This window comes from Apus apus, chromosome 1, assembly GCF_020740795.1.
Source record: "Apus apus isolate bApuApu2 chromosome 1, bApuApu2.pri.cur, whole genome shotgun sequence".
In the NCBI taxonomy this organism is placed as follows: domain Eukaryota; kingdom Metazoa; phylum Chordata; class Aves; order Apodiformes; family Apodidae; genus Apus; species Apus apus.
The window spans coordinates 122495975-122640153 of NC_067282.1; the positions used below are offsets into that span (position 1 = coordinate 122495975).

Sequence of the window (144179 nt, forward strand, 5' to 3'; positions counted from 1 at the left end):
CGCGGTCATCCCCTCACCCTGACGACAAGCCGGAGCCAGCTTGCCGGGCATCCCCCGCAGGGCCACCAAAGCTCCCCAGCGCCCCAGCTCGGGGGGGTCAGGGCCGGGTCTGGCGGGGCGGGGCAGCCACCGCCCCCCGCTGCCGCCGCCGCTCAGCCCCGCCGGCCGCAGCCTCCCTGCTCGGGCTGCCTGCCGGCACAGACGGCGCTGCCCTCCCTTCCCTCCCCTCCCCTCCCGGCTGGCGGGCAGGCGGCAGGGCGGGCGGCGGCGTGCGGGGACGGCGGGGAGGGAGGGAGGGAGGGGAGGCAAGCGGCCGGGCTCCGGCGGGGGGCGGCTTCCTCCGGGGCTCGGCGGCGTCCGGCTGCGGGGGTTGGACCCCGCGGGCCGAGCAGAGGTGTTGGGTGGGGGATTTATATTTTTATTTGGGGGGGTGGGGGGGTGGGGTGGTGGGGGACGACGACGGGGACTGTCGCCTCCGCCTCTTCCTCAGCGAGCGGCAGCCGGGGCAGCCGGATCGCGGCGGCGGCGGCTGCTGCGGGGAGGGAGCGCGGAGCGGAGGGATGTGGGGCTTTGGGGGAGGCAGGATCTTCGGGATCTTCTCTGCTCCCGTGCTGGTGGCCGTGGTCTGCTGCGCCCAGAGGTAGGAGCCAGCGTGCCCTGGCAAGCGGGGCGGGATGCATTTCGCCAGGGGAACGAGCTGATGCGCTTCGCCCCCGGGCCTCCCGCACCCCGTGTCCTCTGCCTCCCCCGTCTCAACACACACCCCACACCCCTCCCCCGTCTCTCTCGCCCCCACAGTGTGAACGATCCCGGCAACATGTCTTTCGTGAAAGAAACTGTGGATAAATTGTTGAAGGGCTACGACATCCGTCTGCGGCCGGATTTCGGAGGTGAGTCGCCCTGTCCGGGCTCCCTGCATGGAGACCCCCCTCCCCCGCCCCCCTCCCCACCGCTCCCTGACGGCGGAGCCCCCCGAGTCCCCGCTGCCGGGTCGCGGGTGACGGTCTCCTCTGCCCGCAGGTCCGCCCGTCTGCGTCGGGATGAACATAGACATCGCCAGCATCGACATGGTTTCCGAAGTCAACATGGTGAGTAGCGGGTGGGCCCGGCCGGCCAGGGAGGCTGCCGCCCGGCGGGTCACGGCCGCCCCTTCCCCGTCCCTCTCGCCCCTCTCGGCGGTGCCTGGGCGGGCAGCAGCCGAGCCGAGCGGGCCGCCGAGCGCTGCCCTCGCCGCCTGAAAACTTTATTTCCCCGGAGACGCGCTTTTCCCCCCTCTTCCCCTCTTTTCCCTCTCGCTGCCGGTGTGCGTGGCCCGGCCGAGCTCGGGTTGTGCCGGACACCCTCTCCTCGTCCTCCCTCCTCCCCGTTCTCCCCTGGCCCGGAGCTCCCGGGGCGGGCGGCGGGATGCGGGGCTGTCGGCGGCGGTGGATGAGGCTCCCGGGGCGGGCAGCGGTGGCCAAGGGCCGCGGCGGTCGGTATCTCCCCGCTTCTTGCGCTGTTCGGGCTTCCCAGCTGGTCGGTGGGTAGGCTCTGACATGTGCGAGTGTGTTTTAATTGCCGCTGAGCAGCTAGGGCAGGCGCGGTCACGTACGGACTTGGAAGGGATGGTGATTTTGCTTCGCAAGACGGGACTGCTGAGGGGGGCTGTGGGGTTTGGTGGGGAAGAGGCAGGTGTTCAGTGTGTTTCTGCCGTTCTGTCCCCCCGGCTCTGTGCAGTTTGCGAGTTTGAAGTTGGAAGGTAAAATCGTTGTTGGCGCGTTCTGATCCTAAACCTGACGTGGCTTTTTCATGGCTTTGTGCAAACTCCTCGTTCCCCCCTGTATCTCAGATTTTTTCCTTTTGCGAACCCGAGGTAAAACGACCAACGTACTCTGCAATGCTGTGGTTACATGTATGGCATTAGAGATAATTCTGCATGTTTGGAAGCCTGGGTCTCTTCTAGTAAATGTGATTATTACACCAGCACTAGCCCTCCATCAATGCACTGTTGCAGTGTTACAAGCTGGCGTAGCTTGGCTTTACACGTGATCTGTGTGTTTTCATTAATCCTGCCCCTTCTAAGGGCATTCTGAGACAGAAACTTTTTGTTACTTTCGATCTTTTAAAAAATGGTATAAGAGAGATAGTTACTTGTCCGCAGTTAAAAGTGCCACCAACATCTGCCTTTCTGCTCATTCAGGAGGGAAAGATGGGAGAGCTCTTACAAGAGTTTATTTTAGGCTTCCTGCAAATTCAGGTAGCTGATGAGACACCTTGTATACTCCACAGGCTTTTCTGTACCTGTAGGATTGCTTCTCAAAAAAATGGAAGCTTGTCTTTGAAGAGTAATTGGGAAGTCTGACTTCACTATCCAAACTTCCCCACCTTCGGTTATGCTCCAGACTTAGGGAAGCACTACATGATGCATTAAATTAATATATAACACTTGCTGTATGTGAAGTGCCACACAGGCGATAAATGTCAGTGAGACTGAAAAGAAGATGAGGATGTGTTTGGGGCTTTTTGTGCCTTCTTTTTTTCCCCAGCTGTGGGAAAGCCTGTTAGGTTTAAATAACAACTTGTCCAACCCTCTGTAACAGGAGGGTAAGGAAAAGTAAGTAATTACACTGGTGGCTCTGCTGCTAGACTGAGTAATTACATCTTAAATGAGACAGGAGCTCCTGCAGAGGATGGGTGCCATCCCTTTTTCCCAGACATTGAGCCAGCATACCGATTCCTTAAGTTTCTAGCTGCCCCACAAGTCAGTGCCCACTGTTTCCCAGTAGTTGCCAGAGCTCTAAAGAAGTAAAGAGGGTTTTTCTGTGCTCTCTGAAGGGGCCACGTAAAGTCTGAAAAATACCAATACAGATTTTACAACAGAATCAAATAGGTGTTTCTGAGGGGAGCTGCTAAGGTACTATTGTTGCAAAAACTATTGATTTACTTATAGAAAAATGATCAGGAAGGGATTCTGGTTGGTTAATACCTTACTACATACAACTGGACTTTCAGATGAGCTTGTCTCTTCTCCCTTTAAAAGAAGACATATTTCACTGAGCATGGCTATATTTAAGTACTGCCTGTAGTGATTACTTCCACTTATTTTAGGTAACTTTGTACTGATCTTCAAGTATTCTTGAGCAAATATCAAGAAATTATAAATAAGGAAGAACAGAGGAGCTTTTCAAGATTACTGAAGTATACATTCTAAGATAGCAATTTGGAGGGGAAAAAAAAAAGTCAGGTTAGTTTGAAGACCTGAGGCATAGCTGTTGGATTTAATACTGGTTACCAGCTGCACTTTTAATCTTTGACATATTCTTTCATTTAATTCCAAGCAGATATTGTGAGCATTGACCTTTAGCCTCATCAGTTATTGAAATGTCTTAAAATAATTTTTCGCTATGAACTGTGGTAGTATGGACATTAATTCCTTTGATTTAAATCTAGACATCGGTGTAACCTTTTATAAATTAGCTTGTTAAAATTCAACTCTATATTAAAAATAAAATAACCAGAGAATTAACATTCTTCAATTTTAGGAATATAAATAAAAAGTTATTATGGCAAGTGTTATCCTGCCTTTGAGGCAGTCTGTAATGTAGCTTTCAGTGATACGAGGACAATTCTTTGTAACAAGAATTACAGCTTGTATCATATCCTTTTCTTAACCACGCTGTAGATTTATATATAATATTTTCCTCTATCAGTCTTCAGTTACCAGGATTTCCAGCATTTAAAAATTTTGTTTGTGTATTTTAGTATTTCTGTTGAAAATAATTAAAAATCCTTTGCTCTCCACACATCCAGTCTACCTGTAGCTACTTTTAAGAATAGATTTATTGAATAGAAATGTGCAATTTCCTCAGATTACATGGAAAAGTTAACACATTTCTTTACTTTTGAAGCTGAAATGTGAAGCTGGATCATGAGGACTGATGCAAGCATCAGGGCTGCACAGCACCTAATTGTTCTACCAAAAAGTTTTAAATAAGCAGTTTCTATTTGATCTCACAACATCTTGAAAATACTGAGTAGCATCAATATTTTTACTCTGCTATACTATTTACATCCTACTGAAAATACAAAACATTTTTGAAGAACAAATAATATGCTTGAATATTTATAGTTTGGGTTATATACATGGTAGCAAGAATGAATTGATGAAATTTAATGTAAGAACTGTGTTGTTCAAGGAAGGGCTTCAGTTTGTTAGTGACCTGCACATAGACATAAGTGTGTCTCCATGCGTGCTTTACTTCCCTGCTTTGCCTGTGCATGCTTTCCCATTATTATTTGCCTATTTCACAAATTATACCTGTAATTGGATACTTAACCACCTACCTATTTTTGTGCATACCTCCAATAATTGCATTTAAAACTACTGAACATGCCCATGGAATTAATGTAGGTCTGCAAACAAAATAGTAACAATAACAGACATAATACTGAGAAAACACTGTAAGTCATTTTACAGATAAAGATTACTGTTGTCAGATTTCAGGAATATAGCTTCATAATTTATCATTTTACATTATTTGGGTTGATTGTGTTTTGTACATTTTGTGTATTAGAGGTATGTTTTGCTTAGATGATGTGAATTGAAAACTAAATAGTTCTCGTGATTTTTACTAGTCTATTTTCCATCAGACAGTATCCAAAATTTGTGGATTTTTATAATCTGTTTCCTGTTCAACATTTGGTCTGTGAATCAACTGAGTTAGTTCCAGGCATAAAATTCTCAAGCATCCAAATACTCCGGTAGCTTTTTATCCCTAGGAAGTTAAATAATAAAAAATTGAGTCTCCAAATAACCCCCTCTTTAAACTCATTATTATAGTTGAAAGACTTAAGGTGCTGTGCTTTCATTTTACCATCATTTCAGGAAGTGTTTTGTAGTTTATGGGAGGCAAAGCTATAAACTGGATAGAGAAAACAAGGGGATGGGTGCAAAAATGAACCTTTCTCCTTAGAGGCAACGTTTTGCAGAGGATAGCATGATCTCTTGTAAGAAAGGAAAGTTGTGCTGCTGTTCTCTGAAGTGCTGGCTGCGTTGTCTGTGTGTATACAGGGGACTTTGGAGTTGTTCATTCAGGGTTTTTCAAAAGCTCTGATTTCTATAAAATTAAATCACCAAAGCCAGGAGGCGTCATTGGCTATATAGTCGTCCTGCTGTTTTGGGAATACTGTACTAGGGGAAATTAGTTTGACATTAACTCAGACCACAGAACTTGCAAGTTGTTTCTGAAAAAGATGTAATGTGTTCTATGCTAACGCTGTTATTTTTGCATATGTTCCATTATAAAACTGCATGTATGTATATGGACTTCATCGGGTGCCTGCTGATTTTCAAAGTCATTTTTGTATCTTTCTGGCAAACCGTGTTTTAGTGGCTCCTTTAAGGTTAACTAAAGGGCAAATACTCTGCTTTCCTTGGATAATGGTGCCTAAACTTTTAGGTGAATTAATTAATATGCCACCTTAAGTACTGAAGGGTAGAACCGTCATACTTCTGCTGATGAGAGTTGTCATGCCTTACTTTACATGTCAAAAAAACTGAGTGGGATTCCATTCATGTAAGTTGAGATGTATACAATTAGATGTCTACATGTGAGCTGGATTGCTGTGATCTGCAGTTGGAGTTAATGGGGAATCGAGAACAGGATGTGGTTGCTTAGGCAAAGGTCTCTACTGTCATTTTGGTTTCATGGTATCGTACTTACTCACCCAATTTTGAGTCCAGGTTGGTGCAGATCTCTTTCAAGTCCTCTGCCATGACTGTGTGCTCTGTGCACGTGTGTTAGCCCGGACATCAGCGCATGAAGTTTAAACAACGGAGTCTTACTCTTGTCAATACAGGTGATGAGAGTCCGGAGAGCTATTTATCTTAAAATAAAGACCATACCTCAATAGTGCTTTTTAGTTATTTTGTGTGTCTCAAGGTATCCTGTTTGGACTCTAGATGCTTCTCCAGAAGGGCAGGAGACTCCCATAGGTCCTGTGCTGTGCCTGCCATTCACGTGCAGGTGTTTTATATAATCCAGGGCATCCAAAATAGTGCTTAGTTTGGGTGAATGTGTTGTTCTCTAGGTGTCCAGCCAAAGTGTATCCTCCAGCCTCCTTCTGGACTCAGGAGAAGGAGACAGGCACTGAATTTGTAACAGATACCTTAGACATATGTTCGGTTTTGGTTTGGTTTTTTTTTAAGATGGAAGGGTTCATCTTTCTGGGAGGTGTCTGTCTTTCCTGAATGGCTATGGAGAGAGCCAAAGCAACTTTGTTAGTCTTTTTGTGGCTGGAGCTAGACAGGGTGAAATCTAACCCGTGTTTCCTATCAGAAATGTATCTTACATTTCCTGCCTTAAGTTGCTACTTTGCAAACAAAATCTCACCTCATGCAAGAAATGGTAACTGAGTTGTGACATATTTTGCTTTGAAGATTCAGATGGAGAAATTAAAGGAGTTGTACTAATAGAGTGATTACAGAATCATTTTTATTGCAAACACAAGTTTTCTGGCTAGAAGATTCATGTGTGCAGTGCTTATAACTTGATCACAAATTACAAGGGTATAAAATAGAATCTATAGCCTTGTATACTGATTTTTGCTTTTATGTATTTTTTAATGTAGTGTACATAAGGAGACTAGTGGATCATACCAAATAGATATGGCAGGTAGACCATATAGTTTGGTGTATATATGCATATATTTATTATATAATATTTTATATTTTTAATATATTTATGTATATATTTATATATGTGCTTGATAGATAATATAGGGGGGTGGAAAAAAGAAGAATAAGAAAGAAATACAGTCCAAGCAAGGAGGCATCTCCTGAAACCAGCACAGCCTTGCAAAGGGTTGTCTCACTGTGCTGGTGATGAGCCAGTAGCCATCCACTTGGAGACAGCAGCAATGGGTACTGCTCCTGGAGGACAGTTTATCTTAGCAGCTTACCAGCCCTCTAGTTGCCAGCTGGTGACAAGAACATCCTTCCTTCTAATTCCCTGCTCTTGGCCCCATCCATTTTTCTTCCCCAGGACAGTACCTGTGAACTCCCCCAGCCTGCCTCACTTTTTCTTCAGTCCTGCCATGTTTCATAGTTGCTGTTGACAGAGAGAAGTGCTTGTAGCAGACAGTGTGATAAGAGAATGACTCTTGTTTGGCCCAGGGAATTGATGACAGGCTTCTGCTTATCCACAGAGGGAAGTTGCTACTGTGAAGGGAAAGAAATACCTGCTTATGCAGAGAAAAGGAGGTAGATGATGTTGCTGGGAGGTGACAGTAGGCTTTTTAAAAGCCAGCTCCAGCTGCCAACATTGAATCGTCCTGACTTTGATGATGAAATAGAAACAATCTGTGATGACATCAATCTGGAATAATTTCAAACATTTCAGGGAACAAAAAGGGAATTTGATGTTTATAAATTAGAGGAATGTCCCTAAATAAAGTAGGGGTAAGCACAAAGTGCTGCATTTTGTAAGGAAGGAAGAATCTGGTATTTAAATTGAGAAAGAATTGGCTAAGCAGCAGGACAGAAAAAAAGAGTGTGGAGGTTTTACTGGACTTGAGTATAAAGCAACTGAAAAAATTAATCCAAGTCACAAGTGCAGTACAACTGAAAAAAACATCCACATCTCACATCTGAAACATCCACATCTCACGTCTGAAAAACACGTCTACATCATATATAAGTGTCATTCATGAGACACAGGGAGTTCTCTGTCTACCTGTAGTGAAGCCTGAGCAAGAATGCTGTGTCCAGTGTTTTTGCACTAGCTTTCAGGGAGATGGATACAAACAGGAGGTGTAAGGAAGTGAAACTAATGTTTCTAATTAAAATAATTAGAAAACAGGGCATATGTGGCAATGTTGAAGTAAATGGGTTTGTTTAGGAGTGAGATACAGGATGGAGAGAGGCCATCAATTTCCCAATATGTAGGAAGCTGGTGGTGAGAGTAGGATGATGAGTGGCTCTTCAGAACCAATTAAAGTAAGACCTGAAGAAATTAATTGATTTCAGATTAGTTTTCAGCTAACTACATTTGTTGTAGGATCTCCTTTGTTGCAGGTTTTCAAGAAGACTAGAAAAACATCTCTTGCCTCTGGACTGGGCTAGCTGATTCTTGATCTTTTCCAGCACTGTATTTATGTGAATCTGTGCTCTGATTTAATTATAATTTCTGTCAGTGCTCCCCTGAATTGTCCACACAAGCACACCTTTGTGTGGTTTCAGATGCCCTTGCTGGTCTTGTGTGGATGCTGCAGAAGATCAGGAGTCTCCTATAGGTCATTAGTTATAAATGCCATTGTCATAAGGACATGCCATGACATCTAATATGTCATTAGTCACTAATGCTGTGTGTGTATCTTCGTGTTCTCAGTATAGTTGCATTGATTACAATAGGTATTGCATGGGTGTCCTTTCAAAAATACTGGTAATACAAGAAAAGAGTTGTAAAGTACAAGGTCAGTCCTTGTGTGCATATAACCATCAGTAAATTTTTACTTCTGTTGACAGCCTTTCATCATGCCTAAGTAATGAAGAAGTACATTAAATTACACAGGAGTGGAAAACTCACAGAAACTTTATGGATTTATGCCTACTGTATGCATAGCAATTTTCCCCATTCCTTTGAAGACTGAAGGAAAGAAATGAAAGAGTCATTTTTATATGAAGATTTTTATCCACCCACTGAGTGCTTATTAAGATGATTTTATATCTGTAGGCATACAGAAAGCTTAGCAATTTGATAAAGGTGTGACAGACAATGTCATGCTTGGCAGAGGACAATGTGCAAATGCAGGAACATCCATGACACATCTGACAAAATGTCTACCCAGCCAAGTGTCCTGGCTCTGATACGGGCCCGTAGTGTTGCTTAGGGAAGCATAAAATAAACACGTGTTGATATTTCTCTAGTGGACTGTGTTTATATTTCTGTAATGTACTCTTGCAACCTCCCATGATTTGGGACTTGAGACTTCCTGAGAAAGTACTTTTTGTTTAGGTGTCACCAGAGCATTTGGATCATTTAGTAACAATACACTTTCCCCCCACAATTTTCATTTTAATAAAGATTTGGTTGTATAAATAATTTAAACTCTGGTAATATAAAGTGTAATTCATCAATACTGAAGGATAATGAAAGTGCAAGAGGTTGAGTAATACTGAGCTACCATTAGGGGTTTTAGCTTATCCAGGGCAACCTTTTTTTTTCTCCCACATGACACGGAGTGATAAAAAATAGCTGTAAGAAGAATAATTTCAAAAGGAGGGTTTATTTAATATTTGTAATTTAATTTGATAGTTCCTTATAACTACAGATGTTGCAAGGAAAAAATCTCCAAGTCTAGGCATGTCTAATTCATTATTCACTATTACAGATTTGAACCAATAATTTTGGCAAAATAATTTGTTCTCTCAGCAGTTAGGAACCGGTTACAGGTTGCTGTGATAATGTAACTTGCAATATGAATGTAATATTGCATACAGCAGAGAGGGAAGGTGAAACAGCTGTGCTGGGAGGTCTGCAGTTACACGGGATAATTGGCAGTTCAATAGCAGTTAATGACTTTTTTCTTCATACTAATATGAATGTTGAATTTTCATTAGTTCATGGGTATATCTCCATGGCACAATACAGCACTTTGCAGAGATGCCAGAGGTACCTCTGGTGCTGCTAGTACAGTTTCTGGAAGCTGGGAAGTTAAGCCAGTACAAAGCTCTGTACAGGATGTTTTTATCAATGGCAGTTAGGTTCTTGATTATGGCTTGTTTCACAAGCTTCTAATAGGTTATCCAGCATAGGAGCAGCATCCAGCCAGAGCTGATCATCAGAGCTCCATTCAACATAGAGAAGCACTTCCATAAGACATTATTTCTTGTTCTAAGGCAGCTATTTAAGAAAGTAAGGATGACTGGCCCTCCAGAAGTGTCTGTCTGGACATGCTAACAGGGTAATGGGACAGAGAAGACAATGAGAGGAGCTGACTGTCCTGGGACAGATGCTCAGTTCTTAGTTAATGTTGGTATGAATTCCACCTGTTGTAACTCCTTAACCTGCCTTTTCAAAGGTAAGTAGGAGGTTGTGCTGAACTGGTACACAGTTGATTTTTGGCAGCACTAAGTAATACTACCCGGGAGGTTAATGCCTGTAAAATTCTGTATACAGTTTGAACTATGGAGGGTTTTTCAGGTAGACTTTGAGTCCTGAATCAAAATACATGTAGGACAGACAAGATAATGTTTAAAAGCAAGCTCAAATCCATGTGATTAAAAATAACTCATCCCATCCTCTTTTAACTGAGATGTAAGATAGCCCACTATCATACTCTGCTGGTGTGTTTACCTTAAAGTTACTTGAAAGGAAGAGCTTCTTTCCCTTGAGTCACACATGGCTAGATCCTGATCACAAGGGATATTTTAACATCTCTTGTCACGAGCCAACAGTTTCCCACAGTCTCCTATTCAGGTGGTTACTTATCTATCATAGGCTTAGCACTTGAGCTCATTGCTTAGTTATAACCTCAAACCTTGAGGTGTAATCCAAGTCATAAGCCACATCAGCTTGCTTGGGCAGGACCTTCAACTCTTTGAGACTGGGCTGGTGCAGAACCGATTTGCTGAGGACTTACTCTTCCAGTAGCTGAGCTTGGCTGCGCAGGGAAACTGAACCTCTCATATTTTTCAGTGGGGAAATAAATCTGGAGGAGTAAGAAAGAGAATCTGCCAGACTTTGAATGCTAAAATGTAAACTAGTGGAAATCATTTTTCTACTTAATCAAAAGTTAATTTTTAAGCAGATAGGTGTTTTCCTTGGTGGTTTCTGATGCCACCGCACCTTTTAAAATGCACTGTTTGAAGTTGAAAATAATAGACAATACAAAAAATACATTTAAATTCTGAATGTTAAAGTACACCAAGTCAAGATGGGAGGACTGTGTAATGCAGTAAGTCTTATTAATCATGAAAAATACAAAAGGTAAACTTAGGCCTTTTTTGTAGTATAACACAGTCACTTATCTATGTTTCTCTGCACCAGCAGTAATTTGCGTTCACTTCTAACCTTCTAGGCTGTTCAGATGACAACACTTGGCCTTTTTAAGCATTTTCTGAACATGTAAAGTAGGCTTTGTATTTGGATAGCAAAACATCTCCCAAACCAACTGGAGCTTTGCTTAGGAAAATGTTTGCAGGACTTGCAGAATAAATACGAACCTCAATTTTGTTTTTGAGCCGACCCCATAAGCTATGGATCTCCTAGGTCTGAAAGTCATTAGCATGGATTTGATCCAGCATTTTCTCAGGTGATGCTTGGACACTCGCTGGAGGTTAGCACATGCCAGCTCCATTCCCAGTAGGCACCCTGGCTGCAACTACTTCTGCAGTGAAAGAAGTTAATCTAGATAGAAACAAGCTGTGCCATGCCATGCCTTGCCACTTGTACTTCAGACCAGAAAACTCTCTGTCTCACTGTATTTGCTAGGCTAGATATATCCAAAAAGTGCAGTTCTTTGCATCCATATGAAGTTAGGTAGTCAACTTTCTAGTGGGAGAGCTGTGACTCTCCAGAGGGTGATACATCCTACCTGACTGGCAGTACCTGTAGTAGAAAATTACTGATTGCAGAGAGCTTGTTTCTTTCTATTTTCTGTACAGGGAGCATGGCTTGGGTCAAATGCCCATCTGTTATGATTCTGGAAGTGAATGCCAAATGCATGTCCTGTTGAGTCTGCCCTGCTTTTGGAGTTTGTTGTTTTATCTTAGTGCTTTCTAGAGAAAACAGGTGGACAAATATTCTTTGTGCATTGGAAAGCTCCAGTTGCAAACTTGTGTCTCAGGGATGAGCTCTGTCTCGTGGTCTTGCTTTGCTTCATACCAGTTGACAGAGACTTCCCAAAGGGTTCCAAAGCTGTATGTTGAGCTGCATCACAGAGCAGAAAGCTCTAGCACATGAGCAATAGATACCAATGAAGAGAAGGAGAAGCTTGAGGTGGCATTGGAGCCAGCTACACTGGGCAGTTAACATGCACTTCAATTCAGATGGAGATGTTTTTCACCTCAGTTTAGGTAGGTAATGGTCTTTGGAGAATTTCCAGAGTACTTAACTCTCATCATGAAAACAAACTAAAGGAAGTCCCAGAGCCCCCTACAAACCCTCATTAGGCACCTAGAATGTAGGTGCAAGTTAATTGCCTAGATGAGGTAGACTGGACTTCACCTTTACCTCATGTGACACAGAGAGCAGGTTGTCCTTGGGCAGTAGGGGATTATGGAATGTGAAGAGAAATAATAAGCAGTACCTGTGTGTTTGTATGGTGGACAAGAGGTGATTAAGAGAAAGCAGTTTTAAGGAGGAAGTACTTAATTTCTTTTTAATAAAAAAATGATGTCTCCTTTGGCATTTCTTTCGTTATTTTTTTTTCCAGAAGAATGGTTGAGCTAGGTTTGGAATACATTAGCTATTTAAAAAATGTTGATTATCTGCCTACAATTCTTTTTTAGACCCTCCTTCTTAAATGGAAAGGGGGAAAAAAAAAAAAAAAGAAGAAAAAAAAAGGCCAGTGAATTAGAAAATGCATTTAAGATAGTTGATCAGCTTATCTTTCCTGTAGACCCACTTTAGTTGTGTGCTCATATATTATTAACCTGATCATAAAGTACTGCATCAAGGTTGATACTGTATGTCTTTCCCGGCATACCCATTTCTGTGGTGTTAGGTGCCTTCTGAATTGGATGCTGATGCTGTAATTTGGAAAAGGATGCCAGAAGTTTGCATAAAATAGTCTTGTTATTCATCAGTGAAGTATTTTGTAATCTTTACCTTAAAAAAAAAAAAAAAGTCAACCTCTGAAGGTGATCCCTTTTGCTTAGCCTTCCCAAATAAATAATCTGGCCCTAACAGTCATGATGTTACCCCTTTCCTTTATTAGTCACATCTAAAATATCTAATTTATAATCTTGCCTTGTAGTGCTCTAATTTACCCACAGAGGCACATTGTATAATGACATTTGGTAACCTGCTGGCACAAAGGCTTCAATATGTGCAGAGTGGTTTAACTGAAAAAATAATTATTCCACTCAAATAAGTGTACCTATTAATTCAGCTGCTGGTGCTCACTGGACAGCTGTCTTTGAGAGAATAATAGTAGTTTCTTACTACTTTTCTCTGAAAGTCCCTGGATGTTGTTTTTTTTTAATAGCTCAAGAAAGGGACCAAATCTCATGATACTCTTGTGTGAATCTTTTGCAATATTTCTTTCTCTTTACTCTGTATTCTTGATTGTCTACATCTACTGTGCTCTGAAGCAGGAGGTTGCATTTTTTGATTTTTATTTTTCTAGTCCTTTTCCTGAGTTGTGCACTATAAAAAACCCAAAAAATTTATTGTGGGAAGAGCAGATCTCTCCCTCTTCCTGAAAACACTGCTGAATTAAGCTAAACACAAATGTAGCTTCCTATTTTGTGAAACACAAGCTTAGTCCTTCTGAGCTTGACTGTAGCTGGTGCTTGCTACTGCATAGCATGGTAATAAATGAGTTGTAAAATTCTTTGCAACACTATGTGCTGCTTGGTGATAGCATTTGCAAAGCAATACTGAACATCATCTGCACCCTACTATGTGCAAACATTCAATAACTACATTGTTAAATCCCCTGTGTCTCTTTGTACATTGATATGTTTTTGTGGCCTCCTTCACGATAATAAAATCAAAGCAAACCTGAAATAAAATGTAACGATGAGTCTATACTTAGTGGCAGATCACTTTCAAGGAATTTGATTAAAACATAGCAATAATGCAGTAACAATCCTGAAGATTCAGAAGATGGATTTAGTTAATTGCTTCTAGAAGACACAAAATGAAATACTGACTTTCAAAGATGAGTGATATATCTTCAGTTATGTTGAAATAATGGGTGTGAAGAATTGACTAGATGGAATGTTGACAAAGGCAATCAAAGGATGTAAGTGTCAGGGTTACTTTTCAATTTGTCAATGAATTGTTGTCATCTGTGTCTGCAACCAGATTTTGTCCTAGCTTCTACCACTAGTAAATTTCCTTATTTTTCTCTTTGTTGTCCCTTGCTGAATCTTTATGACTGTTACTTTCTGGTCATCTTTTTGTAAGAAGTGCAGTGCTTTTTCACCAGTTCTCACAGCACAGCCAACCCACTGCCACTTAGGCTTTTTCCTATCCTTCAGGACACCTTTGCCTGCAGCTGGCTGCCCTGCTTCATTACTCAACTCCCAGCTTCAAATCCTTTTCTGTGTCTCCTTTTCTGCTAGTGTGGCATGGCTGTCAGTACAGACGTGCTAATTTCTTTGAAAACAGAAAGTGCTTCGTTTTAATAGTACTGTTATCATAGGATCATGGAATCACAACGGTTGGAAAGGACCCCTAAAGATCATCGAGTCCAACCCCCCTGCTGTAGCAGGAACACCTAGGGAAGATCACACAGGAATGTGTCCAGTTGGGTCTTGAACGTCTCCAGAGAAGGAGACTCCACAACCTCTGGGCAGCCTGTTCCAGTGCTCTGTCACCCTCACACTAAAGAAGTTTTTCCTCATGTTGAAGTGGAACGAACTTTGTTGCAACTTGGTGTCGTTTCCCCTTGTCCTATCACAGGGCACCATTGAAAAGAGACTGGGCCATTCCTGACATCCACCCTTCAGATACTTGTAGACATGAATAAGGTCCCTTTGTAGTCTTCTCAAGACTAAACAGCCCCAGGTCTCTCAGCCTTTCCTCGTATGACAAATGTTCCACTCCCATAATCATCCTTGTAGCCCTCCATTGGACTCTTTCCAGAATATCCCTGTCCCTCTTGAACTGGGGAGCCCAGAACTGGACACAATACTCCAGATATGGTCTTACAAGGGCAGAGTAGAGGGGGAGGAGAACCTCCCTTGACCTGCTGGCCACACTGTTCTTAATACATCCCAAGATACTATTGGCTTTCTTGGCCACAAGGACACATTGCTGCCCTATGGATAACTTGTCCACCTGGTCCTTCTCCATGGGGCTGCTTTCTAGCAGGTCAGCCCCTAATCTATACCAATGCATGGTGTTTTTCCTCCCCAGGTGCACTTATTCTTGTTGAACCTCATTAAGTTCCTCTTTGCCGAGCTCTCCAGTCTCTAGATCTCGCTGATTGGCTGCACAGCCTTCAGGTGTATCAGCCAATCCTCCTAGCTTTGTATTATCAGCAAACTTGCTGAGGATACACTCCATCCCCTCTTATTTGTGTATTTGTTTTAACATGAATAGTAGACATTTGTGCCTTATAAATAAATACAAGGGTCAGATCCTTAGAAAACTTGAAGGACCAGACCTTTGAGAATAATCCCTCCATTTTGCTCCTACCTGTGCTTTTGCTGTAGTGAGCCATACTATAAACTGTGGCTGTCTCCAGTGGAGGAAGAAACACAGGAAAGGAAGGTGGGGGAAGATTTCTCAATTGTTACATTACTATAAGATCATAGTGGACTGAAAGTTCTATTCTATTTCGTTATCATAGCTCATCAGGGACAAGGTATGTTTATTATTTTTCACAAAAAACATTGGCAACAAGGCAGTTACTAAGAAAGAGCTGTAGTCTTCATGTGATCAAAACCATCAATTCAATATTCCTCCAAGACACTTATTTTATTGATTGGCTGAAAAAACTCCAGAGGAGACTGTTTTAGCACATTATGTCATATCAGGCTTAAGAGGAACACATTTTACTTTCCAGGAAAAATACAGTGTCATGTTTGGCTATTACACACAGTGATACAATTTCAGTGGTGTCAAAGAGAAGGGGTTTTAACCCGTCTTCTGTCAGCTGTCACACAAACTGGCAGAAGCAAAGCAATCCAGTGCTAATGCCAATATCCTGACCATCAGCTCATCCCATTGTATCTTCAAAGGATGGTACAAAAGCAACAGACATACAGATCTTCACACCAAGACTGGAATTTTTAAGCAGTTGGGTATCAAAGCCTGAAGTTTTAGGTGCTTCAGAGGGAAGAAGTGGCCACACCTTCCATCATATGTATATTCCCCAAAACTAGGATCACAGTATTTTAAGTATTGGAGAGTGTTAAAAGCAGAATAAGAATGATGTATAATTACAAGACTAATGAAATACTTTGAAAAAACTTTTCAAAGATACCTCTGTTGCTTGTCCCATGATCTGGATGAATTTTAGGTCTCATTCTACTCTCTCCTTTCTAAAATCAGCAAAACACGTAGCAGAACTGTAGCTGGTATTCAGTTCAGCACCTTCATACAATTGTGAATGGTATTACTTACTCTGTAGCTTTGCAGGAATATTGGCTAGAATTCTCAAATGCTGAGGTGTTTCTAAAACTTGTAGTTTTGCATAAATCACTCTCTGGCTTTGTTATTGTTAATCAAATGTTCTCTTTAGTAGCCACTAACTGTAATGCCAGTCATGATTTGTGCTGATGTATTGTCAAGTGTTGTACTGTAAGTTTGATGTATGAAAAGGGTTTTTTTAAATCCAGAGGTGTAGGGAGTAGACAGATTTCTTTTCTGGAGCCTAGCTGTTGTTTTTTGTCTCAGTGCGGGAGAGTAAATGAGCTGAGTATTCCTTTTGGGCAGAAGGGAAGAAAAAAGCTGTTGGAAATACCTTCCTGCAGCCAATATCCCCTTTCCATCTAGGTGGGATATGGAGAGAAGCTTGTCAGGATGAGCAGAGGGCAGAATGTGTGTGCAGCAGGATCTGTTTTACACTTTGATGACTTGGCAGCTTTGTGTTCCTGTAGTCCTTGCTCTGCTATAGCTCCTGCTGGGATCTGGCTCAGTCTGGCCACTTTGGGATCAGAGGAACAAGAATCTCATTTAAGATAACTTTTTCTGTTTTTCCTCTCAGCTGTTATGACTGTAAGCTCTACCTGATGGAGATCCAATCAGTAAATTTTCAAAACTTTTTTTTATTAATACTTTTAGAGCAAAACTCTTGGTGAAAAAAACAGAAACTGAATATAAAGTTTTGTTTGACTCAGTGTCTGTTATCTACCAGAAGGTCCAACAACATTTTTTTCTTGGTTGCCCTTCATGGGAATAAATATACTAGAACATTAGGCACTGATAAAAAGGGAGAAAAAAGGTTTTATTAAAAATTCAATAATCTCCAGAGGCTCAGTGTCATTTAGAGTGAGTGTACATCCCAAAGAAATTATTAAATACTTTACAGTTCAACAGTTATTGCTGGACCACAAAGAAATATCCCCAGGAACTAGATTTCCCTGATATGTGTGTCTGCGTTTCTTCTGCCATCCCACCAGGACTCAGTTCCTTCACTAAACTTAAACTAAAAATGCAGGGGGACACACACATACGTATACCACTGCCAACAAGCTACTTCATGACAGTTTTGCAAAATGTTCCTGAATACTGGAAGTCCTACCAAACCTGCCAGTAAATTCTTGAGCAGTTCATGGGATGGATTTGACCCCCACCAGTTGTTGTTCCCTCAAAGGCTTTGCAGGTGTTGCTCAGGAGTCCACATGGGGCAGAGGTGCTTCTGATACCCAGCTAGCCCGTAGCCTCCCCTCTTTGGAAGATGAGAAAGTCTTAAGGACTCGAGACGTTCTAGCCAGATGGCCTCAGTGCTGGAGTATATATTTAATATTCTAGTCATGTTTAATTCACTAGCAGAGACATAGCCATAGTGTCTCTTAGAGAAATTTATATACTGACCTGTAGGCCTCGTAAATTCAGCTTTCTTTTTTGTACCAGCTGTATTGGCTGTACTGCACTGAGCCTTATTAAACATCCTTACTAAGCCATACCTGTTAAACTTTTAAACTAAGGTGAATTCTCAGCAGGGATTCAGAGCTGGTGAACGTGCTGCACAGTTTTCTGTGGCAGAAGGCTCTAGTGTTGTTTGTGGCTCAGTTTTTCCCAAATAATTTTTCTTCCTGGAGGAAACACATGACCCTAGACTCAGCAAGCCCCAGACCTATAGCTGATGCTGCACTGGTTGCCCCTGTTGGGGGCAATGGCCAGCCATGTGGATGCCATCACCCTACACTTTTCATGCTCGGCACCTTTAGAGCTTTTCTGTGATGCAGACTTTCCTTCCACTTTGCCTTGTAGCACTCCAAAGACATATTTGATGTGTAGTGTGCATGAGAGATGAGGGAGAAGTTGTCAATAAAGTTAGCACAAATAAAAATTAGTTTGATGTGTACTGATCAAGCCAGGTAATATTTAATTATTTTTTTTTAACCTATTAATATATTTTTTTCAAGGCTTTATGTTGACAAAAGAGGGAAACTATCTATTTTGGAAACATGACAGTGGTGAATGAAGCCAACTGACATCTCTATAGCAGCAATCTGTAAAATTTCCATTAAAAAATGCCTTCTCTGCACTGAGCTCATCAGACCTACTTGTGTGCTCTGCACACTGACCTTCAAAGGTGCTCATGGAGTCCAGAGGATCTAATTGTGCCCAGATGCATCTTTTCCCTAGTGAAGAGGCTGATGTGGGTAGAGGATAGATAGTGTACAAAATCAAGGTACAATGACGTATGTCTGTAAGGGAATTGATTACCAGAATGTCATGTTAACCATACATTTAAAATAACTGTGGAAATGGGTTTTCATTGCTAGGTCTCAAAAGTTCCATCTAAAGGAGTTAAATGATCTTATGGTGTGGGGCTGTGGACAGGAGGGGAAGCATGTCATGCATCCTTCAGCAGACCAGTGACAGAGATCTGGACCAGTTTTTGGTGACAAAGGCTGGTACTGTGCAGTGCAGTAGGTACAGATCTGCAGAAGGCAGCTGCATGCCTGGTGTCCACCTTAAATGCTTCTGCTGGGAGTTTGCTTTGTAGAAGTAGTTCTGGTTTGGTTCAGTGGGCTGCGTAACAATTTGTAGTTGGAGATCTAGGTTGGCTTATGGAGAACACCCCTGGTTTTTGCCCCTCCAAAAGGAGTAAACTTGACAGGCTCCCAGACAGCTTTGCAGCATGAACCAAGGTAAGAGTAAGGGAGAGCAGTTGGCAAATTTGCTTCAAATGCACGTTCACAATTTGAACTAGAGAGCTAATACAGATAGCTCAAAGCTATACTGGCTCCTATTTTTAGAATGGATTGTAATTTCATTTTGGGACACTGAAGCACATTCCCATCTGATGTGTTATTTATTCTTCACTTAATTAGCAACTAGTGGTGAAGTGGTATCCTCATCTTTATTCTCATTTCTCTGCTGTTTATGAGAAGCAATGGTAAACAGGTGTAAGAATTGCTGGATCAGCTCATACCAAATGTCTCTTAGCCCAGTAACATAGCTCTGACTTGGACTACCATCAAATATTTAATGAATAGCACAAAAATGTGACACTTCCCTGGCAAAGTTTCCCAGCCTCCATGATTTTCAGTTCAGGAATATCTGTGGTTACAGTTGGTTTCTTAATGCTTAAGCTAAGGGATATTAAACTAAATGATTGCACTTAATTAGCTAATGTGCACCTCGATGAAGGATATATCTAAATATAGCTTTTGGCTACATTTTTCCTTCTATATCCTACTTTTTACAACCTACTTTTACAGTGCATGTAAAATACCCAGAGCTGCCCTGTGTTAATCACTGATGTTGCAGTGAAATCTACCTCCATGCACTCATGCAGATTTCTACACGTTGCTTGCTTTCACCAACTATTTCCTTGGAATGATGGAAAACTTCTTGTCCAAACAGGATAAAGCATTGCATGTCTGTGCAGCTGTAAAGGGGAAATCTGTAAACTCTTCCCTAAATTTCTCTACTTTTCCAGTCCTGAAATCTCAAAGTAGCCCTTCATTTGCTTTAAACTGCAGTAGTCCTCATACATCTTTCTGAAGTAATGTTTGAATTACGTTATTGTGAATTCAGGAAGAGAAAATCCAAATGTCTTTGGATATTCAGTTACGGATTAATTTATATCTGAGATGACTTCTCCTGAAGCTTCTTTTGCCTACAATACTGAGTTCTACAGTGTAAGGTATAGGAGTGTGAAATCCTTAAGGTGTGGGTTTCTGATGACTTCAATGAACTTTAAAAAACAGAACTGTAATACATTTTGAAAGCCATTAAAGTCTATATTTTCTAATGCAGAATAGGAATTGAGAGCAGATGTGGTATTCTTTCAAGAACCTGCAGCTTCTCCCCTTTCTGAAAAGATAAAGCTTCAGAACTGTGTCGCCATGAAGCCTAAGACAGAAAATCAAATAGAGATTGCATCTTGAAATGGACAGTGTAATTTTTATTTGCATCATAAAAAGGTGTTAAACAGGATATTTGTCCTGTGGTCAAGGCATTCTTGGGGCACAGCACCTGGAGACATGCACCCTTATTCCAGAGTTGATGATGAGTTCCCAGGTTTCTCAGATTAGACATAATCTGTGGTTTCCACTACACAGACCTTTCACCGACACACAGTCTTAACTTCTCAGTATTTCCTCATGTTCTTCACCTCAGCATCTTCTTCACTTTTATCTACCCTGGAACTGGTATTGAATTTTCCAGGTAAGTCAGTCATTGTAGCCTGAGGTATGCTGAAGAGAAAGGAGAGAGCAGAGGCTGACAAAGGGAGAAGCTAATCCTCACAATAGTTTTCTCAGTGTGTCATGATGCTGTGAACTGCTCAAATTCTTCTTTCATGAGTTATTTCAAAATCTTCCAAGCCTAGTCTGGCAGAATGACCAGCTGGTGCAAGAAAAGTCACAAGTGCCTGTATATTCTCCACCCCACCTTAACCACAGCTGAGTTGTCAGACTCTGACACAGATTCATAGAATCATAGAATCACAGAATGGTTTTGTTTGGAAGGGACCTTAAAGATCATCTAGTTCCAAACCCCTACTAGACCAGGTTGCTCAGAGCCCCATCCAACCTGGCCTTGAACACTTCCAGGGAGAGGGCAGCCAAAACTTCCCTGGGAAACCTGTTCCAGTGGATTCCTGCTACAATCAGACAGGCAGAAATCAGGCACAAGGTGCCGTTTGAGGAACTATAACCCCTGTAGAAGCCTTCCAGAAGAAGTCTGGAGTCTAGGGGAGAAGGACACCAAGTTGTAGACTTGCCATGACATGAAGTCTTCTCTTGAGGCCACTTCCAGATGCAAACCATTAATTAAGTGGGCTGTGTGGGAACCAGACTGTCCACTTAATGGCAATTTTATTGCTTACACATTTGGTTTGCCTAGAATCAACAAAAATTTCATATTTAAATATTTTCAATAGAACATATTTTAAGAAATATTTATTTGGAGCAGTCAAAATTGTTTTTACCATAATACTTATTTTTTTCAATCTAGGGCTAATTTAACGTAAAACTATAATGAAATATTTACTGAAATACTCCAACAAAACATGAAGTTTTTGCAGGCAGTTTGTTTTCTAAATGGCAGTTTGTCAAAATACTCTGGCAGACAAAGAATGATTTTGATGCCATAGTGTTTTTTAGCAATGTGGAAGCAACTGTAGTGCAAGTGGAACCTACTCGTTGTGGTGCTAAGTGCTCCTAGGAAACTAAAAGTGTTGTAACTATATTCCATGTCATCCTCTAGCAAGTCAATTTATTACATGGATATGCTTGGTCATTTATTTGTTTACTTAGTTATTCATTCATTTATTTGTTAACTTTGTTTCCAAAGAGGCTTCTGTGGGTCAGTTTAGTCCTTCACAAGTTCTATCAGATACTTTCAGAGGAGTGAATATTGATGCCTATTAAATGATTAAAATATTATTAAAATATTTCTCTGTGGATTTATAGTTAAAATCGATTCTGACTGGCTAATCTCAAAAGAGGATATGAACATGCCCTATCAGGCAGATTTTTATGATCCTTTGTAAAGTTACATACATGCAACAAAGGACTACTGACTTTAGAGTATCATTTGCTCTCTTAAGTTAGCTGAATGAGTGTAAGAAGAGTATGTGTGTGATTATTTGGTCCTTCTCACTCTGGACAGAGACAAATGCAAAGGGATGTTAATATATTTTTCCTGATTAAGTCTTGGATGAGAGGTGTGATATTAGGACTGGTCATACTAGCCAGCAGGATGTGTACACGTGTAACAGCATCTCCTTAAACACACCAGGATTGTAAAAGTCATTAACTGGTGAATGCTTAGATTGACCTATTAATTCTAGGTAAGACCACAGGTATCACAAAAATCATAAAATGCCCTAGGCTCTCAAGGTAGACTTACTTCTGGGATACTTTCATACTCCTCAAGATCCTGCTGTCATTCTTACAGCACAAGCTCAAGAAAGTAGCTCCAGGTGCATACAGTGACTTGGCATTTGTAAAGACCGTGTCACTGCATCAGAGTGATTGCTACTGGAGCTGCAAGTCAGCTTTAGAGGTTAGTCCAGAATAGAGACTGACTTTCCTGTCTGATGCATAATTTGCTCATTTGCTTTTGTGACAGATGGATTTAGTAAGTTCTTTTACACTTTAGCCATCAAGAAAGTATGTATTTCATATCCTTGGTAGCATACGTAGCTATGTATAATATTGAATTAATAGTGAGGAGGAAAGAAAATACTGCAATTGAAATGGAAAGCTGTACTTGAAGTTCCAGCATTTTCAGTGCTGTCTTTTAGTGAGGTTGCTTGTAGCAAGCAGTGAGCTGCCTTCTTGCCAGAACCTCCTGGATTGCTGCAGAAAGCTTTTTTCCTCTTCTTGGTGCTGACACATGAGATGCATCTCAGACTCTGGCCTCCTTCCTTGGTCATGCACCTGATGCAGCTAACAAATTTGTTTCTTCACAGAAATCATCCCATGACCCAATATGTGTGCCTGTATCTGCAATACCTCACTTCTGAGGTTAGGGGTACTATGACATTTTATATCCATTGGAAATTAGGTTTTTTCCTTTTTTCTTTTTTCTTTTTTTTTCTTTTTTTTTTTTTTTTGTAAGATGCAGTGTATCATCTGTATGAAAAGAAGATGGCATTCTATGATGCTACATTGCACTACTTCAGTTGAGATTTGATACAGTAGAACAAAGTTATGAATCTAATTCATCATCCTCTGTAGAATGTCTGGGTCATGCTCAGGTTATTCTTTTTGGCAAGTGCTGCATTTGCTTCCTTTGCATTTATGTAATCTTATGTAGGGGGAGAAGATGGGCTGTTCTCCATAATCACTTAACTTTTATTAGCTGTATGTGCGTGTATATATATATATATATGGAAAATAATCTGCTTACATTGATTGGAATGACTATAGCAAAACACATCCTAGGATCAGCATTTTAGAAACATGGTAATTTTAGAATAATTTCAAAGGAGTGTACAAGAAAACAGGCAAAAAATCCCAACTTCAAAAGTTTCTCTGGTGGTAGCTATTCAAAATTAACATAAAAATTACTTATTTTAATTTTTACACTATCTTAACCAATGCATTAGTCTTCCAGTACTGTGTGCATATTAGAATAAAAAGAAATGTAAAAATTATTCATGTAACAGGGCATAGACAAGCTGGTAATTTGTTAACTTGTTGATTGCTTAATAGAACTTTAGTCATCTGAGTTTTTATTTTCCTTTAAGATATCTCATAGTTTTAGAAACAAGGAAAGACATAGACTTTGAGCACTTTACTTAAATGTGTCCTAGCCTGTTGTAATGTAATTTTTCAAAATGACATTTTGCTTTTTGTTCAGAGCATGTTTCGGCTTGAGCAGCTCATACGCGTTTTGGTAGTGTCTGAACTGCTTCTCCTTGCAGGGTAGGCATTTGCCTCTAAGGTACAGTCCTGTCTTACACTCAGTCTTCTGCAAATCCAGTTAACATTTTAGAAAGGTAAAAACACAGCTAATTCTGTGTTCTCAAAGAGGAGTAAGTAAAATGAACCAACACTGAATGTTGTGTTGTTTCACTCAAAGCTGCTTTTTATTCCTGTGCATTAAAAATCCTGTTCTAAAGGATATCCTTCTTTCAGACCTGTAGTGCTAGTAAAAATGACTCCTGTTTCCATTCTCACCATGAGCATTTTTTTTCCAAGTATGTAATTAGATACAATTGTAGGATTAAAAATCTGCTTATTTTAATATGTATTCCCTTTTACCAGAGTTGATGAGTATAGCAAGCAAAATCTAGAGAAGGAGCACTGAAAAAGTTTACTGCTTCCTTTCTTTCATGCAATTTCACTGTTATATTTGAAGTTTTCAAAACCAGCTGTAGACTTTTACTTACTAACATGCTCCGGTTAAAACTCTTAAGGCGTACTTTGTTTTTACTGCAGAGTCTGATGAAAAGTAACAGCAGTTCTAACCATCTCCCTTCTGTCATTTATATTAAATGGTCTTTTAGACTTGGACAGCTCATTATAAATGTCTAATGCTAGTGTCAACGAAGTTTGTTGCAAGTCCTTGTACTGCAGTGACATGTAGTGCATATCATAATGTATTGGAGCAGCCACTGGAGATTAAACCCTCTAAATGAGCTGTGAGTGACTTCCAAACTCGCAGGTTAACCCAAAGAGTCTCTGGAGGCTCTGTGTAAGTTTTCTGATCTGTTAATTAAAAATAATTTCCTTCATGTAGACAATCTGCCTTGATTATAGTAATAAATTCCTAATCCTTTTGTTGTCACATCTTAGAAGTGTGGATGATTTCTGACTAGACCTCTTCATTTTGTCATAAATGTTTTTATCATTTTCTTGAGTGGAAGTGTGAGCAGCCTCACCTTTTGGGAAGAGAAGCTATTTTAAAAATATAACTTTATCTTGCTATTTTTATTATTTTCTATATCATGAGGAAGGAGAGAAATGTGGAGTCAGAGAAAATAAATAATAAATTCTACCTTCAATCCTACATCAACCGCTTGCCCTAGAAATTAGATAGAGCTTGAAATACTTACTGTCCCCCAGAGCCACTAGATTCAATAAAATTGAGATTACTTAACCCTCCCAGTTGATTCACTTGAGAAACGGCAGAAGAAGCTGGTCACTGCTGTGATGTGACTGGCATGGGTGCAGTGATGAAGGACTTCTCTCTCCTGGGAGCCTTTCCTGAGGATTTGCCTTCCCCGAGGATTTGCCGATGCGCGACCAGTGCCATGGACCCCAGGCTATGGGGTGTTGCTTTGGTCTTTTAACCCCTGTCACCTCTTGCTGACAGCAGTGCCCCTTATACCTGCTTCAAAGAGAGATTGCCAGCTGCAAAGGGGAAGGAAAAAATGTCACATACACTCTGGGCCAGAATAGTCGGGATTCTGTGCATGCTGGAACATGCTTAGCCTCTGAAGGAGTACAGCATAAAGGCACATCACTTTTACTCTGGTTGCAGGTGTTTTCTTTAGGCTCATCTATTGAAAAGCACCTTGGAAATGACAGCATCATGCATTTGTAGGAGTCCTTTCTTCTTGATTTATAGTGGCATTATGGCAAAGCCATGCAAAAAGGATGGCAAAGAAGGGGAGAGCCTTGCTGGCATTGTTCAAACTGGCAAGGATGTCTGAAGGCCTAGGTTTAACATCTCTGTGAGACTCAGTCTGGTCAACAGAGTTAAATGCATTCCTGATGCAAAATTAGTTGCTACATAAAAGTAGATAAACATGCTTTTCCGACTTGGTGTTGTAACTGGGGAATAAAGAATTTTTAAAGGATTTATTTGTGGAAGAATTTAATGAAGACAGTTTCAAGATTCATGGCCCATTAAAAAATACAGTTTGACAGATTACTTTAAGATAAAGAGTAAAATACTTTATGAGTAAGCCCTTACATTGTTTTCATACTTTGCTAATTCACATGCAACATCATTCTTTTGTACAGTATTAACTGCTATATTGCTTTATGCCATGTAATATTTTTTTAAATTTTAAAACTGGAAGTTAGCATTCTGCAGGAAGATCAGAAAAATAATTGCTTACCATTAATTATAAACTGTTTACTACTCAATGAAGGAATGGCAAATTGACCTAAGACTTAGGTGACACCAGATGAAGCACAAGAAGAGTTTCTGTCACTACCTGATACACTCTACAGTAACACCCAGATCCTGAGATAATCTCTGCTTGTATTGTTCAGATACTGAAAAGATAAAGAGCAATTCAGAGTCATTAGAGGAGACCTAATATGCACATATCATACAAATAATCTATATGGTGGTGGTTCAGAACAAATATGAGGGAGAGGTGGTTAGTGGGATATGTTAGGCTGTGGAGGAGATTGACAGGTAAGTAGTGGAAATCTCCATTTGTAAACTGAGTATCAACATGCTTAGGAAGAAACAATTTCAAATAATTAAATGAGAGCATTAGTGGTATCCCTTTGCAGTCTCCCAACATATGTATGTAAAGAAGCAAAAAAAAAAATATTGCAGGTTTTGTTTTGCTGGGTTGTTCTTGCAGCCCTTGTAAGGATAGTCTGCCTCATGCTCTTTTCCTGTGCACCTTCGTTTGGTTTGGACTGATTTGTGTGTGGCACGTTGCATGTCAAGGAGAGCGTGGTCTGCACTTCTGGGTGGCTCTGGCTCCCAGTTTGAGGCATCAGTAAATTTCACCCATTACATGAAATCAAAGGAACAGCAACAGACACCTTAACATGGACTGGAGGAGGGATCTGAAGCTGGAGAGCTGTCAATCCTGGGCTGTGCTTGAATGTTAAGACTGGAGAGCCCAGGTCAACAGAAGCTCTGGGGGAGATGATTTCCACAGTGTTTTTGTAGATGCTTGTCAGCACTAATGTGTGGGGAAACTGGATAGCATTCAGATCCTTTAGTTTTCTAAGCTCCTCTTTGAAATTTAAATAGTATAATTTTGACTGTACCCATCTCATATGAGAAAAACATTTCTTCATCACTACTGTGATCCTTAGCATTGCCAAGCGACTGAGAAGGTAGAAGAGTTAGACCTCTAATATTTACCTTTGAGAATCTGATCCAACACTTGCTGTCTTCAATACATTTTTGAATCGGGGACTAAATCATATTGGTGACATGATCTTAACCTCCAAGAAAGCAGTGTGGAATTGAAGCCCTGTGCAGTCTGTATTCCCTGGGAGATGAGAGAGCCCGTGCTGGTGCGGGGGGCTGGGCTGGGCAGGGATCATCTGGCAGAAGACACGACGCAGAGCGGGAGGGCGGCAGTGCTCGCTTTCACGGCCAGATGCCAGATGTGAAGTCTGCTGCTGGCTAGAGCATTTTGAAACTGATTGCAAAGCTGAATTGTATTAGTGCTTGTCAGATAGAAAATCAATTTGTTGTCATTTTGTTGTTTTATGGATTTTTGAGCAGGAAGAACTGACTTTTTTTTTAAGGGTTTTTTTTCTGCAACTGTAAGGGCTAGAAACCATAAAACCAGGAATTCCTCTGTCGTTTATATGACTCTCAAATCAGAGTTTGTTTCCTGTACCTTTCCTTTTTATGCTGAGCTTTTGTGTAAAGGTATGTATCTCTGAACAGAAATTCTCTAGTCCAGAAAACTGTGTGGCCATAAGGATATATATGGGATAAGAAATCAGAGTGAGGTAGTCAGGACTGACAAACAGAATTGCAGAGGTGAACTTGGAACAGTTCATCATATGTAAAAAAAAGAAAGAAAAAGCAAAAAAAAAAAACGTGTTTCTTCTAATAAAACACAGGGGTTTGACAGGATTTATTTTCCCCTGATTTTTTAATGAAACAGACATTCTTTTTTAATCTTCTGTCATGGGATTGGTCCTTATGCGGGGTCTTACAAAATCCTTCTTGATGTGAATTTGAAATAATACATCAGGAGGCACTGAAATAAGCAAATTTTACAGGCTCTGTAAATTAAGTATTAGCTAAGTTTCTTCAGTCTACCATCAGGCCTTTGTATATGAAACAAAGTTCTTTTTCCCCTTCTGGTAGAGGGTGGAAAGATTGAATTACAGAAGTGAATAGTTCTTAATTTTGCAGCTGTTTCACTTACCAGGTATGTGCCCATCACTCTCAGAGGTGTTTCTAGCTCTATATCTACAATAAGAATATCTGAAAATGTTGGAGAAGGAAGGGGTCCAAATAATCTGAAAGATACCATGATTCATTATTCCTCCTCCCAGCAAGAGCTCTCTGTCCAGACAGCTCTACAGCTCAGCCATTTCATTAAAGTTTTCAGACACTTCATAGAGAATGCCAATAAGACAGGTTCTATTGAAATCCCTTGACCACTATATTATGGAGAAAACACAATAAATAATTCTCCCACTGTTTAGTATTTTTATTGGGATTTGTAATATCTGTGTGATGTTTATCAAGAATATAGACGGAATAGTTTTGTGTCATTCTTACCAGAAACCTGCCTACAACTTGGTATCCTTTAGTTTGATGACATCTTTTGTTAGAATTGAGAATTTTATTGGCAGATGTCCAAGAGGCTCCCTTTTTTTTTTCAGACAATGAAACCAGATTAAGAACAGAAAAATGCCTAAGTCATGCATATTTAGAGCCAGTGTTTAATGGTTCAGTGCACTCTTCGGTGTTTGTCCGTTTGGTGTACTGTTAGTCATTTAACTAATTGTCTATTTATTGAACAGAGTTGAAATGATACAATATGCAATGACATTGGGTTAGAAGTTGCAATCCTACTGTATTAGTTACTCGCAAAAATTACTAATTTAAAGTTACCTGGCTAACAGCTAAAGCCTAATTAAATTGAATCAGAGTTTAGGAAAAACTTTGCTGTATAACGAAAAGCTTAAGGGAATGGAGAGTAAATGTGATCTGTGTTTTCTGCCACTTTGAGCATGAGTATCATTTTACTAGAACTGCTTCAAACTATTTATTTTATGTCCATCCCCATTTCTTTGAAAAACAAGGGATAGAATGAGAGCTGCTGGGAAAAAAAACAACTTGTGCTTGGCATATGCAGAGGTTTCAGTCTGTATGGAAAGCTACTGCCAAACCACTTCACAGCCTGATAGATTTTAGCATATTTAGTTAAGGTAATTGATTGTATTTGGGACAAATTCTTTGATTTGGAGAATGCACAAATTAAAAAAAAAACTTTCAGAGCTTCTACATACTAAGCTGATGATACTGTGAAAGGTCAGTGTACAGGACTAAGGCTGCTTTTGCAGTTTAGGGAAGAGAACTTAAACATAGACCTCAATTACTGATGCTCCAGTTCTAAAGTACAATGAACCTTCTTTACTTTTACTGATCCTGTCAGTGCTACTGTGCCCTTTCAAGGGATGGATCACAAATTCCACCTTGTATTTTCAAATGCTGAAGCAAACAAACCCACTTTAGCAAACATTAGCCTGAATTACTCATGATAACAATGATACCTGTACCAACTTACTATTTTAATAATTTTGTAGTTGAATTAAATGTGGCAAATAATTTATCTGGGTCTTAAGTACAGAGGTCCTTTTTCTGCCCTTCCTTATCCTACTGAAATGTATAGTTAGCTTTTATTGAATGTCTGCATGGAAATAATGTTTTAACTTAACCTGCATATGCCAGGCTGGAATTTCGATTAGTTAAGATGAAAATGTTTTCTTTGCGTACTTTGCCTTCATAAAAGAGTGTGTAAAATAAGGATTGAATGCTTTGAGCTGTACAGATGATTCTGTAATTTTTGTACTCCTTTTAGTAATGTTGGAATATGGTGCCATAATTTGTATCCTCATAAAACATAATTAGGTATTGACTCTTTGCCTTCAAAAATGTTCAGCCTGAGCTGCATTCTTTGGGTCTGGCAGTGGACTGTGAAGTGAAGCATACTCAGTTCTCCTGCTACATCCCATCCCACCATATTTTCTTCCTGAAATGTTTAGTAATGTTTTCATGTTTGGTCAACAGATCTTGCTTACTTTGCTGCATAGTACAGGTGAGAGGCATCAAATAATTTCACCTGTGTTCTTAAAAATCTATTTAGGATCCTAGCTCTAAGGTTTGCTGGCTGGAGCAATATGCTTGCTGAAATGGAGTGAATGATGAAAAGATTGTGGTGAAACTTTGAAGTTCGTGCCTGTCAATACTATGTGAAAGCCACTGTCTTACAGTACTGGACATTTCAAAATCCTTTGAAAACTGTATGTAATTATAAAAAGGTCCAGTAGTTTCCTCCATAGCTGGAATACAGCTACCTAGCTCCATAGGGTAGTTTCTTGTCTTGCACATGTAATAGCTTTTGGCATAGAGGACACTCCAAATGAACACTGCAGTAGTAACGTAGATACGGAAGATAAGTTTCAAGATAAATCCACTGCAATGAACAAAAAATGGATTAAAAAATTATTCTAGAACCCTTTGTCCTTTTTCTTCATCTTCCTTTCTTTGTCACCTCCACCTTCTCATATAATCTACTTTCTATCATCAGAATGCTTCTCTGACATTCCTGAAGTACAGTTTCTCTGCTATGTTGTTTCTTCAGTTTTCTCCCTATTGGTAAAATTCCAGTGTTTTTCTACTAGAAATTTCCAGGCTTGACTGTTCTGAACAAGACAATCATAAAGCTTTAATATCCCTTTCCTACAAATATCTCACATTCAAAAACAAAATATGAAGGGCAAATAGCTTGGGCTACATTTGCAGCCATCCACTTCAATATGGTAAACTTCTTCAAGTCATCTAAACAAAAAAAGGTTGGGACAGGCTGTATTTCTCCACAAAGTTTAATCTCAGTGGGACTGGCACTTCCAAGAGTGTATCAAAGCATGCAATGGCTGAGCTTATTGGAGTGATGGTGTTGCCATCCCAGCGTAGGTGTTGTGTTTCCAGCACTCAGCTAGTCCTACGCTTGGACCATGGGCATGAGAGCTGTCATGGGAGCTTTTAACTCTTCTCATTTGTATGGTGTATTTGCTGAATTTACTGAATCCTCTTATACATCACCTACCATGCAGAAAAAACTGTCGTGTCTAAAGTTTCTCTTTTGCAGTCCATCAGATCACTTTTGAAGGCAGACCTACTCAAACATCACTGATAACTTGAATATGTAGGAATGCAGTACACTGCATATAAACACTAAAATGATCTAATAAAGGATGTGCTTGTGCCCTTCCAATGCCACTGGTAAGTAACTTACTCTTGGTTCTCTTAGTGGATGGAACTGTGACTCCATCTAACTCTGCTATTGCAAGGGATGGCATTCAGTAACTTTGTTGATACTTTCCCATTCTCTGTTCCTACTGTCTTAAATCTGCATGGATTTATTTAAATGCATCACCTGTTTACAGAGTAAAGCCATGCCCTGTGTGCAGCGTGATTAAAGTGAGGAGGATGTGGTCAGTAAGGAGTAAAATAATGGTTTTAACCTTCAGGGCTAGGACTGCACAGAACTGCATTTAGGCTGAATTATTTGAATGGTTGCTAATCTTACTTAATTGCTGTGTCTTGTGAAAGTGTCCGTTTCCCCCATGAGACTCAGAACTCCAAAATGCAGAAAATATCTTCATAGCAAAATGTCAGCAGGCTAAATTAGCCTAGACAGACAGTCCTATAACTGCAGCTATAGCCTTGAAATAATCTCCAAATAACTAGGCTAGTGGTTCTTTAGAGTTTGTCTGTGTATTGTTTAGCCTCACACATTATGTTGTTACACATAGGGGAACCCAAAGGTTTTTAAATCATTCTTCTGACACAAATCATGGTTTTCTGTTCCAGAAACAATTTTCCTAAACTTGTTTGGCTAACCACTCTGATCTGTACAGCTCAGGAAACAAATGCTCAGTAGCAAATGCTTCAATTAGTTGTTCTCAGCCAATCCTGCAGATGGGAAAACACTGGGTGAACTGTAAGGAATTATGTTAGTTTAATGACTTCTTGCTGTTGAGAGTGCCCATGTGGCAGTAAATGAGTCAAGATGATGAGATGCACAGACACCTGGACAGGTTTATGTGTAATAAATAGTCTTTGCAGAACATTTCATGGTGCATGAGCCAACGTGTCCTGCTGCATCCTTCACCTTACACACTCTTCCGGCTTCAAGAACATGTTTGTACCTGGGGAACTTCTGTGGTTACCCAGCAAAGAGGTAAAACCAGACTCTTCTGTGATTCTGGCATCAGAATCTCCATTGAGCTGGAGAGGTGAGGTTAATGCCAGCTCAGCAGTTGCACAAATGAAGATGGATTTTCAGATTAGTAACATGAGTTTTGAAAAGGCTGTGTTCTTTCAAAGGTGTTAGGAATTGTGTTGGGTATTTTGCTGATCAGTACTTGTGATGTTGGTGGATTGCTCTAACCCATCTTTTTGCTGTTTCTGTTACCTCAGCATTATCACTTAGTGATTTTGATATTTATGGTGGCTCAGGTTCTATAGGACCTTCTTATGTATACATCAGGTAGCAAAACTGTCGTATCAGAGATTTTGCTTCTCTCAAACTTTGTTATGCTGTGGAAAATCCAGTTCTCTCTGTCATCCAGTGCATGTTTTTAAGTAGTCAGGAGCATGATTAGGTGTGGCCATTGCCATCACCTTTTTCTCTGCTTTGACTTACAGCTTTTCTATCTTTTCTTATTTCCCTTTCCCTGCCTGTGTGTACCATGGTTAAAATGGTCTGATTTCTGTTCTGATATCGACTACCTACTGTAGCTTTCTTCACAACCAAACACCAAACTTCATAGGGGTCAAGAAATCAGACCAATAACCACTAAATTATAATACAGTGCTTCTCCCTCTATTACTTTACTGGAACATTTCACAAAATTTTACACAAAATAATTTACTTTAAAAAAAAAATTAAGAGAATTGTTAGCTAACACCCATTGCAAATAGGCTGGGGGTGTGTTGTTTGTTTGTTTGTTTCTTTTTTAAAAAAGAAAATAATCTGAGATTTTCTTAAATTTTCTTCTGATTTTTTTGTAAGTCAAATCAAATCCATGTTTTAGTGAAAAACACTATGAAATTTCACTTTGGAAAGAGAGAGAGTAGCATCCGATTCTGATATTCCTACTCTTAGTGATCAGTCCTTTTACATTTGGAGTACTAGGGGATTGTGATAGGCTCACTGTAGCAGAATGAAGATACTAGAGTCTAGTCTTCCCTACAATTTCCTTACATAATGTTAGCAAGTTTGTGCAATGTAATATAATCAATATGAGAAACAATTTGCCTTAAAATTTCCATTGCCCCCTTCCCACTCGCATACCTTTTGTTGCTTTCCCATTCAGAAAATAGTGTCCTGACTGTTGCCCCCTCTGAAGAGTTTTTCCAGATTCCAGTAAGAAACATCAGGTATGGGGGAAAAAAACAAACAAACAAAAACCAAAACAAAACCTAAAAAAAACAGGTGTGATAATTTTTACCCAAATAGTTTCAGTTTGTCTGAAGTTTCTCCCTGCATGTTTACTTAAAACTGGTCTTTGATAGTAAGCACTCAGGTACTGCTTTGTTTGTATTCAGCTCCTAATGATCAGCAAGTATCCATCACTGAAACAGTTATTAAAATTCTTAGTCAGTAGATGTAATTTAAGAGACTGACACTGTCCAGAGGGCAGTAGACATGAATCGCTCTTAAAAATGCAAGACATGTAAACTAATTTTTGCCAGCAGTTAATAAATAGCATGAAAAGCAGAAAAGTTCTGCCACAGTAATAAGTTTAATTATTGTTCTGTTCATTCTGGTAGATAGAAGTTCCTTTAAATCTATGTTGAAAGCAACAGAGTTTCCTATATTGCTATGAAATTTTCTGGGCCTGTCAGATACAAATGATCAGATTTTTCTTCTTTGGTTCAGGCTCTTTCCCCTTTCTAGAGCTGAAATGTCTTCAGTGCAGTTGATGCAATCTAAAACTATAAATGCATAGTTCCAAATTCTACTTTTCTTTTTAAGCAACTTTTAGTTGTTTAACCTACACAATAATAAATATTAGACACTTTTAAGAAACATTCCGTGAGGTTCATGGAATTTTTTTCTACGGGTTGAAATATTAATTCTCTATTTTACCAATAGAACATGTGTGTGTGTTTGACCTACCCTTTTCTTCTTTTTCAGTGTTAAAAGGTAGATTAGGATTTGGCTACATGTGTGCACAGGGGAACTAAGTGGATTGTAAGAAGAGCCTTTCAGCCTTGGCTGCCTATATTGTTGCTAACTCACAGGTTGTAGAGGAAGCCATTAAGTTTCCAGTTAAAGTGGGCCAGAATGGAGAATGCTGCTTAGAAAATGCTCCCACCATTAAAAACGGGAGGCAAGGAGGCAAATCTGATCCTAAAAGATTTATTGTAGGCAAAAATGACTGCTGTTGTGCTTGTTGAGATGCAGAAGTGTTTGTGTGTGCCCTAACTTTTCTTAATATTCTACAGAAAGGTATAGTCCAGCTAGGTAGTTGCTGGAAGACTTATTTGCTCCATGGCTGAACAAGGGAAGCCAAAATGTAGCAGAATAGCAGCAGCCAAGTTTTGTACATCACAACAGAATTAAAATGTTTTAGAACATACGAGTCTTCAAAACTGGGGAGGGGGAAACAAACACAAAATCCCACAGTATGCCTTTATAGTTTACTAAGAACTCAGAAAATTTATCAGAAAATCCTGCATGATAATCTCTCTATGACAGCTAAATAAGATTAACTTGGAGCTTCAAGGAGCACCTCAAGTAATTGCAATTTCTGCTGCATATACTTTCTTTGCTTATTTTGTGCTGCTGCAACTCTCTTCAAAATAAAGTCATTGTCACTTAAGTGAACATATGTAATACAACAGGTTTAGTTTTCCTCATGTATATCACTGGAATTGTACCACAGATTAAATTGTTTCTTTTTTGTTTCTTTTATTTTTTCCCTATAGTACTGAATTATATTCTGAGGTGTTTTTTTTTTTTTGCATCAAAAGGCAAATGCTAATAATAGCAATCAGCTTGCTCAGTCCAACATTCTAAGTGTGTTCGTGGCATAATGATTTCAGCTATTGTGCTTTGTCAGCAATATGCTTGGGGACTGTGCCAGCTGAAGAGTGTATATTATAAAGTGACACCACTGACACACTAACATTAAGAATTTTTACTATTCCTGAAATGTACAATGTTTTAAAAACTATTAAACATCAAATTGTTCTCATTCAGTCCCTGACTTGCTTTAATACTAACTGTAAGATTTGCTTAAAGAAATTGCCAGTAGAAAAATCTGCTTTCTCACTGCTGCATTAATCTAAGATTCTACACATGGCTTAAATTATACATCATGGAAAAGGGAGAAGAGTAAAGAAATCTAATTAAATTAAATGACCAAGTTGTCTCAGTCCAAACACAATTTGGTCAAAAACTGTGCCAGCAATTCCTGTAGCAGTGTTCAGGCTGACCCCAATTGAAATGCAGCTAAAATACACTGTTTGAATTTTAAAAAGCGAGAACTAAACGAAACAGAAACCCTTTAAATAAAGACCTGGTTACTAATATTAGCAATCAAAAAAGAATTTACAGCTATTAACTGAACTTTTGTTTGTGTATGTCATAAGGACACATGCTTATTGATTGAGTGTCTTGCTATGAATTCTGCAGGAAAGATCCACAAAGACATAATTTTTTCCCAGGTTCCCAGGTGACCAGCATAGTACCCACCTACTAGTTCCCCTACTGCACATTCAGGGGTGTTAGGGCAATAAAAGCTTTAGCCTAAATGCTCCATTACTTATAAAACCAGATTTCCTCATACACTCAGAGTTTTCTAGCTCTTGCTTTATCAGTTGACAGTCAGACTCTTCTGTGTTGCAGAACAGAGCATGCTTTGTTGAGCTCATCCTTCATCTGAGATGCCTAAAAATAAGGGCCCAGAGGCGAAACTTTTCAGATGAGATAATGTATGTATGCAACATATTTCATCTGTATCTTACCTATTCTAAACACAGTTTTGTAAAATGAAATAATAAAAAAAAAAACCCAACCCCCAAAACCTCAGGCTTTATTCTTCTCTGCTGGTTCATGAATAGAGTTGTATCTTTGTTCATTTTTATTCTTATATTTTCTTCAAGGTTTACCTATCTTGGATATTTTATTACATTGCTATTACAAGGGTTGTGATGCTTTGGTGCATCAATGATATTTTCTCTGGTAGGAATTTTTGTTATGAAAGCCCATGAAGCAACATAAAGGAAGATAAATCCTCCACACACACCTTCCCATTGTGTGTTTGATATCAAAGCTGTTGAAAATAATAATTTCTTTTAGTAATCCATTTAATAGAAGCCAAAGCCTGATGACTTAACATATACCATCCTTCTGAATTTAATGTTAGTGAAGCAATACCAGAATTCACAAAAGATTTAAAAATTAAAGACAATGCATTGGCTTCTTGTGTCAGGAGAAACTGGACTCGCTGCCACGGGAACTGAGGGTGCTATCTCATCAGTATTTTCTATGCCAGCAAAGATGGCTTTGCTGTTTCTCCCTCCTGTGGCCCCATATAATTCTGTCACATTCTCCACAGCTGTGCAAGGCTGGTGGTCATGGCAGTGCAGTGCTTTTTATGGCCACGCTGATTATTTTTTAACTAATGTGCCTTGCAGAGAAGCTCTTTATCAGTTGCATTGGCACACGCGAGGGACAGCATGTAAGGACAGAGAAACAGAGACACAGAAAGCTGAAACTGGCTCCTGTAAGTGTAAGGGAGTATGATTTCAATTTTGGGGTTTTTTGGGTTTTTGCGTTAGCAAGAGAGAACAATCTGCTGACTTTGCAAAAACAAAGTTTCCCAGAACTGGGGTCCACCATTTTTAGGATTTCTGTTTTCCCTTCCTGAAATTGTCACTGCTTTGGGTTTAAGGTTTAAGTTTTCCATCAATTTCTCCTCTTAAAAGTATTTCCATTTTTAAATCCCATCCTAATTACAGTGCTCTTAGGTAGGGGAATAGATCTCATTTGCTTGTTTGTTACTTTATTCTTGTCCTTGTTTGAGGGAGTTTTCCTCTGTCACATAAGGATGCTTTGGGCGTATGTCAGCTGGCTAGCCAGCATTATTTTTCAGTTTGGGCTCTAAACAAAGTGTTTACACTAAATAACTGTTCCTTTTCCCAGGAGAAGACATTGGTAGTACTGAATTGCTTTATCATCTCTGAATATATATATGAACTAAGTCCATGGTTTTCCTACCATACGCCTGCAGAACTAATGATAATAGAAAACCATAAATCTGAACAACCATGGTGGCCATCACCAGCTCTCAGGAAAGGCGAGAGACAAGTGTACATGAACTAACCTGGGGTGATTGTACCCTTAGCTCAAACAGCCAACAGCTGCTCTTGCTGAGGACATAGAGCTGCTCTTACTAAAAGAGATGCTCGATGGTAGCTCAGCATCAAGTGACCAGACTCAAAACCCTACATTCCTCTTTTTGAGGTAAGCTTTATTGGTTAAAGCTGCTTACCTGGTGTCTTAGATGGTTTTACTCTGCTGGTGGGTTGGGCTGAGGGTAATTGCGGTTGAATTGCTGAGTTATAACTGGAATTACAGTCACCTGTGATCACCTGTCCCTCCTGTCTGCCTAAGCCAATTGCTTTTCATATGTTATTCTTCTATACCGTTCTCTCTCCTGTTGTGCACCTTCTCCTCTGCCATTTTGGCCTTTCCACTTAATCTTGCTTTATGTATCTATATATATAGAAACCATGGCACTCTCTGTGGCACTAATAAGACTTTTGTCACTGTTGTGCTCTTGTCTCTGCTTGGTTTTTTATTTAACATTTCTTGGTGTACTAAGCACCTTGGTTTGGGACTGGCTCAGAGACTTCTGATGTGGGTCCTGTTTTTAAGTTAATCCTGTAGTGCAGTCTTAATACAAATCAATGACTATAATTAATAGCACCTTCTGAATTCTCTTGTGATGGGCATTGTGTGTAAGTGCCATGCATTCAGCATAGGAAAAGCCATTTTTAAATGGGCAAATAGAGGTCTTAAAAGCATAAGATGTAAAAAAGGAATCTTTATCATGCTATTGTGCAGTACTGTTGTGAGAAATTGGTTGACAAGGAAGTTACACCTGTCTTTAAAAAATACATGTAGTATCACAGAAACATCACCAACTTCTATACACAGCACATAACAATGCAGTTGTCTTCCAGAAAAACTTTGTATTTATTAATTGTAATAGAACCTACTAGAATAAAATATTCTACTGTCAAGGACAAATAATATGTATTTTATTGAAACGTAGCATTTAAGTAATGTATCAGATAAAATATCAAATCCATGGGAATCATGTAAATAGATGATAGAGATTATATTCAAGACTGTTTGAAGAGGAGTAATTTTTTAGCATAGCAAAAGTGATGCTTTCATCTGAAGAAGTAATTTTTCTTGAAAACTAAAAATAGCTTCTTATTCAGATAGATTATCTAGCTATGTTGCATGGAAACCATTTTTCTCTATTACTGTACTTATGTAAGCGTACTTTCCCTCAGATATTGGCTTCAGGCTGAAAAACACAATTGTATTTTTGTTAAATTAACAGTTTAAGGTCAGGTCTTTCTCCTTCTGCTACTTTATAGATTTGTGCAAGTCATATTTCATGTAACCTCTGTGCCTTTGTGCAACATACTGAGCTTCCGTAACATAATGGAAGGGTTCTCAGTAAAACATGGTGGAAGGTTGACTTCCATCTCCTGCCCTTAGTCAAGGTGGTGTAAGTTAGGCCGCCTTTTGTGAGCTCTCTCTGGATCCCAGAGATTTTCCACTTCCCCTGCCTCTTTCCCAGCCTTTGGAGAGCTGTGTATGTCCACCTCCAGTTTCTTGGTGTTCCTGCCGTCTGCATGTTGTGAGTTCTGCTTTCCCTTTTTGCAGACCTTCAGAGATAGAAAGCTGTAACAAATAAACCTGTAGTCCTCAGTGTTTATTAACACAGCATCTGTATCTGTCACCGCTGTGGTATGCCTTTATTGTAGATGAAGAGATACTTCAGTCTCAGGGTTTGACTGGGTAGGTAGGAGTGTGTACCCGCTGAAGAAAAGAAAAATGAAATCTCTGTGATAGGGATCTTGAAGTGAGGTATCTGACTAAGACAAAGTGTCATATGAAATGGTGCTTCTCTCTATAAAAGTCACCATGGCTGGAGTGTAAGAACAGGGTGGTTGTACACAGAAAAGGCTGCCCTGAGACTCTCAAAGACCTACAAGAGAGCCTAGGCTTGTTCAGATACCATAAATGAGGTCTACCTCTTTATTTGAAGGGGAACTCTAATGTGTGAACCTTGAGATTAAGTATTTGTGTTTGCTACTCTTTAAAATCCTTTTTTTCATTCTCTTCAAATATCCAGCTCCAGCATCCCTATAAAGATACTTTGGGAGCCTTCTGTTGCTGTACAGTTTCCCAAAAAGGAAAAAACTGCACAGGTGCTCCAATCTCAGTTAGATGTGTCATTTAACAGCGATTTTTTTCCACATGCAACTTACCCTTATTACAGCCTTTGGGCAGAACCACTGCAATAGCTCATCTTCAGAGAAAAGACTCAAAGAGGTGCCTTGAGCACGGGTTCCCCAGCATCTTATTCTCAGGGATCTGGCTGGTGAGTGCTGTGATTATTTTCTGGCCTTTGTACCAGCACCTGGAAGACTTCTTGGGTCCATCTCTGTAGACATTAGATGCAAAGGGCCAGATGCTCTGCATTCTGTGCAGCATAGGGTCCATGCCGTGACCTGCTTCATCTCCTTCAGTTCAGAGTGATAATGTTTTACCACTGCAAACCTGAAGGAAGCTTCTCTGACTCAGGCACTAGTGCCATCCTGCAAATGTCACCTTAAGACATTGCTGGCTGCAAAACCTCCTTACCACTTGCCTGGAAAAATGTGTGTCTCTCAACTGGACAGAAGAGAGCTCAGTTCCACCACCTTCACAATCTTGTTACTCCATTGTTTTCTCCAAAGCCACATTTGTCTGTAGTTAACTCTAAGGATTAGGACTCCAAAGCTTATTTAGTCATTTTGCATCCTTTAAAAATCTTTCAAAGCTTGTATTATTCTTCTTACTTTCCCAATTACCAACAAATAATCTCCCAGAATGCCTTCCTGCTTGTTCTAATGGCCCTTTTATTCACGGCCCCATCTCACTTCAGATGAGGTTTATTTGAAGTTTCCAGAACAGACAATTTTTGGAGATACAACATGGCAAAAAGTGCTAAGAGGCTCTTCAAAACATTATTAAGACCTGTTTATCCTGAGTTTCGTATCTTACAGGTGGCTTTACCAAGCACTCTCAAATTTGGGGCAAAGAAGGGTCTGCCAATAAGAAATGTCTGCAATATCTGAAAAAGAAACAAGCATTTGTTGTTTTAGGAAGTTTTTTTTCTTTTGTATTTTGCTTTTGGTTGTTTGGTTTTGGTGGGGTTTTTTGTCTGCTTGTTTTTTTTTTTAGGATCTAAAGACTGGAGACAGAGTTGAGAACTCTCGAAGAAAGCAAATAGCCAGATGGTGAATCATTCTGTCATCCTTTCATTCCTCTCTTCTATAGCAGAACATGATCTAAGAAATTGAAACTCACTATATTTCTGTTTCTTGGAATAAGATGTAGGATCAAAGCAACAAATCTCACTGAAATGTTTTCCTTATTATTAGAAGAAAACCTTAAATGCATAGCTTCTTTCACCTAAAAAAAAACAGATTAAAAATACCAAATCAGAGAAGCATCTCCATTGTGCAGTTTCCTTCAGCTCCAGAGCTTTTCGTCCCCCTGCATTTTCCATTCACCTGGAGAGAAGAAGCCTGACAGGACTGCTGTGCACAGCTATTAGGTTTAATTGCCATGGCTTTACTTAGCTTTTCTTTAACCAGAACATGTTTGTGGCTAAAAATAGAGCTATTATTTCCTGATGTAGATACAACATCTCTAGGAGCTTAACGAGTTACATACTGTTTGCCAGCAGAATAATGATTTATAAAATACTTACAAAGGAGTAGCTCTCCTTGTAGGGAACCTAAGAGTTCTCAGCTGCGGGATTGTTTTAGATGGTCAAGCCGTATTTATGCATTTTTTCCTCTTAATTTTTACTCTGAAGTCCTTCCCCTCTTCAGCCCCTATTTCTGGTTTCTTTTTTTCATTAAAGATTTTTTTTTTCCCCAAACGATGCATTTTCATGTACAGGAAAGAACAATGAAGACCTCATTAAACATGAATGCTCAGATAAAATTAGATGATTACTCTTTAGCATTTCCTATGCCCTGTGTAAAGCACAGAGGACAGCCCATGGAACAGAAGCAAAGACAAATAAGAATGGTAGTGCCCTGTCCTCCTCCCCCAAATGGAAGACAAGCCTTGCCAACTCACCACTTACAAAGTGAGTACTCTAGGCCAGTTACGTGTAGCCAGCTACATCTATTGGAGTTGACAAACTGTTTCCCCACTGATTTTGGCAAATTGAACTCAAGGTTGCTGTGCAGTGAACAAGCTCTTATTGAAAGTAAACAAAATTTTGCTAGGAGCAGCTCTAAGTCCATCACCACCTGCCAAATGTTTTTTCCTCTATTTGTTATGTTAAATTAATTATCATATAAAACAGTTAGACTTCTTTTTTTTTCCCTCTGAATTCTTGTTCACACAATGTGTTTGATCTTCTCTTCCAAGCTAGAGTATGCCAGAAAAAGAATTACTTTTTTTTTTTTTTCTTTCCACTGGAATATAAACCCAGTAATACGATGTGCAGAAAATAATGTAAAACTCCTCAGGGTAGCTCCTTACCCTTGTTCTCAAACATAATAGAAATATTAATATTGTCATCTTGGATATCAAAGATGTGGGCTGATCTATGTGCCACTCATCAGTAGTATAAAAAAATCATCATCTTTTGACATATATGTATGTATCTATATAGTTCTAAAATACAATTTTCATTGCTCATGAAGGGAGCAGAACCAGACTGGTAGCCCTGAGGGCTGCAGTCTCTTGTTGATGTGCAGGACAGGTACCAGCAGTCAGTCCTATGACAAGATGGGAGGCAGCCAAAGGGGCCCCGTTCCTAGGAATAGCAATATCCTCCTCTTGGAAGCCAAGCCCACCACCCCCGTGGCAGGGAAGGGCATGACTCACTGCTGCCAACTCAGTCCCAGCAGTGTTAGAGCAGTTCCATGTCAACCATCCGCTAGTGGATGATGCATTCCTGGAATCTGCAGCCTCTCAGCTGGCATCAGACTGAAGCGAGAGATTTGTCTGAGGAAATACTTTAGTTCATTCTTTTGCAGCTGCTAATGTGATAGAACATTGTTAGCTGAAGAGGCCTTATGGCCAAAACCGGTTTATTAAAAAAAAAATTCCATTAGTTTATTGATCACCAAATCATTTGAGTAAGTACATCATAACAAACAGCTAGATTGAAGGCAGTGGGAGTGGGACGCCCATCTGAAGGTGCAGTTCAATCATTTCTGCTTCTGAATTTTATTCTTAGACACTTGGTAGAATGGTATGAATTTTGCAAAGGTCTTACTAGCAGAGATTATCCCGCTCTTTTGAGAGAGATTTTGTCATCCTACATTACTGCAATTCCTGGAAACAACTCTTCAAATGCAAAGTAAAATTACCATTCAGCATTTGACGTGTGGATTTTCAAGTTTTAATTTGATTAAAGACCATGGCATTAGCATCCTGAAAAGCAGTACAATTGCACAGGAGTTGGAGAGCCAGGCTGAGATCTGCTCAGGAGCTCATTTGAGAAGTCCAGAACTCCTGGAGTACCAGCAGGTATACTGGAAGGGGTTTCCATATGATCTCTCTCCATAGGTTGGACAGAAAATTGCACCTATCTTGTCACCAATGCAAAATTCTCCCCAGCCCTTGCTAATATAATTCTGTTTGTGTCTGGACGAAGGCATGTCTGAGGGCAAAGTGATAATGTATTCTCTATGACTGCCCTGGTTTGAGCCAGGACAGAATCAATTTTCTTTTTAGTAATTTTCCTTTTCAGTTAAATCTTTTCTAAGTAGCTGCACTTGCTGAAAATTAACAGCATGTTTTTCAGTCAGTGTCTGCTTCTAAGACTGATAATGCTCAATGTTTATAGTTGTTACTGGAGAATGTTATGCAGACATGCTCTTGTTTATACCTCTTCCAATAGAAAGTGAGGTCAGTGCTTGGTTCTGCTAAACTTCTTACGCACCAGAAACAAAAGGAAAGAAAAGGGGTGACACCTGCAACCCTCCTATGGGGAGGAGTGGGCTGGACAAGTGACCCAAAATTGACCAAGCAAAGTATTCCATCCCATATGCATCATATTCTGTATAAGTCTGAGGGGTCACTAGAGTCAAGCTCTTCATCCATGGGTGGCATCGTGGAAGGACTCTGTCTGTTCTTCTGCCTTTCATCCCAACCCGTGTGTTCCTGAATCTAGTTCCCATCTGCTGCTGACTCCAGGAGCCCAGTCTGGGACTTTCTCAGTGTGTCCCTGCAGCCTCACTGGTGTTGTAAGCATTACTGCGGGGGGGGGGGGGGACGGGGACAGGGAGAAAGATACTGGTTTTATCTGTATTTATATATATTTAATAATTTTCATCATTACTGTTCCATTAAAGCTGCATGGTTTAGTTTCCAACTCGTAAGTCTCTCTCCCTTATTCTCTTTCCTTTCCCTTGAGGGGAAGGGAGAGGGGTTAATAGAGAGCATTTGTCAATCATTTAATTGTCAGCCCAGTGTAAAACCTTGACAATGACTTGGGTCTCTCAGCTGAGCATCGTCACAAGGGTGTCATTTAGATCTTAGTCGGCAGCCTACTTAGGTGTGTCTTCAACTTAGGGCATGTATGTTTTTCCCTTTTGTTTGCCTGTGACCTCTGGCTAGACATAAAGTTAGGAATGTATTGAAATGTTTGTGGCAGCATGAATTTATGTAGCCAGGCTTATATATATATATATAAGTTCTTAATCACCTTTCAGCATTAGTGCCTTAACCATGTTTGTGTTGTGCTGTTTAAGACTTCATTAAGGAAAACAAATTATTTCACAATAGCTGTGAACCACATGCAGTACAGGACTGACTATCTGGCTCTTGTAACATGCACTGGATTTAGAGAAATTGAGTGCAATGCAAAGGATCTGAGCTGTCCTTTTTGTTGTGCTCTTTCTAAAAGTAAACACATTTAGAAGTCTTCTAGAAGGGAGCTCTTCAGTCAGGTAGGATGTTACAGCAACAGGAATGATGATTGTTTCTGGTTACTCTATGTTTTCTGGAGTGTTTCTACAGATTTTCATTTTGCAGCTATTACAATTATACTAATTATATACATAAATACACCCTGCACTTGTAGACAGATTCTTTTTGTTTGAACAATATACATACTAATGGGATCTTTTCAATACAAATTAAACCAGCTTGAACTATTTAAGTTAATTTTTATAATAGAACTTGCCTATGAAACTTAGCATTTTGGTCTTGATTATAAACAAGGATGTCTGAGAGCATACTCATTAACCCTGTGAAGCCTCCCTGCTGTGAAGAGGGAATGAAGTTTTGTTTATTTAGGGCTTTTTTTAAAGTTTACAATTAGTTCTAAGCCAAGCCAAAATATCTGTAGACATGTTTGGGTAGAAATGCTGTTCAGATTCCCTTTTTTCCGTCTCCCAGACATTAGACCCAGTGATCAGCAACCATTTCTGAAGTTTGTTGCACTGGTACCCTCGCCCATAAACAGATAAGGAGAACCAGGTAAGATGCCAGACTAAATCGCTCCCACCCTCTCCTCTTCCTTCCAGAAACGGGAGGGTATCCTGAGTTGCAAGTACAGAAGTCATGTTAGCCACACAACAGTTCGCTGAGCTTAGCATGGGGTGAAAGAAGGACTTTAAAGTAGTCTCCTCTTGCTTCCTTTCATGCTTGGCCTTCAAAGTGTCCATCTCACTTCCAAAAACGGGAGGAGGGGAACAGCAAAAAGAGTGTGCAAAGATGACGGAAGGAGTAGATTGAGGCTGCAAATAAGCAGGATGAAAAAATGTTTAGTAACAGGCTGTAATTTCAGCAGTTGGTCATCTGAAACAGACTGGCATTTCTCTCCACCAATGAGAGCCTCTCCAGAGCCCTGCAGTGAATAATTAATAATTAAGTCAGAGACAACACAGTAAAAAAACTGCACAAATGAACCACAAACAAAACCAAACACACACAGCCCTCCAAGTTGTAATTGTGCTGAACGTGATCAGAAAGCATTTCTTCAGCATTGGTTATTATTGAGACAAGTTACTATGCTTCATTTTTTTCTTTCCATAATGATACACCAGAGAATTCCCTGTGTACATATATGGTAATTAAATCCTCTCATGGCTTCTCTCCTGTAGGTCTGAACCAGCACTAGCTGTTGTCAATATTTTTCTATTTGATTTTGGATGTAATTTGGATCCAAAGGTTTTGGTTTCCTTGGTCAAGACTGAATAATGCTTAGATAAATACATAGCCCCAGGCTTGCCTTTCCATTCATATTCTGTGTTTGTTTAAGGTTGCAACTCATTTTATTTCTTCTCTTTCTGCTTGTAATTGCTAATGCATCTCTACAGTAAGTTTCTAAAACACCCCCCTGTGTGATCCAAGTTTACTTCAATGTTCTTTACTGACATGGCCTTTCTTTTTCTGTTTTTCCTCACATCTTTCTCATTTTGCCATTTTTAACATTGTTACTATTTTTTTAAATTACAGACAAGCAGTTTTTTTCTGCCAGTAAATTTGAATTCAGAACTTTCACATTGGGAATCCTGCCACTGCCCCTTCTTCCTCTTCCATTACATTCGCTTTGTGCATTTCATCATCTGGGAACAGCTGCATCTCTTGTGGCTGGTTCATTTTTGTATTTTATCAAATTGCTCTCTACCCCTCCACAAAGGGAGTTACCCTCATCTTTCTCACTCTTCTGCCACTCAAGCAAAAATGCTCACACCTTTTTGATGCATCTCTCCCTCATGGATAAGGTTTCAGGCTGCTCTTGAGTCTTTTCTGCTGGAATGCCAACAAAAGACCTCTAAGTTTTAGTGCTTTCAAGTGCATAGAGAGGATGATGACACATGAATAATTTACTTGTATTTTAATACACAAAGAGGTTAGTGTAACATTAGAACTGGTTGTATTTTTATTTCTTATCAAACATGCTTTTGAATCTCAGTATGTCTTTTTAGAGCTGTTCGAAAGGCAGACTGTACATGTCTATTCTATACAGTAGCTACCAAATGCAGTCTAATCTAAACCAAAACATTCACGTGCTGCTTTAACATTGCCTTTAAATACTAATAAAAGGATACTTTTTGTATCACTAAATACTACTTCAGTTTGTTAGTACTGCTTGTTGCTGTTTCATCTCTCTGGCTTTTTTTTTTCCCACCTATTGCCATTTAAAACAAGGAACACGGTCTGTGGAGGTGGATGTTAACATGAACGTTCAAGAGGGAAGTCACTTGCTCTGTTTAACATTATAAACTGATACTTTGAAAGTTACCTGCTTCAGTGCTAATTTTCCCTTTTGATGGATGGGAGTCAGGCTTTAAATATGTAAAATGCAATGAGAGGGCAACAGCCACTATCAGTAGCCTGGAGAAGTTGTCTTTTTTGCCTCAGAGTCATTGCATGACTTGCCTCTCAAACCCAGGTCTGTTTAATTACCAAACTACCCAGAAACACAGCAGAGAGCTGCAGAAACCATCCGGTGTTCAGCTGAGGAGGATCTGCAGGAGCTCCTGAAGTGTGGAGGGAGCTTGGAGAAAAGGTAACGTGCTTTTAGTTCACAAATGTTTTTAGGGCTATAAACATCTAGGAACGCACAAACTAGTGTTTCAAGATTCTGCTGAAAGAAGGCAACTGAGTCCAAAAGATTCAGAAGACAAAATTGCCATCAAGTGGATAACGTGGCGTAACAGGGAACAGTCTGTGGAGGGCTTTACAGGTATGTGTTAAGAGCAGTAACATCTTTCATGCCCTCCAACTTGTATTAATCAATACATGTTCTATATGGATTTATACGAGAAATCTAACTCCTCAGTTCTGCAGAGGAAGGGCAGAAGAGTATTGACTTGCAGAGAACCAAACAGCCCTCTCCCCCTCCAGTCGTATTTATGCACAATGGATTTCTTTAAACTGCACAAATGTCATAGTTTGGAGAATGAAGCCTCTGTGGCCTGTGCCACTACTATGAGAAAGAGACAGTTCAGTATCTTTTCAGATAAAGCTGTGGACTTTATCAAAACCACTCTTATTTAAGTAAAAAATAGCAATTGTAGCCCATGCTAATTACGTTATGCACACTCCGACAACTGATGGCCATTGACCTGTATGGAGCATTTCCAGTTACAGACTGATTAAAACTGCTTCAGGCAATCATTCTGTTTCACGGGGAGGCTCTGCTGCTTGATGTAATGACCTGACCAATGCTAAGTGAATGCAAAGCCCTCTAAGCAGAGTGGGACAAATATAGACAGCCAAAAGGCCATGCACTGTATGCTTATCAGCTGTGAATGCTGAGAGCAGGTTTCACAGCCATGAATAATCTGCAGCTGGCTAGTCATCCTCGGCACATTCCCACATAGCTGAATGTACAGCATCTAATTTATTCCTGGGCTGAAACAAGTAAGTTTTAAAAAATATCTTTGTTTCCCAGGTAAAGCAAGAAGTTACATTTAAGTCCTCTTTGAATTTGGTAGAGGGGTAAAAAGCGTTGGGGGAAAGTCATTGCTCTGCTTATGGCAGCTCAAGCATTTAATCTCTTCCTCCAGCCCTTTGCTAGCTCTGGGTCAAAAAGAGCTGAAAGACTGGGGACCCCAGCTCTTGATGTATGTTTGTTTATACAGAAGTTGTGTCCCCGTTCCTGCCAGTAGTCCTTGAGGAGTTTTATGTAAAATGTAGGTATTTGCATAATTAGGATACACATTTAAGGGCCACTAAACAGGAGAATGTAACTATGTTTGACATACTGTAGAGCCCTGAAGGTTTCAGAAACTTAGATTTGCTGTATCTGAATAATGTAGTTGTCATAAATTGATGTTACCCTTCCTGTATCTGCGTTTGACAGTATAAAACAAAGATTGCCATATGCTGCATGCCACACAGCAAGACATGAACATTTATCCAGGTTGCTTTGGTTCTTCATAGGCTAGACTTCTTTACTACATCAAGGTGATGTTTGACTTTCCCTGCACCAATGCTGCAGTGATCATTTAGAATGAATGAGTTTCTGAATGATCCTTTTGGTTCTCTCTTTATTAAAGATGCTGGTTATTAAAGTTCAGATATTTTATGCCTTTGTTTTTTTTCCTGTGGTGCATTCCTAAATAACTTTATGTTTCCATTTTCTTACCAAATTTAGAAAAAAGAGTAAGGATAGTAAATGGTCTACAACGAGGAATTCTCCCTTCCCGCTGCCTTATATGAAGTGATAAAAAAACCCCACACATTTGCCTGAAATTTACAGACATTAATCATTCTTCTGGGGAGAGAGAAAATTGTTACAAATGGTCAGGTTTTGGCAGGTGTTTCAGAATCTGGCAAGGGTAAGTCATAGGGAAGCAGATGAGCATAGCAATAAGCCATGATGAAGAGTCTGACATTCTTGTTTTCAGTTCAGTAGTTTCCATTCTTCCAAGCTCAGTGTAAGGCAGATCAACTCCCTTAACCTCACTAATCTTTTCAAGCCACTTACATTGCAGATTGCTGCTGGTGGTGGTCAGAAAAGCAGCAAAACAAGGTGAAGGCATGAATTAGCAGGAAAGGAAAAGTTAAGGTATTTCAGAGCTGTTTGGAAACAGGAAAAAGTTAGTATGTCTGTTTTCTGTAATATCTTCAGCTGTTTTGCTCTACTTGACAGGACCAACTAGGATTTTATTCAGGTTAAAGGAAGATGTACACATTTGATTATATAGTCCAGTGGACAATAAAGTCCCAAGCTAAACAAATAAATACAAGCCTGTACAGTGGCAGTTCCCATTCCCCATCCCTGTTCAATCAAAACAGATTAACAGTGACCCGCAGGTCATGTAAACTCTTTCTGTTTTTTTGTTGTGGGGTTTTTTTTAATTTTTTCTCCCCAAGAGGTTTCTGGCCCATTGCTAGAACAACTTCACAGCCTCATCAGAATACCAAACACAAACAGCTAACCCAGACCATGGAGCCCCCCTTTCATTGTGCCCTGTGTATCCTTTCAACAACAGTTTTGCATAATGTGCACCCAGGATTCACCTGGGCCTCCATGCAAATTAAAATTTCAACCAGATAGAACTAAGCATAATTGTACAACCTCTGCAGCTTTTCCATGTTGTTAGTTGACAATTTTAGAGATAAGGTTAGTGTTTGGTGTATGATTTTAAATAAATGAAACAAACTATGTACATTTGCACTGTGAAATTTCATTGTATTATTCTGTAAATTGGATATTTATTTTTTTTTAAATCTTGTATGTTAAGTTATTTGGGCAGTAGCTTATCCAACTACAATTAAATATACAAACAAGGGAAAATTAGCTGCAGGATTATGCAAGACTCATGCTTGGGCTTGACTATGACTGTGTCATGTGAAAACAACCACTGAAGTAGCACTTCCATGGCTGGTATGTCTTTTTTTCTTGGAGAATCTATTTCAGATTCCAAAAGTACTCTTAATTTACTGCAGCAACTTGGAGACGGAGAGGACTTGGCTTTTCAGAAATACTGAAAATGATGTAGCAGCCCCCATGTAAGAAAGCTGGACTGTTGCTTTCCTTTCCCCAAAGGGTGTCTGTTTGACTGGGCAGAAATTGTCTTCTCTCCCTGAACAGCAGGGAGAAACAGATGCTGACCATGAATTAGTACTGGCTCATGTGTAGAAACATATAGATAAACTCAGACAAGCTTCCAGTTAAAGAGGAAGATGCCACAGAGTGAGCCTTCTTCAGCCATTTCCCTTCTTTAGAGTAATTGTTTTCCAATAGCTGTGGAACACTGTTTTTTATGGGATATAAAAGAAAGGCCATTGAAGATCATGGTCTTTCCCAATACATCCTTTGACTTGTAAACTAGATGAATTAGTTTGCTTTCTGATTTTCTGTTTGATCTTAATAGGTTTCTTTTGGAGTGGTGATTTTTTCCTTCTCCAAGTATATTGAAATTAGAGTTGTCTTTTGTGTGTGTAAAAAGGGAAATTGATTCAGAAGGCACTATTAGTTTCCAAAGAAAAAAAATACATGACTGTTTAACTCAGAATAATTAAAGAAAAGAGTTTTCATTTTACTTTCTATGACTTCAGTGGCCCTCTTATGCATGGACATCTGAGGATCAATTCCTTTGTTAAAGTGGGATTTGACTCATTTACCATTTGGAAGACATAACCAGGAGCATAGCTTACTTGCATGTGGAGCTCTGCAAGTCTCCTGTTTGACAGTGTTGTACACACTTTGGTGTGTAGAAGTGTTGCAACACTTTGGTGTCCACTGGAGTAGAAAGAGGAGCTCGTTGTGTGGGTGAATGTCCTAGCCATCAGGTGACAGAGTTAACTGCACAAGTTGTTCCTAATGGCTCCCTGAATATTTTAAACCTAGGGGAAGAACAAAAAGCCTTAAAGATACGAGTGGCTTAAAGGAATTTCCAAATACCCCTGAGAGGGACACTTACCTGAGGCGTCTGAATTCCAATCTCTACAACAGAAATCCAGCTGTCATCCCTGTTAGATGTCCTACTGGATAAAAAAAGGAACATCTCCCTTTTTTCTTTTTTGCTTCTTTCTTGCACTGTGAGTAGTTCCAAGTCTAGCTTTCTACATGTTATGTAAAAACAACATTACTTTGTGTTTAAAAAATTTGAAATGGTTGGTAATATTAAGTATTGTCTCATTAGCATCCTTTCCTATGGTCCCTTTATAGTTGGTTTGATTAATCTGTGTTGGAGATTCAAGAGATGTAACTTGTTGGCCTACATGCTGGAATGGGCAGTTTCCCATACATTTTGCTACTGGAACAGAGAAAGGGGCAGAGCAAGACCTCTGTGGCTCTTGCTCTCCTGCCCAAGTTTGGATAGGAAAGAGGATGTGGATGCAAGTTCCACTCCATCCTTCCCAGATGACTGGCTGATGGAGCTCAGAAGAAGCAGCAAGAAGCAGCTGTCTGCAGCAGAGCACCTGCTGCTGAGAAGCACTGGTCTCTTCACTTGGAGATGATAACAAAGGAATGTTTCCTGAGCCTGAGATAACTTATACACAGACTGTGGAAAAAGGCAAAGTGAGGCTCTGGAGTACTGTCTTGACATTTCCAAAGTGTTGGTGTTTCTTGGTTCTCTTGTGGAATCATTAATAAAAATGGGTCATTACGTTGTTGGGTTGGGGTTTTTTTGGTCCCTCAGCACAAGTGACCTATGTTTTCTCACACATTTTTCTGAATTAAGAGGTACTGTGTTAACTTCTGAATTTTGAAGAAAGAGGAAGTAGGGAAAAAGGGCAAAATCATCAACCATTTAGCATGGCTAATCCGAGCAGAAAAATGTTCACTTATAATTTTACAAATGGTTTTCTGATCCTGTCTGTTATTCATGCATGTGTAAACAAATCTGTTTTTTACTGAAAAGCACATTGTTTCAGATCATATACTTTACACACTTCTATCAAAATTGCTTAGCTGTATTAATTTTGTCTATGTCCCTGCTGGGGTAGCTGACCACAAAGAAATTACATCAATACCTTTCTCTGTTAGTGCCTAAAACATAGAAATCCTGCCTCCAGATTTGTTTGCATCTGCTTGTTAAATTGATTTGGTTTTCCCTAGTACTGTTTATGAGTGGGTGATGAACACTGCTCTGTGTTTGACTCTGATTTGCCTGAAGCCTTTGGTTTGATCTACAGATGCTTGAAAAAGCCCATCTGGCATCAGTACAGCATGCCCTCTGATGTTAACCTGTTTTCCTGCAGGGGTAGAATTGCATCCTAGTTTCTGATGTCATCTGCTGGCATTTAGGCAGGTCTTGATTTTCCTTGCATGTTTGAAAACAAAGGTACAGTTCAGATTCAGTCCTGCCAGTTGCTGTTCCTGCCCATAGGTGCTCTGATGTTCTAGATGTTCAGCTGTCTCCCAGCCTACTCCAGGCACTGCAGACAGCCAGGGAACCCTGTGAGGGGACAGAAGCACGGGAGTGGCCGAGAGGGGGTATGACTTATCCTTGGGTGCTCTTCCAGAACTGCCCTCTACTCTGACATTCAGATTCTGTGCATACTCATTCACAGTTTGTTTTCAGATGGACCAGCTTGCTTTAAGCCCTTCATCTCTCCAGGGAAAGCTCCCCTTACCTGCGTCAAGCATGGGTGGTGTTGTACAGCTGCAGCTATTCTGTGTCTGTAGTGTGAGACAGCACCAAGCCAGCCACCATTGTTTTCAACTTTTCACATGGATCAATAGTCTTTTAAGCTCACCCACTAGATCACTTTTATGTGGAGCTTATGATTTCCTGGGCTACCATGGTCTGAATCTTGCTGAAGATTTCTTTCTTCCCTGTTCCACTCTCTCCATCTCTTGGCAACCACAAGCAGAAGTCAACTCAGTGCAAAACCTATTGGAAGCAAGAACTTTTTGCAAGGTCTGTACCTCAGCTCTGCCTGTAGAGGGCTGCTTTCATGCTTGTCTTCTGTAACACAGAAGTATCCTTCCAGTACATTTATCCTAAGAAAATTCCCTGGCTAACGTACTCAGGAATGGCTCTGATGTCTTTTCCCAGTTTCTAAAGTTCACTCACATTGAATAGGCTTCTTTTTTGTTTCTCCTCACTAGATTTCTTCATGAGGATGCACACGGTTGATACAGTATTGGTCATACTTTGTCGCAGAGCTAGATCATGTTGTGTTTTTCAAATCTTGAAAGCTCATTCGACAGCTCAATAATTATTGAAAGAAAAAATAATATGTGAAATTGCCTTAGTTGGACAAACATTTGCATAGAGGATAATTTTGTCTTTCTGTTTAAATGCTTGTATCATACATCTCTTCTGCTATCCATCTATTATTTCTTACATTGTTTTAATGACTCTTTAAAATGAGTGATGTCTGACACATACATTTCTGCTATTAATTGCCTTAATTAGTTTGATGTAGAATTCATGAGAATGACTGAATCTTTTCCTGCTGTTCTTGTTGGCTCTGCTTTCTGAGTTTTCAAAGATTAACTCATAACACAAGAGATCAATAGGATATAAGCACTCCTGTATTCTCCAGATATGCATATGTCTGGATTCTTAGACTTATGCCTTTTATCTGTTTTAGGTTATAAGATAGGTAGCAACTGTAATGTCAGTACAATTAAGTTATGTTTGGATTCCTCTTTGTACTTGGAAAAAGCTGACGTGCTGGAACTAGAAGACCACAGCTGCATAAGCACAGACACTCCAGAGGTCTGTCTGTGCTGCCATCCTGTGTGACCTGGACAGGCTGGAGAGCTGCACAGAGAACCTAATGAGGTTCAACAGGGGCAAGTGCAGGGTCCTGCACCTGGGAAGGAAGAACCCCATGCACCAGTATAGGTTAAGGGTGGACCTGCTGGAAAACAGTTCCAAGGAAAAGGATCTGGGAGTCCTGGTAGATAGTAACTTGCCCATGAGCTAGCGGTGTATCCTTGCTGCCAAGAGGGCCAATGGAATCCTGGGGTGCATGAGGAAGAGTGTGGCCAGTAGGTCAAGAGAGGTCATTTTCCCCCTCTACTCTCCCCTGGTGAGGCCACCTCTGGAATACTGCATCCAGTTCTGGGCTCCCCAGTTCAAGAGAGACAGGGAACTACTAGAGAGAGTCCAGAGGAGGGTGACAATGATGATTAGGGGATTGGAGCATCTCCCTTATGAGGAAAGGCTGAGAGAGCTGGGACTCCTCAGCATGGAGAAGACTGAGGGGAGACCTTATTAATGCCTATAAATTTCTAGAGGGTTTGTGCAAGGGGGATGGAGCCAGACTCTTGGCAGTAGTTCCCAGTGACAGGATGAGGGGCAAGGGGCACAAACTGGAACATAGGAAGTTCCATTTAAATATGAGGAAAAACTTCTTTATGGTGAGGGTGACAGAGCACTGGAACAGGCTGCCCAGGGAGGTTGTGGAGTCCCCTTCTCTGGAGACATTCAAGACCCACCTGGATGCAGCCCTGAGTAATGTGCTCTAGGGCATCCTGCTTTAGCAGGGGGGTTGGACTAGATGATCTCTAGAGGTCCCTTCCAACTCTGACAATTCCGTGAGCCCATGATAACAGGCATGTAATTCTAAGACAAATTTTGCCCTGGCAAGATGCATTCTTCTTGAAGATGCTATTTCTAGCTGGTTATTTACTGTACATATTAGGAACTGATGATGTCTACCTGTTCGAGGGGAAATCCTGCCATCTTTGAAGACTTTGGCAATGAGCCATTCAGGGAAGTGTTTACCCTATCAGTGTATATATTGTCAAAGATTGTTTATCTGGAGCTGTCTACAGCTTTGGGAGTTGAAATTCCCATTCCATGAGGATGTCTGGGTGGAAAAGTTGCAAATTAACATCACAGACAAGGACTGAAAAAGAGTCCAGTTACTGAAGTATTTGTTGTAATCTTTTACCTCATTTCTTTTTTAACTCATTTGTATAAAAAAATGGAACCCTGATAGAGAAATAGCAGGGGCTTCTTCTATGACTAAGTCAGCATAATAGAATAGAAAGTGGGAGAAGTTACACAGGAGACTTGACATTTGTTTGACATCAGAACTCGTGGCCTGTGCTTTTGTGTGCTGCTGGTGACTCAGTCAGCTATTTCAGCCTGATGTCTCTGAAACTTTGGCTCATCTCTTTTTAATTTTTTTAATCTCTATTAATCTTGTATTAGACAGGCTTGATGTCCTTTGCTCAGTTACAGGCATTTAGTATCCCTTTAGGTGCTGCAGGTATTCCATCTGGCCTCCAGTGAGTCGTCTGGTGGCCGTGTGTCCCATCTATAGTCTTGTGCAGACATTTTAGGTGTCCAAGAGGAGCAGGTTTGTTTATGTGTCTTCATAACTGAATCTTGTCCACAGCTACAAAAGGGACATGTGAATGAGCTTCCAGGCCAGCAGAAGTCACCACTGCAAGGGGTCATGAAACACAGGACTGATACACCAAGGTCTGCCAGAGCCATCAGAGAGCAGAAAAGCACTAGGCTCCAGGAGAAAGAATTTTGGTGTGAGAGATCCATTCACCTCTATATATTTACACCTATTGTAAGGAATTGCTTAGCAGGCAGGTTTTTTCCCCACTTTATGCCTCTAGTATGGACATACTTGCTTGGCTTCATGATTAATAAGTCCACCAGGCCAAGAATTAATTTCTCTCTGGAAATAAAAAAGAAACCTAGGCTGGGCTTAGGGTCTGATTGTGAGCTGAATATTGTTTTGTAATGTTAATTATTTTATCATTGTTTATCACTTATGTTATAATTTTTATCACCCTCTTTTTCCCTGCAGTAAATTAAAAAGGGGTTTCTAATAAACATGAAATTACAAGGTTAGATAGTCTAATAAGCTAATGGTTACGTGTATGGGAGATTTATTTACTACCCTGAGATGAAAGTTTAGGGTGTATTTGTAAGATGACAACAACACACCAATACTTGTCCAGTAGTCTGTGAGTCTGTTTGGCAAGTCAAAGTGCCAGAACAAATTCTGGCTGAAATAGGTGTGTTACTTCTTGCTTTATTTCTGCAAGCAAATGTGTAATGAAATTTTTGTAGAGGCATATGGTGTTCTAGAAGAGGTTAGTTATCTGTTTACTATCTTGAGCTGTAAGTAGACAATGATGATCCATCCTGTTTACAGAGCATTTGGAGGCAGCGGGAAAGTGAAATACAAAGCATTTTCTAAACCTGTTATAAACAAATATGAGGTCTTCAGCTCTAGCAAAATAATGAGGGGCTGAAATGGACAAGAGTTGCTTGCAAATATATGTTGAAGATTATAGTAGGAAAACTAAACCTGCATTTGCAATAGACATTTGATTCAGATTCTGAGATACTTAATTCAGAGGTGGCTTTGTTTCAAACCTAATTAATCCAACTAGAGTAACTTGCCTGTGAAAACTGAATTGGGGTTGATAAGAGGTGCCTAAACTATGTGTGCATTTGTCCTAGGTTGCATATGGGATCAATGGAAGGAGAAGTGGCACCTCCAGAGGCTTTAGCTTGCCTAAGATCTAAATGGCTTTCTAGAGTAGCTTGTCTTTCTCCATGGACTGGGGCAATTATGCATCTCGCTCATGCAGGTTCTTAAAATTCAGCCGAATGAGCCAGGGCCTAAGGGCTTATGTTCTCTGAAGAAGTAATAGATGTTTTCTTTTGCTTTTTCCTGTCATTCATGAAAAAGAACACGTGGTCACCGTATAGCCCTTTTTTTAGAATCACTGTCCATACAACAAAATACAACGTTGGCTTTGTTTCAGATGTTTATTACAGCGTGTAGTATTTATTTCCTCGGAAGCTTTTGCCTCTTTCATGTCCAGCAATATTTGATATTACTGGCTGTGAAGGATTTTGTCAGTGATCCACAAGTGTTCAGGATATGGAAGCTGTAAGTGAAATACGCAGTCATGTCTTTGTGCTTACAAATGATTGTGCATCTATGCTTGGGAGGGATCCAGGGCTGGAGAATTAAGAATGCAGTACACTAGCACTAAATGCAGTACACTAGCACTAAAATACAGCAGGACACTTCATAGTGGCTCAAGCAATGAACTTGGTTATTTTTTGGTAAGAAAAAAGAGGGGAGACGAAAGTGAGGAAAGGGGAGCTTAGGGAAAGGAAGGGGAAAAAGGGTAAAGAGTAAAAAGGCAAGGGTAAAGGAAGAAAAAGCAATGGTTTGTAGGGGGAAAATATGAATAATTGTTAAGCAATCTGCAAGCTTCTAGACGTCCAGAAAATGGTGGTTTAGTCTCATCTAAAGTTGCCAAGTGTTTCTGTTCATGAGTCATCTTGTGTCAAGTATCCAGTAGAGTGAAAATGTTCTTTTTCTTGAAAGATGTTGGGTGGGTTACTGTGTGGCAAGGTCACAAGGTAGTGACTTGGTGCCAGATTCTGAGGGCTCTGAAAAAAAAACAAAAAAACCTTGAGCACAAAATCAGCTATAAGTAACACACTGAAAGACACTCTATTGTGGGCTAGAATTATTTTGTGAAGAGCCTCTGAAAAAAAACCCTAAGAAATTATTGTAAAATAAGTACTGTTTATTTTGCTTTTGCAAGGAAGAAAACCCCCATATCCACTTTCTAAGTTAATTTATCTCAAAATCAATATTTATGTTCCTGGACTTGAACAGGCTTTCTCATATTTATAATATTTTTATTTTAGAACAGATGTGCATCCATGACTACTTTATAGATTTCAGGAAAAAAGCCATTTTGTTTTAATGTATATATTATTTCAAGTGATCTGTACACACAGAGCATCAAAGCAACAATGCAAGGATTGTAAATCTAGCTGAAATTATGTTAAATTTTTACAGACTGTAAGTAAACAGTATGTGTTGGATATAATTTTATTTTTATTTTCACTTGTAATTTGTCATGTGATCTCTTAAATCAAAAAGCAAATAAAATCTCCACCTAATCATTGCCACTGATTTTCCATCCTGGTTATATATGTTGTCATTTGTCTTATGAAAGACAAAGGGAGAGCTTTTATTGGCATCAGTAGTAAGTGATGTGTATAATTTACTAGGAGTCTCACTATTCATGTGTGTTGTCAGATGAGCCTTGTGTACAGGTGAAATATATCCTGGTTTCACCAGGTTGTTTACTGGTGACCCCAGTTTACCAAAGTTATTTGACATTTGGGTAGTCTTTTTATCCTTGTCCTCTTTGGTGAGTGCTTGGGCTTTACGTACTGCCAATGAAAGCAACATTGGCAAACCAGCTGCAGAGGACAGTGTGAACATGAAAATGTTTTCTAAAAGACGGTAAAAATGTTGTGAAGTCGTTTTTCTGCAGCTAAAGTAATTTCTTTTCTGCAAACTTCCTGAGTGTTTTCTAAGTCCCAACAGTCCACAGAGTATCAAAGGTGGATGCAAATAGGTGTGGGAGTACGGCAGGGAAAATCAGGAAGCATTTTTGTCACAGGGAAAACTAGTTGGCACAAATACACTCTTTGAATTAGTGCCAGCCAGATTATATTGGTAGGCAGAGATCACTTAATAGTCCAATGTTACTGAAAGAGGACAGATGCAAGAAAGAAATATCTTCATCTCACGTTGTATGGGGATGCAACTAATGTGCACTAGTGTATGTCAAATATCCCCAGAAGCATCAGTGTGGCTGCCCATGGAGTTTTGGGCAGCTTCTTCACTAAAACTGACATCAAGGCAATTTGGCAGACACTCTAGTTTGGTTAACATAATTATTTTTTTATCTAAATAAGGTTACTCTTCAATCAAGTTGGCTTTAATGTTTTCATTGAGCTAATTTAACTGAACACAGGAAAAAACAGATAACAGTGAACAAAGTGATTATATCCTGTTGCATACCTTTATTCTACTGCTGCTCATACTGCAGATTTATGTCGATGACAAAGTAAAAGTGCTGATAGGAAAGTGAGCACTAACAAATGCAGAATGTAGTGCACAATATAAATTGTGTTACTTTTTTCTTACCAGAAAAACAATGAAATCTGCATAGCAGGGTGACAGCTCTACTGCCCTCAGCTATCACATACATCTCCCTAGCTTTAGCCAAGTTGTATCATTCCTTTTATATGGATATTCGTTGTGTCAGCTGACATTTTACTGCTTTCTATTTTTTGCAGCCTGAAATGGCAGTCACTGATTCTGAAAGAAAGAGGTGTTTTCACCTGCTATCCCCAGCAGTTGCATTAAGCTGAAGAGGCTTGCTATTTCTAAGCAGTCAACTTCTTTTAAAAATTAATTTAATTTCTAAGGGTAATACTAAAATCTTGCGTGAGCAAGAAATGAGGAAATCTTGGATTTTAACTGCACACTCTAGCTAGATATGGGCTGGTGTTTTCCTGAATTGGAAATACTGAAAGCATAGCACAGCTCTAGGAATGAGCTGATTAAGCCTTGAGTTCAATGCACAGGTAGTTGGGACCTCATTTGTTTACCCTTCTTTTTAATATTGTAGGCTAAAATAAAACTATCTTTGTTCCTCATCCACAGGGTGTCAATTACTTTTACTTCAATAGTGGCTTCAGTCTCAAAAGTTGAAGCCAAAAATAAAGGTTTTACTAAAACATATTTCAGGCATATTAAAATCCATTAATATATAAACAGCCTTTGAGCATGTTTCTTTCCATCTTTTCTGTTCATCTAGTGCTTCATAATGTGTATTCCAGACGGAATTTATTATTTTGTAAATAATAAATGATTAGATTGTTTTTGTGAGTATTAATGGATTAATCATTAAAACTGGAACAGCATGTGTGGATTTAACTGTGCTGAGGTTCACACAGCTTGATAACATATAGGGATTTTTTTACCTTATTGGTGAGAAGGGAAATAAATGCATTCAGTGTTGTTCAGTCCAGTCACATTTATTTATAAAGGAAGTACACAAAGTCAAGGATACATGCCAAGTCCTGTTTTTCTAGTCTGACTGTGCATAAACAAGAGGAATCTCCCTTGTGTTCAGAAATAAGTTGGTCATTGCCACAAGCATGGCACCCAAAGCCCCCCTGTGGGCCTTGGCTTTCTCCCAGGGCTGCACACACAGAGGTCTCATCATTGATACTACATTTTTACTCTGGTCCTTTCCTCCTTTCATATATATCTCTCTAATGAAATGAGATCTCCACCATCTGTATTTTCAAATTTTCCTTGGACACTGGTATGATAATTAACTTTTCTTGCTGAGCTGAACCATGTGGGGTTTGGAGAAGTTTAGGTCAATGACGTTTAAACTGGTTGCATCATCTAACAGTGAATAAACGCAGCTGATAGACACAAGTATGGCAAGAGCCAACACATGGCAACCAACAAAGTTTCCAAGACCAGCCCTGCAGAATTGCATGACTGCTTGTTAATCACAGCACTTCTGTAAGGAAGAGATGAACTTATTAAAAAACATATTTGCATAGATGCAGGTCCTGGCTTGTGGAAGAAGATTGATTCCCGCACCTTAAAATGTTCTATTTCAGTTTTTGCACTGTTACATCTGTGTGAATTCAGACTAAATACACAGCAGAGAAATAAGGAGGAATCTATTGCTCAAGTCTGATAATATTGTAACAAGAAATTTAATCTAAGGTGAGCATAGTGGCAGAAACAAGTATGAGGAAATGCATTTAGAGGAAGAAATATGATTTCTGTGGAAGGAGGAATGCATTTAAAAGCACAGACCAAATCAGATGTACTCAGAAACAAAAATATGGCAAAGAGGGTAAAGCTCCAGTGGCATAGACCATATAATGATTCTCTGTAGGTAGAATACTAAAAAGATCAATAAATGAAGACTCTGTCTGCACAAACGCAGTTTATAGAAGGAGAAAGAAATATCTAACAGGCAGAAACCAAGAGAAAAAGCCAGTGTTTGTCCTTAAATGAGAGAAGCACATACGTTTAATTTAGGATTATGTTCAGGCCTGCACCACAGCATTCTACACAAATAATTTATTTTATTGTTTACTGGGAGAAACTTGCATCTCCTTTACATAACTGCAACCTCACAAAAATCTGTGGAGTTCTTCATTAGCTGAGTCTGGCCCGTTATTTGTAAATTGTCTGCCCAAGCTGAATCCAGAACCTGAATCACCCCAACAGATGTGTTTGAAAACATGAAACTCTTTTGCTGTGACTTTGTTCTAGGAAATGCTTACCTGGGCATGAACATGCCATAGGTGTGGTGCATTAAAGCTGGAAAGTGCTCTCATCCTAAGTACAATAGTAACTGTAGTTACATGTCAACTGCACACTGTCTCTCTGGTTGCAGGTTTTCATCAGTGTCTTCTCCTTTTAATGCTTCCTTTCAGTCCAAATTGAACATAATCCTTGAATGCAAGAATAAGCTTGTTTTCAATAAAACTGTGATAATGCCAATATGATGATGTAGATACAGTCTGAGAGCAACAGCTGCTTATACCTGGGGCTGTATCTTACACACTGGTATTGTCAAGTGTCACAGTGCCAAAGCAGAGATTTACCTCTACTTTTTATCTGCTTTCTTCATTAGCCTGTCTCATGAGCTCTTCCCTGTGCATAGGTCACACTTGGATCCTAGTACTGGGGAATTGGTCCCCTTGTGGGGAAACTCCTAAGTCCAGATCACAAGAGCTCAGAGCTTTCCAACAGGCTGGAGAGCTCATTAAAAAGGTTCCCATTGAGATTCAACTAGTGCAAATGCAGGGTTCCTGCACCTGGGAAGGAACAACACCATGCACCAGTACAGGTTAGGAGTTGATGTGCTAGGGAGCAGCTCCATGGAGAAGGACCTTGGAGTCCTGGTAGACAATAAGTTATCCATGGGACAACAATGTGCCCTTGTGGCCTAGAAGGCCAATGGTATCCTGGGGTGCATTAGGAGGAGTATGTCCAGCAGATTGAGGGAAGTTCTCCTCGCCTTCTACTTAGCCCTGGTGAGACCTCACTTGGAGGATTGTGTCCAGTTCTGGGCTCCCCAGTTCAAGAAGGACTTGGATCTACTTGAGAGGGTCCAGTGGAGAGCTACGAGGATGATTAAGGGCCTGGAACACCTGCCTTATGGGGAAAGGCTAAGAGACCTGGGGCTTTTCAGTCTAGAGAGGAGAAGACTGAGGGGGGATCTAATTAATGTCTACAAATACATGAGGGCTGGATGTCAAGAAGGCAGGGACAAGTTCTTTTCACTTGTGGCCTGTGATAGAACAAGGGACAATGGATTCGAACTGGAACACAAGAGGTTCCACCTCAACATGAGGAAGAACTTCTTTACTGTGAGGGTTACAGAGCACTGGAACAGGCTCCCCAGAGAGATTGTGAAGTCTCCTTCTCTGAAGAGTTCTTTAAGACCTGTTTCAAGACCTTGCCTTTCTGAGTGATCTGCCGTAGTTTTTGGTCCTGCTCTGGCAGGGGGTTGAACTCGATGATCTCTGAAGGTCCCTTTCAGCCTCAAACATATTGTGATTCTGTGATTCTGTGAACTCCTATTTACAGACCTATCATGTCACTCAAACAACACTCTCAAAGTGGGCTCTTGTCTCCTTGTCCCATAATCCTGGGCTTTCACATCCCCTGTTAAGGCAGCTCATCAGCATATGGCATCAGGCATCTCCACACACTACAGAGGTCTGTCATACCTCCAGAGTCATTAGACCCCACGCATATGGCTTCACATGGTCTTGAGGTCTGTGTGCAGTGTGAAGTACACACTTGAATGGGATATGTCAATAGCTTTGTGGCTTTAGCTCTGAGTGTACTTGGGCAGGTCCTACAGCTTCAAATTTAGTTTGGATTTTCTGTTTTAAACACTATAAATCATCTAAAATAAACACTTAGAATCTTTAATTAGTGATAATCAATGACAGACACCAACAAATTGGATCAACATGAAGTAGGCAACTGATGCTCCTATGCATAATTAGTAATTTTTTAACAAATTAGAAAAATTACCATTACTTTGTTCTGTTTAATTCTCATTAAAATGTGAACAATTTATTTTCTAAGAGATTTGGTATGGAGGTTAAGATCAAAACTCATTTAGGAGCCTCCATCCTAACTGCACCAAGGCACCTTTGAAAAAGAAGATCTGCTGCCTCCTTTTTCATACAAATTGAAGTTTATTTTAAGACTTTCTGTGAAAGGTTAATGCTAAATGATGAAGTGTGACTGGGTGGTTCTTGAGGCCGTTGATTGTAAACTGTCCTAGATTACATCTGCACATGGAGTGTTTCCTTCCCTAGGATCAAGGTAAACAATGCAGATGTGTCCTGATCTTGTTTTGTGCCTCCATTGCCTATTACTCTGTTTAAAATAAATCCGTGTATGTCGTGCAGGAAAACAGTCATAATACACTCCATTTTTCATTTAACTGACCTAAACAAGACAGGTTCTCTCTTCCCTTGGACTTTCATTAGCCCTTTTCCAGTTTAATTTTTTGAGGAAAGGTGTCCAGAACTTCACAGGGTTTTAGGTGAAATTTTAACTGATACCTTGTGCAGTGACACTGCTTCTTCCATCATCTGCTGCAGCTAGGATGACAGTAACATCTTTCACATATGCCTTTCACAGATAACTCAGAGCACTCTTGCAACCACCCAAAATACCCAGCTTCATCTTCCATGCTTCCTACCAACTGATCGTCTAATGTTGTTGGTTTTAGTCCTTAGGTGCATGAATTTCCACTTCTGTGTTCCCCTATTTCAAACTGCTATGACTGAAAGGAAACCTTAACTAAGTAGGAGTAACTGGAATATGTCCTGGACATATGAGTCAAAGAAATCATAGCCTTATGAAAGGCAGGGTGTAATTTCCTGCAGCTTTGAATATAATGTAATTTTCATTTGTCGTTACTGGAAGCACACAAATGACATTACATTTTGTAGTAACTTGAAAATATTCCTGCAAAGGAAGGTCAACCAATCCTGAAAACAAAAAGTACGTAAAATAAATTCTTGTACTCTAGAAAAGCAAGATTAGCTACTGGTATTTTAAAAATAAATTTTAATTAAATTATCTTTGTAGAATTCATAGCCTCAGGTAAAGGTTCTGAAACAATAGCTCCAAGCAGTGATTCTTAATGTATTTCAGATGGCTTGTGAATGATCAGCAAATTACTTTTTTGAAATGGTAACAGTAGCCATAAACCAGTCTATTTTTAAAGCCTAGGTAGTGTAGCTGTGTTACTGGAAATATGAGTTAGAGTGACATGAAGACAATGGATGTTTCTCTCATGTACACTAGGCTGGAATCAAGATTGAAAGCCTGCATGCCTGCACATACAAATGCCTGATTAATCTGTGTATCTGGTAGGAAAGATAAATTCAATCCTTTGTATTTTTATTTAGTAACTATATTATCAGAGACCCATTTTATGAATCCATTTAGAATATTTCTACCATGTCTTGTCATGTTATTCTAATAATAACATGTACATCAATAATTCTTGCAAAGGCCTTTTATAAGCATAAAATAAATCACTCCACTGGGGAACAGGGTCTGAATTCAAATAAAGTAATTTTATTTTTTTATTAGTGTAAATGCATTTGTTACAGTTAGTTGTAAAAAATAACCAGTCAACCATGTTTTCCAAATAAATCCATTTCCATCATTATGACCAGATTTCTGAGAGCTTTTTTCCCAGTATGGCATCAGATTTTTTCATGTGTTCTTCTACTCTGAGCTACTGGATTTGGGACCATGTAGAAACACTGGCCATATAGGGATAAATGATTTGTGAGATGAACCAAGACAAAGGGGAAAGAGATAATGTAAAACCAGGTCATATACTGAAGTAGAAAGTGCACATACATTCAGTTTCTGAGGTTGAGATATGCTCTACTTTGTGTTGTTGTATATAATCGGTGATTTGGTGGAGCAGAGCCATTTTGTCTACATATTGTAAATAAAATCGGATTATCTAACTGTGAAAAAAACATTCTTTAAATTTAAACTGCTAACAGAATTTATCTCTGAATTGAACAGTGTCCTGGTTTGAGCCAGGATGAAGCAAACTTCCCGTTTACTCATTTTCTTTTCTTCAGTGAACTCTCTTTTTAAATGGCACACAAATTTTTCAGCTAGTGGTCTGATAACACTTGAACGTTTATGTTACTGCTGAGAGACCAAGGACACTTTGCTCTTCTTGTTGAATCTGCTGCTTTGGATACTAAAGGAGCAGAAGAATCGTATCTGCAACCCTCCCGTAGGGAGGAGCGGACTAGTCTGGGAGCATAGAAGTCAAGCCCCTTCCTGCTTCTTCTGCCCTTCTCCTCCATCCATGGCCAGTGCCCAGGGAGGACTCCATCTCTCCAACACCACTGATCCCCAGGCCCGTGCATTCCTGACCCTCCTCACTCTCCCTCAGCTCCTGTCTGCTCTGCCGCTCTCTCCGGCAGCTCCGGGACATTTGGGAACTGCTCCCAGCTCAGGAGATGCCCTGGGAGTTGCTGGGGCTGGCGGGAGGCAATAGGGCTTTGCACATTCCTGAACATACTTGCATATATTTGTACATGTTTTCTTATTAGTAGCATTTAATTAAAGCTGTCTTGTTTAGTTTTCAATCCAGAAAGTCTCTCTCTCTTCATTCTCTCTCTCCTTTCCCCGCCTGGGTGGGAGGGGATCAGAGCGTTGTTGTTGCTGGTTGAATTGCCGATCCCGAGTCAAACCGTGACAAATGGGCATTTTGATGTCAGGTGTTTCCTTCTTTACTGGAATGATCTTCTGCTGTGAGTATAAAAGTTGATAACCACTTCACATTTGGTGTGAATAGTGCAGCTTCTTGATTTGTCTAAGATTATGTTGCTCTTGCAACAGTTGAGCTTTTCCTGATGAAATTGTTCTGGAAACCCCTCACTCCATCTTTCTGCAAAACGTTTTTTAACCCCAGATTGTCCAGACACTCTCCAGCATGCTGTCCTGTGAAGCAGCAGCATCTCCAGGGACAGGGCAGGCAGCATTCTGTTGGAAATATGGATGTAAAGCTGGAAGCTACTCCCTTGCACAGCAGCAAGACCCTGGGTGCCAGGCAGAGTGTCCTGCCTGCAGGCTTGCATGGCAGTAGGTTGCTGCTGGGCATGGCAGCATGTCTGAGAGCTGCTCTGTCATCAGCTGTCATCAGCTTTAGAGTGCAGGCCTTATGAGGAGCATCTGGGGTTGTTTAGACTGGAGAAACGGAGATGGAGGGGAGACCTTACAGCTCTCTACAACTACCTGAAAGGAGGTTGTAGCAAGGTGGGGGTTGGTGTCTTCTTCCAAGTAACAAGCGGTAGGACGAGAAGAAACAGCATCAGGGTGCACCAGGGAAGGTTTAGGTTGGATATTAAAAGAAATTTTTTCACCAAAAGGGTAATGAAACACTGGAATAGGCTGCCCAGGATGGTGGTTGAATCTCTGGATGTGTTTAAAATATGTATAGGTGGGGTGCTTAGGAACATGGTTTAAACACTGGATGTGGTAGAGTTAGGTTAATGGTTGGTAGAGTTAGGTTATGGTTGGACTCGATGATCTTAAAGGTATTTTCCAACCAGACTGGTGCTGTGACCCAGGGTTACAGACATAGATGAGAACTGTTGAGATGCTGGTGGGAGACTGTGGGACCAGAGGTCCCAGTTTGCAGAGACAGACAAAATTGCATGGAGAACTGTGGGGATTTCTAGTTGCACTTCTGTCTCCAGACACAGAGCAGAAATGCAAGTAATTGTTGTGTTGTGTTTAAATGGGTAAAGGCACCACCTTAATTGGGTTTTTTACCGATTTAAAGATATTTCAACATGTAAGAAACACTGAAATAAAATGTGAATGGTGTTGCAGTTGGAATATAAGGTCAAGAATATTACCACTATCAATCAATGGAAACTGGAAAGAACACAGTACTGACATCAAGCTGCAAACTAAATTTAAATTTCACATAGACTAAATATATCTATCATCTTCAAACAATATTTTCACTTTGAATAATGTATCTCTTGGTGTTTATTTGCTAACTTCCCAACTAGAAAATAGGTATTTTAGTTATCTGATTCATTCCCATGTTGTTTGCTTCAAAGGCATTTTACCTCTACTTCACAAATAGAATTTTTTTCAGGTTCGTATTCATGCTGTGCATATATGAGTATCAAAAGGTAATAATTAGATGCATATGCTTACATTTCCCAGGACCAGATGTTAGAGAAATTAAATTGAACATAACTATCACTCAACATCATTAAAGAAGCAACTCTATAATAATTCCTGAGCTTTGACAGGCAGTTAAATATTCTACATTGGCATATTTATGCTATTTGCAAAAATCTCATGGACATAATTGTCTTCATATGCAGCTGAATCAAAATTGAATTGTCAAAGTGTTCCAGGTCACAACTTCTACTTCCTTTCCTCCTGGAATAAGTTGTCAGCACCAACAGCAATGCTTATTAGCATCGCAGGACAAGTACAACAGCTCATGAAAGATATCCCCAGAGTCCTAATTGACTTAATAGCACACTCCAAGGAGATAAGGACGTGAGAATGGTGTTATGAAGTTGGATCAGCAGCCCATGTTTCTTGGTATCCTGTTTCCAACTGTGGGTAACAGTGAAAGTTCAAGTCTAAAAGTAGGATGAGACTACATTGTGGTAATTCTTTGGTGTCAAGCAGTGGGTAAGAACTGCCCAGTTTAAACATGCACACCTGTACACGTATGCATGAAAACAGAATAACCTTTTGTTTCTTTTGAGCCCAACATGTGGTAATTTATTTTGCTGCTTTCTGTTTCTTACAGTTGAGGAGCTGCAAACAGCTGTTGGCTTCCTCCACAACATTCTTATCAATATCTGCAATATACTTCTGAGTTGCTTCATTTCTAGGCAGAGAAGTCCTTGCATATTTAGTCTGTCTTTATGTGGAAGGCATTCTGTGCCTCTCATTCCCCTTGCTGCACCTCCTGGTACCTTGTGCTCTGTCCTGTTGGGGACAGAGACCAGAACTGCATGCAGTATTCAATAGGTAGGTAGACTAAAATGATGCAGTGCAATTTTGCCTCTTTCATTCTGTTTCTTTAACAAACAGACTTACATTCTGTTCGCTTATTTTCACTTCATCAAATATTGAACTGATCTCCTCACAAAACTGATGACTAATATTGCAACCTTTTTTTTCCCCCTCTTGTCACAGTTAGCTCAGAACCTACCACTTGGTCCATAGTTAAGACTGTTTTTCCCCCATCTGCATTACTTTGCATCAGCATTGAATTTTATTGATTTTATCCTCAGGCATTCAGAATGCTGCTGGCCTTCTGCACCTCCTCACACTCACATCTTTCATTTTTACTACTCTGAGAAATGTTGTAGCAAATATAAGCACCTTCCTGTACATCCCCTACCTATGCTGTTTATGAGGACGATGACCAGAATGAAGTCCTGCACAGATCCCAGTTCAGGTCTGCAAGTCTCCTCACACTGTTGGGAAAACTGACTGCCAGTTTCTTGTCTTTTACCTGGTCATTGCCTGGTCATTCCACTTGTAGTGGGAGGTGTCCCTGCCCATGGCAGGGGTGTTGGAACTAGGTGATCTTTAAGGTTCCTTCCAAACCAAACCATTCTATGATTCTGTGATTAATCACTGCAGGAGCTACTTGCTTGTTCTATGAGGCTTTCTTTTAAGACCATTTGATGATTTATAATAACTGTTTATGCCTTTAGTAAATTATGTGGTTTTGGCTTGCTTTTCTGTTTAGCTTGTCTTTTTTTCCTCCCTTGGATGTAATTTCTTATTTTTGAAATGCATCTTTTTAGTTCTAATAACATTATTTGCTCAAAATTTTAAACATTCTGGAGCTTGTTTGTTTGTTACTCAACAGTTATTTTTGATATACAGAAATTCATATTATGTTGACTACAAACAATCCTTTCTCCAATTTGGAAATTAGCTGCCTCATTTTTATACCATTTAATTTTTAAAACTAAATACTATTTTAATCTCATTTTATACTTTTCTCAGTTTTAAAAGATTACTTCCCAGCGATCAGGGCTAGGGAGCAGTTGTTCTGTCACATCGTTTTGACCCATGACTTGGACTTTATATCTTGCCTTGTTTCAGCTTTCACCAAAAGCATCTCCATGAATCAGTCATTTGGGGTTTCACGTAGTCTCTTCATCACACCCCAACCTGACATTTACCCAGTGTATGTGGGGGAGATCGAAGTTTCTGATTACTAACTTGTTTTTTTGCTGTCTTCTAAATCTCTCTTAGCACCTCACTGACACCACTGTCATCTTGATTAGGCAGTGACAACTTACATTCTAACACTTATGTAGGCCTGCTGTATTAATCCGTGGAGATAATTTGTAACATTCAGAACAGTTAACTATCTGATGCAAAGCTTTCTTTAACATACACTGCATCCTTCTTTTTCTCACCTATGTAGTTGGTTTTATGTTACAAGTTTCCTTCTTTTGAGTCTGTAATGCTCCTATTAGGTCAATATTCTCACTTTAAACTAGGTATTCTAGTTCTTTCTTCTTTAAAAAACTTATCTTATTTAAAAACTTCTAGCCTTTCAATAGTAGCATTTGATCTGGTTGCTTATTTTTCTGTGCAATCTTTAAATGGTATTTTGGGTGCAGAGTGAGCTTAACCTCTGTCCTTAATGAGTTTTACCAGCTTCTGTTTTATCTTTTTCTCTCTTTATAATCTCACCCCTCTATGATTCATCCCGCAAGCCAGATTTTATTCTGTACCTGTTGGCTTTCCTATAGTCTTTAATGCAGTCCCCTTCTCTGGTAATCTTCCTGGTTTGTAGTTTCGGCAACTTTTCGTGAATCCTATTTTGCTGGGCAGACCTTGCACAAAGTTTGTCCAGTTCCTCATGAATCTAAACACTTCATCCCTATGCTGTTGTCTGAAATAATGATTCTCCAGCCAGCATGAAGAAGCTCTGCCGGAGCAAGAGCAGAGGTGAATGTTCAAGGATATAATTTTTCTATCTGTGGAGGCCATCTGATTGTCATAGTTGAGGCACTCTGCAGAATACTAATCTCTGGCTGAAAGCAATGGTATATAATGTGACTTGCTGATGCTTCTTTACTCAGCTGCATTTTGTTCACCCAAAGGCCACATGGGGAAAATGATTTCTTGCCTCTTAAATGCACTTTGCTGCTTCTGAGGTATTTGACAATAGTAGATGCATTAGGTAAGTGATTGAGCCATGGTTATAGTCTGTACCTGTGGTAGGGAAGACTACAGTTCTTTAAATAACTGGTCAGTGTTTTCTGAATTTGAGGAGCACCTTTGAAATCAGTGTGTTCCCCTAGCACAGATTTTTACTGGTAATTTTGTTGCAGGAGAAGCATTACATACAGCAGAGTAACTGTCTAGTGAGGGAAAAACACTTTGTGTAAGGGAGATATATAAACTGAATGTTAAGTTCTTAATATTTTCACCTAATTTCCAAGGAAATCAAAATATTTGCCTCCTGTCCTTCCAGTTAGTACCACACTAGGAGTAATGTCCAAATCACAAATAGCCCCATCTACATTCAGTTACTCAAAATGAACATATGGCAGAATACATTCCCAGTTTTTCGACTTTGGAGGTATCTTGTATTACACGTAGGTATTGATGTTTGAAAACAGCCTATAGTAGCCTTGAGGAAAGTAATGTTAACTCTATGTAGATCATAGAACCACAGAAGGTTTGGGCTGGAAGGGATCTTAAAGATCATCTCGTTCCACCCCCCTGCCATGGGCCGGGACACCTTCCACTAAACCAGATTGCTCAAAGTTCCATCCAAAGGCCTTGACTGCTTCCAGGGAGTGGGAAGCCACAACTCCTCTGGGCAACCTGTTCCAATGACTCACCACCCTCACAGTCAAGAATTTGTTCCTAGTATCTAATCTAAATCTACCCTCTTTCAGTTTGAAACCATTACCCCTTGTCCACTTGCTGCAGTAGAAGATTTCTTCCTCATGTCTAACCTAAATCTCCCTTCTTTCAATTTGAAACCATTACCCTCATCCTATCACTACAAGCCCTTCTAAAAATTCCCTTCCCACCTTTCCTGTAGGGCCCCTTCAGGTACTGCTAAAATTTCTCCCCAGAGCCTTCTCTTCTCCAGCCTGAAAAACCCCAACAGTTGTCTGATCCCTCTCCAAAAGCTCCATGTCTTCCCTGTTCTGACTCCAGAGCTTGGCACAGTATTGTAGGTGAGGTCTCACACGAGCAGAGTAGAGGGGGAGAAACACATCCCTTGACCTGCTAGACACAATGCTGTTTTATGGTTATGTGGCTGTCTGGGTTTTTAGTGCACCTTGCTGAGTCATGCCAGTGTTTTATCCCCCAGTACCCCCAAGTCCTTCTTGGCAGGACTGCTCTCAGTCCACTCATTGCCCAGCTAGCATCCATCATTTGGGATTGCCCCAACCCAGATGCATGACCTTGTTGAAATTGGTGAGGATCACACGAGGGGGATAGTAACCAACACATTATCCTCTGCAGGATCAGTTTTGCTCTAAGCATCAAATGTAGATACAAACCCTTCTCATTAAGAGAGCTCCACTTTAAGAAATCCTGCTACTAAACTCGGACATTTTGGAGATGTGACTAAATTTGTGGTTTATGTCAGTTACTTGTACTGTCCTGTTTGCAGCTTCAAGAGTCAGGCAGTGTTGCAGTTTGTAACCCTCCTCATTTTCCTTATGCAGTGACACATTTTGATTCCTCAGATCCAAAAGCTATTAGCAGATCTTTGATGCGTTTGGCTTTTTCTGCCCATTTACTTATTTTGCGCTTTAGTCAGTTTAGCGAGCGTCGCCACATCACAGGAGGAGTTTCTCTTACCCTCAGTAATGAGCTTTTAGTAAATGCATTGTTTTCCTTTTGACAGAGCATGCCTCCTGGTTTTGTTAGTACAAGATGTCAAGTTGGGTTTAGTGTAACTGACAGAGTGAAAGGGTGAAGTGAGGGAAGTGTAAGTAACGTGTCCAGAGGGAAGGGGAGAGGCTGCCCAGGGCACTTCACTGCTCACCTTTCTGACTCTCGGCCATTGCAGAGAAATCTCTTCCAGTTTATTTCCTTACTGAAGAATGAGTGCATCATATTGTGGTCCCGATGAACTGCCTTTTTGCATATAAAGATCCACAGCTGCTGTGGACGCCCTGTGATGGAGTCTGTGGTGGCAAGGGGGTTCCACATGGTGGCTTAGGGGAAGGCCTGGCAGCCAAGGCCATCCCACCCCCAGCCAGGCACGGGGCAGCTGGGGGCATTGAGGCAGCCCCTGTCCCAGGCATTGGGCACCTCCCTGGAGACAGGCATGGGCCAAGGCCGGGGCACAGGCTTGCAGGTGGGCTTGGATCAGTGGAGCAGTGTGTTCTCACTCTATCTCAAAGGGCATTTTGTTCATGGTGTCTGCTTTGAATGGGATTTTCTATAAGGATTATCTGGTGGTTCAGATAATCACAGACAGCAAGTGGGAACTTTGGGTGTCAGCCTTGCTGCTCTAGTGCCAGTGAGACTGGCTGGCTTCCAGAGTCAGCAAATGAATAGTTTTGGAAGTGAGAAAATTTTAAAGGTTCTCCCTACAGTGGGGAAGATATTCCTTTTTTTAACCAAAAAGTGTGGATGTGAACAGATACGGATTTTCATTTTCATTCAGGTTCGTGTTTCCCTTAGCTCTCTGTTCCTAAATATAGTTTTATTTATTAACTGTGGAGTGACTAAAAAAAATATGTAAGTTCTGGATTGCTTTTGTAAGGTTTATTTACAATTCTATGGTGACAAAAAGACTAGACTTTTCAGTCTGAAATACAAGTTTACTGAAAATTGTTTTGAATGGTTTTCACATTCAGGCATAGCAAATAAGGGGGTGGGGGAACTTAATGTTTATGGTCAATGTATTTAAAACACATCTGTGTGTGTGCCCAGCCATGGGGTGTCTTAACTATCCTCATCACTGCTGTCCTGGAACACCTTGCAGACGCTAACAGAATTATGCATACAATAGTTTAAGAAATAGACCTGAAAAAAATGCAACAAATAATATCAACTTACGTGGCTTTCTTTGAGTTTTGTTTCTCCTTCCAGATTTTTATTGATAATTCAATTAATGCCAAAGAGATCTAAGTTGATATATTTACAGAAAGAACAAAGTAGAAGTGTGAGAGGTCCTCCGTTCTCTAAAATGGGTACCTGGTAGATCCCAAATTTTTAGCTCCTGTTCATATTTCACAACTGAAAAAAAAAAAAAAAAATCCCATAGCTGTAAGATTTTAGGACACTAGCTTTTTTCATCAACTCACTGGTGGCACATCCTGCTACTGTGTAGGAGGCACAATCCATTAGTTAACAGTTCCCATGTCTCTAAGGTCAGCTGTCTCAATTGTGGGAACCAGCTGACAGCTGATAAAGGTTGATTTTTTTTCTACCCTGTAGGTTGTTAACAGGATTTCAATTAGTGCTAGTAAATGTACCTGTTTTCTTGAGGTCCTGTCAGCTCTAAAATAAATAAATTTGTGCTTTGTGAAGCAAATCGAGTACCTAGGATTATTTTTCTTTTTTTGAAGTTGTTTTTTTTTGCTTTTTTTTTTTTATGGATATCTGGTGGGTTTGTTTCTGAATTTCTCTCTCAGAATTTTCAAGTATAGCATCTGAACATTTGACTTTTCTATTTCTATTCCTATTCCTCTTTTTTCAGAAGGCTCCATCAGATGCTGAATTTTCTGTTCTGTTGAGTGGATTTTGATTGCAGTTTGGACAGATCTTCAGGGATGTAGTGAAAGACCATACTTCTTTTTGCTAGCTCTCTGCCACCAGATCAGAGCGTGTGATCCCCTTGATATGTAAAGCTCTATGTTAGGTTTTCTTTGATCAGTCATTTGGGAACAGAAACTCCTGATCGCTGAAAAGCCTGTGGTGTTGTAATATATGTGATACTCTGAATCAGAGAAGGAATATTTAAGTATTTTCCCCAACCCCCCATCTGTCAGGGATCAAGTACCTCTGACTGACTTCTTACTGTCCTGACTTGATGTCCCTGAACTGATGTATTTGGATAAACTTTGTTCTTCCTCTCCCCTTCTTTGCCTACCAAAGCTCAGCCCAAGCACTTGCTTCCTTGTTAGCTGCTGTCACCTGATATTCAAATGAGATAATACCCCAAGAGAGGGGTCAGTTTGTTGTGGGTGGGAGAACACAGAGCCAATACTGAGCTTTTGAAGAGTAAGCTCCTGAGGCCATGGTAGGAAGGTGCCATGGGGCATTACCCACTGAGGGTACCTGGAGCAGCCTTCATTCCTGCTAAGAAGCTTCTCTTCTATTGCTGTGACCACCCCTGCTCCTGAAAAGCTGGGGAGAAGCTGCCTTGGCTGGTTGCTATGTCAACCATGCTCCCTTTGCCTGCAGAAAGCCAGAGTGCTGGTTGGTATGGCAACCCTCCTTGTAGCACCCAGAGATGCTCAGTGGGGCACAGGCTCTTTGGGGAAGGCACTGTGGTTGTGGTGGAGATGGAAACTTTTGTCGAAGGGAACGAATGAAGGATCTATGCAACTGTAGATTTATTTGGAAAACTTTGGGTTTTAGCATCAGTTCTTGGAGGCTAAAGATTTCCTTAGATCTATTTATAACACCATCCTTGTGTGTTTCAGTAGACTAGGAAAAAAAAGAATGACAGTTTGGTACAAAGCATACCAGGATGACATGGATGTGAAATCGGTGCGATTGAGCTGCTCTAGCATTGCATCTTCTCAACAGAGGGTATTTTAGCCACATGCTTGGGAAAATAATGTGCCGTGTTTTCAGCCTGTCATTGTTGTAGGGTTTTTGAGTGGTGTCAGAGAGAAGCCCAATTCAGGATTTTATAGGTGAGATCAATCTTTACTATAACAGCAGATCAAGAAATGGTAGAAGAAGGTGCTCTGGTGGAGTAAAGTGGATGTGTGTGGATCTGTGTGTGTGCACCTGTGTGTGTGCACATCTTCACTCAGCCTTCTCAGTTCTGATCAGGCAGCTTTTTACAGAACAGTAGACTTTGGGGATTTGCTCCATTCCTTGACACTTAAATAAGCAATGTATGGTTTAGACTTTGGGCAAATCAAAATGTCAATAGGTAAAATATAATGCAAATTCTTTCTTTAATAGGAAAGTGACTAAAACTTTTAGGAAATATTGAATGCTGAGAAAAATGTTTAAGTGATTGTCTCACACAACTGAATAGTTTTGCTGGTAAATTCTGACATCCTCAGGTTAGCCTTACTGTATAATAATGGGTCTATCTTTATTAAATTGATATTTGGCTATGTGAGTTAATATATGCATTAGTTTATTTCTCGGATCTCTGCTGTGTATGGTAGGGGGACAGATTTACAGCTATTTTCTCAAAACATAGGATTCATGAGTTTGACTTTATAATTCATTTTGAGCTTATTGGGAAGAATGTAACTCAATCATCAGTGCTTCAACCATACCTAATTTTTGAAATTGTGCAGAAGCTGTGGGAAGGGACCTTGAAATTACATGGAGACTAAGGCATGGATTTTCAATACCTCTTTTTATCCACTGAATGAGTATTTACTTCATTAACTCATCAAAAAGAAAGAAAGCTGTTGGTAATAATCACATTTTTCTGGTGTTCAAAAAACCAAGGATGTGAATTTATATCCAAATTGAAATCTAAAACAGAAATCTGTGTTTCAAGTAGATACAAGACTGACTTCCCAAGCAGTGGAATGTTCTTTTTTTGCATAAATATTTCCAATATTTCCAGTAATTTTCAATATATTTATTTATTTTGTATGAGTAATTTCTTGTGCTTAACTGCAGTATAAACAAGATACCATCATAATTACTAATTGCAGTGTTTTATCTAGCAGTCATTTTGAAGAAGTGCATTTTTACAACTAATGGAAAACTTGTAACATCCTTGATACATAACACAGAAAGACTGTAAACAGTGATAGTCAATTTTAGAGATTACTGTTGCTATAATGTTAATTTTATTTTGATGAGCAAACTATATTTTTAAATTTTTCTCTTCCTTTTATTGAATGCAGGAGATAAAAGCTGAAGATAACAAGCCCTCTAATAGAAAACAAGTTATTGTTTGCTTTTAGTATTATAGCATGTTAGAACTTTATTGATAATTTGTTATAGGCAGTACAGTAGGTGCTGTACAGAAGCATAATATAATGCAGTCTGCCTGTCTGCAGTGGCTTTGCAGTTAAATTGTATTTGTGCTTCCTCATTGGTTTGCTCAGCCTGTGGAGGGATAAACATCATGTGGAAAATATTTTTAAAATTTCTTCATGTACAGTTAGCACATGCAATATTTGTGAGCCTCTCTCATTCTTCCTTAACATGTTTTCAAATCACAGATAAAGCACACAAAGAACATAGATCTATTATACTTAAGTTGTGATAACAGCCTCTGGACCATTGTATCTAAATTCCTTCCAAAGTATTATTTACTGGTTGAGGTGTTGGGTTTTTTTGTGGGTTTGGTTTGTTTTTTTCCCCAGGGAAAACTGTTTAAAAAAACCCAACACATCTTTCTGTGTGCCTTTCCTTACATTAGTGATATTGTTGCAGTGCTAGATAGTCAAGGATGCTCATCACGATTTTTTTATCCTTGTAGGATGTTCCATGGTCTTTGAATATACAAAAGAAAGCTCATGTTGCCTGTATAGTACAGCTTTTCCCACTTTAAGGACATTTCTCCTGTACTTCAGCATGCTTGTCGTGTCGGGGCTTTATGTGCTTTTGTTACCATGCTTGACCTGATGCATCTGTTCCTGTGAGGAACTGGGGAGGGGAATGGGGTACCTTGAATATAGCAAGATATTGTATGGGGACAAAAAATAGGATTTATGTAGGGCTTTTCTGGTGGGAAAATTGTCCACTACTCTGTTCAGTAGTTAGAATTTCCTAAAGTTGGCAAGTCTCAGTTGTCTTTAACATATCATAGGTACCTAATACAGCAGCTGTAGTGGGATTAATCTCTTCTAGCTTTAGACATCTACTCTCTTGACCTCTATATCAGATCTAGTCATCATAAGCTCCCCTGGAGGAAGGTGTCACTTAATACAGGTTGTAGGCTACTTTACCTAGGGGTAAAACTCAATTTTCTCATTTTTCCTGACAAATACCTGTCAAAAGTACATTTTTTCACACTCATTTTTGCACTTTCCTCTGGAGTATAGAAAAGGAGAAAACTTCCTTTATGGATAGAGAAGCAAATTAGATAATAAAAAAACGAGAGCTGACATCCTTAAGCTTAGTTTCTCCTGGAGGTGTCTTTGGTAGAGCCACCCTAAGGAACTGGCCTTTCCTGCTCATTTCATCATGCCCTGCACAACCAGGCAGTTTCAGTGTGATTTTTATACAGGTTTTCAGCTGCTTTTTGCTTTGAGGTGATTGAAAAAAGTGCCATGGTCATTCATATTGATTCTTTCTATCCCATCATCCTCAGAGGAGGTGAGGCTGGCAGAGCACAAGTGTACAGTGATCCTTCAAGGTGGGTGGTAGCACACCTGCTTTTTTGGGCACTCTGTTTCTGTCATGCTTGTTGTTTCAAGTGCAGAGGGTGGGGTTGGGCAGACATGAAAGTGCATCTGGGCAACCTTGCCATTGCAAAAGATGCTGCTTGAGCATTTCCCTTAGTAGGTACCAAATGACTGGGAATGAGCTGGTATTTCACATGCAATAATGAACTTTTTCTAAAAATACTTTCTAGGCTATCACTGCTTTCAATACATACAAATACAGTCATATACATTAGAAGACATAGAGAGAGGGTTTTTTATTTGAAGTTAGGATGAAATAAGAAGTGGAGTTTAATTGAGAAATCACAAATGAAATTTGTAACTTAGAGGATGTATTTTGGGAGTTTGTCTTTCAGTCAAGGCACTGAAAGTTCTTGATGTGTGCTGGATGTTGCTGTTTCTGTGTGAAGTTGGTAAACTTTTTTCTCTATTGTTCCCTGCCATAGTAAATTTTATTATTTAAAAAAAAAAAAAAAAGACAGACTATTACTGCTTGTATTATGACATCTGGTTTACTTGGCTAGTTAATTACTCCATTCATTAGCTGCTTACATGCATTTTATCTTAAACCAAAGGAAAAAGGAGGCTAGCTTAAAGCTCTCTTCTGTTCAAATGTACTGCTTCTCTTATGGTGTTAACTGGTTCAGTTCCTTCAGTGCTGTGCCCCATTCCTTCATGTCTGTGTAGCATTATTCTGTGCATATACTGTGCGTTTACACACCGTGAGCTTTTGGTGTCCTGCTCACGTGTCCACAGCTTTCATAATCCCCAAATTCTTGACCTTGATGTGCAAACCATTGTAGAAGCCAAGTACATGGCAAATTGTGAACTTTTAGCAGAAACAAGCTTTAGTTAACACAGAACAGAGCTGGTAGAGAATATTGGTTTTGGTGCATCCACATCAGGAAATTGGTTGCAGAGAACATGAGGAGACCCATGGACTTCCTGATGTGCAAATGGGAGTGAGGCAAGTGCACCTAGTGTAGCAGGTACCCCACTCACTGATGGGCAGGGGCCATTAGCCCCACCAAAGAAAGCTTCTGACAAAAAGGTTGGGGAATATTCTAAAGAGTCGTGTTGGGTTTGAATCTTGAGGAAGGAGCTTCCTTCCAGGCCATTCCACACAGGCTCCTTTCTCCCGTCACTGTGCCCTTTCGTTTTCAAAGGTCTCCTATTACTTTCCTAAAATGGTAACAGCTTGTCCTTGATATATATAATGAAATTTTTTTTTTCTAAGCAATTAAATTTGATTTCTTAAAGCTATAGCAGCTCCCTCATTAAAGAGAATGAATCACTGATAAAAAAAATGCCAAGGCTCCGAGTGTGAAAGCATGATAAAGTTTTGTTTGATTTCAAGGAAAGGCTTTAGGGCTTGAGGGAACAGGGCAGGATCAGTGCCTGACATCGGGTTGTCCCCACATGAAACCTATAAAAAGAATGAACCATTCCCAACAACTGTACTCAGAAAGCCTGAGCATCCTTTACCCAAATGAGCAGCAAGCCTGAGGGGTTTTGCATCACAGCTTGTAGAACCAGAGGCAAATGCAGGTATTCCATGGCTTGCACACCTGCTGCTAAATATTTAAATGTGTTTGGAGATAACATGAATTTCTCAGCATTTTGTGAAGAGTATCAGGAACAGTTTTATCGTCCAAAGCACTTCTGTAATTTGAAAACTGGAGTTTTAATGGCCTGCACTTGTCATCTCCTTTTTTTTTCATTGTTAGGTACAGCAGTATTATCACACCTAAAAATAATGTTTTCTTTAATTGTGAGCATTCATTTCCCTATATGAGAAAGTATTATTTTCAGATGTTCACCTTTTTATTTATTTATTTATTTGTTTGTTTGTTATTCTATGCATAAAAATAGGCTTCCTAAAACCAAAAATGTCCTTCTTCTCTTTGAAAGTTTCTATGGAAAGAAAAAACAAAGGTTTTAATTTTCTAGCAGGAGATTTCGTGTGTTACTTTATTTTTTCAATTTGTCTGACACTTCATTTTAAAATGTTCTCAGACTTTGTTTTTATTTTTTATACCATTAACCTAATGAATGAGGCCTGCTGTCGAGGACTTTCAAAGTCTTTCATGATAGCATTACTATGACATGACCAAGACAGGTTAGCAAATCCTGAAATGAAATAAGGAATTTTAAAATGGATGTTTTGGACTTCTGTATCCATGTTTAGGCTTTTATGTTAGTGAACACAGATCACAGCAGACACCATGAATATTAATTGACAAAATTATGAAAACCAAACATTGAAATTAGTGGGATTTTACTACAGTTTATTGTTCTGAGTACTGACGTAGCCTGTTGATGAGAAAATCCTTATGTCACTGTAAGATGCAGTCTCACACAAAAGCACTGGTATAAACAACATCTTTGTAGCTTATTTCTCAGACAGAAATTTGCATACTACTTCAAAGTACTTTGAACGTTTTTTCATTCATCTATCATTTTTAAAAATGGGGAAGATGGCACTATTTATCTATTACCTCATTTATCATTCCACAAACATAATTTCAGGTGGTTTTCAGGGGAGCTACATGAAAGAAATGGAGGAACAGTGCAAGCTTCATTTCTGAAGAAGTATTCCCTTAGACAAGAGTGATACGTGGAATATTAGAATTATTTAATAAGTGGTAGGAATATTTAATATTTTTATTAAGCTTCCTTTTAAAAAAGATATTTAAATTAAACAAGCAGAAAAATAAATTAATGACAGAGAAAAAAAAAAATATATTCTTCTAGTTATGCCAAGTATGATTGACTGTTTTGCTTCTTTTTTTTTTTCCTCACCAGGATTACACTTTGACTATGTACTTTCAACAGTACTGGAGAGATAAGAGACTGGCTTATGCTGGCATACCTCTCAACCTCACGCTTGATAATCGAGTGGCAGATCAACTCTGGGTGCCTGACACTTACTTCTTAAATGACAAGAAATCATTTGTGCATGGGGTTACTGTGAAGAACCGAATGATTCGCCTTCACCCGGACGGAACCGTGCTTTACGGGCTCAGGTCTGTGCTTCCACGATGAAGATTTCATCCCTGTCATTATGTATTGTTGATATTTGCTTCCTGGTACAAGGTTATTGCAAACATTGGGTGGCGTATTATGTCAGCTTCCCTGTAACTCTGGAAGGTGCCTGTAGAAAACAAATGACACACTCGATGTTTCTTCATTTTGCCCGAAGCGCCTTCAGTCAGGTTGTATCTGTTTCTGTAGAGCCACCATCTCTGGAAAGCCCTCTGGCTGTAGGAAGCAGAAAGGCACGCATTAATTGTAAACTTGAAAATGGTGTCCAAAATACAGGCCAGAAGATTGAATGCAGGTGCTTGTGTTATCTCTTGGTGTGTCTGTAGTCGATAAAGCCACAAACAGCCCTGGTTGAATGGAGTCAGCCACAGCTAAGACCATGACTATGGGTACCTCCGGTGATTTCTTCTAGCAGGGATCAACACTACAACATGTAGTGTATATTTCAAACCACAGGTACAAAGTTACTTTACATTGTCCTGCTTTCTACCTATTTTAGACTTGACCTATGTTTTCTTCGTTACAGCTTTTATGGATAGGAGTGCTGAAAAATCCTTCCCTTACTAAACTTAGCTACACTAGCAAAAATCTTAATGGAAGACATGCCAGTATCAAAAAGTTGCTTTCTTTTGACAGATTACTTCATTTGCTCCAGTGGTATAAACTGTACCAGCAAAACAAGTCTTTGTCAGTGGAAGCTCCATTTCCATCACAGGAAGTTTCTTTTATTTTTAAGCATAGATAATACTCCAGATTGCTGCACATAGGTAGTGCAGGTTAAAGAATGGCCAGTATAAAAATGAATGACATCTGAAAAGTGGTGCAGGTGGATTATGTGTCTAGTATCATTCTTTTACCTGCTTTTGTTGTTTTTTTTTATCAACAGTTGAACTTTTTACATAACTTGGGTCTTGGCCCCTCATCTCTTTAACTCCTACTAAATATCATGTATAGGCTATAACCAGGTTAATCTTTCAAGACAAACTAAAAATAGACTCAGCCTATTCTGAAACTTTAAAAAATTTAGAGATGTTCAGGAATTATTGTCTCTATAAGTAACTGTTTTTAGCAAAAGAAGGCTTTCATCTCACATTCTATTGACCCAGTATGAGACACTATGATTGGATTTCTGTCCACAAATAGTTAAATGTCAAAAAGTGATGCAAGATACTTGTGTCTCCTTTATCTCAAGAACCATTCCCACAAATGGTGTAATAAAAAGTAATCGAGAATAGAACTTTTGTGATCCTAATATTATATAAAAGTCTTTCTGTCACACTCTAAAAATTTAGGAAGTCATTCAGGTGAGGATTATCTGTCATAAAATAGTGTATTTTAATAAGTTTGAATATTTGAAGAAGTTCCTCTTCTGCAAAATGTGAATGTCCACAAGCAGACCTCATGCTGCTTGGTAGTATTTGCTTAGCAGGGATTTCACCAGTGTCTCATGTGTGACATGTTTATTTCCATTCCCTTTTCTCTGAAAGCACACGATGCCCAGGGTCAGATATTCATTGTGCAAAGCAGCTGAGTTACTTAATCACAGAATCTTAGGGGTTGGAAGGGACCTTGAAAGATCATCTAGTCCAACCCCCCTGCCAGAGCAGGGTCACCCAGAGGGCATCACACAGGAACGTGTCCAGGCGGGTTTTGAATGTCTCCAGAGAAGGAGACTCCACAGCCTCTCTGGGCAGCCTGTTCCAGTGCCCTGTCACTCTCACAGTAAGAACTTGGGCTTTGTGTTGCTCTGCTACTAGCCTGTCTTCTTGTGTTGTGGCTTCAGAGAACCCTGATGTCCAGCTGCAGTCTGGAGGCAATGATTCATTCCATGAACTGAGAACCTGGAGTTTTATGTGCCTCAAAACACAGGGTCAGTGGGAATAAGGGAGAAGTTTTGAAGGGTTGAAACCAGTTAGTGAATATCCACAGAGCAAAGCAGTTCCTCAAAAAATCCAGAATAAAAGTGATACTGAGGCCATGCTGACTCTCTGTTCTCTTCTGAACAATGTGAATTTATCATTGTTTTGAAAGACTTGACCTTCAGTTATCCAAGATTTCTCCCTACTTCAGATAAATTAGTTTGCTACCCCAGCAAAAGTCTGTGACAGTAGGGGAATGGGACAGTAGCTTTTTGAAGTTCAACCCATTTCTGGGGATTTTTTTTTTCTTCGGGCACAATACTGACTTTGTTCCACCTTGTTCAGAACAATACACAAGAAATATGGTGATGCAACAGCTTTTTTTCATAATAGACTAAAAAACATATAGACTGGAGATCAAAAATAGAATATTTCCAGCTGCTTGTCTACTTGCTGTATACAGACCTCTTGTTCTCCGGCAGTACAATGCTAAATTTAATAAATAAATAGAGTGGGCATCACAGGTGGGGTTCCTAGGCAATATAGCAAGGTAATCAAAGGCAATCAGCCCCATAATAGAGTAACAGAGAAGGAGAATTTATACCCAAATGAAAGATAACTGGAATAAGGAATTTGAAACAATTTAAAATATTTCCTTTGTGTATAGCTTTCACCCAAAATACATGTGTATCTGTGTACCACTTTATCTTTGCCTGGCTCATAATTGTTGCTGTGATGAGGAGTTCTTGAAACCTTGTTATTCTGCTGTGTCAGGCAGCATCCCATCCCATCAAAGGTAAACCTGCTCTTCTTGGGAGCATGTACAAACCTTTTGGTGAGCATTGGTACAAGTTAAAGTTGGTTGCTTGAACATTCATTCAGGAGGGACCTGAGAGCACTCCACTTACTTTGACTAAATGGTGTAAATCTGTTTCTATCTGTATCTAGCTGTGTCTTCTTTTCCAGTGGATATTAAGACCACACTTTTTTCTCTAGTTAAAAAAATTACTTGAGCAAGAATATGCAGTTTCTGGTACTGGACCAGAATGTGGCACAGAATCACTACAGTATGTGAACAGACCAAAATAAATATGTGTGCCTTAATAAGTCATAAGGCAATTAGTAAGTTGGATGCAACTTTGCCAGCTGCATAAATGTTAATAATTCTGTCAAATTAATCATTTGTACATGCATGGGTTCTGTATGGCTGGCATTTGAAGCTAGTTATACAACATAATGGTTAAGATTCTGCTACCACACTCCCTCTTGTATCAATTGCCTCATGTGGATTCTGCTGCAGGATCATAAATGAGACCTCGATCAGTGTAGGGAAATGTACTAAAGCACAGGGTAGAAACCTCATAGCAGCAATGCCAAAGTGTGCCTCCTTGTTTTACTTTGAGCACAGTTATCAGTTGGCTCAGGGAGAAGATAATTTTATTGCACAATTGATATGGCTTTGTAAAGCTGGTAACTGCTTATTGTTCACAGTTTAAAGACTTAAGTTTTCTCCTCTATCCTAGTCCTAGTCTTATATGCTTAGCTAGGGCTTCTAGTAGTCATGTTGAGGAAATGTTCATCTCCACAATTAATAGCCCTGTGTCTAGGACCTTGCTTGAGGGTCCAGAAGGCCTCTTGCAAGTGCTGGTTGCAAAGATGTGCCCCTAAACTGCAGAGCAGCTGGGGAACTGCTGTTGGAAAACTGTTCCAGCCCAGTGGGATGTGTGTTAACAGAGGAACCAGAGCATCTCCAGCAGACAGCTGGAGGAAAGTTGACATAAGTACCCTCCTGGGATGCAAGACTTGATACCTGAAAGCCTGTGGGACTAACCTAGGGATATTCTGAGGACATTCAGAGTGAACAGCAGTGGCAGGGACATGATCATGCCATAGATGAGGCTGGGAAGGACAAAGATCAGCTGTGTGCCTTTCTCACTGGCTAGTGGTCAGAACACAAGTGAGAAGACATGCTGAGTAACAAATGCTTGAGCTTTTTCCCCTCCTAGCTCATCCGTTGCCTTTCTTTTCATACAACTTTCTCTCCCATGCAAACAATTCAAAATATTTTCTTGCAAAAGCACCTTCTCGGTCAGAGAAGGCTGACCTCTGTTGTCCTATGAGATAATAGTAATGGTCCCTACCTTTGGGTATTACGTGGCTATTCGTCTGAAATAACCTGTATGCTAAGGATGAACATTCTTTCCTTCCTTTTCTGGGAGATTGAATAGGACATTCATAGTAACAGCACAGGCATTCTTAAGTGTGAAAGAAGTGAAGAAAGGCACCTAAGTGCTTTTCTCCCCTTGAAATGCTGTCCCTGCCTTTTAAAGCAGTTTACCAGATCAGAAGACTGTAATTTCAGAAGGTTAAGAGGTTAAAGAGAAAGCTTCAAAATGGAGAAGACACATGGACAGAATCTTTCACATTGGGGGTTCCCATTTTTAAGGGCACATTTATGGCATTTTCCCTCCTGTATTATTAGCATAAATTATCACCAGAATATTATTTGTTTAGGAACTAATTGTGTACAAGGTCCATCTCTTGTTCATATCAGAAAAAGGATCAGTAAGGAATGGACTTAGTCAGGTGTAGAAGATAATTTAAATGTGAAATTTATATGAAGCCATTATGAAGGAAAACATGCATGATAATAGACATGCTCAGGATGAAGGCTGTGATGCAGCAAAACACTGAAACATACTGAAGATTAATCAAGAGCATATGGTTATATCCATCTAAAAGTTAGTACAAATACATAAATCCATTAATTTAAAAATAAAATGCCTGTGCTGTGTGAAGCTGTTAATACAATTGTTCTGATTGTGCACAAGTACTGTTGATACTCCTGATATACAAGAGCTTAATAAAAATGCAGGTTCATCAATAGTGAAATGTTTTGCAAATTCTTCCTTAGTGTGCTAAATTGCCTGCACTGGAATTAGAGAAGTAAAAAAAAAATTTGTTATCTGGGGACAAAATTTAAAATTCAAGACAGCACTTCATTATGAAATCCTCTTTAAATTTGAAAACTAGCAAAGTATTCTCAGCTTTGAAACAAAGCATTTTGCAGGACTTAAAACATTTTTTAAGCATTTCAGTTTTTTTTCTAGAGCTGCCACAAAACCAAGGAACCAGTTATTCACACACCTGTAATCATTCTGACACTTGTAGCAGACTTTTTTCACTTCACATTTCCTGATATAAAGTAATATTCTTTGATTTCAGCCAATTTTTGCGTAAGATTTGCATATGCAGATATGTCCATTGGACCTCAAAGAGACTGGTTGCGTAAGGGTAAGTCACAGTGGGTTCTGTTGCAGTCAGTGTAACCAGGGTTGTATGAAGCTGCTGCTCAATATAAAGCTATGGACCAGATTCTCACTTACTGTGAGCTATTTTTCAGGGTCCTCACTTTTTGAAAAATAAACAACAACTGGATTGCTGGCTGTAAAGTCGTTCTGTTTGATGTTTGTCTTTCAGAATCACAACCACTGCAGCTTGTATGATGGACTTGAGAAGATACCCATTAGATGAACAAAACTGTACTCTGGAAATAGAAAGCTGTACGTACATAAGAAAATGCATGTAAAACTTAGTTCGGATGTGGAGCAGTCCTTCCTTTATAGAACTGTGTGATACTTACACTGGTGTCCATAAACGGTACCTGAATCCTGTAATTATCACCCTCTGGATTTTTTGCTTGTTTATTTTACTTAAAAAATAAATAAATACAAGGGGTCATCCGTTTCAGAGGGATGGACACATGCTAGAAAAAAGGGTATGGGGCAGAATGAAGTAATTTACTCCTCCAAACTGGCTTGGCAGAGGCAGTGACTGGATGCTTATCTTCAGGATAATTAATATTAATATTTTAATCAGATTATTTTGTATGGATGGTCTTGCTGCAAGACCCACCCTGGGCTCTCACATTGACCACATTTATGGTTTGCAATGATGATCCAAAAAGAACCAGATTCTCTTTTCCACCTAGTCATGTCCTAGGATTGCAATATTCAGATGTATGTTTGCACTTCAAAAGTTCCTGCTCCATTTCTGCTACTGACTGGAGATTGTAGGCCGTGTACAGAAAATATTGGTATATATTCTATATCTGACTGTAGTCCTCCACTTCAGAAGCTAAGGGAAATGGTGTAACTCATGCATGGAAGAGATCTGTTCCTGTTATGTTTGTCTGTATTCATTGAATAATTCACCATCTTCTGGTGGTTATCAGTGTAAATATATACTTTGTTTGAGTGCTGAATCTGTACCATGTCTTAAATCATGCTAATCTGCAGTTTTGCACATTATTGGTAACATTTTCTGTCTCTTTGGGCCATTAATCCCTATGTGAATTTTATGAGAGTGATACCAAAACCCCACAAAAACCAGAGTATTTAGCCCCAAATTCCTAGGCAGGCTGTAATGGCACAGCTCTTTAGGAGACCTTCCCACAGGCAGATGTAACAACATACCATCCACCACTCCCGCTGTTCTCCTCCTTTTCATTTTCTCCAATGACAAACTGGGCTATGTTTGAAGCTATGGTTGTGTCTGCTGTTATTTCTGACTTACTCTGCTGCTTTGCCTGCAGATGGCTACACGACTGATGACATAGAGTTCTACTGGAGAGGTGGAGATAACGCAGTCACTGGTGTGGAGAGGATTGAGCTGCCTCAGTTCTCGATCGTGGAGTACAGACTGGTGTCAAAGAATGTTGTCTTTGCCACAGGCAAGTATTGTCTCTTGCCCGTTTAGTGTTTAATTAGAGCAGTGGGAAGGCTCATCAAAATCTGAGGAACTGTGTCCTAGTGAGATTCTTTTTTGCTTCCTCATTAGGGAAGGAGAAGGAGTAGGCACTGACCTCTTCTCTCTGGTGACCAACGATAGGACCTGAGGGAATGGTAGGAAGATGTGCAGGGTTTAGGTTGAAACCTCTTAGGTGAAGAGGTTTAGGTTGGACATTAGGAAGAGATTCTTCACCCAGAGAGTGGTGGAGCACTGGAATAGGCTCCCCAGGGAAGCAGTAATGGCACCGAGCCTGACAATATTCAAGAAACATTTGGACAACGCCGTCAGGGACATGGTGTGAACTTTGGGGTTGTCCTGTTCTGGGGTGGGAGTTGGACTTGGTGATCCAGGCAGTTTGGGGAGGTGGTTGAGCCACCATCCCTGGAGACATCTCAAAAAGATAGATGTGGTGCCAGGGGCAGGGTTTAGTGGTGGATGCAGCAGAGTTAGAGTAGTGGTTGTACTCAATGATCTTGAAGGTCTTTTCCAACCAGTGTGATACTGTGATACTGTAATTTCCTTGTGCATGACAATTACTTTTTTATTAATCATTATTAATCATAATTATGTATAGTCTGGGTGTTTGGCTAAAGAATTACTTACTTAATAAAGGCTGTGGTAGGAGCCCATGAAATACCATTTTTCTTGTGTGTGCATGTGATACTTAACCAGACACCTAAATATCCATTATCTAAATAAATATGAAGTGATTCACCTCTGAAGCATGAGTTTAAATCTAGCCCACAGGGTTACTGATAATACACAGGTATATTTTGCCATGCTAGGTCAAAAAGCCACCAATTTTATTAACCCCTCCCTGCAACTTTTCAGTGCACATTTGTTTTACTGTTGTTTAGTGCAGGTAGTATCTTTTATGTCTTGATTTACACTTGATGGGTATACAGTACTCTCTATATAGCCAGTGCTTTTGTCAGCACTGTTGAGATGCTAAAGTTAAATCCCTGGGTTTCCTCTTGGTTTCCTTGAAGATGTAGTAAAAGCTTCTGGCAATTCACAGCATTGGATGTCTTCAGGTGACAAAGCACAATGTTGATTTACATGTGTAATGTTAGACACCAGCATAAGAAAATGTTACATGTGACAAGATCAAAGTGACACAGAAAGTCATCAGCAGGTGTGGGGCCACTGCTTGGGATGTCCCGATTTTCAGTGCTCTTCAGACCACAGGAGTGTGCTGTTCTGTCTGTCCCAGCATGCCGGGACAAATGAAGCACAGCTCTGTTACATCTGTAAGCATCACCTCACCCACTCCTCGATCACAGCATCTGTTTCCAAGTACACAGAAACACAAGTTGTATTTCAGAGCAAAATGTAAATATTGCAGGGGTTGAAATTAATATGAGAAGATTTGCCAACTGCTGCTGTTCTTGTTTATCATTGTGAATGGAAAGGTGTTTTTTTCTATAGAGAAACATACTCTCATCGTATATCCTTCAGTTCTCCCACAGGGCTTACCTGCCCCTCCAGAGGAGTGGATGTGATTCTATAGGATGCCTCTTTTGGACAGCAATGAGAATACAAAGAACTTATTTGGGAAGTTCTTATGACACTCCAAGCCACCTCTTAGTTCTGTATTAAATGTTTCAGTAAAAGCATGATTTAGAGATGAAAAGGGTTTGTTAAATTCAGGAAAAAGAGAAATCCAAAGAGCTGTGAGACAAAGATGAGAGAGAATGAAACCTAGGAGTAAGCATTTGTATGACTGACCAAATTTTCAGAATCACAACAGTTCTTTTAAAAAAAAAACCCTTGAGAATGGAGTACAAAACTCTCAGGATTTAAGACAGCTTGACATTAGTGAGTATGATGAGACAGTTAGAGAGAACAGATTCTTCCATGTTTCTTGTATAATTTTCTAAAGCATATAATTTTTGTCACTGATGGAAAGTCAAGATTGAATTTACTATTATTTAGGTGCAGGACATTATGAAAATGTTGGATTAATTATGAATTTTAGTGACAAGTCTTTCCATGCAGGGGAAATACCACATTTGTTTCTCAAAACCACATATTTTAATTCTAAATTTGAAGCATGCTAGTGAATCTGAGAGATGAAGTCAACACATTCTTTTCGAATTTCTTCTCAAGACCCTGCTTTCCTATAGTCCTAGTAATTAGGGCCAGTTTGTAAGTTTTTGTGGAAAATGAATCAGGCATGCTTTTTTTCTGGGGGGGAGGCTTTGAGGTTATTGAAGTCTCAAGGGAACGTATTAGCTCTTTGAGTGCAACATCCCAGTGAACATTTCAGAGATTTCTGTGCTAGTGTGCTTTAGTGTCTAAAACTAAAAGAAGACTTCAGAGTCATGCCTCAGACAGCTTTTAGAGTAGTTAATTCTTCTATCCTCCATGAGGAACAGTGCTGTATAATCTTGTGTAGCTTCTGCAAATGGCAAAACCTGTTCCCATAGTTACAACTACTGAGACGCAATGGTAAGCAGGAAAAAAACCCATAGATAGTGACAGAGAGCTGTGTGGTGCGGCAAGAATACTAGAGGAACTGCATGCATGTTGAAGCATTGCATTGAAGTTAAAAATTATCTGGCCAAATTAACAAAATGGGTGTGAAGAAAGTGTAACAGTCAGTATAGACAAGTGCAAAATACATTATCTATACAACACATTATTTGTATCCAAATGCAGAATAGGAAATACCAGGTTAGGCCAGGGTTCTGTGTGTAGAAATCTAGGTGTTGCTGTTGATCTCAGGCTGAACAGCCAATAACATATTTTCTTGGGGGAAAGAAAAAAAAAAAAAAAAGCCAAACACAAAAAACCCTAACACATTTTATAAAGAGTCTGACTTGCATGGCTAAGGCCTGAGCTGAGTATTTGTGGTCATGGGTAGCATTCTTCAAGAGTTTTGTGGAGCAATTGAAGAGGGTCTAAGGAAAATAAGTACGTATGAGTGAAAGTGTAGAAGATTGAATACCTGAGATTACCAAAGAAACAGGTATGATCAAGTAGTTTAAAATAAGAGAACATTTGGTGGGACTTAAATAAAATCTTCCACTGTTTAGAAGGTATCTGCAGACAAGGGCAACAGCCCTTGACTCATGATGAAAAACAAAGTAGTATTTCGACAGCTATGAAGAAGAAAAATCTGGGTGACTATCCTTCTAACACCAGCTGAAGGCCATACAGGCTACCAGAGGGCATAAAAAATGGCACTTAGATACCTGTGCATCAGTAACTGAACTGAGCCCATAGTCAAATGATATCAAATCAGTGTTGTCAGAGGAGCCTACATAGCAATTCAGCTCTTGAACACCTCTATTCTGTCAAGTGAATAGCTCTTCAAACACCCTTCAGTTACCTAAACACAGGTATCTGGTTCCTCTTCAGATGCTGTAGAACATCCTACTTAGAAGCTAGGCTGCTGTTCTGGAGTCTTACAGTCCTGTGTCCTATGTGACAATCTAGTTCTTCAGTATTCATTATTTCACTAGCATTAAGTTCTACTTTTCAGTAGCCTAATGCATCTCAAATAGCATTAGAAACCTCTATAGAGGCAAATCACAACCTTAGAATCAGCTTGCTGTAAATGTAGATCTCCGTGGCTTTGCATTGAGAACTTATGTGTCATCCATGTGTAAATATCTGCATGACAACACCTGAAATGTAGTGCCTAGACCAGTGAGCTGAATCTGCCTCCTAAATGTTTGTTATCCAGAAATGCTAAGAAAATGAACAGAAATGGATATATGTAAAACACCACCTAAAAGCTTCAAGATGCATAGCAGTGAGAGACAGATTAGAAACTTGGTGAGAGGAGGGCAGGCTTAAAATATTTAAAAATTAATTATTTGCTGTATTCTGAAAGATCAGTCTATAAAGTACATTTACAATTAGCCAAATAACCTTTCCAGAAGAACAGATTAAAATAAGAATTCTATAACTGACCAACTCTGTTATCTTGGTTCATACTTGAATAAAACAGCAAGAGACTAATTTAGCCTTGGAGCTAGATATTTCAGCTTGCTAGCTTTTAATGAAATTGAAACAGAAACAAGTAATTACTTTTTACCAAGTGCCCAAGTATATGAAGGAGGAATATTTTTGGCTCAGTTATTGATTAAGTTTTTGTTTTCTTGCCTGCATTCCCAATACTTCTGTTAGATTCAAATATTTCAGGCCAAATTCTGTTATTCCTGTACTATTTAAATTAGCCCACAGACATCAATATGTTATATGAGATGGGAGGAAGGGTAACAAATCTCGTCCCTGAACAGCAACACTGTTCTTCAGGCAGAAAACAAATGTTGATGGAACATTAACAACTAGAAATTCTTCATAATTAATCTCTAAATGTACTGAGCTCTAATTGACAAATCATTATCTAAGCATAATCAGGCAAGTAGCAGTGTAATTGTTGAGCTCACTAAGAAATCAATTTTTATTAAATAAATTTCACAAGATGATTCCTACTTAGATAAATGAAGATCTGGGCTTGCAGTCTTTATCCCATGCAGGTTAGGACCCATCCTTTTCACTGAGGTTTAACCATCCAGATGAAGAGAGGAAATAAGTGGGTGATATAAGGAATGTTCCTTCTATGAATTCTTTATTTCCACAGATTCCTGTGGTCTATTTCCTGGAGGTGCAGTAGTACAGCAGAGATGGCAGGCTGAAGGCAGGACCAATAGATCATCTGTGAAGGCATGAAAGCAATGCAGGCCAAAGTAACACAAACTTTTGTAGTCTGGGGAAGAGCTACCAAAAGGAGAACTCTTGCTGCATAGTATTAAAAAACAAGGCTACCAGTTCATGTTTCAGTTTCAGCCTGAAGTGTCCAAAGACCCAATTATTCTGAAATTTCCTGTGATCCAGACCTCCCCATAAAATTTGAGCTTGGAAAATCACCAGAAAACAGGATAACATTCTAAGTCTATGCAACTGAGCAATGCGTCAACTCCAGTAAGTAGGTTTCATGCCAGCAGGGCTTGTGGTTTGATTGTCAGGGAGCCACAGACCTTCAAAACCTACCCTGAGACTTGCAGAGCAGGGTTTCCTCTTGCTCTGATTTAAGGTGAATATAGTTTCAGTGTCTACATAGGATCTAGATGTCTTAGTTGAAGAGAATCCAGTCTGTGCAGTCAGTGCAGCCTGGAGACAAGTTCAGTTGACAGAGAGGAATCTGATTGACTCTCCTGTAAATATAACTGGACCATAGACACCGAGCTCATGTGCGTGCAGTTCCAGGGAGTCACATACTTGGCTGCTGTTTGAGTTGTCATAGGGCATCTCAAAATTAACTGCACCTGCAAATTTGCAAATGAATCTCTCTGTCACAGTCCAGCTCCAAGTCTGGGATGCAGAACCTGCTGCTTGAAACAACTTTATGTTGACATCTCTGGCCTTGAGACCATCTATCTGGAGAGCCCACCTTTAAGGCCAAGCCCTACTGGTTTCAGTAATAATCTGATGTAGTTGAAGGTGTTCCTGCTTACTGCAGGGAAGGTGGACTAGAAGACCTTTAAAGGTCCCTTCCAACCCAAAGCATTCTATGGTTCCATGTTTCAATGGTACATCATCTTATTAGACGGAGATGGTGATGAGATAATGGGTCATGGTCAGAGGTGAAGTATTCAAGAGAGATGTCTGAAGTTTGCTCTGTTACACTGTTTCTCAGTTCAGGATGTCATTACTGAACATTACTGACAGATGTGGCACATTACTTCCCTCCACTGTTGACACATGCCTCCTCCATCCACACTGGTTTCCCTGCTTTATCAATAGCAAAGTGCTCTCTTCTTTCTCAGAGGTTCCCCAATGCATCCAGGGTCCTTAGCACTGAACCAGGTCAAGAAGAGGCTTTAATTCAGTTCCACTGAACTTTCATTAATGAGTCCTTCAGACTGTTTATCAAAGAATCAGTATTTTATGGGAAATTTTCCAGTCATCACCTCTATCACTGATATTCCACAAACACCCAGACCTGAAGAGGACATGCGGGAAGGGAGAGATTTACAGAGAATCCTTTGCTTGAGTGGTGTATTATTGGTGTATTATATGAAATACTTCTCCTCAACAGAGCTGTAAAAAGAATTCTGTCTGATGCACTACTCAATGCAGAAAGGTGATCTGGTCTGCTACCCTTTTTATATATTTCATGATGGCAAGGTATGCTCCTGTTTTATTTACACAGTCAGCAGACATAAGGCCATTGAACCATTTCATAAGAAGCTCTGTGAAAAAGTCAAGCTCCGTTAGCAAAAAAGCAGGCATTTGTCTTTTGAAATGAAACATTTTTCATTAGAAAATTAAGATGTTAAGCAAGCTAAATAATAATTTGATGAAAATTCTGTTGACTCCTTTAGACCGCAGTAAACCTTGATCTGATTTTCATGAAAAAAATAAATTCTTCTGACTCCATCAATATTTTTCTGTTGGTGAAACCAGAAGGCATTTTATCCTGGAAAAAAATACTACAAATTGAAGTAATCACAGCAATTAAATATATCTACCAGATATTTATTTTTCCAGTGATAGTTCTTCTGGGATAATTTGATAAAATAGTTAAAGATAGATGCATAAAGTTTGATACTCCCCTGATGCTTCTGCTGCCTGGGAACTGTGTAGCATTTTTTCTGTCATGTGACCAATACTATACCAAATTATGAGGAACGTGATGAAGAGAAATCTGCAGATTCCTGTTCCTTTCTTCACTTTCTTTCTTAGGAAATCTGAAATTCTGGTGTATATGGTGAATGTAATTTCTTATGCTCATATGTAAACATATGAACATAATTCAAAGGGATATTTGTAATGTTGTATTTGTTCTTAGACTTAATCTTTTATATCTTCCACATATTCTCATCAGAATGAGTGCGATGAGATCTAATATCTAGCTGGGCCCTTGGTATATTCACAAATGTTTTTTAGGACATTGACTGTAACCACAGATTTTAGATGAGCTGTTTGAAGTATCATATCTAGAACTAGCAATGCAAACACTGCAGCTGAAGCTGTGTGAATGACTACCTTTTTCTTCTACAGCTGTACTCAGATTTAGTCTGCTTTGCATTTGGTGAAAGAAGTCACAGTTTTTTAACTGTTTGAGATTTCTAAATATAAAAAATTTATTCAGTAAGATTAGCACTTGTTTTGAAGTGCACCAATTTGAAGTTAAGTAAACGGTTTTGTTTGAAACATTGACATTGAGGTTATTAATTTTTTTTTAATTTATTTTCTCAGATTGTAACAATTCATTATATATATCCACCCACATTTAAATAATTAATTAATTTTTTTTGCTTAGGATATTTCTGGAAGAAAAGGCTATTGTTGATGTTAGAGGATCTTGTCTTAAGGCTTTTCTTCACTGGGATTCATTACAATTTATTTTTGACACCACAGGTAGCACGTTTCTCATAGTTCAGATGTAACTAAGAAGTGCCAGTTTGTGAACAACTCTTCCACATGAATGTTACTAATCTTCTCAATAGAAATGCTATACATAAAGCTGTGGATTTGGATAAGCATTTTACTTGGAGACCCAAGCATCTGTTTTTCAAAACTAACTGGTGTTCACCCATCTGTTCAATAATTTAGAATTATTTATTCTCTCTCTCTTCCCAAACACAAATTGCTTGGATATCACTATATTCACTGCAAGGTTTCTTTTGGTACCAGCCAGTAATACAGTGAAGGCGTCTTCCCCACTGCTCTGCAGATGTCATACTGTCCCATGAAATGTGCATGCTGTAGTTTCTACAAAAACTGAAGACAATCACCTGCAAGTGTCTTTTGTCCAATATAAATAACACTGTTGTCTCCTCTCGTTCCTCAGGTGCCTATCCAAGACTCTCACTGAGCTTCAGATTGAAGAGAAATATTGGATACTTTATTCTACAAACCTACATGCCCTCCATACTGATTACCATTTTATCATGGGTGTCATTCTGGATCAATTATGATGCATCAGCAGCAAGAGTTGCCCTTGGTATGTGCTAAGAATGAGTGGGACATTAAAATGTCAGACTGAATGCAGCCTTTGAGGTTGTTAAAGACTGCAATGTGATGTTGGTGTTTTGATATTCCAAAATAATTTACATGAAGATCATGTCATCCAGTATTGCCTCCAAAGTGATGATTTTCCCCCTGCATGCAGGAATGTGGCTCGCTCTAAACCTCTGCCATGAGCCACTCATAGAGGTCCCAGTTTGATCTCATCAAAGAGCTTGAGTGTGGGCTTGTAGTCCAGCTCTGTGTGGGAAGACAAGTGTGGCTCCAGGTCTCCTCCTGAGATCCCGGGTGCTTTAACTGACAGTGGCAGGAACAGAACTCAAGAGCCACGTGCACAGGAGCCCGTCAGCTGGCAACTGTGACATCCCACCTAGCCCTCAGAATGCTTGGTGTGCTCAGTGCATTTCTGTGGCAGCTGAAAGTGCCATTTACCTCATGGCAGAAAAACATAGATTTGGCACAGGTTGGTGATCCCTGGCCAAGACCTTTTCAGATCAAAGTGTCCTTTAGATAAGGGAAGGTGGCTTCAAAATATCTCACAGATAATACTTAATCTATTACAGAGGCATACTCAGGGTTAGCTGTAGACAAGGAATATTAAATGGATCCATAAATCCTAATGAATACTAGTGTGTCTCATCCCAAATCCTGTGTTCAACCCTGTGCTTCCCAATAGCACATACCTTTCTACCAACATTCAGTATTAGGCCCATGCTGTATAACTTCCTGCTATATTCACTTCTCTTCTTGAATCAGGAGCATATTCCCAAGTTTTCTGATTTTTCTGATATGTACCACAGCAAACCAGAACTCCAGCCCATGTCCATGTGATTCCCCATCTCTGTACTCCATACCTTCCAAGGCTGCACATACCAGAGCAGACTGGGAGCCACAGATACACCTTTGTACAATATCATATTACATCCCAGCATCTGAACTTGGGTAGCTGAAGATAATGTAGATTAACAGCAGTTACTGTAAAGTAATTCCACAGGAACTGTGTCTTAGCTGTTGCATATGGGCATGACAGTCTGGCATTACCACTCATCAGCTAGTGCATGTTCAGCAGGCAGCAGGTATGTAGTAGATTAAAGGGAGGTGGGACATAGCGTCCAAACAGCTCTGATGTATTCATAAATGAGCTACTGGATCAGCCCTGGAGACATTATGACTGAGTGAGGGGAGCACTTCAAATACATTAGTCAGCATATAGATTTTACATACTGGCCAGGACTGCAGAGAACAGATGGTTAGACAAGAGTTACCAAGCCCAGTGACATTCCACACCCTTCTGTAATGGGTTCACATGGTTTTTCCTTGTTTAAGGAAACCTCATGTGGCCTATTTCTGTATAGCACAAGTTCATAAAGTACTGTCTTGTGATTACACAAATATTAGAGCAGAAGTCAGAGAGTACATTTAAAGCAAGCTCAGGAGCCAAGATAATCAATTTCCACTTGATAGAAGGTACTTTTGAGAGGACAAAAATCCATCTAATAGGTTCTTCTGAGTAAACAATTAAAGCCTTGGTGATTATGTCTTATATCCCCTGATGTTTGCATAATGAAGTTCAGTACCATGGGTCTAATCCTGTGTTCCTTTGTTTAGCCACTCTTATGAGTCTGAAGATGATATGAAAATGTATCAAAGTTTAAAGGCAATATAGCACCTTTGGACATTGGTAGCTAGCTCAGAAAAGCTCATTTCAGGGGAGGATAAGGCTTGCTGGCTTAGGTGTTTGTTAGCATAAGAAGTCTCTGTGCAATTCTTAGGGCTGTGGAGACAAGCTTTTACTCAACTCCTGCAGGAAGCCTGTGTTCTTGAAAAGAGCCTGAATCTAGTTCATTCTCTTCCGTGTTTTGCTCCTGTCCCTGGTCCCTCACTGCACGTGCTGTCTGTGGCCCAGGCTGCATGGAACCACGTAGTTGCCTCAACAGAGAAACCCAGGCATGGAGAAAAGGTCAGCTCATCCCAGAGGCTCTGTGCTTTAAACATGCCGGGTAGATGCTCGTACAGGGCTGAACTTAAGAGTAATTAATATTCTGTTCGAAACTGAAGTTTTGAAGTTAGCCCTGGAAGCTCCTAAATACAGTCCTTTGAGTGAGGAGAAAAACAAACTCGAGTTCTCACTTTTGGGAAGGGCTGTAATCACAAGATTATTTATGTAATAGGTGGGTGTCAGCTGCTTGTCCTCCAGGTGTGCTTCAAAATAGACTATTGATCTCCAGAAGAGCATTTGGCTACAGGATGTTAGCAGAATCTCCCAGGGGACATACTTCCTTTTGGTTAGTGGTAGCCACCTTTCTATTCAGTGCACTTAGTCTTCCATATCACCAAGAAAGCCAAGAAGCTCTCCTTGTGTGGTGTTTAATGACTTCTCTCTAGAACTGAGATTACAGCCTGGGAACAGACCCCCAAAATGTGGGCATTTTAGCAGCCAGCAGGCAGGGTTCTAAGTGCCTTCTTGACCTAGGCTTTGGTAAGCATCTGTGGGATGATAGTGAGATGCCAAGGGTCTGTTAAAAGGAATCTGTAGGATTTCTGATAGAGAAATCAAATTGATCTTAGGTAACTTTTGGAATCCTTTATGGGAAGCAGCAGTAAATAATCCTACAAAGAAAGAAACAAATTCAGGCTAGAAAAATCCCTTGGGCTTCAAACATTATAGTGTTTGCTGCAGTCCTCCGGCTTTCTCACCCCTGTTCCTTGTGCTAGTATGGAGGTTTTCTAGTGACTTTGTCAAAGTTTCTTTGGGTAAAAATAATGTGTCTGCTATATTCCTCATTTTACTGCAGAGCCGGGAGAGTTATACCCAATACAATTTTTAAATAATCTTATGCTGTGTGTCCCCACTGTATTTCAAGGCATGAAACATCTGATACTAACACACACTTCTTTCACAGTTTAGAGGAAAAGAAGTGAAAACAGCATGATGCTGACCTACGAAATAGACAAAATATCTGCTGCAGAACCTTGTAGGCTACTACTGCCATTCCCTGGAGTGACACTGTTTATACTGACAGCTTGATCTTGAGTTATACTGTCTTTATTTCTGTCTCTTCAGGTAAAAGAAGCTGTTCTTTATGACATGGCAGCAGTTTTCTTCCATTCTTTATTTTTGTGCATTTTATATATTACATATTAATAATATATTACTAATATATTAATAATTTTATATTTCTGCATTTTAGTGACTGTGTACAAAGTGGTGGTATAATTATGGAATCAGGAAAAATAGTAATGGAGGGGACCTATTAGAATGGCTGGCCTCTTTTACCAATGCAGATTTGTTCCACAAATCAGTGTTTCCAGCCAGCTGTGATTTGTGATTCCCATAAAATTTCCAGCAGAGCTACAGACTCTGCAGTTTATTGTGAATTCAAGCAGACTGACAATAAATTTGCTTTTCTTACCAGCTTTTCAAAGCAGTGCTCTGTAATATATTTTCAGGTGTTACACCCATCCTTAGGTAAAAAAATGAGGGTTGGACATACCTGCTAGATTTTTCTAGGTACTTTATTAGTGTGCAGTCCATCACTAGAAAAATGTTACACTCCCTCTTTGGCTTTTTTTTTTTCCACAAATGCACATACCTGTTTGCCTCTTACTGCTCATCTCCCTTCTTTCTATCTTTCTATGTAAGTCTACTGCTCTAAACTAGTCATCTCAAATCCTTCTTCTGTATTGTCTTTACCTGAAATAGGTGTCTAAAATAGATGGGATGAGCTGCTCTGGAAAACTACCTGCTTCTCTACATCCACTACAGGGGGTCCCTACAGGACTGACTTCCACCAGCTGCTCAACTCTTAGAAATTTACTAAAGCTGCATGAGAGGAATCTTTCACCACCTATATGAACACTCTGCATTAATATGTGCATGTGGTTTTATCTATCCAGACCCCTAATTATTTTTGTTATTTTAAAAATACTTGTCTTCACTGTGTTGAGAAGCACAGTGCTGGAAGAGCACACTTTTTCATGGTTAGCAGACTATTTGCCTTCTGTTGCAGATCAGTTTGGTCTTCATGGAAGAGATGCTCACTACAGTTCCACTGGCTTCTGTGTTAACTCAGGGCAGTGCCAGGCTCCCTTATTAACTGTTCCACCTGGTCATACGAAGGAAGTATAACACAATAATAATGCACCAAGCCTTTATTTTGCTTTTATTTCCAGTGATGTCACCTGCGAGGTATCTTTCACAAATTTTTTCAACACCTTCACACTGACAGGGCAAATTTGCCAAAAAGGATAGTAAGATTGAAGTGTGGTAGGATGTGCTTGGAGCTATGAGATATGTGCTCTTTTTTCCTTTGTGTAGGAATTACAACTGTGCTGACTATGACAACAATCAACACTCATCTGCGAGAGACTTTGCCTAAAATCCCGTATGTTAAAGCCATTGACATGTATCTTATGGGCTGCTTTGTGTTTGTCTTCTTGGCCTTACTTGAATACGCCTTTGTCAACTACATTTTCTTCGGGAAAGGCCCTCAAAGGCAGAAGAAACTTGCAGAAAAAACAGCGAAGGCAAACAACGATCGCTCCAAGTTTGAAGGCAACCGGGTAGGATTTTTTCATCTATATTTAGTCTCTCTTTTCTTCTGTTCCAAACTGTATGAAAGAAACAAAAAAGCTTGCTTAAAGACACCACCAGCCACATCTTTTTGTGTACAAACTTGAGCATTTTTGTATCCAAGAACTTGCATAGAAGAATGTATTTAGGCACATAGAAATTGATGTAAGTACAATCTGTACAAGTAGCTAATAAGAGGAAGCCATGGGAGTGCAGCTAACTTCAAAAGAAAGCCTCAGACCTACCAAGACATTTATTTGTCTGAATCCAATATAATTTCAGTGTGATTTTCTTTAAGTACCTACGGGAATCCAGGATCCAGGCATACTTTTTCGCACTTTACTTAAACAGATGCATTTAGAATGGGAGAGAACAGATAGAGGATTAGATCTGCCAGGCTAATTAATTTTCCAGCAGGGCTGAACAGCCTTGTGTGGCATCATCATCTGCTGCTGTTCAAGACCAGCAGAAAATTATGATTCCTAGAGAAACTTTCAGATTGATTTCTGAAGCACAGCACTGACATGGTCTGTGCTGTTTACATTCTAGCCTATTTCCTTGCCTGGAGTATTACTTAATCCAATGGTTGCCTTTTTTTTTCCCCTTTGGAATAAAAATTCCAGGTATTCACCACTATATGATGTTAGCAAGCCATGTCAGTTTGGATAAAACCTGGGTTTTTGCTAAAATGCTCCTGGTGAGGCTTTTTCATTCATTTTTGTTGAGTAAGACTGTTTTTTCTATCAGCAATAAATTAGCAGAGTTAGTAGTGACAAAATTACTATCAGTACCATACAGGTAATTTCAAGCTGCAGTTTTGATCCTAATGTTTCTGTCTGCTATAGTAAATGTAATACAGAACTATACCTAATTATCTACACTGATCCATGGAATTTTTTTTTTAACCAATAAACTCATTTTTGTCCATTGTATTATGAAACCAGATTCTCATCACACTTGACAGCACTGCTTAGGACTAAGCTAGCAGCAGGAATGAGTTTCCTTTCCTGGAAAGATAAATACTTACAGTAATAATATAAAAGCAGATGGGAAAAAAAATAGTATCACAACTGCAAGTAATGGAGACTTTAGCTACAAGCAGGTAATGCAGATGTATGCCCTAAGGTTTAGTTCTCCCAATGGATACCATCTGGTAACTCATCCATTTATGTTATTTACATAATTCAATACAGGTCTTGTTAATGGGCTCAGTAGCACCTCATGTCTGAGTGTTCTTTTGTCTTGAGATCAATCAATCTATAGTGTCAAAAGAAGTACCAGTACCTTAACTAGTTAAAATGAGGGTTTTTCATACCCAGATCATGCTGATTTTATATCCCAGATCTGGTCATACCATGTATCAATCCTTTTTTCTCACTTCTGACTTGCAACCTTTTCTTTCCAGACCATCCTAAGCAAATATCATGCACTGTTCTGACTTTTTTGCTGGTTTAGTATCAGCCATGCTTGAATGAAACTAGGATACAAGTTCAGCACACCAGAGCTGAAAGAGGGGGCTACTTTGTGCCTTGGAGTCCCAGCTGTTTAAGGGAACTGTGTATGCTTTGTAGAAATGCATATACTCATACTGACTGTGAGTATTTGCTGTTCAAATGACATAGGATAAACAATGAGGTGTGGTCCCATTCTGTGTAGAAAATATTTTGTATCCTGGCCTCAGCTGGTGAAGGCAACAGAGCTTCCTTGCAGTTACTGGATGTGGTGCACTCAGAGAAGCAATGCCAGCTAATAACAGGAAAAGACAGATACATTAGGTAGAGCTGATCAGAAATCTTTGAAACAAAGCGTAGATAGAAAATGCAGATTGGGTGTGTGGAGAATGCATGTAGGATGTCACATCTGAATTTCTCATGTGAGAAACACTGACAAAAGCAAAGGAGAGAGAATTGCTTAGAGTGGGCAAGAGATCCCATTGCTTTCAAGATGAGCAGCTCAGGAAAAACGCTTCTCGAAGACCTACTTTGGACAAAATTGATCAGGGCTTCCAGGCACCACATCACTGGAGCAAGAAAATAATTTCCATGGTTCTGGATCATGTCTACTATATAACATGCCCTACAGACATCCATGGATATAGCATGACAGATGGCCATGCCAGTTTTTAACATACTTGCCATAGAAGACATCACCTGAAAGCTCTGCAACCTTGTCTCTGTCCTCTCCAGGGGCATTAAAAAGACATTACCTTCCAACCTCTCCTTTGGTGGTTCTTCAACATCATTGAATCTGATTAGTACTTTGTGTGAGTTCGATGAAGTTGTTGGCTTTGTGAATTCAATGAAGTTTTGGGGTTTGTGATTTCAGAAAAGCTTCAGGCTTCTATGTGGTGTATTTCCATTCCAAAAGGGAAGATTTCTAATCCTCAGAAATATTTCAAATCTTGCATGATTTAGGGCTGAGTGACACTTTAAAGAAAGAGTCAATGCCTAAAACCAGGCAGCCCCTTTTGCAGCGATTGCCACTATTTAATTACTGTCAACGTGTATGATGTGCTGGACAGAAGATTGAAAAGGGTTCAAAGATAAAACTAGAAGAAGGCCTTATTTTTAGTTTAAGACTACCAATTTAGGTTGCTTTGTGTTGCTTTTTCCTTTTAGTCATTGAATTTGCTTGTATGCAAACCATGTGCATGAGCTTCCTGTCATTGATTTAGAGTGCTAGCTCAGGGCACTGCAAAACAAACAAACAAACAAAAACACACAAAAGAAAACAAAACCAAAACCAAGCCAAACCAAATGCATAAATAAACAATCAAGCAACATTAGACCATTTATTGTCCCCATCAGATGTTGTGACTCATGGGTGTAGCAACAGAACAAATCTGTGGTGTATCAGGCCCAGCCTGAGTCAGGAGAGGCTGCCGTACTGGGGAAATCACTTCTTGTGTTGGGAGACACCACTAGCAGAGCAGAGGCAGCACAACAGATTGCCTGGCCGTCAGGCCCCGAATTCAAGCATTGCTCTTGTGGTACCTGAGACTGGGAATGCTGCTGAGGCAGTGTCTCTGTGTCAGGCAAAGACAGCAAGAGGACGATGAAGGGAAAATGCCAGGTTATTTTCACTCAGCAGTATTTTAGCCTGTGAAAAACAGTAGAACAAGCATGGGCATTGGGATTGTAGTGTATTTTTTGTGTGTCAGAGGACTGAAGTCTGGAGTGCATGATAGGCTTGGTTAAAAACACCCCTCTAATAGTAAAAAAGGGCTTTTCATGCTTTCCTAGTCTTATTTGATTGCAAAGCAGAAGAATTTTAATAGCAAAAATGCTCAAGGTCACAAAATCCACAGATGTGGGTATGTTTGTGTTTTATTTGATAATTGCTTTGCAAAGCAGCCACTGTTCATGTTCATGCTTCCTATTGCATGCATTTGCATTGTCCCACATTGGAGGTTACAGGTTTGGAAGAGCCAAAACTGGCACAGCCATTCCCATGTTGATGCTGTTGCTATAGACCTGCCTCTCCAGCACCAAGCTTTTAGGCCCTTCTCTCTGAGTTATTCCTGATACACTACCACTGAGTGTACAGCTAAATCAACATGAGAGAGCTGAAAGGCAATCCCGTTCTTACTTGTTGTTCACTCTTGTGATAGAGGCTACTGGCATAATCAGCTGGTGAGCATGTGTTTTGGACATTGCTCCTTCCGGGCCAGAGATTATGATTTGTTAATGGTCCCCTGCTAAAAATATTGCTTCTTAGTTCAAGCTGTGGCAATTTACGTTTTCAGTTTGGTGGGACCAAAAGTTCAGCCCCAGGGTATCAATCAGGAGAGTAACTATCACACAAGCTCATTCAAGCTTCAACCTCCCGTGGCTGTCAGACATGTGGGAAGAGCTTCCTTTGAACAAAAATAATGCATAACCCTTTATAAAAAAGTCCTTCTCATCAGGCAGTCCCTGCATGTTTTTTTAGCTCTGGAGATTCCTGGCTCAAACCCCCACTGTCGGCCAAGCTTCCCACCAGGCATTCCTAAGAACAGAGGCTCAGGCCACTTGAATCTACTTAGCACTTTTAAAGGATTGTTAATTGTAGCAACCCTTCTCACAAGTGGGGGTTTATTCTGAGAATTAGTGTCTTGGCTGCTGTGGCAGAATTATCACTCAGTTTAAATTGGGAAATATGAGGATAACAAAGCTGGCAGTATTCTGTGCATCCCCATATTTCTTGGATACTTATTTTGGTGCTGTTTTGAACACTGGTGTATTTCTGAAACATGAGTGTGATGAGTAGGTGTCAAGGTTTGAAAAACATCTGTCAGGGGTGATGAGCACGTTTCTTGTGGGAAGAGCTCTTCTCCCGTGGGGACATTCAGTGTGCACTGGGAGACACACTTGTGTACTAATTTTGTTCTGCAACCACTTTGTGCAAGTATGAGTGGTGCAAATCCAGAGACAGCAAGAAGGCTTGTATGTGCAATCCATAGTACATCCTTACATTATAAGAATCCAGACAGTGTGAAATGCAGGGCAAGGGAGGGCCATATATTTATTTCCTTTTCTTCCTCTGTTTAAATGCATCAGGTTTAATTGTCAAACTCTGTTCTTACTTGGGGGACAGTGACATTAATATGAAAGGTCCTAATTATTTTGCTTCTTCATACTGTCCTTATTTTTCAAGATCTTTCCATCTTCCCACTTCTTCTGGCTACCCTGGCCTCATCTACTGGACTGATATAATTCTTTCTGATTTTTATCTGCTTATTAACTAACACAAACACGTTAAAATGATAGTGAGAGAAGTATAAACTTTTAGACTTAGGGAGAACACTGAACACTTATTTATTTTGTGCTTGGACTTTAAAATTATTTTTAAAATATACAAGGCATCATGTAGTTAGTGAATTTTGCTGTAAGCACAGATAACTCTTGGGGCCTGATCACATGCTATTTAACATGTTCAGAAGCCATTTATACCTAAGTAAAGAAGATGAAAACTGCTACGAGGTAGTTCATCCCTGGCAAAACCATAGACACTTCCACCAGGGCAGATCAGGTGAGAGTGAGGTCTCTGGAGTCTAGATTATCATTTCCACCAAAAATAATTTGCATTTTTTTTCAATTTTAAAGGAAGATTATTTTGTGGGATAATGTGCTTGAGTAGTAATTTTGATGTAAAATAATGCAAGACTAACTACAGAGACAGCTTTTCATGCTGTTACTTAAACCCGCTATTTGCATTTATATTGCTTCATATGATGGAAAGTGTTTACATGGTATTTAAAAATTTGGGATTGATGAACTCCTAAACATACCTATGGGGTTTGAGAAAAATGTTTCCCTTTTTTCTTTTCCTGGAATGGAGTGAAAACTTAGGAAGAAAAAGAGACTTCATTGTAAAGTACTCCTTAAAATGTATGGAATATTAAACAGAGAACTAAATGAACCTGAACTAATTTGGACACTTACTAGCAGTAAATCAAGCCTTATGGTAGTTTCCTGACTCTAGTAAAATGTTTTCAAACTGGCATAAAAGCTGAAGTTTTTCAAGAATCTTGACTGGAGAAAGGTATTCAATAGCAGCTCTTGTCTTTAATGTCTTTAAAAATATAATACCTAACATCTAAATTATGTTAGGTATTAGAAATGATAACATCTTGGTGAGCCTTATCTGTATTCTCTTTTTGGCTTCATCTAGGAAAATTGTGGTCATTTCTGTGTAATGACATTAGGCTGCTAGAGTCTTTGGATTTTTCATTTGTACTGTAGTATGTATAGTTCAAAAGTGGTGAACCTTCAAAAGCAAATCTGTTTTTCCATGTATAAAACTTCTCACAGCATTTCATGCTTCTCAGCTTCCAAATGGAGTCATGTGAGATTTGATCACTTGAACCTGGTGCAGGAGCTGTAGTTGTTCAGAGGTGGGAGGGATGGAGTTTGATAAAAATTGATTCTGAAGTAAAAGTGTCAGTTTTGCGTGTTTGAATCTATGCTGATTCAGTAGGGAATTAATTAATGATTTGGTACTCAGCTGCTTTGATGAGCTCACTGTGAAACACTCCATGGAAATAACCAGCCCTGGTTGGTGTCAGAGAGGAGATGGGAGCACTGGCAGTGAAGGCCACAGCAGAGAAACAGGAATGAATGGTATCAGGTAGAGCCATGGTGGGCACAATGGAGATTACAAGAAGCATAGAGGCCCAGGGCTGGCAGAGAAGGCAAAAAAGGGAAATATTTAGGTTAAGGAAGGGTGGTAAGAAGTATGGGGGAATTGGCCGAATCCACATCATCTCTCCCATTTATAACAAGATTCGAGAGCAAAGCCTGGTGTTAACATTTTGGGAAGAATTTCCAGTGCACAGACAGTCACATTTTTGAGCCGGGTGGTAAAATTATATCTTGAAGGCTCATAAGCAGTAAAACTTAAGTTTTATCAAAAAAATTGGCTTTGTTCATCATGTGTAGCCATGACTGTCTGAAATCCATTCAGACAGTCTGTATCTTTACCTGGGGTAACATTTTACCTGGAGCCACCAACCAACCCTCATGTTCACTCATGAAAGATTTTGCCTTACCTGTATGGTCAGGCAAATATGACTCCACTTGCACAGGATACCCTGCCATTATTGCTTTGTTTTTTTATTCCTTGAGAGAGCTTGTTTACTTTTGTCAAAATCATTTAGATCGTTGCTTAAATCATTCAGAAGCCGTGCTTAAGTGCAGATTCCTTTTAACATATTGCATGCATTAAGTACACTTCACATCATCACCTTGAGATTGTCACTAGGCATTGGCATATATTGCTCTAATGTTGTTGAGGGCTTAGGCAGTTTAACCAAAACCTCTGAAGGAATCAATACAATTTGCAAGAATAGATCCCCAGAGTCTCTGGTTTTGGTTTCTGTAGACCCCTTCTTCTCTCCATCTGCTCCTTCCTTGCATTCAATGTGCAATTCTCTTGCTCTATTACCAGAGAGCTGAATTTTAAAAGTATATTTCCAAATATGTTTCATTTGACATCTTGAGAAAATATATGATGTCATGCAACTTCATGGGCCATAATGGTGTCATCAGACAGAGCATTCACACAAATGTTGCAACATTCTTGACCACTTTCCTAGCTTGATTCATAGATGCAGTGACAAGCAGTGAAAAGTGGCAGCATCATTGGCAGAAGCCATGTTAGGGTGGCATGTAAGGTTGGCAGATAAAATAAAGAAGGCTATGCAGTGCAATGAAAGAAGTGGAATAAAATTAATTCACTGGGCAGGAGAAGCCTGAATGCATAGATGTACCCTCCAGAATACAAGCTTTCAGCCAACTTGCATGAAGTGGAGACCTGCAAGGAGAAGGCAGTGCTGTCAGGGTGGACCCCAGTAAAATGCCCCTTTGCTGGGGCATTTTTAGTAAGCTGAAAGACATTTCTCAAAGCCTGGGAGAAGATAGGAATGGAGATGACATGTGACACCATAGGGGCCTTGACGAGAGATTTAGTTTTAAGCTTTGTAAGAAAAAGGCAGATTGTGGAGATGTTTTACACAATGCTGTTACAAATCTTGATCATAATTTGTACTCTTTGTTAAAGAAAAAAAAAAAACAAACAATCAGAAAAAGCAGATAAATTAATCAGTTCTTTTCAGACCACCATAAGTAGTGATGATACCCATGGCTGTATTTTAAAGCTGTGTGTATTCCCTGGTTACTGATAGTACTCAACAGCATGAACTAATTTCTGCAAACCTCAAGCTCATACATTTGTGGGTTTCTGCCATGGGGAAAATAAATTCTTCTTAATCATCACTGAGGCTTCTCCATCCCTTTATTTTGGTTCACTTTTTTTTTTTTTTTTAATTTATAGAAGCTCAGCAGCATAATGTGCTGTTGCCTACAAGAGCAGGATTTGTTGGATACCTTAGGACTTTTTTTTTTCTACTTGCCTGTATGTCAATCATAGCATTTTATAATCTTTTTCCATTTGCAAGAATCTTGGCAGAGGATCACTGATACACTCTCATAATTGTTTTTGCTGAGCAAATATAAGATGTAGCCTCAATAATTGATGAAAGAGATATCCATTTTACAGTATTTTAACAAGACTGAAAAAAGCTAAATGCATATGAACAGATACTTAGCTACACATACTTTGAGTGCATCACATAAAGCTTGCAAAGGACGTGGTATCAGATGACTGCACAAACTTCAAAAGGCCATGACAATAGTGTGTTTTCTCAAATACTTTTAAACAGATGCTTCTAGGATGAGGAGTACAAGTGCTGCATAGTTAACACAGCTAGATCATGCAGAAGGTTAGAAAAATGTGTTAATTGCAGGATGAATTGTGGAATAATAAATTGTATACATAAAACTGTAAATTATCCTGTATGCCATGATTCACTATCTATTTCTGACATAGGGAATTGAGCCCACTTGAACGAGGTCACATGTGCACTAACTGGCTGAAAATACCCAGCACAGAGCATTTCTTTTACCTTCAGCCATCATTTTCCTTTCCCAAAAACTGGCAGGGAAGTTGAAGCTGATCCCTACATGATCTGTGTTCTCTGCCCATCTGCCTATATGCAGGGCACAGGACACAAGGGGATGTGGTGCCCCACCACTGAAGCTGCCACATACTAAGACAGCATCATTTGGGACTTCTTGTCAGTCCATTCTTCCAATGGGAATTGGAAGGAACTGGATTGAAGGAGCTGGACCCAACTCCGTGCTGCTCCTCCTCTATTGCTGCTGAGGGTGGCCCAGAATTGATAAAGACTCAAAATGATCAGCACCTTCCACGTAATCACTGAAAATGGCACCACGTTGGTCACCTGTGCTCAACACTGTGCCCACTGCCTCTTGGATATGGAGGTGGAAGGGAAGAGTACCACCTGTTTCCTCAGTTTAGCAGCTTTCTTGCATGTCTAAGTTCATTGCTCTTTAAGTTTACTTACTCTGGTGGAAAGACCCCATGGTTAAAGCGTTGCCCCAATTGGAAAACTACAAATGACTTCAGAAGGAAAAGTTTAAGAAAAAAATTGTAAATAAGATCTGATTGCAAAGTTCATCAGGTCAGAACTGTTCTTGTGATTTTAGCAAACTTCACAGGCGTCTTTAAAATCTGGTTTTAAATCCCAACTACAAAAATCTAGCCTGGTTTAATTTAACTTCCTCCTGTAGCAGAGAGAGAATCCATCCCTTACTCTCTCCCCCCATCATCAGCAACGCAGAGATTTTACTGAATCCACCATCCTTTAAAATGCATCTGTTTTAGAGGGTGCAGAAAACAATTGGTTTTGCCAAATACGGTTTTGTACTTGATGTCGGTAATAGGATGATAACCCTGTTTGTACAAGTATTTAAATACTTGCCTAATTTTAAGCAGCTGAGTATTGCCATCTTTTATAAGATTATCACATGCTTGAAATGAGTAGATGCTTTCTTAAAATAGTTACGAGTTTAGAAATGTAAATATGCCCTCATTCTGCTGATGGGTGTTGAGTCTTTTGAAACAACTTGTATTTCTGTCTTTTTCCCCCTAGGTGGACACCCATGGCAACATTCTGCTGACCTCACTTGAAATCCACAACGAGGTGGCGAGCAACGAGGTCACCACCAGCGTCACGGATACTCGGAATTCAACCATATCCTTTGACAACTCAGGAATCCAGTACAGGAAACAGAGCTCACATCGGGAAAACCTGGGAAGGCGCCCGTCAGAAAGAACAGGTCCCCACAGCAAGAGGGGCCATTTACGAAGAAGGTCTTCACAACTGAAAATAAAAATCCCTGATCTAACAGATGTGAACGCCATCGACAGGTGGTCGAGAATGATTTTTCCATTCACATTTTCTCTTTTCAACTTAATTTACTGGCTCTACTATGTTAACTGAGTGACTGAACTTTTTTTAAGGACTTCAGTTATAACCAGAGAAGTACTGCTTGCCTGCAGAGTATATATATATATTTATACATAAATATATATATATGAACTTTTCATGTGTAGACCATACTCATGTACGTGTGAATACATATAGCGAAGAACTGTGTGTGATTAAAAGCACACACTGCAAAGCAAAAGTATATGTATGCACACACACATGTATGTACACATTCATTCTGAGGTTATGGACACTTTAATATAAGATGCACTTCAGAGGAACTTCCTAAATCGAAAGGCAAGTGTCATCAAAACAACAAGCCCTGAGAAAGTAAGTGTTGTATATTATCACTACAAAACTTTGATGGTCATAGAAATTTTCAAACAGCTGTAATTGTGTATAAAGTCAGTATTTAGTACCATTGTTTGTAAATGCTGCCATACACACTCATCATAAAGTGGTAGATTTACACTGGTATGTTTAAAGTAAGTAATTTAAATTGCAGATACATCAAGTATGATTTAATCAGCCAAATTTATTTTTCTTTGCTAAAATTTCTTGGGTTTATACATGTCATAGTATGTTTTTTCCCAGTCTTGAGTGGGCATCATGTTTAATGATCTCTTGCTTTCTCTTCTGCAGTAAGCAAACTGATCATAGGAATGTTGCTCTAGGTCTTTGGAGACATATATGTGATCATAAGATTTCAAACAAGCATTTTAAGTGTCCATCAACAGTGAAATGAATCTTTTGTAAGTACTGTAAATGTACAGCACATTTTCCTTCCCTTGGACTGGTTCCAGCTACCATGTCATTTTGAAAGAGAATAGCACATTTTTAGTATAATTTAGCTGAGAATTCAACTACTTTCAATGTGTTCTACATCTGCTGTAGATTTAAAGATTGTTAGCCCAGTGAAAGCTTAGAAGATGTCTCAGGTTATTTGCTACTTTGACATGAAACCACATAGCTGCAGCCTTTTTAAAACATGCATTCACATTATTTAACATTCTTATAACATTGTATGTTAATGTAAAATATATTTGCATAATATGCATATATTTTCTCAATATTTTTCTTCTCTGTGTTTGCTGTTGTGACCGCATGCTATGTCATATCTTTGTTTCTGTGATGTTACAACTTTTTATTCTCTAGAATTGAGCAAATAGAGCACTTTCAATGCTTTGATTCAGTAATGGAACATTTTCATATTTTATTTATATACTGAAAGTACGTACACATACACTTAGAAGCTAGTGTGTGATCACAAGAGATGGCAAAGAGCATGTTTTGTTGCAGCATTAACTATGTTCTGACATATCCGTCATGCCAATGTGACCACTTTGGTTTTCATCCCAATGCATTCCCTCACCAGGATTCCAACTTTTTTCAGTCTTGTAGATCATAGTTGTCAAGGTATGCCAATTTCAGATCTGTAAACTTAATTTGTTATTTATCAGAATGAAACCTTTCTAAAGAAAAGAAGATATATTTTTTGTAAACAATGTTTCTATCATGTACATTCTCAAATAACAACAAATACAGTAGCATAAATAGGTCTAAAAAAAAAAAAATAATTCAGGCTTAGCCCTGTCAGTTCTCTGCATGTAGAATTCCTCTGGACATCAATGGGAATTTTTAGCAGACAGAGAGCTTTGGATGCTAGCTAGAGATGTCTGTGGGAGCAGAATGTGTGGTTATACATCTACCAAAAACACCAAAAAGGGATGAAACTGAAAAGGCTGCCTTGGCTCAGTAATGACCCATGTTCTTGCTAGTGCTTGATTCTTACTGGTACTCTTATGGGAGTAGAGCAATGATGCTTGTGTTGCTGCCCTGTATGGTCCATTTCTGTTCCCACCCCTTTTTGCAGCTGAACTGTGAAACTTTGCTCTGGGCTGAAATTCAGCATAGACAGACCTTGATCACAAAGTCGACGTTGCAGCCACATTCTCGGGGCTGCTCTTTGGACAGGAATGGGCTCCCCACAGTTGCCTTGCAGCAAAGCTGGAATGCAGTCCCCAGCTGGGAGTGTTCATCCCGACCCTGCCTGCTGGTGTCAGCAGGATCAGCACCACAGTCCTGCTGCATCCTTGGCATGGGTGCCAAGGGACTGTGACTGCAGTTTTAAAGCACTGTATCTGCAGACAACTAGACAGTATGAAGAGCCTCAAAGGAATTCGTACAGCTGGAGCAGAAAAACTTGTTTTTTAAAGGCTCCTCAGTACTAGCTCCCATTGGTGAACCACGTGTTATGAGCTCTCTAATAACTCTTCAAACTATGAAGGGATTATAGAGCATCTTTTCATAATTTTAATCAAAGTGAATAAACAATGAAACCATCCCAAAGTACATATTTGGTAGAATTGCTGAAAAACCCACCCAAGTTTTTATCCTAATGACAAAATATAATTAAACAGAAAAATCTGAGTTTAATAGAACTTAAAAATGGTTGGTGTTGCTTAAAAAAAAAAAAAATCCCTTATGAAATTACCTGCAAGCAAATCCTTCAGTAAGTGTGCTACAGAGCTACCCTGAAAAATAGGATTCAGGAAAAGAGTCGTCCTGCCCTTATGATTCAGTTCTCTGTTTTCTTCAAGCCCCAGCTCCTAGAAATGGTGTGGTCAGGCAGAGCTCTTCATGAAGAAGAGACTTTTTAGTTGTGATATAAGTGTGTACTCCACATCCCACTGAAATCAGTTTTCCAGTGGCTCCAGCCAGGATTTCCAAGCAGATGGGACATTACTCTCTGGCCAGAGCAAAGAGGCAACATGCGTTTTCGGGACCCTGCCTGGGCAAGAGAACTGAGTCTCTGAGGACTCTTACCCTTTGCACAGCTGGAGGGCAGTGTGTTACTGCAGCCCCTTCCATGAAACTGTACTCCCCACTTTGCCTGTCATGGCAAAAAAAGTGAGCAGTTGTACCTTGCAGCTTTGTCACCGGATTTCGTATTCATCAGTCGAGTTGAGCTCCATGGGGCACAAGCAGCTTGAACCGTGAAGAGATCCAAGTCTTGCTTTGACTTTAAAAATGCCAGGAAAATCTCACTTAAGGTTAACACTTCATTTTTAACACACATTTTTTGTGCCTTTTTTTGCCAATTCCCTTCTTCCAGTCCCAGCGCCACTTCTTACACACAGACACACAGACACAACACCATGTGTTAAGAACAGTGTTTGCCTTGACCTTCTGTTTTCTGGCTCTTGTCCCTGTATGATAGCTGCAGTATATGATTTTAACCATAGATGGCTTTAAGACTACAAATGGTAATTTCAGCCAAATTGCACCAGAGTGATGTATTTCATAGCTAATTAACTCCTTTCTAACTCAAGACTATTATAAATAACATTTACACATCATTTGTTTGTAAAAGGCATTAAACAACAACAAAAAGAAAACTGGAACTATCTTGTGGTGTAGCCCAAAGGGTCAATAAACAGTAGAAATATGGTGGTTTAACTCTAAGTTGATTTCATCCCATTGTAAAGATAAACTAAAACCCAGTCTTTTTTGCTTAAGGCACATCTATGTATTTTTGGTATTCTTCAGCAGTTTAAAAAAAAAAAAAAGAATACTAAAATGGAATGTTAAAGAGATGCTTTATGAAAATATTGATGAATTAATATTCATTTATTAAAAAGAATTTAAAGATTAATTGCTGACTTTTTTTTTCTGGGGACAAGAGGGAGTGTGATGACTGTGTGTTTGGATAAATCTTGATGTTTAATTACGTGTTCAATGTCATGTAAAGATTAATCTTACACAATTTTGAAGAAAAACCACAAAGGCCTTTTCTTATCAACGTACAAGTAGCAAAAGGGATTTGTAAGTATTAAACTGTTGTATTTCCTAGTGTTTTCTGGGGTAGATTAAGGAAGTGGGAAAAGCTACATCCACTGACTCAGCAAGATTCTTCATAGCAAACCAACCTCTCTTCAAGCTGGGGCATCACCACTTAAGAACAGAGTGTTTGTCCTCTGCTTTGTATGAAAGGTCTACCTGTCCAGATAAAAGAGTTTCTGGTATCAGAAAAGACAGTGATGTCCCATTTATGTTTCTTTAACAAGTCAAAATATTTCAAAACCAACCAAAAAAAATTATCCAGTTATGCTTATTGTATCAGGAATGCTAAGTGTGTTCATTACACTTTTTAGTGCTAAGTATTAGTAAGTTATTTTTGAGGAGTCCAGATACAGGCAGATTCCATGAGGGCTTTATAAAGTCATCTTGACAGCAGTTACAAACCTCTTCTCCCAAAACCATAAAATACCCTGAAGGTTTGGGGCCCAGGCTGTCCTTAAACGCAGTTGCCATCTTTACATTGGAACAAGCTGTCACACGCTGAAGTCTCATAGTAGCTGATGATACATGTCACAACTTTCAGGAGTACATAAAATATTCAGCACCATAGGTGTGATGGGAAGGCCCTTAAAGCCAACAGAAAGGCTTCCTCTGATTTCAGCACATTTCTGCTCACTTTTAGCAACCCTTCACAGCTCCTAAGTGACATCTTTTATCCATTTATTCCAGACCAGCCCCTATTGAAGAGCAGGAAAAATTAGCGATGTGCCATGCTTGTGATTGGGAAAATCTGCTAAGGGATGTGTTTCTTCATGTATTTTGGGGCTGATGTATGGATAAACATTATCAATGAATTGCTTAAGTGCAACTCATTATGTTAAAGGAGTTCAGGTTCTAGTAGAAATTACTGTTTTCCCCAAATAAATATGGTCCTATTAATATCAAGACTGTTTCCACAGATGTTCTTTTTATAGTCACAACTGTCACAACAGCAAACACTACCTGCTAACAGAAGTACAGCAGACAGCTGCAAACTAAACTAAAAGCAACAGGAAACCCAAGGCGTCCCTGGACCATTTTTTGAGCAAAGAATCTCTTGTAAGTGCCTTCAAAGTCTTCTAAATACAGGGTCTGAGCCTTTCTAAAATTATTTCAGATTTAGGGTGTTTAATTGATGTGGTTCTTATAACTTGTGAGGGTTTGACTCTTGGACTGGGACATACACCTTCTGAAAATCAAAACTTTTGGCAGCTTACCCAACGTAAGTTGTCATACTTGAAATCTGAAGCCATGTGCGTGTGATATGTAATGGGACAAAAACTATTTGGCCTAAAATCAGCCAGATTTTAAATTATTGCCTAATTAACTGAACTTCAGGCAACGCCTAAGCAAGCACACAGTATTTGGACAATGTCCCTTATTTTTGCAGCCTGCTATGGGGTGTGCCTTTATCCCAGCATTGCAGCCTGGTTTAGATGAGTAGGTTTTGTTCTCCCTGGAAGGAAGGGAAACCCCAGAAAGTGGCCAAGTTTGCCCCTGCACTGGTATAGCTACAGCGAGGTACAGGGAGAGCATTTTCCCTGGGTTTGCCATAGACAGAGGGCCACTCAGAAGCCCACCCCCCAAGGCCACTCAGACCCCACTCTGAATCCCTTCTTGGAGACACCGACCTCCCTCCTTTGACTCCAGAGGGAGCCTTAGGCTAAACTCTGAATTATCCCCCAGCTTACCACCAGCAGATGTTAATTGCTCCTTGCAGATGTTAATTGCTCCTGCTGTAAAAACCTGGAGAAAAAGTAGCTACTATCCTAAGTAGCAGAAGGTACATGGGCAAGCAGCACTTGTACTTGTGTCTATGATACATCATGGTAATCTTTATTCTATTTATTCTAATAGTGTATTTAAATACATTTCAGTTGATGTTCCAGCCTTCAAGATTTCTTTGGGTGCTGATGCTTTTTACATTAATCTAGTTGGGAGTCAGGGACAGAGCATGGGGAGTTCTAAAGACTTTAAATCTGTTCAGCAGTGCTCCCCTGGGCATTTCCTCTGTCGTTCATCCCTTTCACAGGTCAGAGTTTACATTACCCCTGCACAAGGTTAACCACCCATCTACAGATTACTGAGATGATCCAGCCAAATGATGACTTGCTTAGCTGTACCATTAGGTCTTCTGCTTGTTAGGAAGTGTTTCACAGATCAGATGCTGTATTAGTCTAACAACAAACTGCTGCTTCACACTTACTCTGCCTAAAATACCAGTGCTGCCACTAGAGACCCCATCTTCCCATCCTTTGAAAATTCCTAGAAAAAGGGGGAATTGCAGGCTGTCAGGCAATTAAGAACCTCTCTCCCTACACCCAGGCTCAAATTTCGCTTCAGGTTTTACATTTAATCCACAGGGACAGAAGTAATTTGGTACAAAATTCTTCCTGCCTAGGGCTACTCTTAAGAGTTTGCAGTCCAAAACACCCATCATGTAGGGAGATGCAAAAGTATTTAAAATTGCTAGCAAAGAAGTCTTTCCATCTTTTTTCTCCTGGGGATATTTAATGTAAAAGGCACAAGGAATTGCCAAAGCAGAAACCAGCACATAGTAAACCTCCCAGTGGAGGCAGCCTGAGAACTAGGCTGGAGTCAGGCACTTGTGCTCCTCTTGTTTTCAAAGGTCTTTCTTCTTGCCTGAGCAGCTGTAGAGTTTTGATGAAAATTCCCAGCTCAGCTGAGAATGGTCCTGGGACGTGATCCAGAGCACCCTTTGGGCAAGTGCTCTAGGTATCTGATATAAAAAGCTGACAAAAGCACTATATCTAACTGCATCTTAGATGGAGGGAAGCCTCCTGTCATGAAAAGGGTCCCAAGTAAGTATCTGTGAGTGCCTTCAAGGCATGTATTCTCCCTAGGCTCCATATTTCCTGCCACTGCTCCTGGACACTAGCACACTGGACCTGCTGCTTTGCCTTTCATTCCCCTGCTGCTGCAGAGGACACTTGAGCTGAGTTTGTTCCATCTCACATGGCACGTTTATCTGAGGCACTCAGTCCCTCCCTCATTGTAGACTCTATTTATAACCAACGGAAATACATGCTACTGTCCTGAGGGCTATTTAAAGCCAACATCTGGAGTTCCAAGCCAATACTTTAGCTTTAATCCTTTGACTAGCTGCAAAACCAGCCCCCAGAGAAGCTTCCGAGCTACAACAGAGGGAACTGTGTGCGCAGCAGTGTTGCTGCACAGTGCCCTGCAGCTGGAATGGCCATGCTTGCAGTTCACATGTGACAGGGAGAGCAAGAAAGAAATAACGCCTGATGAACGGAAATAATTCCTACACTTGCCTAAATGTATACATTTTTGGACTAAGCTGTTTCAGTTGCAGATGACAGAAGACATCCTGTGATGCGAGTGATCCCACAGCATGATCAACACTGTCCCACACAATTCCCCTTTGGCATCAGTGAGAGCAAAGTGTGGGCTTACGCTTTGGCTGGGAAGTCAGGACCACGTTGGCTGTTGGGAATTAACTTCTGATTGCTTATTTGGATTGGCAAACTGTAACATGACTCCTTTTACAAAAGGGAACAATTTCAAGACGTGCTTCCCTGTGAACTTTACACTCCTGACTTTGCCTTATTCTGAGCTGGAAACTGCTGCATCATTAACTCATTTTCAAATTCCCATTTAATTTTTCATTTTTTAATGTGAAGCACCGAGGTTTTTTTCCTTGGCTCCACTAAAAATACAATACCCATTTGCAGCAGGAAAGTAATTATCTTGTGTAATAAATGCATATACAACTGCATATGGTTCAGTTTCACATAGTGAAATAATCTAAAGGATACTCATAACCTACTACTACTGCTTGAGCATTATTTAAAATACTGTTGACAATTAATTACATTTGCAAAGTATGCTTAGTTTATAATGACACTGATTAGGTATTCTATATGGGCAGTTAATATAGCATAATTCCATGTATCTCATTTGCTTTGACAAGGGAGTTTTTGGTGAGGCAAATGCTGGAACAATTTCCTAATGACCTCACTGATGTTAAATTTCTCTTGATCATAATTTCTTACAGACCTGTAACATTCTGAATGCAGATGACAGTTCTGACATTCACAAAGATGTAGGTTTAATTATCATCATGATTGCTTGAGCTGGAAAGCCAGATGCCTAAATATCATGAAAGTTCAAGTAGAACAAATCATGAGAGTTGATATCTTTCAGTGTTAGAAACGTTGCTTGGATTGGAAGGTGTCTTAAAGAATAACATAAACTTGTAGAACATCAAGGGCTTCCTGCACAAAGAGTTGCTTAAACATTGTTTAAGCAAGAGTCTGGTCCTAAAAGATGCAGGAATTTGAGTTGAGTACCAGAAGCATGTAAATTGCCTCAAATAAAAAAAGAACAGAAAGGAGAGGTACCCGAGCCACTAAGCTATATCAAGAACTGATAGTTTTCCCAGTGTCCCATGGTAGGTAACACTTTATTGTTGAGAGACTCACATAAAGCACAGCAAACCTCCTCTTTTATAGCAGGGAATTTGTCAATATCCTTTACTTTTATGTGTATGATTTATCAATCTATTTTCTAAAGCAGTTTGAGGGTTGTAAAATCATACCATTATTTAGTACAGAGGGCCTCACAGATTCTGGTTTACCAACTGTTAGGTAAAGAGTGGAAAAAACCATCTGCTAATCACTCATTAAATTAGAATAGATTCCAACAAATGACTGCTATTAAGATTCCTGATCCAAAGCCCATTATAGTTGACAGAAAAGCTCTCAGAGGTTTCAACAGGCTTTGAATACCACCTGAAATTAGTAGTAGCCAGACTGATGGAAAATTTACATCTTAATTGATTACATAAAATTCAAGACACACCAAAAAATGCCAGAACTTAAGAGATCTATGAGAAAGACCAAAACACAGTAGAGGACTGTAACCTGAAATTGTGGATGTCCACAAACCTCAGGCTTGCCCCATAACAGCAAGTTGCCAAACCAAGTAAAAAATCTCCAAACCGCCTCAAAAAAATGGAAGTGGAGCACCTCTGGCAGGTCCTAACTCTGGAGGCAGGCTGATATCCTACTGCTGCAGATACGTATTTTAATTAATATTTATTAATACAAATGTTGAAATATTAATATTAGTATTGTTATTTAATAATAATATAGTAATTTTACATGCTTTGTTGAAAAGCAAAATATCTAAGAGCTGATGGTGTTGAACCAGGTTACTGCAGCCCAAGCTATGGGACAGCTCTGATGTAGGACTTGAAGAATTTTTGGGTTTTGATCTAGGAAAAGTAAAACCAGGCCCCGGTTCTCCTGCTGCTTCTATCTTGGCAGTTTGAGGGTGACTTGCTGCAATGAGGATGGAGAAATTGCAGCTGAAAATTATAAGAACCTTGAAGGTGGGAAGGCAAGAGAAGCTACCCTCATGCTTCCAATAATGTAGCAATTTTGGAAAAGTTTCTGTTTAGTATTTAGTTGGCCTATTTGGGGTTCAATGCTGGTTGGTGTGTCAAATGATCTGGAAAAGCATATTTAGTAGCTTCGACTGTAATTAGAAAAACTATTGATAGCTGCTGAAGCACCATCTCCATGAATATACACCTTTTTCAGTTGTAAAGTGATTGTAAAACATGAAGGTAAGAGCTTCAGGGGACTGGCTGGATAAGGGTCTGATAGGTAGCTGTGGGAGTTTTCAGTGCACTCAGTCCTATTGAGAGCTGCTAGCTAAGAGAAAGGCTGCCAGGCAATCCTCCTGACTGCCATTTTCATTGGCTTTTTTTGAGAGCAAGACTTGAGCATTAGGAGCACCCTGCCCTGTCACTCACTCCTTTTCATGTAGAGATCAGGCTCTACCTGTAAGTCCCAGAGGTTGCCCTGGTGGCTCTGGTTGAGAGGACACTGCAGACTCACGCCACTGAGATGGTTAGAAGGCTTTATGGGCTGAGTGTATTTATGGCTGATTTCCCCCTCACCCCTTTTGTTCCTTTTGCCAAAATTGTCTTCTAGCTCAAACAGACCTTCTCCATTGGGCATTTACTCACATCTTTCTCAGCCTTTCTTTTGCTGAGCTGAAACAAGTCCAGCTATTTTTCGTCACACCATGGTCTTCTATCCCTTGACCACCATCTTAGTCTTTCTCTCACCTGTTGCAGAAAAAAAATATTAATAACCCTTCTTCTGGATTATAAATAACCAAAATATTACCTACTGTTCCTAGGGTCTTTATTCCTCCTGGTCAAATGCTCTCTTATGTTGTTTGGACACACTCTCCCAGTAACTGCTGTCAGTCTCTTCCCCTGACAAGCCCTTAGCTCATAATTTATTTTCACTCTTCTTCTGTGTCTCTAATTGTCTTTTCCCTGTGCTGTCCACTTGTCTTTGGATGTAAGGAAAGGAATTGTTTTTAATATATATTACAGGGAAGGAGAAACCCTAAAATAAAGGTGAAGGGAAAGTCTGTGTTTCATCTCAATGATTAATAACAGAGACCAAGTCTCCTGTATCTTTCACCCAGCTCCACTGACAAGGCATGAACAGGTTTTGAAGCACAGAGAAAACCAGACATTGACAAGCGATGGTTATTTCCCAAGATAACACATTTTCTCCATGGCATCCTGGGGCTCAAACCTAACACACCTCAGCAATGACATGAGCATTAATGCTGGCAGGAAGAGACTTTAAACACTGAATTGTCTTGGGGTTGAAAACCGAAGCCATCGTCCACACATGCAGCAAGGTGCTTGGAACAGGGCTGCGGCCAGCTCAGCTGAGCATCAAAACTGCTCTTAAATGTTGCACTCAATAACCACTCAGGGAAAGCTGGCAGCAAAAGTGACAGCCAAGCACTGAGCAGAGAGGGGCACTGGGCTTGTAACAAATTGCTGGTGTCTCTGGCTGCCCCACGTGTGTCACTCCCGCTGGAGCAGGGATGTTTCAGAAAGCCAAAGGAAATTTCCTGCTGATACAGAGTTGTGTTTCAAAACCCACCACTGAATGCTAGCTGACATTTTCTAAAGAATTTCCTTTTCTTTTTTTGGTACTCCAATTGCAGAGCTGCATGGAGACCTGATTTCCCAAATTTCTCTGCTAAAAATCAGGTCCTGTTCAAGACCCAAGACAACTTGTGATCCCACAGCCTGTTGTGACCTGCTGGTTCTAGTGTGGCACGGGGACATGCCTTGTTTGAGGGGACAGAAAGAATCTGAAGACAAAGCTAAGGACAAAGGTCATTTAACACACAGACCTGATGTAGCTCTTGAACAATTAAGTTGTCAGTGCCAATAGTCTCGATGCCAAATAGCTGTTACTCCCCAAACTGTGTATCTCTTACACCCAAAGGTGTGATGGACTGACTGCTGTGCCTGGATTTGGATGCACCAATGCTCAGGATGAGCTGGAGGCACCTCTGTAAGGGTGGTGACAGTTTTGGTACTGAGGAAACTGGGGAAAAGCGGTGATATTTATCTGCAGTCCCACTCATTTGTATATTTTTTTGCCAAATAAATCTTCAAAGTCTATGTCTCTGTCAACAAGGCAGGTGGGGAAGATGGGGTAGAAAGTACCTGACCTTGGCTCCCCTTCCTAGGTAGGCATATGCTCTGGGGGAGCTGATGGATGACCATTCCAAGAGACTTCTGCTCCCCTTCATCTGAAGGATGATGGCCATCATCCCACACTGTGTGCCAGGAAAAGCCTTTCCATGGCTCTGGTGCTGCTCTACAGCTGATTCTAATGGTGCTTGAAAAGATGGTCTGTAAAGGGTCCAGGGCAATACCAAGAGCAATTTGTATTATTAAATGCATGTGGTTTTTGGACTCCAATTATTTTAGGTTTTCCAGTTACACTGTATCAAGAATGAAAGCAATTTTGAAGAGGCAAAAATGTAGCACTACACTAAAGTTCATTCTCATGAGAGTTGTTACTTGAGGACAAGAGGATTATTTATGTTTTTTCACATAACAGAGAACTTGTCACAGCTGTGGTTGTGGGCTTTTTTAATCTAATTGCTGACTTGAAATGCAAATGACTGTAAAATTTCACAGACACATTCTAAAAATGCAGATTGCATGTGATGACAAAGCAATTTCCACATACTATTTTTTATTGCTCATGAATAGAATTGTTTGTTTGTCTGGGGATGTTTTTTGTTTGAAACTTCCCAGTTAAAATGCCAACCTTAAACTATGGTGATACATCCTCATCTTGACAACTATAAATGTATGTAATATTAGGGACATAATTTGCCTGTATAAAAGAATGCATTTCAGCTCAGTATGCGCTCTGCAACCTTAATTCCCATCTCTGTATATGAATTGCTACAGTAAGCTGCAGGTCCCTTATCTGCATGATTTTTTTCCCTGCAGTATCCACATACCAGCATGAGCAAAGTTTTAGTAACTGTCTCAAAAGTCTAAATCTTTGAAGCTGGTGGGGATGCTTATATGCTCAAAAACTTCAGTCAGAAGTCTGAAAATGTAGATTTGCCCTCAGGAGCAAGGCTCTGTGGGGTCAGGTGTGAGGGTGACGTTTGGCCTAGGCAGCTACTCCATGGTTGACTGGAGCTGTTGGGTTGGATGCAGTGATGCTGGCAGTCCCTCCCTTTCTATTTTTAACAGTCTTGGTCTTTAATGTTTGTGCTAGAATGTGGCTGTGTACTTGCTAAAAAAAAAAGTGGGATGAATCCCAGTTGTTGGGAAAAATTGCTGTCACTGAGAACAAAACCAATCCAGTATTAAAATAACATGCCAGTAGGAGGCTTGCCAAAGTTGCCTTAGGCCTCCAGGCAATAATGCTGTGCAAATAGCATTAGATTGCAGCTAAAAGCTTGAAACTGAGGAACAGGAGAATTGCAGAGCAGATGTGTAGCTAGCAGAAAACTAAAAGAAGAGGAAGACACAAGAAAGGTCTGTAATGACATAGGAAGTTTGTAGCTTCTCTGCAAAAATACTCGGAACAAGCTGGCTTGTCAGTGCTATAATTTTTGTATGCACACCCAGAGTACCCAAGGGAGACTAACTTCATTTCAGAGATATCTGCTCTGCAGTTTCTCCAAAATCAAATCACTGGTGTTTGGCTCAGGCTGGGATATCCCATAACAGACCCTTGGAATTGCTTACTATAGCGGAGATCATAAAGGGAAAACCAAAAGCCATTTGCATACAGATCTTAACACAAGATGGATCCAACCACAGCCTTGTTAGTGGCAACATATGGAGTTTTGCACCCTCAACATTTCTGTTTGTCCCAAAGGATGGGAGCTCAGTTTCAGATTATTATCTTTAGATTTTATTCAGTGGGTTCTTTATTACACAGCAGTGCTTAGTCAGTGGATCTAGAATATTTTAAGGCTTAAAGAATGATTTCGCTTCTGGTTGCTGAAATCCAATATGTACACATATATACAGGCAGGAACACCCTAAGGGAGTTCCTGAGAAAAATCTGCACTGGGCCACCTGTGATTTTTCACCAACTGGAGACAGCAGGAGCCTAACTGAATGCAGACAAACCAGAGATTCCACAGCTCTTCACAGAATCTACCTAATCCTTCCAAGAGGCGGAGCTTCTGAGCTTGGCATGGCTTTCCTGTGGCCCTGAGACAGAGACCCAGAAGAGTATCTCCAGCTCTGTACAGCTCTGTGCTGTGCCAGCACACAGCTTGGGTCACTGCTGGTTCAGGCATATCCACACCCTGCTCCATTGCGTCATGTAAACATGCCCTTCATATCCCTTCTGTTCCTCTCTGAATGGTGCAAATGTACAGTATAATCAGTTGCATGAAGGCAGAGGTATAAATAACAACAACTGATTAGGAGAACATTGCAATTAATCACAAGAATGAGGGCTCGATGGACTCTGTTGTCATTTTTAATGAACCACACATTATAATTAGAGACACCCAAGGGGAATTGTAAGCGCTTGCCAGAGCAGAGATGTCAAGTACAACAGGACTGCACCAAGAGTTTGTCCTCACACCATTTGTTAGGTTGTTTGAGATTTCTTCATGAACTGTGAGCTGGGTCTTGGTGATGGCTGTGAAACTGAGCATGGAAGAAAGGAAAGTGAAAAAAAAAGAAAGGAAGAAAAAGAGGTCTGGCCTATTCCTTTATATTTCTGTTGGGCTGCGTGTGGTTCCACAGGGTATGCAAGAACTTCAAAAGTAATGCAGAAGAAACCCCCCTGTGACATCTAAATTACAGAGACACCTCAAGGATGGGATACCAAACCAAACACCAGCAATAGAAATGTATTTCCCTTTAGTATTGCTAAACTCATATTGACATAGGTAGGTTTACAGTAGGGAATGTCAGAATGAACAGCTCTGCACACCCATCTCTGAAGAAAAGCAGTGTCTGCACAACTCAGCTGTCTGTGATGGAATCTGATACATACAGCCTAAGATACCGGTTATGGTCAACTTTGATGATTCTTTGTATGATTAACTTCTGTGATCCACATACAAGGTTGATGGGTTTTCCCACAGGAGGTTTGTGTTTGCTTTAATTTGATAACCCCTCCATTCATTCCTCATACTATCCATCAATTCATACTTTTTCAGACAGTCTGTTCTTCTGTGGATCCTTTTCCCAGATAATCTGCTTGTCTGTGGAACATCCACCAAACTGTGTAGATTAGCAATATTTTAGATACAGAAACTACCTGGTATTTTTCCAAGTGTTATTTGGGATAGATTTAATACATTCTTGGTGACACACAGACTCTTCCTTTAGCATTCCCAGATTTCTCAGTGCTTCTAGAAACAAGACTTACACAGCAATAGGAAATCAGACACAGTCAACATGGGTTCACAAAGGAAAAGTCCTGTTTAACCAATTTGGTGCACTTCTATGGCAGGGTCACCTGTGGTGTGGAAGAAGTGAAGGTGGATGTAGTTTTCCTGATTTTTAGTAAGCATTTTGATACTGTCCCTTAAAGTATCCTTCTGGACAAGTTGTCCAACTGTGGGATGAGTGGGTTCACAGTGTGCTGGGTGAAGAAATGGCTGAAGAACTGAAATGCTCAAAGCATTATAGGGAATAGGTCCACATCTGCCTCTCGACCCATCACCAATAGTGTTCCTCAAGGTTCAATTCTAGGACCAGTTCTTTTCACTATCTTTATCAATGATCTGGATGCAGAAGTTGAAAGTGCCATTAGCAAGTTTTCTGATGATACCAAACTGGGAGGTGTTTTTGACTCTCTTGAGGGATGGGAGGACTTGCAGAGGGGTCTAGATTGGAGAACTGGGGCTATGATTAGTGGGATAACATTTAGTAATTCCAAATGCCAGATTCTACACCAAGGACAGAGTAATGCTGGACACAGCTGGGAGGTGCAGCCCTGAAGAAAGGGACTTGGAGGTGCTGGTTGGAGGCTCAACGTGAGCCAGCAGTGTGCCCTGGCAGCCAAGAGGGCAAACCTCACCCCGGGGTGCATCACACCCAGAACAACCAGCAGGTCAAAAGAGGTGAATCCCACTGTGTTCAGTGCTGGTGCAGCCTCACCTTGAGTACCGTGTAGGCCCCACGGTTTCAGAAGGATGTGGAGGTACTTGAATGCACTCAGAGTAGGGCAGCAAAGCTGGTGAAAGGGCTGGAAGAATATCCCATGGGGAGAGGAGGAGAACTTTGGGCTTGTCTAGTTTGAAGGAAAGGAGGCTGAGGAGCAACCTCATTGCTCTCTATACCTTCCGGAGGGAGAAAGCAGAGAGGAAGGTGCTGAGTTCTTCTCCCTGATATCCAGGGATAGGACATGTAGGAATGGCTCAAAGCTGCACCTGGGGAGGCTTAGACTGGACATTAGGTAACATTTCTTTGCCAAGAGGGTGGTCAAACACTGCAACAGGCTTCCTTCCTAGAGAGGTGGTCGATGCCCCAAGACTGTCAGTGTTCAAGAGGCATTTGGACAATGCCCTTATCAACATGCTTTAGCTTTTGGTCAGCTCTGAAGTGGTTGGACTACATGATCCTTATAGGTCCCTTCATACTGACATAATGTATTTTAACAATATAGATGATATTATATTACATTGCTATACTATTTATGTACATATTTACTATCTACAAAATATAAATATTTGTATAGTGAAATAACACTATTTCACAAATTTATCTATGTACCTTTCTAACTTATGACTAAAATCTATCAAATTAGGGCAAAGTTATACAACTCGATTAGCTACATCAATCTGATTGTTTTCAAGCTACTACACCTTGAATGGCATTTCGAGAAGACTTTCCATCATATTTGAAAGAGACCCTGACATTTTGAAGACAAGGGGAGTAAAGCTACTGCAGGAGTTCCCATGAGACAGCTAGTGGTTTGATCTGTTTAGTCAGACAATACCTGTAGGTCTCATACATATACAGCAGTGTTCAGAGGAAGCAGAAGATTGTTGAGAGCCTGAAGTAGGAGTCTGACAGCATGCTTAAGTGCTTTTTTTCCCCCTTGGAGACTGCAACTTGCATGAAATGTGACACAGCCTAGTCTGAGTCAGGGAGGGAAATTCAAGAAGGCTGTAGAATAGAAAAGCAACACTTTGAAGAGCCTTACTGAATATTTATCTTGTTTGGGGTATATCTGAGTTCATCCTTAGGGTCAAAGACTCCTGTGCATCCAATTCAGAAAGTTAAACATGGCTAAGTGCTTTTTTTTCCTCAGAGGTTCCCTTTCTTCAATTATGTATCTGAGAAGAGCCATCAGGCATTACCCAGAGATACTTTTTTTGTAAGCAGATGTGAGCAAGAGGAACAGCACAGTGAGCTTTTGTTTGTGATTGAAAGGCAAGCAAAGACCATAGGTGCACACAGCACTGCTTGAGATGCATGGTACAAAAGACCACCTACCATTAGTCTCCCTCTCTGAATTTTAAGAACTTGAGGCACATTCATTTTCAATTTAATGGACAGCCCCAAACTGTTTGAACCACAGAATCACAGAATCTTAGGGGTTGGAAGGGACCTTGAAAGACCATCCAGTCCAAACCCCCTGCCAGAGCAGGGTCACCCAGAGCACATCACACAGGAATGTGTCCAGGAGGGTTTTGAATGTCTCCAGAGAAGGAGACTCCACAGCCTCTCTGGGCAGCCTGTTCCAGGGCTCTGTCACTCTCACAGGAAAGAAGTTCTTCCTGATATTCACATGGAACCTCCTATGCCCCAGTTTGCACCCATTGCCCCTTGTCCTATCACTGGACATCACTGAAAAAAGCCTGGCTCCGTCCTTGAAGAAGGAGAGTCACAAATCTCCTGCCTTTACCTACTTGCAATTAGAAATACATTAAATCTAAAAGATGGAAAGGAGGAAGATGGGATGTGCAATCAAGAGAAACGTGGACACAGGTAGTCCTTTTGGTCATGAGCAGTCATCAAGACTAGCCACACAGCCTCAGGAGATACTGCCCGGCTGTTCCAACCTCAATAATTATTTCGGAGTGGGCTTGCAGCCCAAGTACAGGTCATGCTAATGAAACAGAGCCAGTAGCAGAGTGACTGAACGGAGAATGAAAACCAGGGTTTTTCACAAAAAGAGATAGATCTTGCTTAAAATGGTGGCCACCACTCCACATTTGGATGAACTTTGTACTCCTAAATACCTACTTGAGATCAAGGGAAAGATGGAGAAGGCATTTTATATCAATCCAGCAAAGTAACATTTTTTGCCATTTCCAGTGAATGCATTTTTTACAACATCATTGCACAGAATTTTCCCTCTGGTTATGTCTCTTTCCCTTTCACACACATGCTCTTCTTACATAACCCAAAACATTATAAACATCCCAACAAGTGGCAGATCCCAACCATACCCTGGGAATTGTTCAAATCTGCTCCCACTCAGCTGAACGGAGCGTTGCTCTTGTTGTTGTGCTCTTCATCTGTGGTGGCCTCGGAGAGGAAAGATTCAAAGACACAACTGACCATAGGCCTTTGTTTTGTAACTAGGTATTACAACTGCTGGTTAAGGAAATCACTAGCTTCCACTGCCCATGAAGGGTTGCAGAAGAGTGTGTGACAACATTATGAAGCAATTTCTAAAGGTTTCTCCATGGACAAACCACAGTCTCTATGTCAGCACAGCACCACTGACTTCATTTCACTTGCTGTCGATTTATGCCCCTGTAACTCTGAGAAAAAATTAGACCTAGTGGGGCAAGAATATTGTAGTAAAGAATAGAAGCAGCAAACAAAAAACAGATGACAAATCGCTGAGGAGAACAAAATGTTCATTACTGATGAAGAGAAGCAGCTGTTGCCCAGGTTATCCTTAAAGTACAGATGGCATGAGCTTTGTCTTCATCTGGATTTGAAAAATTAGAGAAAAAACTGAACCCGCTGCAAAAAATAGTAATGTCAGCTCCTTGTGCCCTTTCCCAACATTTTAACATTTGCCCAACTGTGTTACACCTTTGTTACACTGCTGCAAAATAAAGCAGTTATTCTTTTGGGGGTTCAAAACAGTCAGATTGAGCATTCAAAGTCCTCATTCTCAGTGACATTCAAGGAAAATCTGGCTGGTTAGGTCTGAGGTTAGGCCATTCATGATGCAGGTGTCAACAGAAAACACTTTAGCTTTCAGTCATTTGCCTCTCTTGGATAAATGACTTTGTTCCACAGCAAAATCTATGCCCAAAAGAGAGGCTGCACAAGACTTCCCTGATGACAGTCTTTTGCTCTCTGCAGACTGGGGCTTCGTAATAGTGAATTACTTAAATTTCTCCTTGCTCAACTGGGGTACCAATGATCTCCAACCTTTATTTTCTTGTGATTGCTATTATTGATAGGAGGAAGTATTTATTTATTTTGGCTTTCAACAGTCTAGTGAATGGCTACTTCTCTGCAACAGGTCACCCAAGATTTGAAAAACATTATGCGCCCATCTGAGTTTTGGTTCATGTGTGCAGCCTCTCACCCAGGGGTCTGTGTCTGAGACAGGGGGAAGGAATCACTTGTTTGCCTTCCAACTCACTGAGGAGCTTAGGTAAATAGATTAGAGCAGATCATTAACTTCTAGCAGGAGAGGTGACCACCTCACCTTCCTCATATTGTCCCAAGCGTTGCTTGGCACAGACTGCAAGAAGGGACAGGAAAGAGTCTGGCTTTGGCTCCTCTGCAGGCACAAGAACCCCTCTTTAGATACATTTCCAACAGTCTATTTAAAAACTGATTTCCAGCTATATCACAGAATCAGCAGGTAAAATACTGCCTCTAACATAAGACAGAGGTTGAGCCTCTGTCCTTGGGCTCTCCTAAGCTCCTTCAGCTGGGAGATGCACAGGATCCCCATGTGGCTTAAGACATTTTGTAAGCAAAATAAGATATAAGATAGTCTCCCCTCTGATACTTCCTACTCTCCTTGTAGGAGAGGAGGGGAGAGGGTAGGGTTCAAGCAGTATTTGTTAGGAGTCTAACTTGGTTTAGGTGCTTACACTGTTTTCCTAGGGACTGTACCTAATCTGCAGAGCCAAACTTCCTCTTAGAGAACAATTTAAAGAATCACAGTGACTCTCCTCTGCTTATTTACCCTCCAGGCATTCCTTACCTACTCAGTTTTCTTCATAGGAAGCTAGACTTCAGACTCAGACACCTGATGGTAGCTATTTATATCTCCAAAGGTCACTTCAGGAACTCGCTGATTAAAGATGATCTATCAGTTTCATAAACGCACTCCAGTCCAATCTACATCTATAATATATCTGTGCTTTCAGTGATAGATGGAAATTCAGTAATTATTTATCTAGTAAGTTGAGAGGCCATCAAGGCTAGAATACATCTTACTGCAGAGACAAAAGATTTTATTGCATAAAAGCAATTGCAAGATTTGACTGTGTGCGGTACTAAAAATGTAAAGAAACCATCTGTCTTTTCTTCGTGGTGAATGGCTTTGTGTGCTGGGCAGTCATTACTGATGCATACTGGAAAGGTTTGCCATATTTGCTCAAAGTGAAGCTAGCACTGTGCCTAGTAGAACACCAGTTAGGATTCCTAGAAGTCAAGATGCTGTGAAAATAGATGAATGAGTTACCTAGCTACAAAAAAAACCCATTACCACATTCACGCATTCCTGGTATATAACAACACAAACAGAATGTGAAAGCAGTATTTTTGTATCAAATCTTCTGTGCCCGTCTTCTACATATGCATATTTTTAGCATAGGTACACATATGCCATTCACATCTATTCTCTACAAAAGAGTTAAGTAGTGTTCTGTTTATAGTTCACTTGAAGAAGCTAATGGAATCAATGTTTCACTATCCCTACCTACATAAGCTGACATCCATACACATACAAACTGCATATGTGGACTCTGTAGAGGTTAAATTCAAACATATGGAAGGCTGAGCAATAAACACCCAGTTTCAGCAAAGTCTATAAACTCTTTAAAAGGCATTGACGCTTCAAACTCTTACAGTAAAAATAGATGCCATTATACAGCTCAGTGTATACTGCCTCTCATTAACTTCAGCACTGGCTCACATGGAATTCATGATAACACTACTCTCCTTGCCAAAAAAAGCCTTCATGAGCTGGGAAAACTGAAATTCCACTTGTGTCATTTGAATGCAACACCTCTCCTCTATGGCGAGTGCCTTATGGAAGAGTCTATCATGTTTAGGCACTATTTCTCCATATGACACTGGCAACATTTAGCATATGTGTCATCAAAGACACCTCCTCCTGACACTGCTTGTTGCTGACGTCATTAAGTCTGCAAATAGCATTAGTTTTTATTTTTGAATATTTATTTTTTTTAATACAGGAGTTTTGCATAAAGTCTGCATAGCTTTAAAATAAAATAAAACAACAACGAAACCCACCACAAATAGAAGAGAAACCCAAGTCTCTTTTTAAGTACCATCCTTTTGTCACAGGTTTGGGCAATCCACAGGACTGGCACTTTTGAGTTTTTTTGCCTGAGGCTGCTGAAGGTGCCCACAGAGAAAGCCCAAAGGCAGCAAGGGTGTTGTGTCCCCACCTGCAGGGACCTCCATCAGATGCTGGAAGACATATGCGCTGTTGTTGCATTTTACAGCTGTATGTTGACAGCTGGAGAAGACCAAACCCAGAGTCTGGGGAAATAATTCTCCATCTCTTTACATATAGCAGCCCCAAACCTCAAACTATTGACATGTTTTTGCCTCAAGCCTGCTCTTTACTCACGGACCTCTTCATCTCTGCCTCGTCTTTCCCATCCCTACAGCAGCCACAGTCTCTTCAGCAACAACATCATTGAATTGGTCTCCATTTCTGTGAGCTCCCCATCCCTCTTCCTGCCTACTCACCCTCAAACGTTCTGTCTCCTGCTCTGGACCATTGGCCTGCTCTGCCCCAGATCCTATTCCCAGCTCTAGGGACTACTCCCAGGCTTCAGATCTCAACTTTCTCATCAGTGGTGGTATTCCAACTGACTTTATCTGACTTTACATATGTGGACCAGATGGAAATGGGGTTTTATATCCCCTCATTTCTTTAAGAAAGACTGTTCTGGTGTCCTGCTGATGTCCACCTGTTGAAGTACTGCTCTGTTGTTGGTGGCTGAGAGAGACTCACAGGAAAACAGAAGTAGGAGATGGCAAAGAAATGGATAAATGAGGCTGACACTGGCAGGAACTCAAAGAAGAGCTGAGCTGTAGGGTAACAACTCTTGGTGTTAACCAACGAGCCAGGAAGAAACAGCAGCCGAGGAAAGAGTCTAGCTTCCTTTGCTTGCCTCAAAAACTTGGAAACTTGCAAGAAATTATGTCTTCCAGATAAAAGGAGAGACAGATTTTTAATTTCAAGGCAGAGAGAGTATGTGTTCAGGACTAATCTAGTTACAGGCAACCTGAATGAGACAAGAGTCCTGAGGCTGAATAGAGGGAAACAGCAAAGGTTATCTATCCTTTTGGGATAGTAACTATCCTTGGGTTTTTAACCTCTTCTTTAATCTCTGACAGTCAGAAGGCAGCTCTTTTTCCTGCATGCTCCCTTAGATTGTTCCAGGAAAAACATTATCTCCTCCTTAACCTGGAGAAATAAACCATGACTGGCATAAATCCATTTTGTCTAGAGGCTGTTTCTTGGGAATGATGCAAGGCTGGCTTTTATGCCTACCTCATGTGGCTCACCCATGTGGCTCTATCCCACTGACCAGTGCTCTCATTTCTTTGAGAGTACCCAGCTCATCTTACTACCAATAATATCAGAACAAGAATGGCTTGGAGGCCATGTTAATTCTAAGCAAATATACTAATTCTAAGCAAAGATGAGCCATCCCATGGTAGTGTGGCAAAGGAAGAACTAGAGAACTTTGGAGAACCTGAAGTGGAAGACACAGAAGAGCAATCTGGTCTTCTGAGTATGTCACTGTGACTGTGATGGGCAATGGTTTGGTGACTATTTTGTTCTATTCCTTAAATATTTGCTTTCTCAAACATGACAGATGTTCCTTTTTTTCTGGTTCGGTGAGGTTTTCTTTGGTTTTGGTCAGCTTTTTTAAAGGTTTTGATATTGTGGGGGGGGTTTTTTGTTGTTGTTATTTTTTGTTTGGTTTTGTTTATTTGTTTGTTTAGGTTTTGGTTTTGGTTTGTTTTTTCTTATTTTCTGCTCTGTTCTCTTTTCTCATGTCATTGAAACCATGGCACTGGTTTCAGCTTTGAGTCACAGCAAGCACAGCCTTGAACGTCTGTCATTTTGATGCATGGCTTTCAGGGGGATCCAATTTAACATCTTCTAAGGACTTTGAAGAAGTTAAAGCTCAAATTCTATAGATTCAGCAGCAACTTGAAGCAACTCCATATTGCAGCCTCCCTGCTGGTAACTTACAGACATTGGAAGAGTTTCTTTCAAGGCCTTCCTCTTTCATGCTACACCATTCAGTGTGCTTCTAATTTATCCCAAAATATTTTCTATTAATATGAAATAAAGCTAATTTTTTACAGCTTGTGCTGTGTCTCTTTTAATGATACTTTATCAGCATTATTATATAGGATGGGTTTCCACTCAAAGCCCAGAAATGTATAATCAATCTGAAGAGTCTGGCTCTGTCCTCAGCAGAAAACACCTCATGATCCTGGGACCTAGATCAATATAGTGTGGTCTCATCTGAAATCTGATTAATAAGCTTGATGACCCTACTAGCTGGAGGCTTGCATTTGAAAATGACTGGGAGAAGCAGATATAATTGAAATGAAGAAAGCATGGTCTGACCCTGAAGGGCACTGTTAAGTATCATCTCGGTTTGCTTCCATGAACATGAGAATGACAAGATGAAAAATTTTAATTAACCTAGCTTTTGGCTTTGCAAGCTTGGTCCAGACTCCTCTCCTTTAGAAACAAGCTCTTCATCTGTACTCTTCCACTGCATGTCCCTCCCCTGGCCTTTCCCAGGCTGAAGTAACTTTAGCAAAGGTAGAAAAATCTACCTTGGCAAACAACTTGCACTGCTAAAAATAATTTCCCCTATGCACTGAGCAGACAAGGCAAAGACTATTCAGAACGTGTACCTATTGATTCTATCATTCACATGCTAGAAGTAACTGCTCCCTTCTGAACATGCTTGTAGATCTTTACTAACTCCTAGTTTCCTCACAGCATTTCCAGCCTCAACAAAATCTTTCATAAGTCTGTGTGGTTTCTGGAGCACATGGAGGGCCACAGAAGTTCTGTGCCAGGTCTGGCAAAACCCAGGCAACTGGGACAGACTTTTCTGATGGTCAGTGCTAACTATGAAGCTTCTCAAGTAGCTGGAGGTACAGCAGGGACCCCGTGGATGTTCCTCTCTGAGGGCTGACAAACTGATATGCTAAGCAAAGCAGTTTGCACTGCAGAGCTCATTTCAAGCAAGTTTTTGTCCCTTGTGCTTTTTTTTTCCAGGCAACTGTGATCCTAACCTCTCCTCCCTCAGTTATGCTCCAGGATCAGCCATGACTTCCTATGAGGTTTAGAACCAGTTGGAAATCTGGAAATAGATTTTTTCTTTTTCTCAAAATCTGTAGAGAATTTATGATTAAACAGACTTTAGTCTCATCATGGTTGACTTCTGCAAAAGGCAAAAGGTATCCTGGTCTCTCCATTCCCCACAATGGACCAAAACACAGTTTTCTGACATTTCTCAGTGTGGCTGGCAAAAACAGTCCAGGACCTAGTAATTCACTAGTAATATTATAGTATGCAAAGAGCCAACCACTCTCATAAGTGCAATGTAAAGTGCTGCTTCTCAGTGCTTATATCTCTACAACTTCTTTCATTCCTTCTCCACTGTGTCCACAAGCTTGAGCCCCCCAAGTCTGTTATTGGCAGATATGTGGAGCAATTAGTCTTAAAGCCCAACTCACTCTGGCTACGTCTGCAGAGATAAGTAAAAGCTGGACAAAAACTGACTCCTGATTACATAGGCAAATGGGAGGTTAATAGCACCTTTACAGAAAACTTATTTTGAAGATAGTCAGTCTGAGGAAGTCAAAACAGGCTTAGGGAATGAGCCAATAATTAAACAAAAAGCTTCAGAAAATATTAATTTGAACTGACTCCCTCCTCCCTCTATGCATGTTTACATGGTCTTGTGCCTGTGACTAAAAGAATCCTGTGTTGTTTTGGCATTAAGATAACACATTTTCTTATCCTTACTCTCCTCCTTTGGCAAAACCCCAGGTTCTCCTGAGTAACACAACTCTGCTTCTCTCTGCCCCAAAATGCCTAAAGCCACAGTAATAAAGCCTTTTGTGCACTAATTAAAAACACGTCCCTTGGCAGGTTTATTCTAACCCACTGAACCAGCCTTTCTCAGTAGGGAACACAGGGCATAGTACCTGACATGATGGTGTGACAGGTGGCAATTAGACACCACTAGGACAAATGCCAAAAATGCTGCCTGTGACTGTGTGACCATGAAGGATACATATTGTTTGATCAGTAATCACAAAGCAGGAGCACCTTCAACATCTAGTGTCTTAACAGGTGTCTCCTTCCTGCCAGAAATGCTTATATACCACAATCTAACCTCGGGTCTCCACTGAGCTCCTGGGAGATGTTTTGCTGCAGCTTATAAGGAAGGATCGAGAATAAAGAATTTACTTGCCAACTGTTCATAATTGTTTTTCAAACATAGAATATTAGGTGTTGGATTCAAGGCTGTTGTGGCTGCCTGGGAGCACTGACAAGTGAGAAACCACAAGAGGTAAAGAGATGACAGATTACGTTTCGGTTCAGTTGCAGCCACTGCACTTTCTGCTGTTGCTTTTAATATGCTGTCTGTAGGAAAGCCAAAGAACCAGGAAGGCACAAAACAAAAATTGAGAGGTTGTAAAAGACCCAGGTTTAGCGGGAGGTAACCTAAATAATTAGCCCTGGCCAGGTCTCTTGGGGAACTAATTAACTTCAAGCAATTCTAGCCATTGAATGTGGGAAGAGGAAGGGGTTTGCACCTTAGTCTGTGCCTGAAGCTTCATAATTTTAGTGTAAATGTAAGTGGAGGGATCTAAGAATTAACTGAGAAATTAGATGGGAGAGATTTGGAGGAGTTTCCACCATTGCTGTTTCCACAGAAATAGAAATCCTGGAACTTGTTCAAAAGGAAAGACCTTCTGATCCCAAGCCCAGCGAGCTTCCCCCCACTAAAAAGATCAGGGATCAAAAATTCCTCCCTCAAGAACTGCAGCCTTGGAGTGAAGAATTATCAAAATACTTGTTAAGCATCTTGCAATAAGGGAGGGGATTCTGCTAAAATTTGGTTTGAAGTATTAAATCAAATGATTTCTTGCCAAACTCTAAGGAAATCTAGAAGGGCCAAATGATCTCATGCTTCTTTATCTTAAATTATCTTTCTTTGTCTTCCCATTTAGACAATTCTGACACGCTAACAGTGTGATAAGGATGAAGGTGGCTCTACTGACAGAAGGCTTTCAGGGACAGACAGGTGGAGAAAAGGACCTAAAATGGAGAAAGAAACCAAAGTATGTAGTAATTCAGGTATACATGTCACCACTGAAGGTGCTGATGTATCCCCCAGTTTCAATCACAATGTCACTTCAAGCAGAACAGCTCCTCATACATGGCAAGGCTGTTCATATGAAGTACATGGCCACGAGACACACCAGTGAGGGTGTATGTGTCCCAAGCATATAACTGTGCTTTGAAGACATTAGTAAGCATGTCAAGCAATGGGGCACAATATGTATTTTATGCAAAGGACACATGGCTGGGAGACTTGGCAGCCCAGCAGCTGCCCACATAGGTTGTAATGGTGATTGCTTGGCCAGCCATCTGCCAAATGTTGTGCTGCTTTGCTGCTCACTGCATTGCCCAAACAAAGCAAATGTGAGTAGCACTTCTGGTGTTGTGTTTGTGCTGGAGGAAATGAGGAAGGAGAGGACAAAGTTTTGGCCTGGAAAATGACTGAAGAGGAATGCAGAATGGATATTCATGTGTAGCAGCACTCGCCATCCTGAGGAGGACACAGCATAGGGACTGGAACTGGTTTGCTTATGAACACCAACAAAGAAAGTGTCAAAAAAGACACAGCATAAATATAGAAGGAAAAGGAGCCATCATGGATCAAAGTCCATCATGCCAGGTTGCTTATTCCACAGGTAGTCAAGAGGAGAAGAACAGGGTGTGCAGAGGGATATCTCCTAAGAAGAGTCTCCCAACTCCAACAACATGAGATGCAGGTGCATCCTGATAGATAAGTGGTGGCTGTGTGTGTGAGAGACCTTAAGAGTTTTAATTTTTCCAGCTGCTTTTGGGATCAAAGTAATCTTTAAGGATTTAGGGATGTGTTCAGGCTTCCTAATATACATTTTTCCAGGACAGTTGTTCTTAACCTGCTTGCAGCACAAGGCAGAACTAACTCAAATGCCATGGTGTACCTTACATTTTTTGTGGCTACTTCAAGCTGTGTTAAGACTGCTACCACACTTGAGGAGGCTGAACTTTTAGGATCAGAAATTCCTGAAGCACTGCATATTTGGATTTATTTATAACCTGTGCAAATTGGTACTATAATAAATGTGTGACTGCAGGAAAGAGCTGAGGTAGGCAGAGGTAATTTCTGTCTGTCTCCCAAAGAAAGTCTTGTATAACTCTTTGTATATGATTGTTGTTGCCTGAGCTCTTATAGAAGACCTGTAGCTGAAGAACTGTGATCTCATGATATATCTATTCAATTCTATCTCAAAACCCTACACTTCCATAGAAAGTACCACACAACTTATCTGAAGCTCCACAAGCCTAGATTTCTTGTGGCTTCTGGTTACTCTGTGGTGAGTATAAATTTGAACCTTTAACAAAAATAAGTGTGTTTGAGTAGTCTGGGAGAACAGAGAAACTGAAGTAAACACAGCATGATATTTATGGCTTTACAGAACACAGCAACAGTCACTTTATTTTATAGTGCAGACAGGAGCTTGTTCTGCCTCAATTGCACTAAGGATCAGAAGGCTAATTTGTGACTCAGATGTGCCTTTGTTAGCCCGAGGAATGCTATCTTTCCAGGCCAGCACCATGTGCCTCATTGTCACATTATTTGCTGACAGTAACTGCAAGTCTTTTTCATGAGTCTCCCAAAGGATAATGTGTCATATTTCTGGTCACAAAGTAAGCCTGGTGGTTTTCTGATAGCTGGTCTCCTGCTCTCCCACTGGTCCAACCAACTCCACTTGCATATCTCATGGCCCTATTTGCCTGTTGCTGATGTGTAGTTGATATAGTTGTTTCCAGACATTTCCCTCTTCCCCCCTGCCCTTTTTCAGTCTTTTATTGGGAAGTAAAAACTCAGTTTTGCTGACTTTGCAGTGATCTGCTCCAAGGTTTCCCTAGACAGAAAGCAGTATCTTAAACTTGAAAGCTGGGCACAGAAGTGCTGTGGAAGCAGTCACTGTGGAGTTACACCCAAGCCAACATTGAGCAGCTGCTTTGCTGATAATTGTGCTCCCACTCAACACCAGATGACCCTTCCTACATACAGTACAAAGACCCCACCTTTATGCCCCCTCCCCAAAAAGGTAGAGGGTACTGGGTTAGGAAAGGTACTTTTAGTTAGTCTTGGCCCACAGTTTTCACCACTTGACAACACGACAGTCAGCTTTGAGAGGGCAGGAATTTACTTGTTAATTTACTTACAGACATTAATCTTCTCAATGACTGTTATCCCAGAGGAAAACTGGAGCACTGTGTTGATACAACAGTCTCAAGTCTCCCACTGCTTCTCAATAAAATTTGTCAATCAGCTCACATTGTGGTAAAACTGAGATGTGCAGTGGTACATGGAATGAAGATAGTACACTTGGGCAAGTGCAGATTTATGTGGCTAATCAGTTTAACTGTCCTCTCTTTCTGCAGCAGTGAGACAGTTTCCCTTTATTAGGGGAAGTCTGAGCACCAGGGTGCTGATGTTTCTCTTGTGTGTGGGCAAGCTGCTATTCCCATGAAGGGAATTCCTAGAGCCACGAAAATGATCCAAGGGCTGGAGCACCTCTCTTTTAAGGACAGGCTGAGGGAGTTGAGATTGTTCAGCCTGAAGAAGAGAAGGCTGTGGGGGGATCTCATAGAGGCCTTCCAGTACCTGAAGGGGCTACAGGAAAGCTGGGGAGGGACTTGTTACAAGGGCTTTTAGTGAGAGGACAAGAGGTAACCATTTTAAATTGAAAGAAGAAAGATTTAGGACAGAGATCAGGAGGAAATTCTTTCTTGTGAGGGTTGTGAGACACTGGGAACAGGTTGCCCAGAGAAGCTGTGGAAGTCCCATCATCTGAAGTGTTCAAGGGCAGGTTGGATGGGGCTTTGAGCAACCTGGTCTAGTGGGAGGTGTCCCTGCCCATGCAGGGAGGTTGGAACTAGAGGATCTCTAAGGTCCCTTCCAACCCAGACCATTCTAGGATTCTATGATTCTTTGTAGTGCTACGGGCATACAATGGTAAGTGCTAAATTTTTATGTAATCATGCCTATTTTTGCTGTTCATACTGAACAGTACAGCTAAAACCAATATCCGATGTTGGTGAGATAACTTATTTTGCCCATGAATTAAATCGGTTTGTGATGTACATCCAGGAAAACTTTCAAAACAGGTTTACTAACCAGCTTTGCTGGATTGTGGCTCGAAGCTGCACATGCTCTACAATAAACTGAGGGTAATTTAAAGAGAATGCAAAAGCAGGTACAATCACCCTCTTCTGGGAAATCAAAAATAGCTATTTTGTTTACTCTTACATTATTTCAGGTAGAGTTCAACTCTACCACATATTAATAAACTCCATCTTTAATGTTGGTTGGCCTAAGAGAATGGCATTTGTTAAAATTGCATCATTTTATTCAGAAAAATATTTTTTGATTAGTTGCTAATTTGTACAGATGCTGTGTAACAATGTACATGCCCTGAAGGTCAGACTATATTACCTATGTTCCAGGTAGGCTGAATCCACCCTGGCAATATCACAATCAGGAGAGTTCAGAGAATTAAGCTTGCAAGTCCACTGAATTAAGCTTTAAGTTCTAGATACTGCTGGATTTTAAATTTAAATTGGGACAAGTGACACAGAAATATAAAACAAACTTTCTGCAATGAAAGAAACTAGTGAAACAAGCTTCCTGCCTCTAAGAGACTTAAAAGTCACCGTGATAAATAGAATATATAGTCATTACAAAATCCAAACAGTCCTTACTATCTCTACATCATTAACATCTACATAATTCTCATAGGCTATTTCCTGAGCAATGTAGGTTCTCATTTTCTGATCAGTAAAGCTGGCTGCATTCAGAAAAATACTATCATGCTCACACTTGGGAAAATTCTGCTCAGGTAATGAATAAAATATACTAGGGTATTGCTGTACTCTTCCCCCAGAGAATGCTCATGGCAAAGCCAGCACCTAATTCACCACTGTAAACATCATGTAGCTTTTATTAGTTAGAAGACAAGCCAAAATTAACTAGCTGGTTTTCCCTTTTATTTTTGAGTCTTTTGGCTAGCCCCCCTCAAATTATTCATGGAAGAGATTATTCAAACAGAGGCAAGACCATGGTTATCCTGGCTTTTCATACCATCACTCCAGCATCTCTGTGCCCCTTTACAGAGTCTTACAGGATGATTCAACCATCTGCAAGTAGATACCAAGTCATCTAGGGTGATGGTTGTAACTAGGTGGGGGTGGGTTGGGAGAAGGGGTTTAGTGCCATATATAATTTAATTTCTGTTCTTGCTAAAACTGATGGCAGGTTCTTTATTTGCCCCCAAAGTCCACTCACCAGCCAGAGTTTATTTATAGAATTCCAGTATTGCAGGGATCCTACATAACCAGGGGAATGTTGTAAGCTTGACTGGATAGCATGTGATTGACATGACCTCAGGAAGTGTCTTAAACCCATGTGGGCAATAAATTCCTGACACTGAAGGCAGCCTAAGCGATCAGCCAACCTGCTGGCTTGGTGACTATTGCAGCCTAAATTTGTCCACACACTCTTCTCTCAGATTTCTTACAGAGACTCCAGTTAAGCTGGAGGTGGAAAAGACCTGACCCAGGATTTTACTTTGTTCAACTCTCACTCCTTTAGGGTAGCTGCACATAGTCTCTAATCCCTCTTACGTGTTGGGCTCACCAATAAGGCCAGAACTAGGCTCAATCTAGCTATTAGAAGCTGCAAAGGCAGGGCTGAATTGATGTCTGTTCCATTCAGCAAAACTTCTGGCTTATTGATGACCTGGATGTGGGGACTGAGTCCACCCTCAGTAAGTTCACAGATGACACCAAGCTGGGGGGGAGTGTTGATCTGCCAGAGGGTAGGAAGAAGCTGCAGAGGGACCTGGACAGGCTGGGTCAATGGGCCGAGGCCAGTGGCATGAAATTCAACAAGACCAAGTGCAGGATCTTGCACTTTGGCCACAACAACCCCAGGCAGCACCACAGGCTGGGGGAAGAGAGGCTGGAGAGCTGCCCAGCAGAGGGACCTGGTGGTGCTGGGTGACAGCTGGATGAACATGAGCCAGCAGTGTGCCCAGGTGGCCTGGAAGGCCAGTGGCATCCTGGCTTGTATCAGGAATAGTGTGACCAGCAGGAGCAGGGATGTGATTCTCCCCCTGTGCTCAGCACTGGTGAGGCCTCACCTTGAGCACTGTGTGCAGTTCTGGGCCCCTCACTGCAAGAAGGACATTGAGGTGCTGGAGCAGGTCCAGAGGAGAGCAACAAGGCTGGTGAGGGGACTAGAGGGAAAGTCCTATAGGGACAGGCTGAGGGAGCTGGGGTTGTTTAGCCTGGAGGAGACTCAGGAGGGACCTTCTCACTCTCTTCAACTACCTGAAGGGAGGTTGTAGTCAGGTGGGGGCTGGGCTCTTCTCCCAGGCAACTAGTGACAGGATGAGGGGGCATGGCTTGAAGATTTAGGTTGGATATTGGGAAGCACTTCATCACAGAGAGGGTGATTAGACATTGGAATGGACTGCCCAGGGAAGTGGTGAAGCCACCATCCCTGGATGTGCTCAACGAAAGGCTGGATGTGGCACTTAGTGCCGTGGTCTAGCTGATGTGGTGCTGTTGGTCATAGGCTGGACTTGATGATCTTAAAGGTCTTTTCCAGCCTTGATGATTCTGTGATTCCATGCAACAGTTTCTGGGAGTTCCAGTTCTGTTGGAAGTGCTGTGGACAGTGTTGGAGGAGAGGAATGAGGGTCACATCATCAAAGAGAGATGCAACGGGTGACAAAACCATTTTTAGGTGTCTTTGGGCTAGTGCAGATTGCAGGCACTTTTTAACACAAGCAGCTCCCTATTTTATTGTATCCTAAATGTCACCATCTTGAAAATGCACAATTTCAGAACCATGCAACCATTGTTTCAGAAGGACAGAGGCAGCTTGTGAATCACCCAACTTTATTTGCAAGCTGATCATGGTTTTCATGTCAATGGCATTCTCTCAGCATTTGTCAGTTTGGTTAAAACTGAGAGAAAATTGGCTTGCCATGCTTTCTCAGCATGCAGTCTCCCCACTTACCTCACTTGCCTGCCTTCTGCTTTCTTTTATCACAACACCTGATTCACTGTGCAAATGGGATGGGAAATGACAGAGCTTCAGCAATAAGCTTGTTTGGCTGAAGTGACATTGCTTGTGAATGACTATAATGCAAGTGGGATTTATACAACAACATTTTGAAAAGACAACAAATGATGTAATGCTGTCAAACAACCTCTTTAGGTTTTTTTTCCTGCGTTAAAGAAGGATGGACAGTTCCCATTCAATATTTGACTATGAAAAACTTCTATCTAGAGTCAAAACATCTGCTGCCTTTACGTTTCTTGATTTTGTAATCTACTTATCCTTGTCTGATTAAGTGCTTGTCAGAAGCTGATGTTGAAAGTGATGTATTTTGACCGTATCACTCCTGCCTCTGAGATTCAGATACATGATTTTCCTATTTTTTGGTAGGAGGAGGGAATTAATTATGTTGGTCTGAGCAGAGTTCAGTACTAGATGTAAAGGATCATTCACACCCACAGACCACAGTTGTTTATCTGTTGGTTATTATGATATCTGTTTTGGGCCTAGTTGTGGCTGGGCTGAGCTCTGGGTTCTTCAACACCAGAGAGCAGCTGGTGTTATGAAGATCCACTTGGCCTCTGTACCTTTCAAGGTTGTTACCAGTTCAGAGTTTGCTAGGCTGTTTCCTTTCTCATGGGAACCCTTCACTGCAGGCCTGGGCCTGCAAAATGAGAAACAAAGAGCAGTTGAATCATAAAAGATAACTGAGGCAGGCATGTTGAGATGGAGCGTCCTGCTACAACAGACAAGAACAGAGTGAGGTATCTTCTCTGGCTCAGATCACAGACCAAGTAAATAGGCTCTGCTGGTGCTTGTTCAGAGTGATGGCAACATTAGTGGGCCACCAGCCATCCTGAACCCTTACATGAAGGTGTGCATTTTAGCAGTGTTCTGGATCTACCAGAAGTGTAACTTGGCCTACATCAGCCCTTGTGCCCAATATTTTGTTAGCTGTCCATGGAAAGGAAGGGAAATACAAATACTCAGGCTGGGGGAAAAATAAGCCTGAATAATATTAAAACATAAAAGAAGATAAGGTCATATCTCTAAATGTTAGCTTTATTTTCAAGAAATGTAATGCTCTCAGGGCACCAATCTATGCATGCACTGGGGAAGTGGGGAGGAATATTTCTAAGGCTTGGCAACTGACCAACACGAATGGTGATCTGGTCACAGCAGTAAATTCTCATCTCCACCCTTACAATGTGTGAGAGTGAAATGAGTCAGAGAGACCTACAGGGTTTCTAAATAAGGACGTTTTGCAGCTTTGACTATTTAACTGTAAGAAAAGCTTGAGTTTCAGCTGTCCTGACTATTTATGCCAGCATTGCTTATACGGTTTGTGGAAGGATACCAATATAGTCGTATTCTCATTTGGGCTTGTGTCACCGTATCTATATGTTGACTTAAAAAGTCATACAGCCAGCCGACAGCAAGCCACAGTGGTGAGCAAGTCCAGTCATGAAAGAGGACTAAGTCTACCAAGACAAGGAAATACAAGCCCAGAACAAGAAAGTTAATCCTTTCCCCGGACAATCTGCACGCTACATTTAGAAAAGCAGCTCACACAACAGGTCAAGGGAAGAGCTGTGCTGCAAAGGCACTGAAAGCATTGGCTCCAGCACTTCAGCAGACTAGATGTTGTCAGATGTTGTCTTTGCTGTCTTCACAAGGAGACTATGCAGGAGGGACTGAAGGACAGTCTTGATGTAACTTTGCAAAGGTTTACAGAGGACTCTGGAAAATCCAGGTGATGCTGTAGGCTGAAAGGAGTTGCAAGAAGACATTTTGATAGTGAACAGAGCTGACACAGAAAGGCAAAGCTATCAAGATCCTTGAAAGAGATGATGAGTAGCCTGTGTCTGATAAAACAAAAAAGAAAAAAGCCAGTTGAAAGCTTCCAAGACAAGAGTAATATGATCAAAATTAATGGCTCATAGAAGAGCATTTTGCAGCAGTAGTCTGAATGGATATGCAAGGAGAAGAATTTGATGAAGGAATTGAAAACAATTCTGTACTAATAAAGATGTAAGCAGGTGAAAGCCTGGATGAGACTCATAGAGTATAAAGGAACGTTTGCAGAAGGAATCAACAATATCACACCACGGCCAGAATGTGAAAAGCTAGAAAATAGAAGTTACTGAATGATGAGCTGGCAAAATAGTAGGGGTGGCCAAAATGAGGCAGAGAAACATTGTCATGGAGGAAAGAGGTGTGGATCCACAGCTTGGTTTTTACTCTGATGAACTTAACCTGACTACTGGAGCTGCCAGATACAAGCCAGAGTCTTCAAACAACATGCTAGCTACATGCAGCCACTTGGTACCTTCCACAGAGGAAGAGGCCAGATGTTCACCAGCAGATAAGGTGTAAAAGCATTTATTCCCAATGTTATGGAAGAGGCAACAGCAGAAGAAAGATCATGTTTTGTTAAAATAGATGCATATTCTTTGTATTGTGTTTGTGCCTGGAATATCAGCACAATGTGGAAATAGTCTAGTAGACTTTACTCCCAAAGAAGCAGGCTGTGACATATAATTGTCTTAATGTGTGGCGAAGAGTAGATTTGTACTTCCATGTGCAGGAATAACTGAAAGCAGACCAACTATTGAAATGAAAGGAAAATTGAAAACATAGTAATTGCCTTAGGTGGAGTTTGTACTAGCACTATTGCAGTAGTAGAAAGGGAGGTAGAAGAAGAGTAGCTAGTAGAGCAAGAAGTAATTCAGTAGAGTCTGGTATCAGCTGAAACAGCCACTTTGCTCACCCATGGAAATACTGCTCTGAGGAGCAAACGGTCTGTCTGGTGCTGTACTGGGGAATGTGTAAAAAGGTAGGAATGGAGAGAGCAAAAAGTGAGTGCAAGAGACGTTAAGGGAAAGAGAACCAGAGGAGCTTGGGCATACAAATATCTGAATAGTAGACAGCTGTAACATCCAGAGGACAATCTAAGGAGCAGTCTGAAATATAGGGCTGGGAAACCCATCGACTCCTGGACAGGAGAAAAGAGCTATGACAAAATCTCCTTCTCTGACACTGCAATTGGTAGATACTGGTACAATTACCACTGACAGCAAACAGATCAGTTAAAAAAATCCCTCTTCTGGGAAAATGGGAGTTGCCAAGAATTGAAGGACTTCTGATGAAGTCTCCTCCTGAATAGTTAAGATTAAGGAGCAATGGGTAGAGGTGTTGTTTACTGTCTTTATTCCCTCCTCTTCCTCAAAGAGTTGGAAGTCTTAACACACATCATGCTCACTAGATATGTTAGTGGAAGGAAGGTTTGTGAATGTATGTAATCTTTTTTCTTAGGACTGAGCCTAAATGTCCTGATCGTCCTTAGTACCTAGATGATGACTCAGTTTATTGAGACATGAGCA

At 40.2% G+C, this 144179-nt stretch overlaps 1 protein-coding gene across 1 annotated transcript; it reads left to right on the forward strand.

The window, feature by feature from the left end:
* Positions 1–494: 494 nt before the first annotated feature.
* On the forward strand, positions 495–109803 carry GABRB3 (gamma-aminobutyric acid type A receptor subunit beta3). The gene is made up of 9 exons (XM_051608619.1): positions 495–640; positions 799–890; positions 1021–1088; positions 79701–79921; positions 85280–85362; positions 86394–86531; positions 94401–94553; positions 98895–99139; positions 108643–109803. The coding sequence occupies exons 1-9, from the start codon at positions 561–563 to the stop codon at positions 108991–108993; spliced, it is 1431 nt and encodes a 476-aa protein (XP_051464579.1). The 5' UTR covers positions 495–560; the 3' UTR covers positions 108994–109803.
* The last annotated feature ends 34376 nt before the right edge of the window (positions 109804–144179 follow it).

Bases quoted from the DNA above. Each gene is read 5' to 3' on its own strand.
- GABRB3 (XM_051608619.1), top strand. From the start codon at position 561: ATGTGGGGCTTTGGGGGAGGCAGGATCTTCGGGATCTTCTCTGCTCCC. The intron at 891-1,020 runs GTGAGTCGCCCT...CTCTGCCCGCAG, and splicing joins TCTGCGGCCGGATTTCGGAG to GTCCGCCCGTCTGCGTCGGG. The intron at 86,532-94,400 runs GCAAGTATTGTC...CTCGTTCCTCAG, and splicing joins GAATGTTGTCTTTGCCACAG to GTGCCTATCCAAGACTCTCA.